The 144,179-nt window shown below is 45.5% G+C and overlaps 1 protein-coding gene and 1 pseudogene across 1 annotated transcript; one reads left to right on the top strand and one right to left on the bottom strand.

Moving 5' to 3' along the window:
• Positions 1–61,248: 61,248 nt before the first annotated feature.
• On the bottom strand, positions 61,249–132,568 carry NSG2 (neuronal vesicle trafficking associated 2). Its single transcript, XM_069556178.1, has 4 exons — positions 132,424–132,568; positions 113,471–113,554; positions 66,466–66,576; positions 61,249–63,055 (listed from the first exon to the last, which is right to left on the bottom strand). Exons 1-4 carry the CDS (start codon positions 132,550–132,552, stop codon positions 62,864–62,866), a joined length of 516 nt encoding a protein of 171 aa, XP_069412279.1. The 5' UTR covers positions 132,553–132,568; the 3' UTR covers positions 61,249–62,863.
• On the top strand, positions 118,242–119,874 carry LOC138421720 (stress-induced-phosphoprotein 1 pseudogene; annotated as a pseudogene).
• Positions 132,569–144,179: the final 11,611 nt, after the last annotated feature.

Genomic DNA, 144,179 nt, shown 5'->3' with positions numbered 1-144,179 from the left:
GCTTCCCGAGGGCAGCTCACTTGTCCAGATCACTGGAGCAATAGAAGACCTCAAAGCACTGTTTGGCTAAGTCCAAGAATTTGATTCTTTACAACCAAGAACCACAAGTGGGGGAGGTGTACGCTCCTGTAAGTAACTAGGGTAGGGGGTCCCCAGCAAGAGAGAGCCAAGCGTAGCTTTCTTGACATTAGAGAAGCACTTTTGGCCAAAGTCATTTTGTGATCTAAACCTGGGCATGATGCTTGCCCTTGAACAGGTCTCTGTAACTAACGATCTTAAGGGAACAAAAGGATATAGATTAAGTGGAACTTAAGAGATAATGATGTTGATCTTTTTTGACCTTCTTGACTGCAATCAACTAAAGCTTGGACTCTGTCCACTGCCCAAGCCCTTCACAGATAGGCATGTTTCCTTAGCTTAAACTTTCCCCCCTTTTTGCTGTCTGGGGAGACACTGCTTTGGGAAAGATCTCCAGCATTCTCCTTACTTGCTGCAAGTAATATACTCTCCTCTCCTGATCTTTGGCTCAGTTGTATCTTTTGGCTCCACACCCAGCAAGAGGTAAACTCAGATTTTTGGCTAACATCCCCCAAATGAAGATCTGTAACTCAAATAAGGGGGAACACATGCTGGGCAGGCAACCCCCAAGCCCACAGCTCACTGCAGCTCAAGACACACTACCATCCCACACTTGCCTTTAGCACCAGCTGTATGCAATAAAATCCAATCTAAAATTAAGCCTTGCCTCAGCCTTTTTGTGTTTCAGTTATAGAGTCATTTAAAGTAAAAACCTTCTAGATGCAGAGTCATTGGCCATACGCTCCACATCCTCCAGCCCCCACAGGCATGTTTTCACATTTCACATTTCCCCCAGTTCAGTTAAAATAGTCGTTTCTGACAATTAGTCAAGAACTCTCCCTCAACCTAAGAAGCCTATTTTTTGCTTTCTATCTCTAGGAGAACAGGGTGTGTAATTATAAGAACCTAATTATCAGCTCCCTCAAAAGAATCAGGTTGCTTGGGCTGTGTTGGTGGCGTTGAACTCAGCAGCACTGAAAACCATACTTGTACCATATTATAATTATCGTCATCAATCATGCTCCCCTTGAAGCACTAAGTGGAGACCTTTTCTCTGGAAAGAAAACAAAGCATACCCTTTCTCCCCCACAAGTGAGTAGCAGAAAGAGAGGCTTAGTCATCCAGATGAGAGCTCCAATCCCAGTCCTGCCCAGGCCCTGACCTTGGATGAGTCACTCAGTATTTCCGTGCCTCGGTTTCTTCATCTGTCGAGTCGGGGATGACGTGGTTTCCCTCACGTCATCATGTGAGGTTAGCAAAGCAATAGCTGCAAAGCAAGTCCTGGAGTGCCTGGCCCACAATAAACACTGGCTAAATGGTAGCAGGGCTTCTATTTCATATCTTTGCGTTATTTCACTGAATGAAGATGATGGGCTGACATGCTCTCAGTAACCTGTCCAGTCCTGTTATAAGCTATTGCTTATTGTCCAGACAAGGAGTTCACCTCCTTGGCTTGAGGATGTCACTCCACTTCCCTCCTCTTCCTTGGGGGAAGCCCAGATCATAGTGCTCCAGGAGACAAGAAAAGACCAGGAGCTTAGGTTCCCCTGCCTCAGTTACCCCGTCTGTAAAAACTGGCTGGTCATCTCTCCTCCCTGGGTGGTTGTGAAGTGTCCTCCTCGGCACCCACACCTAGTTGCTTCTCCATCAAGGAGAAGTTTAGGTTCCCCAGCCTCAGTTACCCTGTCTGTAAAAACTGGCTGGTCGTCTCTCCTCCCTGGGTGGTTATGAAGTGTCCTCCTTGGCACCCACACCTAGTTGCTTCTCCATCAAGGAGCTGTCTTCCTCCTGGTGCCCACTAAGCCACCCGGTGCTCCCTGTGCTCCTACACAAGAAGCAGAGAGGATCTGTGTTCCCTCTGGATCAGAGAGGGCAACAGGCCTCTTTGAGGGTGTTCAGCTGGCTAAAGCTGGAATGTAAACTTGGTCTCTGTGTTCCTGTGCTCTTTCTGGTGATCCACAGTCACTTTATTCATTTACTCAACAAAGACCTCCCATGTGCGTCCAATGGGCCAGTCTGGGCTACTGCACCAGTCCAAGCTCATTTTGGCCAAGGCCTGAGCCTGAGCAGCAGCTGCACAGAAGGGTAAGGGGGAGCATCTGTGTCTCTCCTTTCTGCACCTTCTCTTCTCTCTTCCGGGCTTATTCTTCCTCTTTTTTTTTTTTTTTTTTCTCCCTGGGGCTTCACCACCCACACAGCCACGTTCTGATGAAGTTAATAATCAGGGTGTCAGCTTTAAATACAAGTTAGCTCAATGAAGAGAACCTACTTGCAAAGAAAGAAAGAAAAAAATAAACACCTAACTAAAGGAAAATTCCAGGTGAGCTAATCCATTACCATGGTGCCCAGGCGGTAGGACATAGTTATAGTGAAACCATGAATTCATTCATTCATTTATTCTCCACACAAATATGTATAAGCCTCTCTCTTTCAGGTATTAGATATAGTTCCAGGCCAGAGGTCAGCAAACTTTTTCTGTAAATGGCAAGATCGTGAATACATAAGTCTTGTGGGTCACATGGTTTCTGTCACAACTACGTACTCTGTGCTGTTATTGTAGCATAGAGAGTACACAAGGAAACAGAAATGACTATGCTTCAGTAAAACTTTATTTACAGAAAAAGGAGACAGGCTGGAGTTTCCCCTCCCCTGCTCTGGAGCTTGGTCCCAGAGGAGAAGGTGACCCAGGAGCCCCCTTGTGGAAATCAGAGTCTGAACATGAAGCTCTTCTCAGATGGAGCACTGTGATAAGAATGAGGATAAAAGGGGCAATGATGATGGATAGATAGCGGTTAACTACTTATCGAGTGACTACTATATGCCAGGAACTTCACCTAAGTTATTTCATTATTTTTCCAACAACCCTAAGAAGGAAATATTATGTATCATCATTTACAAATGAGAAAAATGAGGCTCGGATGGGGAAATAACTTGCCTGGACCACGTGGTAGTGATGGGTGGAGATTTTGAGGGGGAGGGTTTGGAGTCTCTGATGGTGACCTACTGCTGAGTTTAGTAAAAATACTGTTGGGAGATCTCCTCTCCTCCCGCCACAGAAGATAACTCCTTCTCTCACTAGACAAAGTGAGCATGGACCCTGGGAGTGCCCAAAGGCTTGCAAGTATCCCCAGGGCAGTAACTGGGTTTTGTCCATTCTATCTTCCCTGGGCCCTGCAGGAGGTCCTGGAAAGGCTTCTGAGTTGTTGGCTAGCTGCCTTCCCCCAAATATTCCACCAATAGAATGGGAAAGACTAGAGATATCTTCAGGAAAATTAGTGATACCTACTGAACACTTCATGCAAAGATGGGCAGAACATTTCATACAAAGGACAGAAATGGTAAGGACCTAACAGAAGCAGAAGATATTAAAAAGAGGTGGAAAGAAAACACAGAAGAACTATACAAAAAAAAAGATTTTCATGACCCAGACAACCACAATGTGATCACTCACCTAGAGCCAGACATCCTGGAATGTGAAGTCAAGTGGGCCTTAGGAAGCATCACTATGAACAAAGCTAGTGGAGGTGATGGAACTCCAGCTGAGCTATTTCAAGTCCTAAACAATGATGCTGTTAAAGTGCTGCACTCAGTATGCCAGCAAATTTGGAAAACTCAGCAGTGGCCACAGGACTGGAAAAGCGGTTTTCATTCCAATCCCAAAGAAAGGCAATGCCAAACCATGCTCGAACTCCCACACAATTGCACTCATCTCACATGCTAGCAAAGTAATACTCAAAATTCTCCAAGCCTGGCTTCAACAGTTCACGAACCAAGAACTTCCAGATGTTCAAGCTGAATTTAGAAAAGGCAGAAGAACCAGAGATCAAATTGCTAACATCTGTTGGATCACAGAAAAAGCAAGAGAGTTCCAGAAAAACATCTATTTATGCTTTGTTGACTATGCCAAAGCCTTTGACTGTGTGGATCACAACAAATTATGGAAAATTCTTAGAGATAGGAATACCAGACCACCTTACCTGCCTCCTGAGAAATTTGTATACAGGTCAAGAAGCAACAGTTAAAACCTGACATGGAACAATGGACTGGTTTCAAATTGAGAAATTAGTACATCAAGGCTGTATACTGTCACCCTGTTTAATTAACTTCTATGCAGAGTACATCATGCAAAATGGTGGCCTGGATGAAGCACAAGCTGGAATCAAAATGGCCAGGAGAAATATCAATAACAGATATAAAGATGACTCCACCTTTTTGGCAGAAAGTGAAAAGGAACTGAGAAACCTCTTGGTGAAAGCGAAAGAGGAGAGCGAAAAAGTTGGCTTAACATTCAGAAAACTAAGATCATGGCATGTGGTCCCATCACTTCATGGGAAATAGATGGGGAAACAATGGAAACAGTGAGAGACTTTACTTTCTTGGGCTCCAAAATCACTGCAGATGGTGACTGCAGCCATGAAATTAAAAGACACTTACTCCTTGGAAGAAAAGCTATGACCAACCTAAATAGCATATTAAAAAGCAGAGACATTACTTTGCCAGCAAAGGTCTGTCTAGTCAAGGCTATGGTTTTTCCAGTAGTCCTGTATGGATTTGAGAGTTGGACTATAAAGAAAGCTGAGCACCAAAGAACTGATGCTTTTGAACTGTGGTGTTGGAGAAGACTCTTGAGAGTCCTTTAGACTGCAAGGAGATCCACCCAGTCCATCCTAAAGAAAATCAATCCTGAATATTCATTGGAAGAACAGATACTGAAGCTGAAGCTCCAATACTCTGGCCATGTGATGCAGAGAACTGACTCATTGGAAAAGACCCTGATGCTGGGAAAGATGGAAGGCAGGAGGAGAAGGGGACGACAGAGGATTGGATGGTTGGATGGCATCACCGACTCAATGGACATGAGTTTAAGCAGGCTCTGGGAGTTGGTGATGGACAGGGAGGCCTGGCGTGCTGCAGTTTGTGGGGTAGCAAAGAGTCAGACACAACTGAGTGACTGAACTGGACTGAACTGCCTCCCCCAAGGACACACCGGGTATGTGACTGGATCAGGGATGACTCCCTCCAGTTCTTGGTCCCCCCTCCTAAGAGCTCATCACCTTGACCTAAGAACAGGTGCGTGTGTGCCCCTGCCCCGGGATCAGAGGCAGCATCCTTTACTCAGCTTGAAAGGGAGGGGGCAGGGCTGCTAACCTGCTCAGGTCACTGCAGCCTCAGCACCAATTGTCACAAGAAGAGGTTAAAGAGGGAAAAGAGCTTTCTTCAGACACACAAAGAGGAACATTCATTTCCTAGTAAATTCTAACTGGTAAAAGCAAAATCAGTCAACACTACCATAAATAAAACATTACGTTCGTCTTTTGTGAAGCCATTCTGATCTCCTGCTGTCCCAGGACGACAGGCAGATGTGTGTTGAGTGTAAACAACCAGTTAGGGTTACTTCTCCCTTTATTTTTAAAAAATAATGAGCAGAAACAGTAACCAATTTTTTTGCCCATTAAAAATTTTGATTTTCCATGCTTATGGTAACCAAGGTCAGAAATACAGAAGTCAAATACATTTTTTCATTTCTGCCTTCCACTCTACAATGGCACATTTGTGAGCTTCCTGAGAATGAAATGTAGCAGGCTTTCATCACATCTCAGAGTCTCAGCCCACACGATTGATCATTGTGACCATCGCTTTTCTGAAGCATGTGCCTTCCTGGGGTGGGTAAAGATGTGTGGAAGAGAGAGGTCCAAAGCAGGACACATTTTAAATCATTGACATTGAGCTGACTGCCAGTCTGTTTCCGGATAAATTCATGTCATGGAAATCTGCAAGGAATCTTTAAGAGACAGGAAACTATATATTTCTTTTGACACTCTCTGGGTGCCAGAAGGATGTTTCCAAACCTCGTCTCAAACAGTGGGCCCAGAATGTGTCATTACCCTTCAGGCTGCTAGCTGAAGGATTGTGTGCAGAAGAATGTGTGTGGTAGGGCTCAGTCTATATTCAGAAAGAAGAATTTAAAACACTCATGATCTCAATTCCTCTCTCTAGGGGAAAAAGCAGGCTGTAGGGATGCCAAAAACTGTAGCTATATCTGTTTGCAAGCCTTTTCTCTTGTATATTCATTTAAAGGAAAGCTATTATAGGGAGACCTGAGCTTATCAGACTGTTTCCCTCCTTCATTTTTGTATACTCAATGGTCCTTTTGCCTTAGATGCCCTTTTCTCACTATTTCTTTTAAAAATCCAGCCCAGAATTCTGCTTTGAATGTGATGAGCTAACTCCTGGCAAACATCAGTCCTCCCAGAAATTACCACTATAAGCTATGCACAAAATACAAAAAGCAACTACATCGAAGGCTCTGGAGACTGATCAGAAGCAGACACATTTTGGAGGAGAGTCAAAACAGAGCAAAGACTGGAGCAAAGTGAGTTCTCCATTCTTGCAGCGTTAGTCTGGGGGTGGGCTGTGATCTTAGAGTGGTGATAGAAAACCATCTTTCTGACCTGAGGAGCCGGTGGATAGAGCCCACTAGAGAGCGAAGGGAGGAATCTAGGAAAGGAGCGAGCTAGAAAAGGGGATTCCCAGGTTCTGAGTGTCAAGTTTACCCACGTGTCTGGCCAACCCTATGAACCATGCATGCCTGGGGAAGACTTGAAGCAGCCCAGTAAGGATGAAACACTGCCCTGACTAGTGACTCACCACACCCACAGGTAAGCCAGAGATGACAGTCTGAATCTAACTGTTAAAACAAAAACATCAACATTCTTGTGAAGAGCATACTCAGAAATATAGGAGTCTCCATAGCATGTTATAGCAGTATGTGGTGGCTCTTCCCTGCTAAGGAAGAAACCACCAGCCGATGCAGGCAACACAGGAGACGTGGGTTCAGTCCCTGGGTCAGGAAGATTCCCTGGTAGAGAAAATGGAAACCCACTCCAGTATTCCTGCCTGGAAAATGCCATGGGTAGCAGAGCCGGGCGGGCTGCAGTCCATGGGGTCTCTCTGGAGAGAGAGTGCTGGAATTCTCTAGGCAAGGATATTAGAGTGGGTCATTGTCATGAAGTTGCTCTGTCGTGTCCAGCTCTTTGTGACCCCCATGGACTGTGGCCCGCCAGGCTCCTCCATCCATGGAATCTTCTAGGCAAGCGTACTGGAGTGGGTAGCCATTCCCTTCTCCAGGAGATCTTCCTGACCCAGGGACCGAACCCGCATCTGCTGCATCACAGATGGACTCCTTACCACTGAGCCGCCAAGAAAGGCCTGGACACAGAAACTACAGGGACAGAAACAGATCCGTAGTGGCCAGGGGCTGAGAGTGGGAGAACGGTCGACTACAAGGGGCCTGAGGACTCTGGGGGATGATTTATGGAACTTGATTGTGGTCATGGATATACAACTCTGAACATGTGTCAAATGTACATTGCAGGGGCATACACTAAAAGGGTAAATTCTACTCTATGTAAATCATACCTTATTTTAAAAAAAAAAAAAGAAAAAAATCACTACGATGTCTGAAAGTAACCATACACATTCTGCATGAGTCCACTTATCTGAAATCCTAGGAAAGGCAAATTAATGTCTATTAATCAGGTCAACAGTTGTCTGAGACTGTGGGGTAAGTGAAGGAGGCATGGACTGGACAAGGGTATGAGGGATCTTTGGGGGACGATAGAAATAAAGCTGTATATTGATTGTGATACTTTTTCATAAGTACATGGATGCATACATCTGTTAAAACTCATTGCATTTTAAACTTTAAATGAATGCAATTTGGTGTATATAAATCATGCCTAAAGAAGTTTATTTTTTAAAATCCAGCTCAAATTTTGTCTCGTCTATGAATTCCTCTAAGCCCTCCCCAGGTATCATGGATTCTTCCTTCTGCTGTATTCCATGCATATATTATATACATGAGCACCTTCCACAGAACTACATTGTCATGCCTCATTCTTCTCTAACACCCAACACAGTGCTTAAAATTCATTCTTTCAACAAATATGTAATGTGCACCTATTATGAGCTAGGCAATTACTGCACCTTTATGAAGATTACAGTAAATCTGGAGAGAAAAATAATAATCTCATAGATAAGTAAACATAACTTCTCTAGGCCTGTTTCTTCATCTGTAAAATGGAGGTAATAGTTCAGTTCAGTTATTCAGTCATGTCTGACTCTTTGTGACCCCATGGACTGCAGCACACCAGACTTCCCTATAAAATTTAGGTTGTGAGGATTATAACAGCTTTATAACATTATATGATGTTATTTGTAATACTATTATGTGGAGTAATAGAACAGTGCCTGACACATAGTGAGCATTCAATAAGTGGCGGCTATTAATGTCATTATTGAATGTAATTACCACTATGACAATGAGTAGGAAGGAAATTAATCCTATCAATGATTCAATGATAGGAATAATGAAAAAGAACCTACTTTAGAAAGGGTCATGGGGTACCTTTCTGAGAGGATGCACTGAAGTTGGAACTCGAAATCTGAGAAGATGCCAGCCAGGCAGACTGTGTTCCTGGCCTATGTGATGCCCTGAGAAGGGAACTGGAGGGCCTCTTGGAGAAGCTGTAAAGAAACCAGGTGGTTTTCACCCAAACAGGGAAAGGGAGAAAATAGAGGAGATAAGAGAGAGGAAGGGAACCCGGAATCAGGGCCTCAGAAGCGCTGACATGGTTTTGGTTCAGTTCAGTTCAGTTCAGTTCAGTCGCTCAGTTGTGTCTGACTCTTTGCGACCCCATGAATTGCAGCACGCCAGGCCTCCCTGTCCATCACCATCTCCTGGAGTTCACTCAAACTCACATCTATCGAGTCGGTGATGCCATCCAGCCATCTCATCCTTGGTCGTCCCCTTCTCCTCCTGCCCCTAATCCCTCCCAGCATCAGAGTCTTTTCCAATGAGTCAACTCTTTGCATGAGGTGGCCAAAGTACTGGGGTTTCAGCTTTAGCATCTGTCCTTCCAAAGAACAGCCAGGGCTGATCTCCTTTAGAACGGACTGGTTGGATCTCCTTGCAGTCCAAGGGACTCTCAAGAGTCTTCTCCAATACCACAGTTCAAAAGCATCAATTCTTTGGCACTCAGCTTTCTTCACAGTCCAATTCTCACATCCATACCATGATGACTGGAAAAACCATAGCCTTGACTAGACGGACCTTTGTTGGCAAAGTAATGTCTCTGTTTTTCAATATGCTATCTAGGTTGGTCATAACTTTTCTTCCAAGGAGTAAGCGTCTTTTAATTTCATGGCTGCAGTCACCATCTGCAGTGATTTTGGAGCCCCCCAAAATAAAGTCTGATACTGTTTCCATTGTTTCCCCATCTATTTGCCAAGAAGTGATGGGACTGGATGCCATGATCTTCGTTTTCTGAATGTTGAGCTTTAAGCCAACTTTTTCACTCTCCTCTTTTACTTTCATCAAGAGGCTTTTTAGTTCCTCTTCACTTTCTGCCATAAGGGTGGTCATCTGCATATCTGAGGTTATTGATATTTCTCCTGGCAATCTTGATTCCAGCTTGTGCTTCATCCAGCCGAGCGTTTCTCATGATGTCCTCTGCATAGAAGTTAAATAAGCAGGGTGGCAATATACAGCCTTGATGTACTCCTTTTCCTATTTGGAACCAGTCTGTTGTTCCATGTCCAGTTCTAACTGTTGCTTCCTGACCTGCATACAGGTTTCTCAAGAGGCAGGTCAGGTGGTCTGGTATTCCCATCTCTTTCAAAATTTTCCAGTTGATTGTGATCCACACAGTCAAAGGCTTTGGCATAGTCAATAAAGCAGAAATGGATGTTTTTCTGGAACTCTCTTGCTTTTTTGATGATCCAGGAGATGTTGGCAATTTGATCTCTGGTTCCTCTGTCTTTTCTAAAACCAGCTTGAACATCTGGAAGTTCACGGTTCATGTATTGCTGAAGCCTGGCTCAGAGAATTTTGAGCATTACTTTACTAGCATGTGAGATGAGTGCAATTGTGCGGTAGTTTGAGCATTCTTTGGCATTGCCTTTCTTTGGGATTGGAATGAAAACCGACCTTTTCCAGTCTTGTGGCCACTGCTGGTTGGCCAAAACCATTTACCAATGCTTTTGGTAAATGTTCTCAAATGTTGGATGAATACGTGGCTGCACTGATGGATGGACAGATGGATGGATACACAGACAGATGGATGGTAATATGGACAGATGATGGCCACTCAATTCAGAAGGTACACAGATCTGAATGTGAGCTATCATTGTCTCTTAGCAGCTGTGCAAAAAGGCAAGTACCTTCCTATATCCCAGACTTTGCCTCCACATCTGCAAAACATAGAGTTTATAGTCGTAGTGACCCCGCAGGGATATTGAGAGGATCTAGTAGGATCATGCAAAGAGACCGCCATTCTCTGACGTGCTTGCTCTCTCTCGCCTTCGTGTGAGCATATGTATTACACCCCATCATGGCCAGAAGCCTTGCCTCAACTCGGCGTGACCAGAAACAACGTGGTGAGGTGCCTGGAGTCAGCTGGGCTCAGAACGCGTCAGAGTCACCCGGGCGGGATACGTAAGCCAGAGCCATGTTCTGTCACTCCCTGAGAAAGAAGGGCTGAGCCACTGATGTGAGGACATGCTCGGCAATCATCAGAGGACAGCTGAGGCAGGGCAGGGCCAGGGAAGGGATGCATCTCAGGAGCAGAGCAAGGGGAGGGAGTGGGCAAGGAAAATGGTGACGATCTATTGACGTCTTCTTGGGGCAGGAAGCACTTACACAGATTTTCTCATTTGATCCTCAGTGCAACTCTGTAGGTTCTAGGAACTCCTCTTGTAGGTTCTGTGAAGACCTACGAGACCTTCTAGAACTAACACACACAAAAAATGTTCTTTTTATTATAGGGGACTGGAATGCTAAAGTAGGAAGTCAAGAGACATCTGGAGTAACAGGTAGATTTGGCCTTGGAGTACAGAATGAAGCAGGGCAAAGGCCAACAGAGTTTTGCCAAGAGAATGCGCTGCTCATAGCAAACACCCACTGCCAACAACACAAGAGAGGACTCTACACATGGACATCACCAGATGGTCAATACCAAAATCAGATTGATTATATTCTTTGCAATCAAAGATGGAGAAGCTCTTTGGAGTCAGCAAAAACAAGATCAGGAGCTGACTGTGGCTCAGATCATGAACTCCTTATTGCCAAATTCAGACTTAAGTTGAACAAAGTAGGGAAAACCACTAGACCATTCAGGTATGACCTAAATCAAGTTTCTTACAGTTATACAGTGGAAGTGACAAATAGATTCAAGGGATTAGATCTGATAGACAGAGTGCCTGAAGAACTGTGGACAAGGGTTCATGACACAGTACAGGAGGCAGGGATTAAGGCCATCCTGAAGAAAAAGAAAGGCAAAATGGCTCTCTGAGGAGGCCTTACAAATAGCTGAGAAAAAAAAGAGAAGCTAAAGGCAAGGAGAAAAGGAAAGATATACCCGTTTGAGTATAGAGTTCCAAAGAATAGCAAGGAGAGATAAGAAAAGCTTCCTCGGTGATCAATGCAAAGAAATAGAGGAAAACAATAGAATGGGAAAGATTTGTGATCTCTTCAAGAAAGTTAGAGATATCAAGGGAACATTTCATGCAAAGATGTGCACAATAAAGGACAGAAATGGTATGGACCCAATAGAAGCAGAAGATATTAAGAGGTGGAAAGAATACACAGAAGAACTATGCAAAAAAAGATCTTCATGACCCAGCTAACCACGATGCTCTGATCACTCACCTAGAGGCAGACATCCTGGAATGTGAAGTCAAGCAGGCCTTAGGAAGCAACACTATGAACAAAGCTAGTGGAGGTGATGGAATTCCAGTTGAGCTATTTCAAATCCTTATAGATGGTGCTGTTAAAGTGCTGCACCCAATATGCTAGCCAATTTGAAAAACTCAGCAGTGGCCACAGAACTGGAAAAGGTCAGTTTTCATTCCAATCCCAAAGAAAGGCAATGCCAAAGAATGCTCCAACTACTGCACAATTGCACTCATCTCACATGCTAGCAAAGTAACACTCAAAATTATCCAAGCCTGGCTTCAACAGTACATGAACTTCCAGGTGTTCAAGCTGGATTTAGAAAAGGCAGAGGAACCAGAGATCAAATTGCCAACATCCAGTGGATCATCAAAAAGGCAAGAGAATTCCAGAAAAACATCTACTTCTGCCTTATTGACTACACCAAAGCCTTTGACTGTGTGGATCACAACAAACTGGAAAATTCTTCAAGAGATGGGAATACCAGACAACCTTACATGCCTCCTGAGAAACCTGTATGCAGGTCAGGAAGCAACAGTTAGAACTGGACATGGAACAGCAGACTGGTTTCCAATTGGGAAAGGAGTACATCAAGGCAGTATTTGTCACCCTGCTTATTTAACTTATATGCAGAGCACATCATGTGAAATGGTGGGTGGATGAAGCACAAGCTGAAATCAAGATTGCCAGGAGAAATGTCAATAACTTCAGATATGCAGATGACACCACCTTTATGGCAGAAAGCAAAGAAGAACTAAAGAGCCTCTTGATGAAAGTGAAAGAGGAGAGAGAAAAAGTTGGCTTAAAACTCAACATTCAGAAAACTAAGATCATGGTATGTGGTCCCATCACCTCATGGCAAATACATAGGGAAACTGGAAACAATGACAGACTTTATTTTCTTGGGCTCCAAAAATCACTGCAGATGGTAACTGCAGCCATGAAATTAAAAGACGCTTGCTCCTGGAAAAAAAAAACCTATGATCTACCTAGACACAATATTAAAAAGCAGAGACATTACTTTGCCAACAAAGTCCCATCTAGTCAAAGCTATAGTTTTCCAGAAATAATGTATGAATGTGAGAGTTGGACTATAAAGAAAGCTGAGGGCTGAAGAACTGATACTTTTCAACTGTGGTGCTAGAGAAGACTCTTGAGAGTCCCTTGGACAGCAAGGACATCCAACCAGTCAATCCTAAAGGAAATCAGTCCTGAATATTCATTGGAAGGGCTGATGCTGAAGCTGAAACTCCAATATTTTGGCCACCTGATGCAAAGAACTGACTTATTGGAAAAGACTCTGATGCTGGGAGGGATTGGGGACAGGAGGAAAAAGGGACGACAGAGGATAAGATGGTTGGATGGCATCACTAACTTGATGGACATGAGTTTGAACAAGCTCCAGGAGTGGGTGATGGACAGAGAAGCTTGGCGTGCTGCAGTCCATGGGGTTTCAAAGAGTTGGACATGACTGAGTGATTGAACTGTACTGAACTGAACAGCTCTCTGACACTAGGAGGGGAGTGCTTTCTATCAACATCCCCATTTTACAGATGAGGAGCCAGCGGTTCAGAGAGGCATGCTGCCTTTCCCACCAAGGTGCCCCTGTGGAGTTAGGGGTGTTCTGAGAGGGTATGCACAGCCTTGGCATTGAGTCTTGACTGAGCAAACTCATCTGCCTCCAGCACAACAGACCAAAATGTGTGCATTTTCTATGTGATCTGGGAAATGGTGAGAAGCACCAGGTGATTAATTTACCCAGGGTCACCCAGAGGTGAGTGGTGGAGGGGGGATTCAGATCCTGGCTCCCAAGCTCACTCCACAGCAGGAAATGCCCTGCTATGCCCACATCCTGGCCCTGAGGTCTCACACCGTGACCACTTTGCTTTCCTCTCCTCCGGCAGGATGCAGTCAGCCATGAGCCTCTTGGACCCTGCCACAGACCTGGCAGGGCAGGTAGGATTCCACCCACTATATAGATGAGGACATCAGCGCGCCCTGCAGGCCGTCTTCCCACTTGCAGCTCCTTGTCCGGGCCGTGCCTTCTCTACCTTCACAGAGCAGGGGCAGTGGCGCCAGGCTAGATCATGCTTGGTTCTAGAGCTCCCTGGGGCCCTCTGTCAGCAGCTGCTTTGTGAGCCTGGTGACCACTTCCTCACCCAACCTTCCAGGCTCAGCTCAAATCCCACCCCTTTGGTCCCACCCTCAGAATCTAGTGATTCTCTCCGTCTCACGCCCAAGGCTTTGTAACAGCAGCTCCTCCCAGGGTTATAACTGGCTCTGCAACAGCAGCATCCCATCCTGGAAAGAACTTCAGAGGAAAGGACCTACAGGGTGGAGGGCCATGCACAGGGCTGTGATTCACTGGGAGACAGAATTAACAGAACTTGAAGATGAAGCGGATGTGGGGAGAATGCTGGCTGAAGGAGGGGTAAATACACCCAGCTCTCTGGTATAAGCAAAGGTGGAAAATGGAGCCATTTGCTCCATGAGAGGGGATGGAGAAAGCCATCTGGGGCATCTATGGAGGGGAAGGGACGGCTGAAAGTCCCATGGAAGCAGGGGTCCCAGCTCCCATGACAACAACGTCACAGGAGAGAAATCTTCACAAGGAATTGACACCTTTGGAAGCAGAGTCACATAACACCCCCTTTCCCTCAAGTCCCAGCTATTACTGATATATTTCTAGACCTTTATTTGAATTGTGGATGAATCTAGAAAGAAATGGAACCAGGAATTTTCAGTGTGGATGAGCTCAGCTGAGCTTAGATGGTTAGGAAATCACCCACTTTTTCGATTCCAGCTGTTGTCTAATGAACCCCTTGTTTGGAGGGAGGAAGGAGAGAAGAGAAAGGTGAGGGGGAGACGAACGTCAGCAGCATCTGGGGTCCTGGGCTAAGCATAGGGCTGGCCTTAGAGTCAGGAGGTCTGCCTTCTGGTCACCGAGCCACTTCTAATGATGGCTGTAAGCCTGGCCCTTCTACTGGAATGCTCCAGCTTGCCTGGAAACTTTCTCTTTATTTCAAGGCCACTTTCTGTGGCTCTCGAATCACTCTCGGCAGAGTTAGACATTTTCCTTTTTGCTCCTCAGCATCCTCTTCATCCCTCAATTACAGCAGCTGCCATATTTAATTATGATCATTCCTGATCAGTGTCACAGAGTAGAAAGAACCAGGAAAACAGACTATTTGGAGTTTCCAGTCCAAGCCTTTCCTCTCACTATATGTAGCCGTGGGGAAGTCTCTGTTCCTCTTTAGGTTTCTAGACCTCACTGTTGTGAGGTTTCAAACACGGGAAGAAAAATGTGCATAAATTGCATATTATCATAATGGGCACATGCTAACTTAACAATAAAAAGTAGGCCCTCAGCCCAAGAAGATGGCAAGTTCTGTTAGGACAGGGACCCTCTATCTTCCGTATCTTCAAGGATCTGGACTTCGCTACTAGCTTGAAAAGTGTCCATGTCCCGGCTCTGCTTCTTATCAGGCGTGTGGGTTCTTAGTTGCTCAGTCATGTCCAACTTTTTGTGACCCCATGGACTGTAGCCCGCCAGGCTCCTCTGTCCATGGAGTGGGTCGCCATGTTCTCCTCCAGGCGATCTTCCCAATCCAGGGATCGAACCCAAGTCTCCCACATTGCAGGCAGAATCTTTACTGTCTGAGCCACCAGGGAAGCCCAAGAATCCTGGAGTGGGTAGCCTATTCCTTCTACAGGGAATCGTCCCAATCCAGGAATTGAACTGGGGTCTCCTGCATTTCAGGTGGATTCTTTACCCAACTGAGCTACCAGGGAAGCCTCCCGTTATCAGGCAAGTGACCTTAGAGCAGATCATTTTATTTCTCTGAGCCTCCATTTCCTTATCTGTAAAATGGTGACTTATAGGAAAAATGTATATCATAAATGTGAAGTGTCTGGTAGTGTCTGGCACCCACTGTTTAAAAAGTCTCAAATTGTTGAAGTAAGCCTTTCAAAGTGTAAAGTCTGTGAGGTCAGGAGCTGTTTCTGTTTTCACTAATGTAACCCTAGGTCTGTCATGTACAGTTGTACAAGTTGTGCACTGCATTATTCCAGAGCATCCTTCGGACAGATTTGATGTGTATCATGTCCTCTAGAGTTGTGCCGTGCATCCACCCTTCAAGCAATATGTCTGGCATTGTACTAGGTGCTGAAAACAGGATCATACTCTCATAGAGCTTGCGTCATAGTAAGGAAGGGTAAAAACAAATAAGGCAATAAATTAAGTATTACAATAAATAAAATAGGGTGAGGTGACGGCGAAGGCTAGGGAAGACTTCAAGGTGACAGTGACTTGAACTGCAGCATGAATGTCAACTGTGCAAATGTGGAGTGAGGTGTTACAGGGAAATCACAAAGGCAAAGGCCCTGGGGCAGTCAGGAGTGTGGCGAGAAGCAGGCAGAGGGCCAGCCATCTCGGGCACACAGGTCCTTCTAAGGGATCCAGGTAGCCACAGAAGATTTCCATTAGGGGCGGGATGTGATAGAGTTTGTGATCGGCAAAGGGGAGGGGTGGAACCAGGGACCAATCAGGAGACTGATCCAGTCATCCTGATGGTGAAGAATCCACCTGCACTGTAGGAGACACGGGATCGATCCCTGGGCCGGGAAGGTTCCCTGGAGGAGGAAACAGCAAACCACTCCAGTATCCTTGTCTGGAGAAGTCCATGGACGGAGGAGTCTGGGGTGTTACAGTCCGTGGAGTCGCAACGAGTCGGACACAACTGAGCAGCTAACACTAGGGTCGGAGGGCGAGTATTGGAATCAGAGAATTCAGTTAGTACATCTCCGAAGTAGAGAAGCAGTAGACACAAATGAATGGGATTTGGAAGAGAAGGACTGAGAAGGGCTCTCGTCGCGGGCTATGGGGAGCTGCTTACGGCAACAGGAGGCCTGAAAGGGGAGAGCTGCAGTGTCTGTGAGGCAGCCTCATGCAGCTGCTGTGGCTCAACTGGCCAATAAAACCTGCTGGATGAATGAATGAATGGGTGGGACTCCATGTCCTCTCTACACTTGGGATAATAATTCCTCCCTTTGTGAAGATCAGAGGAGCTCATGGAGGTCACGGAGAAAGAACCTTGTCTCTGATGCTGCCCTGAAATGGGACAAATGGCCCCGGTGGTCTGACACTGAGGGGCCCGCCTCCCTTCCACCTGCCTCCTCCAGGAGGTTGGGAGGCGGCACTCCTGGTGTCCTGGGGAGGGGCCAGGACTCTGCAGGACAAAGCTGCTGCTCATTCCCTGTGCTTTCCTGTAACCCTCTAACCCCACTGTTCTCCACACCCCTCAGCTCCCTCCTCGCATCTGGTTTTTTCATTTTCTGGCAGGTATTGTCTCTGAACCAAAAGTGTCTGGAAACACTGCGGATTTGTGAAAATGTCAGTGCTCTTCTTTATGCTCCATTTCACTGTAAATGTTCTTCAGAGAGACCTACAACTTCACAGTAGATTTGGGCTTAGATCCCGTTAGTCTTGAGCAAGCTGCTTCCAGTCTCGGAGCCTCAATTGCTCACCTACAAAATGGGCTACTTGTTCAGCCTAAGCGTTTACCCTCAGATAGGCCCTGGACCCCAGCAGAAGGTCTGGCCCAGAAGGGCAGCAGATTGAATGCTGATGCTCAGCTTTCTCCCAAATGAATGTAAAAGCACGGGCCCCAGGAAGCTCACTTCCCAGATTCAAAGTCTGCTCTCCAGCTGTTCATTCATTCAGAAGGTGTTCCTGAGGCCTGTCCTGTGCGCCAGGGCCTGGGCCAGATATTAGAGCAGATGGAGTGTGAGTGCCACAGGGAATCCCAGACCTTGGCAAAGGAGAGTCATGTGAATGTGCAGAGAGTGGGCTGCAGGGGGATCTGGGGGTCAAAAGGCCCCCCGGTCAGCCTGTGCACAGGCTGCTGAGAGGATAAGTGTCTGAGCTGAAACCAGGAGAGGGAAGAGCTCCCAAAGGCCAGATGGGGGATGTCACCTACTGCAGGCACTCAACAGCTCGATGGAGCCTAGAGGAAAGGAAGCACTTACAAAAAGGAGGGAGGAGGAAGCACAAAGGGGGAGGCCTCGCTTGCCATCCCATCCCTTCACAGAGGGCCTGGCAGCTTGAGGCCACAAACAGCAGTGCTATTCAATTCAAGGAGTGTCCTGAGGGTACAGGCCATGGGCGGGCTGTTAGCAGGAGCACAGATCTAATTTCTGGTTGCCTTGCAGAGAATGAATTAAGGACAGTAGATGGAGCAGGGAGTGCTAAAATCAGGCAAGAAATCAAAGCTGAATTTCTCTTCCACTCATGAGCCCCGGAATCAGAAGGGGCCTCAGTTTAAATCTCAGATTAATATTTAGGCAGACATGGCTAAGTCACTTTTTCTCTCTAAATCCTGGATTTCTCACCTTGTGAAATGGGAGTAGTTGTAACATTCATCTTTGAGCTGTTGCGTGTGTGTGTGTGTGTGTGTGTGTGTGTGTGCATGCTTAGTCGCTTCAGTTGTTTCTAATACTTTGTGACCGTATGGACCCTGCCCCCCAGGCTCCTCTGTCCATGGGGATTCTCCAGGCAAGAATACTGGAGAGGGTTGCCATGCTGTTCTCCAGGGGATCTTCCAACTCAGGAATCAGACTTGCATCTCTTACATCTCCTGCATTGGCAGGCAAGTTCTTCACCACTAGCACCAACTGGGAAGCCTCTTGGAGCTGTTATAAAATATTAAATGAGTTGATCTATGGACAGTGGTTGGCACAGGACAAGTGAGCGGTAATCAGAAGGTATCACCTTTGCTCCTCTTCCTCCTTGTTGGGCACGTAAACACCCACTACTCTAATACACCCTTGGACTTCAGGTGAATCTCTCCCCATTTTTATAACCAGTTCCCAAGCAGCCACTGTCAGCAGGTCTGGGTTGAGGGGTGAGTCGCAGAAAGGCCTCACAGGATTTGTGCTGTAGCTCAGTTGCCTAGCAACAGCATCAGCCTCTGCATCATTGTGGAGCCAGGCTGCATCAAGCACCCATCAAAACAAAGGCAGCAGCGGAACTGACTCACAGCCAGTCACTGGGAACTGGTGGGAGCAGGGCCTTTATTGGAGGGTTAGGGGAATCAAATATACCCAAATTCTAGCTCAAGGCAGGGACCTGCCTCAGTTCTAGCTCCTGTTTTCTCCCCAGGGACCCACCCCTCTCACCAGCCCCTGGACTCCCTGGTACCAGGAGGGGACTGAGAGTTGCTAACGTGCCACTGTTTGCCAGAGTACCCTGTGGGCACTATGTGTGCTGCCTTCAGGATGGCTCTTCTCCAGCTCCCCTGGAGGAGGGCATGGCAACCCCCCCCAGGATTCTTGCCTGGAGAATCCCATGGACAGAGAGCCCGGCGGGCTGTGGCCCATAGGGTCGCAAAGCGGTGGACACGACTGAACAACTGCACTGCACTCAACATCAAAACTGGGCTCCTCGTCATCCCTCACCCAGCTCTTCCCTCTCCTGAGTCCTCCTCTCTGTGATGGTATCAGCACCAATGGGGAAGCCACGTGGAATAAAGTGCGTGTCTGGTGGGGTTCCCTCCTTCCTTGACTTCAGGCCTGTCACCAAGTCAGCAACTGTCCCCTCCCCACCCTTCTTCCCACGTCATTTATCCAAATCACTTCTGACCTTGGTCTCCCGGCTAGTGTGTGCTCACCCCTGACCAGTGACGGCTTCACACCCCACACTCCACCCCACAGCTCCTCCCAAAAGCCAAGTCTGACCCTGGCACTTTTTGCTTCAACCCTATATGACTCTACCTGCCACAGTTTAAAGCCCAGACTACTTACCAGGGCCTGCAAGATCCCACTATCCAGTCCCCATGCCAGCTGCCTACTGCACACAGATACACACACACACAGCCATCCTGGAAGCGGGTCCCACTATCTATCAAGGCTTCAGATGACTGAAGTATCAGCCAACCCCTGGATTAGTGCTTCATGAGAGAACTCAACCCAGAACCACCTAGCAAATCCACTCTGGGAATCCTAACCCACTGACACCTTGAGATAATAAAGGTTGGTTGTAAGGTGCCAAGTTGCAGGGTGATTTGCTCCACAGCCATGGATAATTAATACAATGTCCTAGAAGAAATTGTCTAATCTCTCTGTGCCTCCATTTCTCCATCTGTAAAATGGGATTAATAAGAATACATGGACAGTGTGAAAATATGAAAAGGGTTAGTGACTAGGGACTGTTTATCACAGTGCCCGGACTCTGCAAAACATTCAATAATTATCAGTATTGCTTATAGTTTCTATTATTATTTATTATAAAATGTTTCTTTTTCATCTCCAAAGACTCTCATTTCCAAAGTGTGATTCTCCTGAGCAACACTGAACAACTTTTGGTATTTTGTTTTTAAATATAACTTGCTGTATTTGACAGTCTGTGGAACAACACCCTTCAATAGTCTCCACTGTTTTGTTGTTCCAGTCACTAAGTCATGTCCGACTCTTTGTGACCCTAAGGGCTGTAGGCTGTCAGGCTCCTCTGTCCAGGTAAGAACACTGGAGTAGGTTGCTATTTCCTTTTCCTCAAGATCTTCCTGACCCAGGGATTGAACTGCATCTCCTGCATTGCAGACAGACTTTTTACCACTGAGCCACCAGAGAAGCCCGTCTGCTTCTTCACTTGCTCCCTTAACACTTGTCAAACATGGAAATATACCAAACCACACCTGCTCTATTTACCTTGAATTTTCAACCATCAGTTCAGTTCAGTCGCTCAGTTGTGTCCGACTCTTTGCGACCCCATGAATTGCAGCACGCCAGGCCTCCCTGTCCATCATCAACTCCTAGAGTTCACCCAAACTCATGTGCATCAAGTCGGTGATGCCATCCAGCCATCTCATCCTCTGTCGTCCCCTTCTCCTCCTGCCCCTAATCCCTCCCAGCATCAGAGTTTTTTCCAATGAGTCAACTCTTCACATGAGGTGGCCAAAGTACTGGAGTTTCAGCTTCAGCATCATTCCTTCCAAAGAAATCCCAGGGCTGATCTCCTTCAGAATGGACTGGTTGGATCTCCTTGCAGTCCAAGGGACTCTCAAGAGTCTTCTCCAACACCACAGTTCAAAAGCATCAATTCTTTGGCACTCAGCTTTCTTCACAGTCCAACTCTCACATCCATACATGATGACTGGAAAAACCATAGCCTTGACTAGACTGATCTTTGTTGGCAAAGTAATGTCTCTGCTTTTGAATATGCTATCTAGGTTGGTCATAACTTTTCTTCCAAGGAGTAAACGTCTTTTAATTTCATGGCTGCAGTCACCATCTGCAGGGATTTTGGAGCCCCAAAAAATAGTCTGACACTGTTTCCACTGTTTCTCCATCTATTTCCCATGAAGTGATGGGACCAGATGCCATGATCTTCGTTTTCTGAATATTGAGCTTTAAGCCAACTTTTTCACTCTCCTCTTTCACTTTCATCAAGAGGCTCTTTAGTTCCTCTTCACTTTCTGCCATAAGGGTAGTGTCATCTGCATATCTGAGGTTATTGATATTTGTCCTGGCAATCTTGATTCCAGCTGTGCTTCATGCAGCCCAGCGTTTCTCATGATGTACTCTGCTGCTGCTGCTAAGTCACTTCAGTCATGTCTGACTCTGTGCAACCCCATAGACGGCAGCCCACCAGGCTCCGCCATCCCTGGGATTCTCCAGGCAAGAACACTGGAATGGGTTGCCATTTCCTTTTCCAATGCATATAAGTTAAATAAGCAGGGTGACAGCATACAGCCTTGATGTACTCCTTTTCCTATTTGGAACATTTACCTTGAATTTTCAACCATAGCAGAGACTATTTCTATATAGGAAGACCAATTAATTTCAGTTACCACTCTCATTGTTTGCAAAAGATAAGAGAACGAAACAGTTTCTGGGAATTCAGCTTCCCAACGAGGGAAGCCCACATCATCCATATTAAATGCTAAATAGAAAAAAAAAATCACCAGCCTAATATCTGCACAGTTGTTCTCGGCTTATTAGATCTTTCACAAAAAGCCTATATTCTGTGATCGCTGGAAGTCAATGTCATTACTCTGCTTAGAAAAAATGTCAGCCTGATGATTCTCAGCCTTTTCCTGTAAAGTGATGCTTACCCTAAAAACAATAACAAGACTAGTAAAATAATAGGTAACCGCAGTCCTCTACCAAGCTCTCGCTCTGCTGAGTGCCTTATGTGCGTGAATCCTCATGTGCGGGAGCATCCTCTCCAGGGACAGATGGCAGACTTGAAGCTCAGAGAACTGAGAGCTATGGCCGAGGTGCCCCAGGGAGCAAGCTGCAGAGCCAGGACACAAACCTGTTCCATCTGACTTAAAGCTGCTGCCCAGGGGCATTTGGCGATCTGGCCCCTCCTCTCACCTCCTCAGGCTCTTCTAAAAGATTGAGCTCTGGCTGCAGCCAGTTTCTGAGGCTCTGTCTTTCGAACATGCTTCCACTTGCGCATCAGGGGCACGGGAACCCAGGGAGCACTCCCCGAAGCCAGGAGCCTGGCTTTGTTTCAGGGTGTAGCACATGTCCCAACCCCCACACCATCCGTCAGCTGCCCCAACAGCCCTCTGAGGCCTGCCAATGAAAAGAAGGCCCCGAAGGCGTGGAGCGAGTGAAAGTGCCATCCAATCCCGGCTGGGTGACTGCAGCATCCCCTGGCTGAGATGTCACCAAGGCCGTGGCACCGGAAAGCAGGAAGGGCCTGGCTCCATGCTTCAGGACTTCTGACTCAGAGCTCTGCCATCAACACCCTCCTTGAACTTGTCTGTTTGGACAATTCTTGTTCCATTCCCTCTTCCACCCAACAGATGCCCCAAGAGGTGGCTGGCTGTGGCTATGAGCCCGACAGTGACCTAGCCAGCATTTATCAGGAAAGTCATCTCTTCTGGCCCTTTGTCCTGGGTGCCAGAACAGGAGAATGTGCAGAACTGAGATTCTGGCATCTGTGTGAGACCCATCAGATATGAAAGCTCAAAGACTTTGGGTTCATCTGCCAAAACACAAGCTAGCTTTCAGATCTTCTTTCTCACCCAGCAGGAAGAACTGAACACCATACAATTAAAGTGTGAAAGAGGGCAGGATCTCTTTTTGGTTATCTCCCAGAGGCAGGGGGACAGAAAGCCTTTATCTGGTGAAGCGATGTTTGCACGACCTTACAATATGAAAGCCAGAGCTTGAGAGTGGGCGGAAGAGGCCACACAGCCTACCTCTCACCCTGTTGCCTCTTCTATCCCCTTGTTTAGGGATACTGAGCTTCTCCTTACGTAACTCTACTAATGGAGAGCTTACCACTTCTCAAGACAGAGCCCTCCCGCAACCCAGATTTTGGAATCAGAGCCCTGCATTGGGTATTCGGTCCCACACGGGACCCTGGAGAAGCCACTTCACTCCTGTCAGTTCCAGCCTCTCCCTTTCCATAAACAGGGCTCCTGGTTCACAGGTCTGCATAGAGATTCATATACAATATTGGTTACGGATGTACTTTTCAAATGGCAAGCTGCATGCAGACGGCGAGGGTTATTTTTATCATAATTGCCGTTATTATGAGGCTGTGACACAGCGTTAATTGTTCTGGAGCTTCTCTGATGTAGCGCCCACACTCGCTCCCCATCAGCCTCCGTGCATGGGGTCTTCCCATCATGGGTTGATCACGGTGGTTGTGGTGAGAGAGAGAAGCCTTTGACCACTTCTTGAGGATGCCAATCCAATGTGAGAATAGTCATTCTGGAAAAATACTGACCGAGGTGGCATTCACTTAGACTCCTCACTAATGAGCCAGTCACAAGGTCATGTGCACCCAAGAGAGGGATGTGCTCCCACCATCTCCCTCCCCCTCTCCTTTCTGCCAGCAAGCATTCTAGAACCTTCTGTGGTAGACCAGAGTCCTTCCCAGATCACCCAACATAGTCCCAACACAGGCCGCCCCTCTAGCCCTTCCCCTGGTGATATATTTCCTTCTCTCTGCTTATAACCATCAGACACTTCTAATTCACCTGCTTCCCCTAGCCGTCCTCTCCTGCTAGAGTAGGGCCTGCTCTCTCATGTTTTCCACCCAGGTCCCAGTGCCAGCCCAGGACCTGGCATATGAGATATTGAATCTATGGCAGTTGGATGAATTTATAAACAAGTGGAGAACAAAGTGTAATCTCTGAACCCATAGAGCTCTGGTGGAGGAATAAAAGACAAGTATAAAGATGGTATCAATCCAGAGCGATTAAGGCCGTGATAACAGATATCAAGGAATAGCAGGAACTCTGCTCCTGAGGTGTCAGGGAAGGCTTCCCTGAGTGCAGATTTGAGCTGGACCTTGATGAGTGAGTAGGAGTTACCCAGGTGGATGAGGAAGCTCTCTGTGCAAAGAATCAGGGTGTGAAACAACGGGATGCACTGGTGGAAGGACATTTTGTTCTTATGGCTGCAGCTGAGGGTTTGCAGGCTCTGTTGAGAGAAGCGGGGCTGGGGGCGGGGGTGGGGTGGGGAGCTGTTTCTGAAATACAAGGTTAGGACCCAAGCACTGCACTGTAAGAGCAATGCGGTGTTCAGAGAGCTTCTCGGCAGGAGCGTGGTGGGATACAGTTACAGTTAGGAAGATCAGTTTGATGCAGTGGGGAGGAGAAGGTAGTAAGAGACTGGACACGCAGCAATGGACAGGGAGGAGGTTGGTGCCAGAGCGCAAAGGTGTGGTTTCAGGGGGAGGACAGGTCTAGGAGAGGGGCGTGTCCAGGGGAGGGGCATGTCTAGGAGGGGCGTGTCCAGGGGAGAGGCGGAGCCTCCTGAACAGGGCAGGAACTGGGAGCTAAAGATGCTGCCTGAACGACAATGTCCGGAATCTGCATGAGAACAAAGTTAGCAACTTCGAAGACCTGAGAGATTTTTACATGAAAAACTCAACTGCTTTGTGACGTTAGCACTACTCTAGATTCCAGAGGTAAAAAAGAAGGAGATGGAACCACATATAGATATTTACTATGTGCCAGATACATTTGGTTCATTGCTTAGCTTGGTCCGTGAGGCAGGCATTATTTTCTCCATTTTACAGGTGAGGAAAAATGTTAAGAGAGGTTGAAGAAGCTGCTCAATTTTTCTTAAGTAAGGCAGTGTCAGGAATTAAACCCAGATTCTTCTGATGTTAAAAGCCAAGCTCCTCACCTTATATCACCACCTCCTAGAAGACTCAGTGGGCATGGGTTTTAGAAAGAGAGGAAGAAACGAAAGTAGCAAGGGACATCACTGTGCTGCTTGCTATGGTATGAATGTGTCCCCTCAAAATGTATATATTGAAGCCCTAACCCCTAAAGATGATGATATTAGAAGGTGGGGCCTTTGGAAGGTGCTTAAGTTCAGCAATGCTGAACACCACATTGCTCTTGTGAAGAAGTGCTTGCATTTCAGGGTGGAGTGCTCATGAGTGGGATTAGTGCCCTTATAAAAGAGGCTCCAGAGAGCCCCCTCACCATTCTCACCGTGGGAGGATGCAGAGAGAAGGTGTGGGCTATGAACAAGGAAGAGGACATTCCCTGGAAGGTGGCAACAATGCTGCATCTTGATCTTGGACTTCTACCTTTCAGAAATACGACCAACATGTTTCTGTCATTTATAAGGTACCCAGTTACAGAGGAGCCTGGCAGGCTACAGTCCATGGGGTTGCAAAGAGTTGGTCACAAGTGACTAAGCAGGCACACACACACACACAGTTGGTGGTATGGTATTACAGCAGTCCCAACCAAGACGCTGGTATTGGGGCCCACCTCCATGGGGATCTTTCTTGCTGCTCAATTCTGTCTTGTCTAACTGTTAATAGTAAAGAGAACAAATTATCTTTTTTTCTTCTGTGCTAGTTAGGTTAACATCAAACATTTTTAAAATCCTGCCTCATTCCTGGATTCAGGCACCATTTTCCTTTTCATACATTAAACTGAGACTGTGGAAATGCAAACTCTGACCTGCGTTGCCCCCTCTTTCCTGGCGCCAATTGTTGGAAAAACCTTTGGCTTTAAAATGAGAATTTCAGAACAGACGGTCCAAGCTCTTAAAAGGGAAGGAAAATCCCAGTTATTGAATACCCGAGAGAGTGCTATTACCGTAGATGCCTTCTGTGCAAGATTGTTGAATCATGACATACAATCATCTTCATTTTACAGATGAGAAAACTGCGAGTCAGAAGTGAACTTTTTCGCACCAGGTCACACTGGTAAATGAAGACCAGACATATCAGGTCCACCACGTGGATCCATGCCACCAGGCATGGCAGAGCCCATGGCCATTTCTTCATCACTGGGCACAGCGTGGGCACTTGACAAATGTTTGTGGAATGCATGAGTGACTAGCTGGATGAGTGCCATCTTGCTCGCTGTGACATCTACTTCTCTACCTGCATCTCCAAGTATACTACCTGATAACGAGTGCTACTCCATCCAGGTTTGTTGAGGAGACTGACAAATCATGTCCTTCTCGGTGCCCAGCAGCAGAACAGTCTCCTACTGGGGTCCCAACGATATACCCATCGTACAGAGCTGTCCCTGCCCAGCAGGCCATGACTGACAGAGGGTCGAGCCAGGAAGGTGGGCTTGTATAGAGCTACCGCAGCGAAGGCAGGCTGGGAACTTACCCACCCCATCTGTCTGGTTTCCTAGGCACAGACGGACCTTCCATTTGTACGCACATGGGGCCATGTGACTGGAAGAAGGTATGATAAGAACAAAGAGCTTGGGTCAGAAACTAACAGGATTCAGGGTTGACGTTAATACAATAAAGCGGTAACTGTGGCTGGGGTCTGCCGTGGTCACTTTCACCTGACATGGCTTTTCTGGGGGTCATACAAAGTTAGATAAGGGGAAAATCTCAGGCAGCAGACTCCTCTTTGCTTTCTTCTTGGACCTGCCACAGAGAGATGGACCAGCTGAAAAGATGGACAAGAGCTGGAGCTTAATGGGAAGTTGAAGATGCTGGGACTGAAGGTGATGATGGTCCAGGAGTGTACCCCTGCCTGGCTTTCAGTGGAAGTGACAAAAAGTGAACTGACTCTGGTTCCTGTACTAAGAGCATTTATTTATCTCTCATAGAAAAAGTCAGAGAGTGACCCAGGGTTTGTGTGTGAGCTCAACAGTACTAGCAGGCTAGGGCCATACCCCTTGAGTTCTCTTGTCCTTCTCATAGTTGCAAGATAGCTGTCATGGCACCAGGCATCACAGCCTCACTTGGTCATCTTCAAGCACAGAGGAAATGGTGGCATGGGGCAGAGTTTATCCTCACACAGCTCCTTCTTATTATGGAGTCTTCACTGGTCATATGCTGGAAAGAGACTAGTATTTTATGTTGCTGTGGTCACCATGCCCCCACAGCCACTACTCAGCCTCTAAAGTTTATTGGTCAGTTCAGGACAAGTAGGCAAACACATTGTCTTGCCTGGAAAATCCCATGGATGGAGGAGCCTGGTAGGCTGTAGTCCATGGGGTCGCTAAGAGTCGGACACGACTGAGCGACTTCACTTTGACTTTTCACTGTCATGCATTGAAAAAGAAAATGGCAACACACTCCAGTATCCTTGCCTGGAGAATCCCAGGGATGTGGGAGCCTGGTGGGCTGCCGTCTAGGGAGTCGCACAGAGTTGGACATGACTGAAGTGACTTAGTAGCAGCAGCAGCAGGCAAACATATTGAGCTAATCAGTCAGCCACCAGGAGAAACAGCTCATCTTCGAACAGCACTTTATGATTATAATGTGACTTCACATACATTATCTCCTTATGTCCTCAAAGGCAGCTTTTCAGGAAGAGGAGATCATCCCCATTTTACAGATGAGAATACTGGGGCTCAGGGAGAGAATGATCAGCATATGGCAGAGCTACATTCATCTGACTCAAAACTTCCCCCGCTGCATCTACTTACTCTTCCTCCAGCCAAACCATCTGCCTGGTTGGCTAAAGGGTTCTCACTGCCTAGAAGTTTCCTTCAGAAGGAAAGGGAATGGGAGAGAGATCCTGAGATGTTAATCCTCTACTCTATGCAGAGAACAGGTACACAAATCTCAGAGTGATGTCTCTAGATAGTCATCTGGGGTTAGTTCACATTCTAGGTTCTACTGATCTTTCTGTAGACTGGAGGTCTTGGCATGGCCTTGTGGGGAATTTGGGTCATCCAAACAGGAAGACCAAGAGACAGACAGGGCAGATGTGTGTTTTACTGACTCCCAAAATCGGCTCTGGAGAATCAACAGGAGAGGTTGTGTAGGAAGCATGGTGCAGAGTTTATGAGCCTATATTCGAAAAAGAGAAGAGGGAGAAATTTACACTTCTCTTGCTCTTGTTTATGCCCCAGGCATGGAAGGAGTGAAGCCGGGGAGTGGCTCTCTTTGTGTGTCCCTCCCTCTCTCTCTTATATCCTTCCCTTCCTCTGTCTTTCACTCCTTCTGTCTCTCTGTCTCCCTCTTTCTATTCTGTCTCTTTACAAACACACACACACACCCCATCAGGAAATCTTAGACCGATCCTTCAAAACATAAGTACACAAGGGGTTGTCCCACCATCATTATTATTTCTACTTTGACTTTCTAGCCACCCTCACATCCTAGATCCCACCAACGTCATCTTTCACCTGAATTGCTGCATGAGCCTCCTAACTGACTCCCACACTCATCCCACTACAGTTTTCCTGGCCTCAGCAGTCAGTGTGTTCCTTTAAAACCACAAGCTAGCTCACGACACTCCTCTGTTCAGACTCCTGCAGCGCCGTCTCACCTCACTCAGCACAAAAGCAAATGCCTTCTGTGCCCTGCAAGGTCTCACCTGCCTGCCCCCAGAACTTATCTCCCAATCACATCTGCTGTGCCCACTCAGCACCAGCCACTCCACTTCCTAGATGCTGCTCAGACACTCTGAGCTCACCCCCTAGCTCAGGGTCTTTGCACAGGATCTACAATGCTCCTGGGCTGGCACAGAACTTACTCCTTTAATTTGTTCAGATCCTGGCTCAAACACTAGCTGAGAACCCAGTCTCTATAAGTTGGGAAAGCATGGCTTTTTCCAGTTCTTCTATGGCCGTATCCCCAGCACCTAGGGCAGTGCCTGATGTTCCTTTGTGATCAATGAATACATACTGGATAAATAAATATCCCATATTGGCAACTAACCAAGGGTCAGTCAGGCGGAATTCTGGATTCTGATGGCTGTTGACAAACACCAGATAGCCAGCTCCTTCACTCCTCCAGGTCTCAGGCTCCACTCTAGGAAGCAGGGGAATATTTGATCATGTCCACCACCCTAGAAAGGGGACTAAAAGTAGAATTAATATAAATGATAGAAATGATGTTTCTTGCACTAAGTGCGTGGGATTCTCAGTGGGCATATTTTCCTCGAAGCAGAAATCATCAGCCAGTTGGGAGCAACCCATCCACAGCCTTTACAATTTTCTGTAGGGCCAGCTCATCTGCTTTTTTCATTTCTGGGCATACTCAAACAGTAGTGACTCCCTTCTCTGTGCCATACCTTGGCTGGTGGGTACTAGGCTACTACCAATAGTAATGATTAACGTATATTGGACATTTGCAGTTTCAGAAACTTTTCTAAAGGCTTCCCAATGACCCCGTGAGGTTTGTAAGGCTTGCACAATTATTAACCACCTGTTAGATGGTCCCTGACCTAGAAGCACTCAGAGTTCCACTGGGAAAGCAAAGACATGAATCAATAATTGCCGTACGGCACAGACTTGACCAGAAAGAAGCACAGTGCTGCAGGAACACCGGTGGGAAGCTGATTAATTCTCTTTAGGGTGAGGATCAGCAAATTCTCCTTTTTGCAGCTACCCTCCCAGCCTCTTCCTTTTTAGGGCTTCCCAGTCACTTGTGCCTTCTTTCACATACCCTGTCCTGGGCTGTTCCCATAGCTCCTTCTCCTAAGGCTCTAGTCTCCTCACACATCTGCCCCCCAAAGCAGGATCCCATCTCCCCCACGAGAATGTAAGCTCCCTGAGGGTAGGGCCCCTGTCTATCCTGTCACTACATAGAGATGCTCAGTAAGTATGTATTTACTGGACCAGTGTCTATAGGAGTGTGTGAGTAAGTTAATTGAAATTACAGCAGGCTTGGTAGGCTGAGGGGAGGGGAGAGAGGAGCAGAGCACCCTTGTTTTTGAATGGCTAAAGCTGGAGAAGGGTTGCCAGAATGGTGGCAGGAAAGAGCAAAGACCCATCAAAGATGTCCCCTGCCTCACTCTGCTTCAGAAACCTCGTAGTCATTATTACTGGCCCCAGTATGAGTGCTAGAGCGTTCTAATAGAGCCCTTAGAACACTAAGCAGACTTCTTAGAACCGACTAATGTCTCTTGGTGAATGAGGGAATAACTGGAGATTACTGCCTTTCACTAGCTAGAAAGGACATGATCAAATATTCCCCCGCTTCTTCCTAGAGTGGAGCCTAAGGTCTGGAGGGGTGAAGAAGCCTTAAAAAAGAAGACGTTGGGGTGGGGGGTAGCTAAGCAAATGCACAGCCAAACAGGGAGATGCCTCTCCGCAGCTTTCCTTCCTCAGTGAGTAAATGACTGTTCTCACTGGCCCACTCATTGGAAGCTTTGATGTTAGGCAGATCTGAGTCAGTACCCCAACTCCACCACCTAGGGGATTGAATGAAATGAGGTCTGCAAAGCCCTCTACGTACTGGCTGGTGCACAGTAAAGCCGCAATAAATCACTGAGGCTGAAGGAATGGACGGACGAATGAATGAATGGAAAAGGGAACATGCATTTTGGTAAGACCTTAGAGTTTGTAAGTATGAGACACCTGGATGCAAGAGAAGCTGCACATTCACATTTCCAAGCATCCTGAGAGATCGTGCTTATTGAAAAGTGTGATGCGAGCCACGCTGGAGCCTTACTTCACACCCACCCTCCTGATGGAACTAGAGTGGTGGCTTTACGGGCGTGGCCCAGGGATGCTGCTGTGATGACCGGCGCCACCCTGTCCCAGGCCAATCAACCAGAGGCCTACCCCAGAACATGGAGAAGGCATCGCCACAGCGGAGACTGGGTGTTTTAGGCAGCTCCTAGAGAGCTTACTGGACTTCTGCAAACTTAGTTTAGTAGCTGAGAGTGTGCACTCTTGAGCTGTCTGGGTTTGAAAATCAACTGTGCTTTGTATTACTTGAGCAGGTTTAGACAAGTCACATGACCTCTCTACGCCTTGGTTTCCAAACCTATCAACTGAGAGTGAAACAGCATCTGCCTCTCTGGGTTGTTGTGGGGATTAGTGAGTTCTCACAGGGAAAGCATGAGAGCTACGCCTGGTGCACTGTAGATACCCAAGAGGCAGATACCGGCTGAAAGCAAAATCAAAGAGATTTTGCCATTTAACCCTCCCTCACTCCATGTTTGCTCTGTTCTGGATTCTGGACTTGGAGGATACAGAGATAAAGAAGAAGTGACTTCAGTCCTGACGTCACGCCCCACCTGGTGAGGCAGGCAGCTGTGTCATGGCCCCTGGTGACCTTGGTGCCATGGTGGACGACTAACAGGCTGAACCCCCACAACAAGGGCATCCAAGCCAAACTAGGAAACCAGAGAGTCCTTCCTGGAGGAGGTGAGGGACTTCAAGTGGGAAAGGGCACTGAACCAGGAAGAGAGGAGGGAAAAAGCATCCTATGTAAAAGACGGTGTGTGCCGTAGCCCTGAGCCAGGTGAGGCTGGCACAGACAGAGCACAGGAGGATGAGAAACACACAGGCAAGGCAGTGGATGGCAGTCGGGAGGAATCTGCAGAGCTCGCCCTGTGTGCAGACCCTGTGCTCAGTGCTGGGTATGGGAAAAGCTCTCTAGGGGGCATGCACTCTAGGAGGAGAGATGGAAACCTAGATTGTTATATTATAGTCATAATAATAACGTAATACGGAGGGCGCTAGGGCTAAATTTTACCCAGGCGCTGGCAGGAGCCGTAGGCAAGCATATGAGAAGAGTTTTAGAAGAATTCTCAGAGGAAAAAATAACTGCAACCATGTTTTTCCTTTCCTTCCTGCTCCCAAGAGGTGGCATGGAATGTGGTTAAGAGTGCCAGCCCTCCACTTAAATCTCAGCCCTGCCCATTTGCCAGGTTATCATGTGGCCTTGGCTGAGTCTCTTAACTTCTGCTTCTTCTCTGGGGTCGTTATAGAATTACACAAGTTAACACAACTCAAGCACTGAAAACCATGCCCCCGACAAAAGTAAATGCTCTATACGTTTGATGGAATAGACCCACTTATTCAGTGACTGTATTAAGGTGCCCTGCATGCCAGACATAGTTCTAATCACTGGAGACATGAACAGTTCAGTTCAATTCAGTCCAGTTGCTCAGTCGTGTCTGACTCTTTGTGACTCTATGGACTGCAGCACGCCAGGCCTCCCTGTCCATCACCAACTCCCGGAGCTTGCTCAAACTCATGTCCATCGAGTCGGTGATGCCATCCAACCATCTCTTCCTCTGTCATCCCCTTCTCCTCCTGCCTTCAATCTTTCCCAGCATCAGAGTCTTTTCCAATGAATCAGTTCTTCACATCAGGTGGCCACAGCATTGGACCTTCAGCTTCATCATCAGTCCTTCCAATGAATATTCAGGACTGATCTCCTTTAGAATGGACTGGTTGGATCTCCTTGCAGTCCAAAGGACTCTCAAGCGTCTTCTCCAACACCGCAGTTCAAAAGCATCAATTCTTCGGCACTCAGCTTTCTTTATGGTTCACCTCTCACATCCATACATGACCACCGGAAAACCATAGCTTTGACTAGATGGCCCTTTGTTGGCAAAGTAACATCTGACATGATAGGGGACCAAATAAACAAGGTCCTTGCCTTCATGCACTTAATACTCTAGTGAGGGAAGACAAGCAGTAAGGATGTAAAAACAATGAATGAATGAGACAGTGTGTGTTAACATTAAGTGCTGTGATGGAAATACATCAGGGGAGTGAGTGACTTAGTCTGCTCAGGAAAGGCTTTATTTAAAGTGAGCTATTTCTCTGAGGATGAGAAGAAGACAGCTGGGAAAGATCTGGAGACAGAGCTGGACAGTGACTGTGGCAGGCTGGATAACGCTGGCTGAATGCATGAAACTCAGCCCAAGACTTCATGCCAGAATATCTCCCAAGAGGTCGGGAATCAGCGTGGCAAGTTCAAAGAGGAGAAAAAAGATCAGTGTGGCTGGAGCCAAGTTCACCAAAGGAAAAGTGGGAGGAGATGAGATGAATGAAACATGGCCCAGAATGAAGGGATTTGATGAAGTAGGGGCATGATGACCATCTGCAGGCAAGAGCACTTGTGGGCAAAAGGCTCAGATGTGTGAGTCTCGCCTGCTCGTGGCTCTGGCTGGACTTCAGGGTGGTTGGTGTGGGTAGTGATTGGAGAAGATGCAGCAGGGACAAAAAGGCGTTTGAGCTCTAGCCTCCAGGCCGTAGGAGCCACCGTAAATCCAACTTGATGTCTTAGGAAGATCGCCACACTCGGGCTGCAGTAATGAAGCCCTACAAACTGGGTGTTTTAAAACAGAAATTGATTGCCTCACCATGTAGAGGCTAAAAGTCTAAAGTCGAGGTGTCAGCAGAGCTGTGCTCTCTCTGAAAGCAGAGGAATCCAGCATCGCCTCTTCCGAGCTTCTGGTTATTTGTTGGCAATCTTCGTAGTTCCTTGGGCTTCCCAGGTGGTGCTAGTGGTAAAGAATCTGCCTGCCAATGCAGGAGACATAAGAGCTGAGGGTTCTATCCCTGGGTCAGGAAAATCCCCTGCAGGAGGGAATGGCAACCCACTCTAGAGTTCTTGCCTGGAGAATTCCATGGACAGAGGAGCCTGGCGGGCTATAGTCCATGGTGTCACAAAGAATCAGACACAAATGAGCTAACAACAATTTAATTGTTTTTTTTTTCCACTAATGACCTTCACTTGATTACTTATTTCCAAATATAGTCATGTTCACAATTACCAGAGATTAGGATTTCAGCATATTTTTAGAAGATGCAATTGAACTTGCAAGTATGGATAACCTCAGAGTTGTCTCTGGCCCAAATTAGCACATATCTGTATGCTGGAAAGTAGAGGCTGGCCTGGGAGAAAAGGTGAAGACACATGAGAGCTGTTTTTTGGGAATTTCAGCCATAAACATTTGCCTTTAAAACCTTCTCAAAAGTGTCTGGTGGGATTTGTTGCCTGGATCCAAACAGCTGTTACCTTCCTGCTGAGGATATGAATCAATAATCTTTTCTCAAAGGCTATAAAATTCAAGACCTTATCTCCCCACTAGAGAAGTGTTTGCCTCCCCTGACTTCAAATGCATTTCAGAGACACAGCGGTCCTCCTGTTACACCACTCCACCTGAACAGCAGTGCGCTCCAAGGGCTGAATTCCATCTGCCCCCTGAGAGGGACATCTCTTTGCCTCTCTGGTCTCTGCAGTGGGAGGTAGGAGGAAGGGGTGGGGTGGAAGACTGAAACTTACCAAGCTCTGCCACATGCCCAGTGGGTTATGGACTCTGGAAAGAACCAGAATTTGAAGCCAAAGATGCTAACCTTATCAGCCTTTGCCACAGTCATGCCTGCCTGCCTTCCTCTCTAGGCCAGAAGAGTGCTAAGCAGGTGGCAGTCTTGCAAAGTCCTTTCAGACCCTTTGTGTGTGTCAGAATAGACCAATTGCTGTAACAACCCCCTCATTTTGGTGGATCATCATAAGAAAGTCTCTTGCTGATTCACACAGAAGTTCAAAGTGAATGTTCCTGGGTGGTAGATTCCCTAGGTAATGAGGAAGAGTCATGAGGCTCTAAGCTGGCTTGCCACCACTCCATGGATGCTGGCAGAAGGTACAGGACTCGGGATCAGTGGCAAACAAGCTGAGTGTCGTGCTCACAATGGTTCCCCTTGCCCCCAAGCCCCGTGGCAGCCAATCTGGTGCTGCACAGCCAGCTTAAACTGGATGGGGAGACCCATGCTTCCAGAACCAAAATCTTTTGGCCTGGGTGGTAAGCCTACCTGATCTTTGCCCTGGAAGGAAGTATTGTCTTTATTCTAAAGGCAGCAAACAAACCTGCCGGAGACACCTCTTTATCTTCCAAACCTGTTCACTGTAGAAACATCCTTGAAAAGAGTAGTCCGGAGCAAAAACTGCTAGTGCCTCTGCTCTCAAGACATATAGAGCGGCGAGAGCCCCAGGAAACGCTGTCTCCCAGAGGGACTCCCTGCCATACAAGGGCTCAAGGATCCGGCCTCCTTCCAAACCCTCCTCCAGACCATTAGAGCTTTCTCTATATAACAGGAGGATAGTGAAAGAGAATAAAGGATCAGGAGGAGAGAGAACTTAATGGTGCAGGCCTGAAGGGCTGTGCCCGTGTTACACTGGCCAGAACTCAGTCACTGAGCCATGCCTGTCCACAGCAGGCTGGGAAGTGTAGTCTAGCTTGTGGGCAGAAGGAAGAGAAAAAAGGAATGCTTTCATGAACCACAAGCCAGACGGTGCCATTCTTTTTTTTTTTTTTTCTTGAAGTACACTTGATTCACAATGTTGTGTAAGTTTCAGATATATAGCAAAGTGATTCAGCTAGATAGATAGATAGACTTTTTCAGATACTTTTCCCTTATAGGTTATTGCAGAATATTAAGTATAGTCCCCTGTGCCATAGAGTAGAATCTTGTTGTTTATCTACTTTATATGAAGTAGTGTATATATGTTAATCCCAAACTCTCAGTGCATCCATGCTGCGGCAAAAGGCGCTAATGTATTCTTTTTATGGCTGAGTAGTATTCCATTATATATATATATATATACATATATATATATATATATATATGTCCTACATCTTTCTTCTCTATCCTTGTCAGTAGACATTTATGTTGTTTTCATGTCTTGTCTAACATTGTGCTTTAATTCTAAGCTGAACTTTACAAAGGTGTTTCAAGGTCTCCAGGAATCTCCTAGGAAGCAGAGGTGAAGATAATGGGGAGTGGGATCAAGAAACAGAAAGAAAGGGGGGACCACTTCTCTGAACATACAGTGAGGTATCTGTTTAACAAGAGTACAGAGACTTCCCTGCTAGTCCAGTGGTTAAGACTTCCACCTTGCTATGCAGGGGGTTCAGGTTCAATCCCTGGTCGAGGAGCTAAGTAAGATCCCACATGCCTCACAATCAAACATCCAAAATATGAAACAGAAGCAATACGGTGACAAATTCAGCAAAGACTTTTAAAGTGGTCTGCATCAAAAAAATCTTGAAAAAAAGCAAAAAGCACAGGATTTGAAAACTGAGAGGCACAATTTTAGAGACTATACTTAGTATATTTAAGAGACTATTTGAGACTATACTTCCCTGGGATGACTTCTCACCCCAGTGTGAGGAGTTCCTGGGATGTGGGACTTTGGGTGTTTGAAGCCAACTGAAGCAGCCAACATCTTGGCTGTGTAGCCTCCAGAAGTGATTTTGCCTTTCTGAGCCCCACGCTCTTCACTTGGGAAGTGAGACATAACCTGGCCAGCTGCCTTACAGACACTGCGCTGAGGGGCCCAGGGGCATGATGGTGGGGAAGTCTTCTATAAAGGGTCTCATGCATGTGAGCCAATTTTGAAATATGTTTTCAGAAACTAGAAGGTCGGAGCGGAGCACAGGGAATTGGATCTAAGCAGGGGGAAAGCTCGGAGACCTCATCATTGAACTGGTTTAACCTGTAAAAGAGGAATCATGAGACTCAAGGACAACAGACCTGAGACTCATCCAACCCCTCCTCCCCGTCCCTGCCGCCCCAGAGAGTTTGTGGCAGAATAGGAACCCAGGCAGTGAGCTCGTGCCTTTCGCCTGCCTCTCACGGGATCTCCGCCTTCCCATCCCTGTATCTAGCAGGACCCTTGTGGAGTCTACTACGTCCCACACAGATGAGTGTTCCTGAAATCCATTCTTGCTGTAGATGGGGAGCACCATCACAGATGCCCAAATCCCTATTCCCCTGCTCCTCCGCCCTTCTGGTTGCCTACTGCTACATAAACGGAGTGATCGCAAAAGGAAGTTTTTTTCACTGCCATGAGTATTTATTTCCTTCAGTAAACTCTGGTGTTGTATTATGAGAGCCCTAAAATATTGATATTCCCCATGATTTGGAGTCAATAGGGAATAAAGTACTTTGCACAAATCCTGGCTTCTATCTCTGAGATTTAAAAATGAACTTCAGCATTTCTTTTCAAATTTCAGATAAAAACATTGGATTCAGTCTGGGTCTGCCCAATTTTCTAACGTTCATTGGAGTATAAATATGATTTGCTTTCTTCTTAAGTCCAGAAATGTGTTTGACTAAGTCTCCTAACTGTTTTTGTTTACAAGAAGCTAATTGAGCATGGCAGCTTGCATAAGATTAGGCAGGGAATCTGCTCAGATGGACTGTCCCAATCTTTATCTGCGATGAAACGTGCACACGCTCCGTCGTGAATGCACCATCATGTCTTGACAACCAAAATAGAGTTCTTTTTTTTTCCGCCCCAAACCTGGTTCTCTTCCCAGGTTCCCTGTCATCGTAATGCCAGCACCGTCACTTAGATGCCCAGAAACACAAGAATATTCTAGACTCTCCCCTATTCCTCTCTACCATACTTAATCTGGTACATGCCTCATCATTTCTGCCTCGTTGTGTATGTCTCCTAAATCAGTTGACATTCCTCAAGCCCTTTTATGTGCTTAGTTCAAGTCTTACCCTCTTTCCCCCAGTCTTTACGATAGCGCCCTGACTGGGTCCTCTGACCCCTCTCCCTCCTCTGATTTCTACCCCACCTAAGCCAGCAGTCAAACATCCTTCTGATGGTCTGCATTTTTCTTTTTTTCACTTTTTTCTCCTTCCTCCCTGATTCTTTATAAGCATTACCCACCTCGGCATTCAGCTTAATCTATCTCGTGTGTGTGTGTGTGTGTGTGTGTTTGTGTGTTAATCACTCAGTTGTATATGACTCTTTGCGACCCCATGGACTATAGCCCACCAGGCTCCTCTGTCCATGGATTTCTTCACACAAGAACACTGGAGTGAACCATTCCCTTCTCCAGGGGATCTTCCCAACCTAAGGATCGAACCTGGGTCTCCTGCACTGCAGGCAGATTCTTTACATCTGAACCACCAGGGAAGCCCAAGGTATCTCATATGTGACATTAAATATGCATTGATTCCTATCAGTTAAGCAAGGTTGCTTTGTATAATGGAGAAGGTAATGGCACCCCACTCCAGTACTCTTGCCTGGAAAATCCCATAGATGGAGCCTGGTAGGCTGCAGTCCGTGGGGTCGCGAAGAGTCAGACACGACTGAGTGACTTCACTTCCACTTTTCACTTTCATGCATTGGAGAAGGAAATGGCAACCCACTCCAGTGTTCTTGCCTGGAGAATCCCAGGGATGGGGGAGCCTGGTGGGCTGCCGTCTACGGGGTCGCACAGAGTCGGACACGACTGAAGCGACTTAGCAGCAGCAGCAGCTTTGTATAAAATGCATTTTAATTTAAATAAATAGTATCATGTTATTAAGTTCATTTGCTTTCCCTTCTCTCTCTGTTGTGTTTCATGGAGACCTTTCCAAGCAGCTATAAATATACCCGGTGTGAGGTTCCAGGCTTCTGCAGAATATCCCAGCAGGCATGTGCTGTATTTCACTTGTTCTTGCCCCAGTGGTGTTCCACTCAAGTTGCCTTTCATCCTCTCTTCCTCTTCCATTCAGAGCCTAGCAATGACTGTCCTAGGACATGCTCCTTTGCAGACCTCAGAAGTGATTTATCTGCACTGTAAACCTAAGAATGTGCTAAAGGGAATGTATGGAATATGCAGGCTTCATTTTGCTAAGTGCTTCAGAGCACTTTCCAGAAGGACTCTGCCAATCGATGTTCCTGTTCCTAAGCAGGGGAATTCTGGTCTCTCCACATGCCCATCAGCATGTAGAATTATTTGCTTATTAATGTTTGCAAAGTCATACATGTCAACTGGTGATCGCAGTTGTTCTCACTTTCACTTTAACTTTGAGCCCTTCTTCATGTACTGATTAGCCATATGAATTTCCTCTTCTGTCCCTCTCTTTTGCCCAGTGTCTACTGAATCCTGTCTTAAAAAATTGGTTTGTAAGAATTCTTACATAAAATTGGCTTCCCCTGGTGCCTCAGCTGGTAAAGAATCCGCCTGCAATGAGGAAGATCTGGGTTTGATCCCTGGGTTGGGAAGATCTCCTGGAGAAGGGAAAGGCTACCCACTCCAATATTCTGGCCTGGAGAATTCCATGGACTGTCCACGGGGTCGCAAAGAGTTGGACACTACTGAGCAACTTTCACTCACTTTTATATACCATTAATCTGTCGATAGGACATACTACAAAAATCATCACTGAATCTGTCACTTGTCTTTTAACTTTTCTGGTGCAATTCTTCATTGAGAGAGAATCCTCCACTTTAATGTCAGATTCATCCAGATTTGCTCTATGGCTTGTCAGGAATGCCCCCTTTCCTCCCGGTTTACTCCTGGTCCCAACCAGGTGATGACTGCTGAGACAATCCCATGCCTTCAGGGTTATCTTTCCTTTATGGTTACACAGGACTGAGTCATGGGAGGGCACCTGGCTTTGCTGAGCCAGTGATCTCATTATTAAGAAAAGTGAAATGGGGACTCAGAGCAAATCAATCTCTCTCTTCCTAAATTTGGCTGTCAAATGTGGGAACTGTTGATGACTATTTTCCACTGTGACAAAGCTTCAGGATGACCCCAAAATACAATATGTGTGTGGAGAGAAGCAGAAGCAGGACTCAACGGGAGGTTGTCGCAACACAGATGTCCTCCCCACTCTCTTGCTCCTGAGGTGGAGCCCCTAAGATGACCTAGGGGTCTTCCTTTCCCACATTTCCCAATCACCTTACAAAAACCAGTGTTTGGGCATTCAAACACCATTTTTTTTAAATATTGATCACATTCTTTCCCCACATCCGCTACTATTTGCTAATGCTCTTCTCTCAATTGACTAGATACTTTTTTCTCAACACTTTTAATTTGAAGAGGAAATTTCATGTGAAGGCTGTAAATAAAAAGTTTACAGAATTTGTCTACCTAGACGTAATAATGGAAGTGAATATAATAGAAATTAAAGGATGTAAATGCTAACTCGGTACCATCACGTGCTGAAGAAATGCATTCAGAGAGTGGACCCAACCTGAGACTTTCTTCTCAATGTAATCAGGATTCATAGAGGTTTAGAGAAAATGTAACCCTCTCTTGGAGTCACTCAGTGTTATCTCATACCTTCTCTCCAGCTTCCTAAAAGCGGCTTCCCGCCTTAGTGGTCCTGAAACGTGGACACCAAAGGGGAAGGGGAGTGGGATAAACTGGGAGGTTGAGATTGACATATATATACGCTACACTGTGTATGAAATGCATGACTAATGAGAACCTACTGTGTAGCACAGGGGACTTTACTCAAAGTTCTGTGGTGACGTAAATGGGAAGGAAATCCAAAAAAGAGGGGAATCTGTGTAAGTGTAGCTGATTCACTTTGCTGTGCACCACATCATAAGGAAACTATACTTTCATAAAATTTTTTTAATCTAAAAAAAAAAAGCTAGTGTTCAAACAAATCCCTTCCCTCTCCCTCTGATAGGTTTGTTCTCCCTGATCTACATCTATTAATAGTTTTCTGATCACAGCAGCCAAACACATAACAAAATGACGTACTTGCAATTAAGGGGCCCAGTGGTTCTAATTCACCATTAAGGACCAGGCTTGTGAGAAGATGGTGTTCATCACCTCTGTGAACAAGCTGTCCAGGACTCGGTTATAGGAACCCCTCCTAGAAGCAAGAGAGTCTGGGAAATGTAGCCCAAAGCTCAACAGCTAAGTCCTTGCAGCAACTCTACACCATGGAAGGAATGCACAGGACTTTGATGGACGGTGTCTGCCACACACTGTCGCCAGCAGCTAGCACAGGGCCAAACAAGTTATAGGAACTCAGCTGAGGGAGGGAAGAATGGTAGAAAAGAGGAACAGAGGAAGACAGTTTGCCCTAGTCCTTTTCCTTTAGGTGGGAAAAAATTCTACTCCTCCGTAAGTCTCATCATTTTGAATGAGCATGAACTACTTTTTCTACAGAGATATGAATAGTTAAGATAAAGCAGTGAAAACCTTATTGTTTTATTAAGCAGATTCATTTTCACTCCCAGAATTTGGGGGGGGGGGTATATATCCTGTATAGATTTATTCCTGAAAGGTCACTTGTAAAATACTTTTCTATAAATGAAATCTTGTCTTCCCCTGCCCTTCACAGTGCTACCAGAGTTGTTCTCTGGGAACATATTTCTAAGCCATATCCTCTTTACGAATCCAGTGAAACATGTAATATCACAGTCTTGGGTGTGTGTGTGAGAGAGAGACGGTTCTTGAAGCAAGTCACACAGGGAAATGACCTGGGACTAAGAATTGCTTAGATATGGTACTAGTTTCCCGAGGATGCAGTAACTAAGTACCACAAGCTGGGTGTCTTAAACAACAGAAATGGATTATTTCATAGCTCCGGAGGCCAGAAGTCTGAGATGGAGATGGTGGTGTTGGTCGCACATGTTGTCTGTGAGGAAGACCCTGTCCTGTGCTTCCCTCCTGGTGCCCAGGGACTTGCTGGTCACCTTCGCATGCTTGGGCTTGTGGGTGGGTCGCCCTGCTCTCTGCTTCCATGTTCCCAGGGCATTCTCACTAGGGCATGTCTGTCTCTGTGCCCAGATTCCCCCTTCTCATCAGGACACCAACCATACTGGATTATATGACCTTAACTTGATCATTTGGAAAGAACCTATTTTCTTTTTTTTCTTTTTTTTACCCTACAAATTATTTTTATTTTAACTATTTTGTTATTGATAACACTATTGATACTGCTGTTTTAGAATACCAGCTATGTGGTATGGCTTCCTTTTTAGAAAAGTTTTAGGCTCATAGGAAAATTGACTGGCAGGCACAGAGTTTTCGCGTGTAGCCCTGGCGCCCACATATGCATCGCCTCTCTCTCCATCGACATCCGCCAGCACCATGGCCCACTTCTTACAACTGACGAGCCTGCTGACATATGTGGTTTCACCCAAAGTCTATAGTTTATTGAGGGTTCACTCTGGTTGCTGTACTTTCTATGGGATTGGGCAAATGTAAAATTAAATATATCAACCATTATGGTGTCATACAAAGTAGCTTCACTTTCCTAAAGCTCCTCTATCTTCTACCTGTTCATTGCCTCTCCTCCCTAAGCCCTGGCTGATATTTTTACTGTCTCCTTAGTTTTACCTTTTTCAGAATCATATGGTTAAAATCACACAGTTGCAACACCTTGGAAAAACCCTATTTTCCAAAGAAGATTGTATTCTGAGGTCCTGGGGTGTAGGACTTCAACACATGAATTTGTTGAAGACACAATTCAAACCATAACAGTCATTGTCTCAAAATCAAAATGTCCAGAGGAGAAATAGCAGAGGCCATGTCAGAACAAGGCGCACTGCCCAGAAGTCAGTCCACCTCTGTGATGCCTCCTGATCCACAGGAGAGGACAGAAAACACTTCTGATTTCTCCAAGCTTCTTTCCCAGGACTGAAAAAAGGAATTGACCTCTAAATAATGGTCTGTGGGATCGTCAAGAGAATTAGAAGAAGGGTGCTAGAGGCAGACGGCCTGGGCCCTGATCCAGGTTTACACTTAACAAACTAAATGAATTTATCATGAGCCTTTGTTTTCTCCTCTGTAACCTAGGCTGATGCAGACCTCATAAGATCATCATAAGGACTCAGTGAGCAAAACACCTGATAAGTAGCATCGAGCTAAGGCATACAGAGCAATGCTTAGGACAAGCTTACCCTGAAAGAGTTTTATGGTGAGCCACCATGTGCCCACCACCTGGATGAGATTAGTGCTTTGCTACATCTCCCTCACATACCTCTCCATCTCTCCACCTCCTCTAGCCCTCCGTTCCTCCATCTCAGATTTGGTATACTTCAAAGTAAGTTGCCAGCACCAATGCTCTGCCTCCTTAACATTTCAGCACTCATTCAGCATTCAATATATTTTTTGAGAGAAAATTTAGCATACTGAAATGCACAAATCTTTAAAGTGCCCTTGTGTTTTGACAAGTGATACCCCTGCAGCCATGAAATTATAAGACGCTTACTCCTTGGAAGAAAAGTTATGACCAACCTAGATAGTATATTCAAAGGCGGAGACATTACTTTGCCGACTAAGGTCCGTCTAGTCAAGGCTATGGTTTTTCCTGTGGTCATGTATGGATGTGAGAGTTGGACTGTGAAGAAGGCTGAGCGCCGAAGAATTGATGCTTTTGAACTGTGGTGTTGGAGAAGACTCTTGAGAGACCCTTGGACTGCAAGGAGATCCAACTAGTCCATTCTGAAGGAGATCAGCCCTGGGATTTCTTTGGAAGGAATGATGCTAAAGCTGAAGCTCCAGTACTTTGGCCACCTCATGCGAAGAGTTGACTCATTGGAAAAGACTCTGATGCTGGCAGGGACTGGGGGCAGGAGGAGAAGGGGACGACAGAGGATGAGATGGCTGGATGGCATCACTGACTCGATGGATGTGAGCCTGAGTGAACTCCGAGGGTTGGTGATGGACAGGGAGGCCTGGCATGCTGCGATTCATGGAGTCGCAAAGAGTTGGACACGACTGAGCGACTGAACTGAACTGAACTGAACCCCTATGAAATGCAAGCAATTCTCAAGACACAGAACATTTCCATCGACTCCAGAACTTTCCTTCTGGCCCCTTCTGAATCAATCTCTACACCCACCTACTCCGCAGAGGCAGCTGTTGTCTTGATTTCTATCATTAGAGACTAGTTTTGATTGTTGCAGAACTTTATATCCAGAATCAGACAGTGGGTGCTCTTTGAGGCAGCTTCTTTCACTCACAAAATGTTTTTGAGCTACCCCTGTGTTATCATATGTCTCAGTGGGCTCTTCCTCTCTTGAGTCATCTTCCATTATACAGATAGATCACAGCTTGTTTAGCTATCCTCCTACAAATGGACACCTGAGCTATTTTCTGCATTTTGGTTGTTCTAAAAAAAAAACAGTGCTATGGATATTATTACATGAGTCTTTGTATCCAGATGTGCTTTCATATTTCTTGGGAATTTAACTGTGCGTCAGAGAGTAGGGATATGCCTAATTTTATTTTATTTTTTAAAAACCTCCAGAATGTTTTACAATGTAGCTAAATCACCCTATGCTCCTAAAAACTTCCTAAGATTTTGAAAAAGGAAGATCACCCAGGTGGCCTCTCAGGAAGGTTAACTGGAGGAAGGAGGGCCCAGACCAGGCAGAGAGGCCTCTGCAACCTTCTGGAGCAGGTGGAAAGAGCGGTGTAAGGGCACCCCGAGTCCCCAAGACCTCTCTCTTCTGTTTAAAAGGTTCATAATGCAGCAGAATTTTGATCCTATATGTGCTCAGAATAATCCCACACTACTACCGGGACACCAGATGGGGCTGAGAGAAAGAAGTCTCCATTCTGAATTTAGACAGTAATTTCTTGGGAGAAAAGAGACTTATACATGTGGACTACTTTAACTTTTGTTCGAGCATATTTTTTTTTTATTAACTCTAAAGAGGTTTGACCTATTTAATACCGAAAGGGGACACTCTGGGCCTGAAATGAGGATATTTCCGCGCTGTTTCTCCATTTGTTCTCCAGCCGGAAGCTGGTGCAGTGAGTGATCTCCCTGGCAGCGTCCCCCCACAGGGTTGTGGGTGCTGCCCTGGGAGCTAGGCTTAGCTTGTGTTGGAGTCTCCAGCTCTCTTAACCAAGCTATGAACCTCTTAGAATTTTTTTTTTCTTTTGGCCGCACCTGTATGGCATGAGGGATCTTAGTTCTCTGACCAGGGATCAAACTCACGTCTCCTTCAGTGTAAGGCTGGAGTCTTAACCACTGGACCACTAGGGAAGTCCCCTTAGCAAACTTTTTTTTATATTTATTACTTTATTTATTTATTTATTAGGCTGTGCTGGGTCTTAGTTGTGGCATGGTTTAGGTGGTTTTGTTGCTAAGTTATGTCCGACTCTTGCTACACCATGGACTATAGCCCACCAGGCTCCTTAGTCTGTGGAATTTCCCAGGAAAGAATCCTGGAGTGGGCTGCCACACCCTCCTCCAAGGGATCTTCCCGACCCAGAGACTGACAGTCTCCTGCATTGCAGGCAGATTCTTTACCTCTGAGCCACCAGGGATAGATTGTCGCAGCATGTGGGATCTCTAGTTGCCACACATAGGATCTAATCCCCTGGCAGGGGTCAAAACCAGGCCTGCATTGGTAGCGTGGAGTCCTAACCTCTGGACCAGCTGGGAAGTCTCCCTTAGCAAATTTTAATCAATCCCTTTTCCTCCTATACTATGCGGCAATCTTCAAACCAGGGTGGGAAGCAGATCCCAGAGAGAATGCAAAGACTCAGGTATGTTGTGGGGACTATTTCCAGATCTTCAGCTTCCAAGAGCCCTGTTTGTAAAATGCACCCTCAGGTCACTTCCAGGATCTGCCTGTTCTTTCCCACCTTCTCTTTCACAATCATGCCTCTTGCAGTTCACAAAAGAAAGCTTGCTTCTCCTCCAGGGTATTATCGCTACAAAGGTCAAACACCTCCAGGACCAAAGAAAGGGGAAAGAGTCCAGATGGTCAGCTTCCAAGTGAGGGAGTCCCTGAGCAAAGCCCTGCAGTGAGGAGCTCCAAAGCAGATACTTTGTAGGAGCCCTCTAACTTGATTCAAATATCTGTCTCTGTCTAACTTATAATTTTTGTTTTTTAATTTTTTTGAAATATAGTTGACTTACAATATTGTGTTAGCTTCAGGTATACAGGAAGTGATTCAAGTTTGTATCCTTAAAAGAATATGTATATAATGTGTGTGTATATATGTATATATATACTTTTTAAGATTCTTTCCCATTACAGGTTATTACAAGATATCAAGTATAGTTCATAGTGCTATACAGTAGGTCCTTGTTGGTTATCTGTTTTATGTACTAACTAAGAATTCACAAGTACAGTAGTTACCTCATGGTCAAGTTTATTTGAACTAAGTAATGAAGCTAGATGTTTTCTTTCAAACGCTTTGAGTTGGTTGATGGTTTCAGTAAATGACTTTGCAATTTAGGTTGCCATTTTTCAAAGTTGAAAGCACTAAATGTGCAGCTTCAAGATTTCAAAGAAAATGGATTCTAATAAAATACTTATACAATGAATGCTGCTGCTGCTGCTGCTAAGTGGCTTCAGTTGTATCCAACTCTGTGTGACCCCATAGATGGCAGCCCACCAGGCTCCCCCGTCCCTGGGATTCTCCAGGCAAGAACACTGGAGTGGGTTGCCATGTCCTTCAGTGCATGAAAGTGAAAAGTGAAAGTGAAGTCGCTCAGTCGTGTGCGACTCTTAGCGACCCCATGGACTGCAGCCCACCAGGCTCCTCCGTCCATGGGATTTTCCAGGCAAGAGTACTGGAGTGGGGTGCCATTGCCTTCTCCGATACAATGAATAGTAAGCTATATATTTTACAACCATTTAAACTTGTCACTTAAAAGAATTTACATTATCAACTTGAAAAAAAAAAAACGTGCAAAGAGAAATAAAGTTTAACACTTATTGTTTTAGGGGGATTTGGAGTAAAACTTTTTCAAGACCCCTGCCTTGGGATATCACCCTTCATCCAAACTGGCTTCTCAAAGTGCTTCTTCCAAATAAATGCTATTGTGTTCTTTTCAGGAGGAAGTCTGGAGAATTGAATTCTCCCCCATCTCATGGCATTAGGGGAAGGAAATGATAAAGCTGTCCCTTTACTGAGGGGAAAGGAAATCCATTTGCAAAGGATTTGATTAGCCACAATAAAGTTGCCTGATGGGCCTTGATGAAAGACTGCGCATGTCAGAGACTAACAGAATCACATGGTGCTCTTTTCAGCCCATTCATATTCCACAGGCCTCCACTGAAAGAGGCTTTCTTCCCAGAATTGCAGGAAGGGGCTGCAGGCTAGAGTCTAACCAAAACATACTGCTTGTTGCTTCCCACCAATGCTGAGTCTAAATCCCACTTGCCGCCTCCACTTGGAGGACAGTGCTCCCTCCAGTGAAGAGCTTTTCCCACCAACAGTGTCCCCTTGCTTGTTTAGGAAACGTGGAGAGAGGATAGATCTGGCTGCAGGGCTGGCTCCAGCCCAGCTCCACCGTTTCATGTGTGCTGTTGAGAAAAAGGTCAAAGAACAACTAATTAAAAGCACCACTTCTCACGCTGGAGAAAATACAATAATGCCTTTAAAAAATTTTCCTGTTTTCTTTCTGAACACGATTATATGCCAAGCACCTTGGCTGATCTCAAGTCCAAATGGCTGATGCTATTTTATCTAACACATGATTATGAAAGTGTTGGAGAGCTAACAGCAAATATGCGAGGGAGAGAGTTTGTTTTCCAGCTCATCTAGTCTAAATGAAGTTTTTCTTTTTTTTTTTTCCCCTCTGTAGGCAAGCTCATGGTTGGGCTGCAGTGGGGGGATATAACAGTTTTTTTTTTTTTAACTCTCTTTTTAAAGAACACAACCTGTTTGTTTTTTTTTTTTTTTAATGTATCTTTATTACTTGTGTATTTATTTGGCTGCACCGGGTCTTCATCATGGCACTTGAGATCTTTAGTTGTCGCATGTAAAATCCTAGTTGCAACATGTGGGATCTAGTTCCTTGACCAGGAATCAAACCCAGGCCCCTTGCACTAGGAGCGCAGAGTCTAAGCCCCTGGACCACCAGAGAAGTCCCATGACAATTGTTATTATCTGTGGAGTGTGCTTCCCTCGACACACTGTGGAACCCCCAGCATCAGAGTTTGTGGCAAACTCCCTTCCCACAGCCCCCTCCAAACTGTGACCCCACCTCCTGTCTTACAAGGGTCAGTCTGGGAGCTCTATAAGGGCAGAGACAGGTCCTCCCATCTGAAAGTGCCAAGCAGCTGATCCAGGCCATGTGAGCACAGCCTGTATGGCTCCAGGATACTCAAAGGGATGAAAGAGCATAACTCTGAAGCTGTATGTGTTGGGTATCTGTCACTGTCTCTGTAAAGGGGCTCCCCAGGTGATGCTAGTGGTAAAGAACCAGTCTGCCAGTGCAGGAGATGTAAGAGACTTGGGTTTCATCCCTTGGTTGGGAAGATCCCTGGAGGAGGGCATGACAATGCTCTCCAGTATTCTTGCCTGGAGAATCCTATGGACAGTGGAGCCTGGTAGGCTACGGTCCACAGGGTCACAAAGAGTTGGACACAGCTGAAATAACTTAGCGCATGCACACACACACACACACACACACACACACACACACACACACACATACTGTCTCCTTGAAGGTGAAGTCTGCATTTTAGATGTCACTGGTTACTCAGTTCCTAGCAGAGACTCAGCACACAGGAGGTGATCACTGTGTGGGAACCATTCAGGTGAACACTGAATGGGATGGGTCACTCAACTTTTTGTTCATTTCTTGTAATGACATTGAGTCTGGCCTCTGTATCCTGACACCAAATTAAATCTCAGAGACAGAGTTTTGGGTGAAGTAGAAAGAATAGCTTTATTGCTTTGTCATGCAAAGGGGGCCACAGTGGGCTAAAATTCTCAAAACTATGTGTCCCAACCTGGAGAAAGTAGTAAAGAGTTTTGGAGTAATGGTTCAAAGAGGCTCTGATCAGCTCATGGATGTTCTTCTGACTGGTTGGTGGTGGGGTAAATTGGAATTAGCATCATCAGTCTTCTGGTTCCAACCAGTCTGAGGTTTGCATGCTTGTGGACAACATACAGTTAACTTCTTTCGCCTAGTGGGGACTTCACTGTCTGCAAAACAGCTCAAAGATGTTATGATCACCCCTCGATCACCCCTCGATGGGGGAACGAGGACCCTACCCCAAGGCTGCACTGTTGCTTCTTGATTGTCCATTATTGGCTCTGCATCCCCTCCCTTCTTTGATTAGCAGCTGTTTGAACCTGCCCTTTGGAACTCAGGGAAGGTCATGGAGGCTGAATGAAGCCTATTTCCTGTAATCAAAAAATGGGGGTAGAGATTGGTTCAAGATGGCAGAGTGAAAGGATGTGTACTCATCTCCTTCTGCAAAAGCACCAAAATTGCAACTAGCTATTGAACAATCATTGACAGGAGGACACTGGAACTCACCAAAAGAAGATACCCCATGCCCAAAGCAAAGGAGAAGCCACAACGAGATGGTCGGAGGAACATCAGTTCAGTCGCTCAGTCATATCCAGCTCTTTGTGACCCCATGGACTGCAGCACATGGGCCTCCCTGTCCATCAACAACTCGCGGAGTTTACTCAAACTCATATCCATTAAGTTGGTGATGCCATCAAATCATCTCATCCTCTGTTGTCCCCTTCTCCTCCCACCTTCAATCTTTCCCAGTATCAGGGTCTTTTCAAATGAGTCAGGAGGAACATAATCATGATAAAATCAAATCCCGCACCTGCCAGATGGGTGACCCACAAACTGGAGAACAATAATACTGAAGAAATTCTCTCACTATTGTGAAGGTTCTGAGCCCCACATCAGGCTTCCCAGACTGAGGATCCGCAAATAGACTAGGAACCCCAGGAAATCTGAGTTTGAAGGCCAGCAGCATTTGATTATAGGACTTCCACAGGACTGGGGGAACAGAGATTCCACTCTTGGAGGACACAAACAAAATCTTGCATGCACCAGGACCCAGGGGATAGGAGCAGTGACCCCACAGGAGACTGAACCAGACCTATCTGCTAGTGTTGGAGGGTCTCCTGTGAAGGCGTGGGTCAGCAGTGGCTCACCATGGGATGGGGGCACCACCAGCAGCAGTCCCAGGAGGTGCCCTCTGGCATAAGCCTTCTTGCAAGTCATGATTAACCCTACCATAGCACCTGTAGACTCCAGGGCTGGGTTGCCTCAAGCAAACAACTAACAGGAAGGGAGTACAGCTCTACCCATCAGCAAACAATCAGATTAAAGTCTTACTGAGCATGGCCCTGCCCGCCAGAGCAAGATTCCGTTTTTCCCACTGCCACTCTATCCTATCAGAAAGCTTATAAAAGCCTCTTAGACTCATCTACCATAGGGCATACAGAAGAAGAAAAAGAACCACAATCCTGCAGCTGACCACATCACAGAAAGTTCATCAAAATGAAAAGGCAGAGGATTATGCCCCCCAGATGAAGGGACAAGATAAAACCCCAGAAAAGCAACTAAATGAAATGGAGATAGGCAACCTTCCAAAAAAATAATTCATAAAAATAATAGAAAAGCTGATTCAGAATCTTGGAAAAAGAATGAAGATGCAAGAAAAGTTTTCCAAAGACCTTGAAGAACTAAAAAATAAACAGAGATGAACAACACACTAAAAGAAATCGATAGCAGAATAACTGTGGCCAAAGAATGGATAAGTGACCTGGAGGACAGAATGATGAAAATCACTGCTGCAGAACAGAATACAGAAAAAAAATAAAATAAAGTGAAGACAGTCTAAGAGACCTCTGGGACAACATTAAATGCACCAACATTCACCTTGTAGGGGTCCCTGAAGGGGAAGAGAGAGAGAAATATTTGAAAAGATAGTAGCTGAAAACTTCTATAACATTTGAAAGGAAATAGTCAAGTCCAAGAAGCACAGAGAGTCCCAGGCAGGATAAACCCAAGGAGGAACACACCAAGATAAATAGTAATCAAATTGATAAAAATTAAAGAAAAAGATAAAATATTAAGAGCAACAAGGGAAAAATGACAACACACAAGGGAATTCACTTAAAGTTATTAGAAGACTTCTCAACAGAAACTCTACAAGCCAGTAGGGAATGGCATGATATATTTAAGGTGATGAATGGGAAGAACCTACAACCAAGAACAGACTGTCTAGCAAGACTCTCATTCAGATTTGATGTAGAAATCAAAAGTTTTACAGACAAGCAAAAGTTAAGGTACTTTAGCATCACCAAGCCAACTTTACAACAAATGCTAAAGGAACTTCTCTAGGCAGGAAACACAAGAGAAGGAAAGTGAAGTCGCTCAGTCGTGTCCAACTCTTTGTGACTCCATGGACTGTAGCCTACCAGGCTCCTCTGTCCGTGGGATTTTCCAGGCAATAGTACTAGAGTGGATTGCCATTTCCTTCTCCAGGGGATCTTCCCGACCTAGGGATCGAACCCGGGTCTCCTGCATTGTAGACAGACGCTTTACCGTCTGAGCCACCAGAGAAGTCACCAAGAGAAGGAAAAGACCAACAAAAAATTAACCCCAAACAATTAAGAAAATGGTAATAGGATCATATATATCAATAATTACCTTAAATGTTAATGGATTAAATGCACTGGCTGGATGAATGAAAACATGTCTATGCATGCATTTCCACTTACCACATCACTCTACTTGGCCCCTCTGATTTATGTAATTAGTTTGTATGGTTAGGTTAATCGTGTTTCCATTATGGCTTGCAATTGTAATTATCTTTTACTTTTTTGGTCTGTGAAACCAAAACACTGATAAACATCTTTTACTATTGTGATTATGTAACTTTTATTCATTTTAATACCATTGTATCATGATTGGTCAACAGAAAATGATAGAATTCTATATCACTAAAAACTAGCATTTAATAGGAAAAAAATGTAATCACGTTTTAAAATCTAGATGCAATTAGAATTAGCTCGGCATTTTTTGAAAAATAAAAATGCCCAGGTATTGTTTTTTTTATCTCCAAAGCTCCAGATGATTCTAATGAGGAGGCGTGTTTCAAAATAAATGCACTACCTGATGACCTTTTACTTTTACCTAGCTTGTTTCACTTTTCCTGTCTCATATTCAGTGCTCCCATTTCATTGAGTTTATGTGTTCCAATTTCTCCATCTGTTTTTTGTTGTTGTTGTTATTTATCAAGTGTAGTGGAAAATCGTTTGTATCCATATACAAAGTGTATATAATATATATTTTAGAAAACATGAATTTTGGCTCAGCTAAAAAATTTATGATATTTTGGTTCCGCTTGTTTTGCTTAGTATGAAAAGAATGCTAGACTTCTAATTTCTATTCACTCAAAACCTTAATGTAGTTTTATTTATTCTGGCATCTAGTATTACTGCTAAAAGTCTAAAAAGCTTACAATTTTAGCAATTTAAAAAAAATTTTGAATGAGGCTTGAAACTTCTGATCCAATTCTGAGACTATAAAGAAATACTATGTTGTAAAAAAAAAAAAAAGCCAAGAAATTAACATGTAATACAGTATTATTAACTAAAGTAAAAATTTTGTTGAAATTTCACAAAATTTTATACTAGTGTCAATTATCTGCTTTCATAGCTTATTCAAGATTCCATATTGTATTAAGCGGCACTGAGCAGCTTCAGCTGCCTGCAACAAATACTGGTGAATTCTCTTTCCATTTTTACTCTGTTACAAACATTTTCTATTTCCTTTTTATGGTTTCTTAGATACGCCCACCATTTAAAAGTAAACATTTAATTTCCAAGTATATGGGTTTTTTTTAAGTATCCTTGATATTCATTTCTCATTTAAATGATTTATTCTCTGCAACTGCCCTCTGTGTTTTTTCAGTCTTAACTTTATTGAGGCTTTCAATGGTTAAGTAAAAGCTCTTTCTTGGTAAATGTCACACTGCACTTGAAAATATGTGGGCTATTTTCAAATACCTTTTGATATGGATTTCTGGCATAATTCCACAGTGATAAGAGAACAGACTCTGTATCACTTCAATACTTTTAGACCGAAATTTTTGCACCTTGTTTTCTGTCCCTGGATATGTTTGAGTGTCTCCTGGTCTATAGTCTATGGGAACCTGAGTAGAATTTGTATCCTGCTATATACTGGAAATTGTATAAATCTTAATTATGTTGAATTGATTCCTAGTGCTTTTCAGGTCTATTATATCCCTCTACTTTTCTGCCTATTCATTTTACTAATTTTTGAGAGTTTGATATTCAAATTAAAGCCAAAAATCTTAATTTATCTACTTAAAAATTATAATATATAGTTGAACTATACGTAATTTTGTTCTGTATTTTCTAAGTCTTCTGTAAATGTGTTATATTTTTATAATTTAAAAAATAAAAAAGAAAGAAGAAAAATAAAATATGACACAAATGAAAAAAAAAAGAAATGGGGGTCACCCAGAAAGACTTTTGTTCCCCAGGGCCCCCAGAGTTCTGCTTATTTCAGTAACAACTACACAGTGAATAGTTTGTCACAGGCTGTTCAGGGAAAGAGCACAGCTTTGAGGTCTGTATTCATTTGCCAGGACAACAGACTGAGTGGCTTAAAATAACAGAAATATGCAGTCCTCATAGTTCTGAAGGTTACAAGTCCGAGATCAAGGATGGGTTGACGGGGTCTGGGTCGTGAGGGAGAATCTGTCCCTTCCCCTCTCTAGATTCTGGAGATGTGCAGGCAGTCTTTGTGTGTCTCAGTTTATAGCTGCATTGCTCCCATCCTCTGCCTCACAAGGTGCTCACCTCGTGTGTGTGTTTCTGTGTCTGAACTCCTCCTTTTTGGACACTAGTCACATGGGCTTAGGGGCCATCTTGCTTGAACTTGGTTATCTCGCTAACGACCCTTTTCCCAAATAAGATCACAATCTGAGATGCTAGGGGCTCTCGCATATAATAAATCATTTTTTTTTTGGTGGGGACACATTTCAATCCACAGCAGAGTCAACCAGACATGGGTAAGTTTTCTGCAGTGAGACCCTATGCTCTAGGGTCTTAAGAGGATACACTTGTGTGTTTTTCTGCAATTTAATGTAAAGCACTATTCTTTTCCTACTGCCAGAGTATCTTAGAATTCCCAAAACACCTGGATTCTTTCTCAAATGAACTTTCTAGCCATGCTGGGAAGTAGCGATCAGTAGTACCACTTCAAAGTTGAGGAAAGTGAGGCTCAGAGAGGTGAAGTCACCTGCCCAGAGCTGGTGGGCAGAGAGCAATGAGACAGGGATTCAAGTCCAGGTCTGTCTGACTCCCAGCCCAGGACTCTGGATGCCACAATTTGCTGAAAGCTCCTTCATTTTCCCTTTCAAGAGCTCACTGGTCTGAATTGTGTTGTTTTTTCTTTGTTAATTAGTGGGAAAATTTGCATGGAGGGGAATAAATTGCTGGCATAGAGAGATACACCCTCCTAATCAAATGTGTTTGTTTAAAGCTGCGGGGAAAAGAGCTGGCCTGTGGAGATGAGGTGGATGCCGAAATCGTGCAGGAGAGCAGGACCAGGGGCCTCCAGACCAGATGGCAGAGGCTGCAAGGAGGATGGAGGGTGGCAAGGGCGGGCACAGGGTCCAGGGCCAGGGTGCCGAGGCTGGGCACCTGCGCAGCAGGGCGGGTGCAAACCCAGCACTGACCCTTCTGAGCCTGTTTCTTCACCTGTGAAATGAAAGAAGAGTACCGACCACAGATGCTACTGCATGTATAACAAGATTATAAAGTGGGGAATGCGATAGGGGGATAGTCAAGGAGCTCCGAAGGCCCAGAGGAGGGGTTCATCTGGCCAGAGCAAGTCTGTACCACGAGGCTGATGAGACTGACCTGAAAACACGAAGAGATGAAGATGATGAGAAGGACAGAGAGGGTACGTACCTCCCTCCATAAGTGCAGCGGGGCAAAGTCTCTCTTTTCTCCCAAAACTCAGTGAACGCTTACCTTGAGCCCTCATCCTGCTGGGCCAGCAGGAACTGCTGCCTCAGCCCTGTGAGGAGTCTGGTCCTGTGACCTGAGGCGTCTCTTGGAGACTCAGCGTGCCTGGTGACTGACCACTCTCCCAGACACAAAGTTCCCTTTCCTCTCCAGGGCCTCGGTGCCCTTGCGGGAGGGGCCACCTGGTGAGCAGTGTGCAGGGCCCTCCTCTGTCAAATCCCCGACCTCTCTGCTCCATCCCCTGCTGCCTTCAGGCAAGAGAATCTTTTCTGGAATGAGACAGATTTTCTGTATATTTCTTCAAGACACTTCCTGTGTACCTAAGGATGGTCTCCCCTCTGTGGTATGGGTTTTGGAAACAAATACAAGAAGGTCAGGAAAGTGCTTTCTGTGTTCCTTGCTGCCTCATCCTTCTCCCATGAAAGGAGCACAAAGACAATGACCAATCTCAGTCGGGCGTGGTGAGGGGAATGGAGGAAGGCAAAAAAGTGAAACAGTCTCCATCATAGTGCCCCAGCTCACAGGGCATATGAGACTGTGCGTGCTGTGAAGCACCAGTTCAGTGCGACTGAGAGTGCATGGTGGAGGAGGGGGGCATGGTCCATGGAAGACACGAGGGGGTGAGAGCAGCCAGGGGTCAGACTGTGATGGGCTTTTGATGTCAAGGTCAGGGACCTACACTCAGATTCTGGCAAAGGAAGGGGCCGACTCGAGCCACTTTGAAAATGGAATGGTCAGAACTTAGCAGCCAATCCAATGTTCATTGATGTAAAGGGGAACATCAAACAAAAGTGGCAGCTGGATCTAGAAAACAGAGCAGCTGGTGGAGTCATCACCCCACTTAAAGGACATGGGACATAAAGCATCTTTGGGGGGTAATATGATGAAGGCTCTAAAGGACATTATGACCTTGAAGTGCCTGCAAGGATATTCAGTTAGCAAGGACCAGAAAGAAAGAATATACATGGAGTGAGTCTCAATAGAGAGAGCTGGACTAAAAACAGACATTTAAAAGTTATTGGCGTAGAGCTGATTTTTTTCACCCATCCATTCAGCCATCCATCCAGGATACCACTGACAAGTAATCTGATGACAGAAATAGATTGTAGTCACTCTGTGACCCAGGGATACGCAGAGCTGGTATGTGTGAAGAATCCTATCCAGTTTGGGGATATCACAGAAGAATCAGCCCCTGAACTGAGTCCTGAGGTGTGGACCGGAAAGAGCTTGGCGGGTGAGAGGGCTGGGAGGCTGGGCAGCTTCCTCGAGAGAGCTCACCTGAGGATGTGGCTGGAGCCACCAGCCTGACCTCAAAGGAGAGCCTGGCCTTTGTCACAGCCAGTCCTAAATACGGGGTGGTGCCCAAATGGAAAATGGGTTTCCTGTGTGTGCTGGTCATGGTAATCCTTTTTACTGTAACAAATAGACCCCCAAATCTTGGAAGTTTTCTTTCATTCATATAATAGCCCAGTGTGGGCAAATGGCTGTCCACCTGGGGCGGCAGGGGGGGGATCCGGGCTCCTCCCACCTTGCATCGCCAGCATCTCCCCAGGAGTCCTCAGCTTCACCACATCACAGCGCAGGGAGGAAAGGGAAGGAAGAGAGGTTAGAGAAGCTGCGTCACCTGCCTACAAGTGCCGTCCTAGAAGGGACACACATCACTTTCACCTTCTACTCACGTTAGAATGCTGAAAACTAGTCTAATCAGGCTTGGAAATGAGGGGCTGGGAAAGAGAGTCCCTTACCAATCGAGGCCATCCTGGTGACAACTCCAGGCTATGGAAGTAAGTCATGGGGTTTTCAGTAGAACCAGTGATCTCTGTCACTCTCAGCATCCAAGTGAGTGAGAGAGGGGGACGTGGAGAACTGTTGTAAGGAAAGATAATATGGCTGCGGCAAGGCCCAGGAAGAAAGCTGATGTGATGGAGTCACTGTCTGCCGCGGGTGCAGATAAGAAGAGTTACGGTGTGTGGCCAGTTCTTCCAACCCCAGCGTCATAGCTCTTCCTCAGATTTGCCGTTTAGTGCAGTTGCATGGATTCATGTTGGGGTCCCAGGTAGAGTGTGAAGGAGATAAAGGCGCTGTCAGGAGAAGGAGTCATTTGATCAAACTCTGGAGGGCCCAGGAAGCGCAAGCCGTCCCAGGTGGGCCCCTGAGAACAAAGCGAAATGCAAAGGTAAGAGGAAGACTTCTTTCCTCACACCACCAGAGCCTGAGGGAACTGTCAGCTGCATGGCCCTAGCACATCAGTGGCCTTGTCCATCTGTTTAAAAAGTTCGGGGTGTCCATGGAGCTCAGTGGGGAACAGAGTCCAGCAGGATCACATCTGTTCTCCAGCACACGCGAGAGTCCACCTGGGTTGGGGAGAGTGGTCTTCACAAGAGGGCAGAAGATCCCATAAGCAGTTGGGAGCAAAGTGTCTATGACATTTAAAGTGCTATTGTTATTAAAACCCTGTCACTACTCTGAATGTAAGTGGTGAGACCTGAGAAACTCAGCTTAAATATAACACAATACATTGTGCTAAGTCGCTTCATTCGTGTCCGAGTCTGTGCAACCCCATGGACTGTAGCCCGCCAGGCTCCTCTGTCCATGGAGTTCTCCAGGCGAGAATGCTGGAGTGGGCTGCCAGTTCCTGCTCCAACACTACTGTTACTCCAACACTGATTCTGTCCAAAATGTTAGCCTTTAGAAAGTAAGTGGCTTTATATACGTCTTTTGGAGAAGGAAATTGCAACCCACTCCAACATTCTTGCCTGGAGAATTCCATGGACAGAGGAGCCTGGCAGGATACTGTCCATGGGGTTGCAAAGAATCGGGCATGACTGAGCAACTAACGCATATACATCTTTACAATGAAACACCAAGCAAGATGGTGTATCCTAAAATACCAAGTTAATTACTCAAAACATTTCTCTAGTGATGTCAGAAATTCTAAATGTCAAAAAAGTCACATATCTGAAACGACTTTATATGTACACAAAAGCTGAAAGAGTAAGTAAATATGTTGTAAATAATAGAGTCATCTTTCTCACTATCAGAGAAAGAAGCTACAATCAAGCAAAGAGAGGATGGTACAATACACCGTTTGGTTTTGCACTGAAATCAGAGGTATCAAAATACATGTATATTTGATTTTGATAGAGATGGATGATAGATAATAGAAGGTAGACAGATAGAGATATGGAGAGAGACAGAGAGAGAGGTGTCTGTGCACACATGGACTGCTGTACATCTGTCATGTCCTAACTGTCCACGAAGAGGACAGTGAGAAGCAAGGAGACTTCTCTAGCAAATGAGGATGGGTGGGAGGTAAGTGACTTTTGCCATGGGTACTTCACAGCCACTGCCTTGTTTTAAGCCACAGCAACCCTATGAGGGGGAGGGGTTGTTTATAAGTAATTCCGATTTACCAGTGAGGAACCTGAGTCTGAGAGAGACTTACTCAAGATACAGCAGCTACAATTTGTTGAGTGCCTGCTATAGGTAGAACTTTACGTATTATTTCATTGCATTTTTTTGCAAAATGAGGCAGATTAAAATTATTATCTCTATTTTAGAGATGGGAAGCTGCAGCTTAGAGAGAGAAGAAAGGAACCAAGCAAGGCCACAGAGCCAAGAGGAGCAGAATTTGAATGCCATGCTCCTTCTGAGCTCCTCTGAGCTGTCTTGCCCTCGGCCACACACCCCACCCCACACTGGACCCAAACCCAGCACAGCGCTCACGAGGGCCCTCAAATGGAAGCATAAATCACAGCACCAGTCGACACCTCCAGACACCGCTCCCTTGAAGGAGACAGAGAGGCAGAGACAAAGACAAGGACAGATCCAGATGAGAAGCGGCAGGGTGTCCGAGAGGGGTGTGGTCATCTCTCCAGGCAGCTTGGACTCGTGATCTCTGGGGCTGGGTTCTCTGAAACACATCGTTTCTGACAAAAGAGCAGAGTCAGACGAACACCCCGCCGTGCCAGACTGCTTCTCGTGGCATTGATGTTGCCATGGAAACCAACCCTTTTCCCTCAGTGGTTCAGGCGTGTTGTTTTTCTAAAGAGACTGTGTTGTGTGCTTGTTGAGAAAGTGATTGAGGATTTCTTTCTCTTCCTCCACAAGAGACCCCCTGGGATTAGAGCACATTGTAGGGGTGGAGATGGGGGAATAAAGTGATTGACAGCAGTTCCGACAAGTGGTCTTTCAATTTGCCAGAAAAATGTGCCTTCCCTCATATCTTCGGACCTGACTGATGGCTGGGGTCACCCCAGGCGCCATCCCTGCCTCTCCCTGAAGTGCAGAAACTGTATCATCATTTCTCTCCCTCCCATCCCCCAGCCTGAACCACGAGCCCCAGGGCAGTGGCAGTAGCTTCCTGTGCCTGTTTAACCTCGGGGTCTGGCACTGACATCGGGGAGCCCTCCCAGCCCTGGGCTGTCTCCTCTTAGCACCTGTATGACGCACTTCCCAGGGCCTGGGGGGATGACTCTGGGGTGTCTTCTCTGTACCGTCTGATTTCTCCCTGTCAAAACGCAATGGATCAAGGCTGAGGTAGAAGTTGAGCTCCTCCAAAGCCCCTGGCTGGCACCCCACTGCCACGCTCTGCCCTCCTGAGAATTTCTGCCCCAGCTCCCCTTCCTGTGCACATGTGGAATGTGTGTCTGCCCTTCCCACAGACTGTGAGCATCTCGAGAGGGGTCCCCACTGCTGGTGAGCAGATTCAAAAGTGCAAAAGCCACAAACAGAGCTTGTTCTATGAATCAAAGAGCTATCCTTACCATTTTCTGGCTTAACCCTTTGTCAGCCAGCAGAGCCCTGTGAGACCCCATCCTCCAAAACCTAGAGCAGCTTCCCCCAACCAAACCCCACTTGATTAAGCTCTCCTAGAACTAATCTCCCACTCTGTGGGTATTTGTGGGAGGAGTTAAGCATCCTCCTTTTTTTTTTCTGATGAGGAAATTCTGACTCTGCCATGAATAGCACATGGCCCCAAGGCCTCTCTTCAAATCGGAAATTTCTGCCATGTCTCCTGTCCCTGACGTGTGCCCTTCCTTCAGCCACACACTCACAGAGCCTGCTCATTCCAGAGAAGAGATAGCTTTGGTTTATTTTTTTGAGGCAATGGAGTGGCAAATCCATTTATGACAGAATGTTTGAACATGTGTTCATTAAGTCTTTAGCTGACTCTGTGTAATTGAGAAAAATAGTGGGTGTTTACACACTGGCCGTATGGATGAGGCTGCCTCTGCAAGTGGGAGGCCAGCAAAACAGCCCTGCCTGCCCAGCTCATTGGGCCCTGAAACCACAGTCTAAGGCCTTGTGGGTGCAGGCGGGGCTGTCTAAGGCCCGTTCGTGCTCAGCAGCCTGTGTGGCCCGAAGGGCAGGGCTCAGGTGGCCCCCCTTCTCCTTCCCACCAGCCACGCGTTCACAGCCACCACCCCGGGGCAGCACTGAGCCTGGAGCCTCAGCCTTCAGCTCTGTCCCTAGTTAATCCTGGCCTCTCCCTCAATGGCCTGCCATCTGAGTCTGAGAAGAGTTGTGAACACACACTAGAAACTCCCAAGCAAGTGCAGAGATGAGCTGGTAGAATGGCACCATTGTTGAGACACTGGTATTCAACGTGTGGGTGGGAATCGGCTGCTTCCTAACGGCAGCCTCCTTTGTAGCTGAAGCACTGCTCTGAGCTTCCATTCCCTCATCTCAAAGTGGGGGCGATGGTCATGTGAAGACAGTGATGTTGAGGATGGACGTACCCAACTCATGAAACTGGGGAAAGAGTTCCAGGAACCAAGACACCCAGGGCACTTAACGCTTGGCATGGGGCAGTACTTGTACTGTCAGTTGCTCAGTCTGTCCCACTCTCTGTGACCGCCTGGACTGTAGCCCGCCAGGCTCCTCTGCCCATGGGATTCTCCAGGCAAGAATGGAGTGGGTCGCCATGTCCTTCTCCAGGGGATCTTCCCGACCCAGGGACTGAACCCAGGTATAGAACCCAGTTCTCCTGCATCGCAGGCAGATTCTTTACCATTTGAACTGCGGGGAAGCTCTAATGGTGTGAGGCATGTAGCCAGGGGCTGTTAAATGTTTACTATCCTTAACACTCACTGCTGATGCTGATTCGGGTAAAGGATAAGCTAGTTCGCTTTTATAAATGTGACTTGAATTTCTGAGGCATGAACCTTGACAGTGTTGCTCTGGATTTTATAAAAGCAGTCGAGGGGGATAAAGTAGTCACACATACCTGAGTTTGAATCTCAGCTCATCTGCTAGAGCCCCAGGCATCTCTCCATCCTTCTGAGCCTCAGTGTCTTAATCTGTCAAATGAGGACCAATAATCTCTACCTACCTAGGTTATAATAAGCTTTAAGTGGGCTCATTATGAAAAGGGTCCACTCATCACCCATCAGCTTCCTCCTCAAACTGTTGGCAAATGGCCAGATGGCACTCTCAGACTCTTCTCATGCCAAAGTCTATTTCCACATCCGACTCTACCTTCAGACTTCAGGGGGTGAATATGTGTCATCTGGGGCTGGGTGCCCCATACCCAGCACAGCCTGGCCCTCTGCAGGTGCTCAGCAGATGCTCATAGGATGAAGGATGTTGCGCTGCAAGACAAGAGCCAGCTCCATCTCTTGGTCCTTGCCTCTGACCTCAGCATCATTTCACTGGCGGAGGATGGAGGTCCCCCCACCTCAGTTCCAGCCCCAGCCTTACAGGACACCCTGCCCCCTGCATCTTCCCCACCAGGCTCACTGAGCAGAAGATGAAGAAAAATGCAAAGGAAGGTCAAGACTCTCAGACACATCTATCTTTATTTGTTTCCTGTCAGAAAAGTTCAAGAATTACACCAAAAAATACTTCAGCCTCTGCTACCTACTGACAAAAATACACCACAAAATTATAAAGCGCTCAGCAGTTTTGCTAGGGACAATTTGTTATTCCACTTTAGATGACAAATGAATTTACAGGTGACTCGAGGTGACTGGAGGGTGGGGGTGGGGAGAGGAAAAGTCAAATGATAGCTTTTAGCAGAACAGTTTGAGCTATGCTAGTCTTATTACCCAGCTGTTGTATAGGATGATTTCAGCATCACAGCAAGCCACTAAAAAAATGCCCTTTAAATGGCCTGTTCAAGCTTCATGGGAAAACAGAATCACATCTCAAATAGCCAACTCTCCTAGCCAGTTCTGGCTCTGCTGGGCCCAGAGCCAACACCACACAGAGGGGGTCTCCCCAAAACATTAGTGGGAGAGCTGTGTGGGAGTGCCTGATGTGGGTGCAAGGCAATGGGTGGCCTGGGCAATGCCAGCTGTCGCCTCTTGGTCAGAAGCTTCTAGAAGCGGATGGGAAAGTTTGGGCTATGCTCCTGTCAACCCAGTGAAGTGTGCACAAGACGGCCACGGTTCTCAGTCTCCCTTAGAAAAAATGACTTAGCGTTGCTGAGACCCAGCCAAAAGCCTCCCTGGCTGTCACCTGGTCACGACCCTTCCTGTTCTTCCTGCTCATCGCCACTTTGGGAAACAACAAACCGACAAAAATGTTAAACTTGGGTGCTGGGCTTACAGCTTAGTCAAAGCCACCTGCCTGTCCTCTGCCTTCTTCATCCTGCAGTTTCCTTCCTCCTCTTTCTACCCCTGCCATCTCCTAGACGTGGGCAGCACCCAGGTGTAAGGCTAGAAACGCAAGAGAGAGGCAAAGAAAGCCTGCCCACTGTTGAGTGTTCGCCTCTATCCTCTGCATTCCCAGACCATGCATCCCAAGCCCCGCTCCGGTGCCCATACAGACAAGCTTATCCGCATTCTGCAAAACACACGTGGTTGAGGCTTTTCTCTCTGGGTTGTGCGTATCCCGGCCTACAAATGCCAAACTCAGTCTTCTTTCTAACTTGACAGTTCCTAACTTTCAGTGTTCCTCCTCTGCAGACCCGAGGCCAAGCGAGCAGACTGCCTGCCTCACTCACATTTTGCACCTTCCGAAGCCCACCCTGAAGCAACCATCTCCCCCAGTCTGAGCAGCCCGGAAGGTCTGTGCTCTTCACCACCTTTCAACACACTCCAGATGCATCCAGTCTAAGAATTCCATGTTCATTTTCTTTCTCTCCTTTCCTGTTTTTAAATTTTCCTAACAAATAATAAGCAGTGCCTTTGAAAATATCTTACGTGGGAACAGTCAACACGAAACATGCCTTTGTACATGGGCCTGACTCGGGGACGAATCAACAATACCAAAGGACAAAAAGAAATACTGATTCAGACAACTCCAGCACACGAGACTTTCGGTGAGCTCCCCCCACCCACCCTGGCCCCACCCCCGCCCCCATATCCCAGGAGTACAGTGTTGTAACTGGAGCTCAGCTTAGCCAGCGGGGTTCCCCTCCCCACTCCCCATGCTGGCTGGCGGGGGCGCCTCTAGTGGCCCTGGGTCTTGGGAGGCTTGGGTTCGTGGATGACGGCAGCCGCCGACAGCCACGGCCCGATGGCCCGGGCGGTGCTCTGCTTGGCCACGCTGTAGTGGCTGATGACCGTGTAGAAGCGGCTTCTGGAGCTGGGGTCCTGGGATGAGTAGTAAGCATCCAGGGAGGCCGGGATACAGCGCTTGTGCTGGGAAAGAGAGAGACAGTCAGGAGGAGCTCAGTGAACGCTTCCCACCTGCCCTGCAACGAGGCCATCCCATCCGGGGGCCCCAGCCATCCCCAGCTCGCAGCCAGCCGGACGGGATGGCATCTGGCCTGGGCCTGGTACTCGTCAGACCTTCCTTCACGTCATCACCATCACCATCATCAAAGCTGCCACCTACGAGAAGACAGAGGAAACTAACCTGATGTTAGAATCGTTCCCAGAGGCAGAGAAGGGGTGAGAGAAATGGGTCAAGGGGATCAAAAGGTACGAGTTTCCAGTTATGAAATGAGTGTGTCCTCGGGGTGTAATGTATAGCATAGTGGCGCAGTTAATAGTAAGGCAGTGGATATCTGAGAGTTGCTAAGAGAGTAGGTCTTAAAAAGTCATCATCACGAGAAAAAAATGTGTGACTATGCAGAGTGATGGATATTGACTTACAACGGTGATTATTCTGCAGTATTCACAAATATTCAATCACTATGTTGGACACTTGAAACTAATACCATGTTATATGTCAATTAAACCTCAATAAAAGGGGAAGAAATAAAGGAAAGGAAGGAGGGAGAGAAGAAGAAAGGAAGGAAGAGGAAGGAGGGAAGGAGGGCGGAAACTGATGCCAATACTAATTCAAGGTCAACACCCTCTGCTTACCAACTGCAGGGTTACAGTGGACACTGCTGATAGCTCTTTGCCTGGCTGATTCACCCATCCCCTAACTGCTTCGCTGGACCACTGCCTGCAGCCAACTGCTGTCCATTTCTTTTCTTTGATTGGAAATTTATTACTCTTTCTTCTTATATCAAAGCCTTGGTTCCTAACAACATATAATTACATATTTGCATTATCCTACAATGTCAATCAAATGGTCCCAAAATAACAGCAATAGGATGAGTAACAGACTACTGAATGGACTATATCATTTCTCTGCAGCTCTCTGTGTCCTTAGAATATATTCCACTGAGGGCGTAGGGTCAATATACTGTATTATACAGTCATTTGGAGCAATTACTTTCTTGGTAAGTTTAGTCCTCAACTTGATATACAGCTGGATTTTAACTTGGTTTTAATTTTAGGAATTTTTTTTTAATCTCGTTTTTACAAACATGTCAAACATTGACACACATCCAGGACAAATGTATATCAAGACAAAGGCAGAGAAGCCTTGCTCCTCATTCCTGTTCCTCCACCTGACTCAACGTGTTTCTCAGTTGTTGTTTTTCTTTTTTTCAATTTATCCTTCCAGAATTTCTTTCTGGAAATATAAGCAAACATCACTCACATTCCCTTTCCTCACTCAAAAATAGCACCTTTTGCTCTTCACTCTTCTCCCAGAGGGTACTCTCTCTCCATGTCTGCAGACACCCTCACTCACTGTCGCAGTTGTTTGGAATTTCATATGCAGACACATCATAGTTTATCCCACTGTCCCCTACTGACATCCCAACACTGATAGTGGTTGCTAGTCTTTCAGAACCCCAGCTTCCAATGCCTAAGAAGGTCATCTTAGGAAATCATGTAGCAGAACCAAAAGACATGTGTTTTTAAGGCAGAAAAGTCCCCATTTGATTCCCTCACTTTGGAACGTAACAGCAGTGATATCTTAGAAAACTCTCAAGACAGTATACTCTTAATCTCCATTTCCTCAGATGCGAAATGGGGGCAATGAGACCTCCTTTTCAGAATGGGTGGACAGCTCAACGGAGACACTATTTATGAAAATAGTCTAGGAAGGAAGGTGACATCTAATTGGTACTCAGTAAGTGGTAACTTACCGATATTCGTTTCAACTCTGAACTAGATTCTAGCTTTATTACCTCTAATAGTTATTGCCAGCCCATTCTCTAGCAGGCCCTTTGCCGTCTTGATTTTACTTAAATTCTCTCCAAGATCCCATGACAAACATCACTGGTGCCCACTGCAAGTGAGCACAGAGGCTCAGAGGGGCGCGAGAGGGCTGGAGGTCATGTAGCCAGTTCTGTCTTTCAAGGGAAGGCGTGCAATCAGAGTGGGGGAGGAGGAGGCCCAGCTGCAAGACGGGGGAGGAGGCCACCTCAGAAGCTCTGCTCCCCGTCTTCACACCTCTATAGGGACAAGGAATCAGCCATCAAACCAGGGTCACCCTAAAGCGGAGTGTTCTAGAGATGGGACAAGGAGCTCTCCCTGACTTCTGACTTGTAGTCTGAAGCCGGCCTGCCTCCCTTTCCTACACTCTGGAGAGCACCCTCTATTGCCTACTGGCAACCAAGTGCTTCATGAAAGCCTGAAAACTCCCTGCCACACATAGGACTTTTTTTATTGTGATTTTATAATTTCACATGAAAATGTATTGTAAATATACAGTATTTCAGAGAGTGAAAATAATTTTAGATTGCCATCATCAGTTTTGCTTTGGTGTTACTTCTATGTTTCTTTATACTTTTTAAAAACATATTTCAATGCCTTTATTGAGTGCATAAAGCTTTCTTTTTTATTGAGGCATACTTGATTTATAATACTTTGTAAGTTTCAGGTGTGTAACAACAGGAGTCACAATTTCTAAAGGTTATACTCCACTCATAGTTGTTATAAAATATTATCTCTACTCCCTGGGCAGTATAATGTATCATTATAGCTTATTATTTTATATACAGTAGTTCATACCTCTTAATCCTCCATCTCTATCTTGCCTTTCTCCACTTCCCTCTACACGCTGGTAACCGAAGTTTGTTCTCTATGTCTGTGAGTCTGCTTCTTTTATGTCATATTTACTAGGCTGTTGTATTTTTTAGATTCCACATATAAGTGACGTCATGCAGTATTTGTATTTCTCTATCTGAGTTATTTCACTTAGTATAATGCCCTTCGAGTCCACCCGTGCTGCTGTGAGTAGCACATTTTCATTTTTCTTTATGGCTGAGTAGTATTCCATTGTGTGTCTATCAGGTATAAACCATGTGTGTGTATACACGTCACACACATATGACATCTTTATTCATTCAGCATTGATGGACACTTAGATTGCTTTTAGGCTTCCCTGGTGGCTCAGATGGTAAAGCGTCTGCCTACAATGCGGGAGACCCGGGTTCAATCCCTGGGTCAGGAAGATCTCCTGGAGAAGGAAATGGCAACCCACTCCAGTATTCTTGTCTGGAAAATCTCATGGATGGAGGAGCCTGGTGGTCCAAGGGTTGCTTTTATGTCTTGACTATTATAAACAGTGCACTGCTATCAACATTGGAGTGCATATATCTTCAAATTAGTGTTTTCATTTTCTTCAGACACATATTACATTTTAAACAATTTGCAGAGAGTAGGTTACCATACCCAGAACTTCAATGCCAATGAAAAGATGTTGACCCTCTAACTGAAGTTGATGGTCACCAGGAGCCACTCCCCTGCCAGAAGCCCCTTACCTTGTAGACAAATCCCTCTGGGCAGCTGTGGTCATAAGTGAAGGCTTTGTAAACCACCAGGAACACGATGCAGGCGAGGAAAGCTAGGGCCAGGCTGACGAGGATGGTGACCTGGAGAAACACAGGACGAAGGTTCCAGCCTCAGCTTGCCTGCTTTCTGTCTACACATGCAGCCTTCAAAACCTGGAGCTGGTAGGAAGCCTGGTATGTTAGAAAAGGTAGGGGGTGACCAGGGACCCTAAGAACCAGCTCGGTCTCAGCTCCGTCACCAACCTGCTGTCTTTGAGCCTTGGTGTCTCCATCTTCTGATACTCTTGGAAGCTCCGTCTTGGCCCCATGTGTGAGGCCCGCTCCCCTCCCCATGTACTTTCCCTGTTGATTTTGTGCGGGCAGGGGTTGATCATCAAGCGATCACATCCAGCAATTCTGCCTTTAATCACCACCTCTCTGCCACTACTGAGTTCCATCTCAGATATCCAAGCTCATGCTACCTCCACTTGGATGTCCAATACTCAGCTGAATTGCGTTCTCAAGTCCTTGCTCCCCTCCCATCCTGCTCCACCCACACTTTCCCATCTCAGAAAATGTCAACGCCGCCTTTGCAGTCGCTCTGGACAAAGAATCTGAAATTCTCTCTGATTCTCTTTTCCTCACGCTCTACATCCCAGCTACCAGCAGAAGCTATCATTTCTACCTCCCGGCACATGCCTCATGGAATCGCTTCTTACACTCTCAGGCAGCTCCACTGGGGCCAGAGCCATCATCCCCCCTCACCCGCGGGACTGCAACTGCCTTCTAACTAGTGGCCTCCTCGACCCCCACATGTGTTCACACAGTAACCTGAGAACCCCATTCAAAATCCAAGTCAAAGCACATCCCCTTCCTGCTCAGAAGCATCTAATGGTCTCCAAAATTGCTCACAGTGAAAACCCAGCTCTTGACCATTATCAACAAGCTTTTTTAAAAAAATACAACACCAAACAAACTGAAGGCACTGTCAGGCTTTACTAGAAAGGATGGAGTGGCTGATTCCAGAGACACCTCCAGGTCTGCACTGGTCCCATGCTGCCACCTGTGTACAAAGTGGGGGGTGACCACCCTGATGCTGGGCTCTGGGTGTTACGCACAGAACCGCCATCTGTGTACAAAGTAATGGGGCGACCGCCCTGATGCTGGGCTCTGGGTGTTATATACAGAATTTTTTTCTACGTTACTTTCAAAGCTGGTAGCCTTTTGAGTCAGTTGACCTAGAAATACGGCAGAATTCCTGTCATGGAGAGAAGGCTTATTTTGATTTGGAAGAAAAATAAAATCATCTTGGGGTGGCGGGGATGGGGAGGTCCCTATCCCATCTCCTTCCCACCTCAGGCCATGGTTTATAAGGACAAGAGGAGATGGGATTCTGCATTGCTCCCAAAGAAGTCATATGTTAGCAGCCATAAATCCTGAAAGGAAGGAATCTGAAGAGGAAAAGAAGAAGATGGATGTGGGATGTAGTCATTTGAATCCTATGGGCAGACACTGTCCATGAAATTCCTCTGCATGTGGGTATGAAGTTTCAGGTTAGTGGACTATTGTGATATAAGAAACACATCTATTTGGTCTTGTTCCCAGTTCCTGGCACAGAGTTAAAACCCGTATAATTTCCTACATGATAAGAGTAGGGTAGCAGCATCTTTTGTTCTAATATTTGGTTTTTGTGCCCAGTTCCTGAAATAATTCCAATTCTTAAAAGTGAAAGGAGCACCTTTTATTATTCATAACAACCCCTTTCAGCTATACCTGAGTTAATGCTATATTATGTTATGAGGTGACTTTTGGAAGGCCCCTAAGGCTGGGGAAGAAACCACTGATAGGAGGGTTGTAACTTAACTGCCTCCCTCACCTCAGAGGGAAGAAAGAGGGGCTGGAGATCAAATTAACCACCAACGGCCAATGCTTTAATAAATCATGAAGGCTCCAGAAAACCCTAACTGAAGGGCTCAAAAACCTTCCAGTTTGGTGAACAAGAATGCATCATGCCTCTGAGGGTGGTGCACCCCAAACCCCACAGGGACAGGAACTCCTTGCTCAGGAGCCTTCCAGCCCTTGCCCCATGTATCTCCTCGTCTGGCTGTTCATGTGTATCATTTAATATCCCTCACAATAAATCAGAAAGTAAAGTGCTCTCCTGGGGTCTGTGAACCATTCTAGCAAATCACTGAGCCTGTGGAGGAAGTGGTGGAGAGCCCCAGGTTATAGCCTGAGATTTGCGAGTGGCGTCTGAGTGGATGCAGGCTTACGGGACTGAGCCCTTGACCTGTGGGGTGTGTGCTAACGTAGGGCAGTTAATGAGTTGAGTGAAGTCGTAGGGAATTCAGTCAGCTTCCACCAAGAATTGGAGAATTGCATGGTATGGGAAAAACCACACATTTGGTGTCAGAAGCAAGGGTACAGAGAAAAAGTATTTTTCCCTTTTATATGTTGACAGGTGAAGTTCATTTCTAAATGACTGTCCACACAATGTGCTGTTGGCCCTCTCCACTGACATCCCAAGCTCTCTGCTGCAGCCTGTCGCTCACTCATCAGCCTCCTGGCCAGGACCGAGCTGGTGGCAACAGAGGGGTGAGATGGTACAGCGGCAGACTGGAGTCCCCCAGCAAGTTGTGGAAAGAGAGAGAGAGATCAGAGGCCAGAACATGGAGCAAGAGGTGCCAAAAAGACGCATATCCCCTTTGCTACGCTAAGCTGCTTCAGTCGTGTCCGACTCTGTGCGACCCCATAGACGGCAGCCCACCAGGGTCCTCCATCCATAGGATTCTCCAGGCAAGATTACTGGAGTGGGTTGCCATTTCCTTCTCCGGATTCCTAATAACCAGTGCATAAAAGGAAATAAGATGGATACCATAAGTCACCATCGACCACACCAAAAAATAAAAGGAAAAACTTTTAATCTTATATCTGATTAAAGATCAGTTCAGTTCAGTTCAGTCACTCAGTCGTGTCCAACTCTTTGTGACCCAATGAATCGCAGCACGCCATGCCTCTCTGTCCATCACCAACTCCCAGAGTTCACCCAAACTCATGTGCATCGACTCAGTGATGCCATCCAGCCATCTCATTCCCTGTCTTCCCCTTCTCCTCCTGTCCCCAATCCCTCCCAACATCAGGGTCTTTTCCAATGAGTCAACTCTTCACATGAGGTGGCCAAAGCTTTGGAGTTTCAGCTTTAGAATCAGTCCTTCAAATCAACACCCAGGACTGGTCTCCTTTAGGATGGACCGGTTGGATCTCCTTACAGCCCAAAGGACTCTCAAGAGTCTTCTCCAACACCACAGTTCAAAAGCATCCATTCTTCAGCGCTCAGCTTTCTTCACAGTCCAACTCTCACATCCATACATGACCACTGGAAAAACGAAAGCTTTGACTAGATGGACATTTGTTGGCAAAGTAATGTCTCTGCTTTTGAATATGCTGTCTAGGTTGGTCATAACTTTTCTTCCAAAGAGTAAGCGTCTTTTAATTTCATGGCTGCAGTCACCATCTGCAGTGATTTTGAAGCTCCCCAAAATAAAGTCTGACACTGTTTCTACTGTTTCCCCATCTATTTCCCATGAAGTGATGGAACCAGATGCCATGATCTTCATTTTCTGAATGATGAACTTTAAGCCAACTTTTTCACTCTCTTCTTTCACTTTCATCATGAGGCTTTTTAGTCCCTCTTCACTTTCTGCCATGAGAGTGGTGTCATCTGCATATCTGAGGTTATTGATATTTCTCCTGGCAATCTTGACTCCAGCTTTGTGCTTCTTCCAGCCCAGCGTTTCTCATGATATACTGTGCATATAAGTTAAATAAGTACGGTGACAATATAAAGCCTTGACGGACTCCTTTTCCTATTTGGAACCAGTCTGTTGTTCCATGTCCAGTTCTGACTGTTGCTTCCTGATCTGCATACAGGTTTCTCAAGAGGCAGGTTAGGTGATCTGGTATTCCCATCTCTCTCAGAATTTTCCACAGTTTATTGTGATCCACACCGTCAAAGGTTTTGGCGTAGTCAATAAAGCAGAAATGGATGTTTTTCTGGAACTCTCTTGCTTTTTCCATGATCCAGTGGATGTTGGCAATTTGATCTCTGGTTCCTCTGCTTTTTCTAAAACCAGCTTGAACATCTGGAAGTTCACGGTTCACATATTGCTGAAGCCTGTCTTGGAGATTTTGAGCATGACTTTACTAGCATGTGAGATGAGTGCAATTGTGTGGTAGTTTGAGCATTCTTTGGCATTGCCTTTCTTTGGGATTGGAATGAAAACTGACCTTTTCCAGTCCTGTGGCCACTGATGAGTTTTCCAAACTTGCTGGCATATTGAGTGCAGCACTTTCACAGCATCATCTTTCAGGATTTGAAATAGCTCCACTGGAATTCCATCATCACCTCCACTAGCTTTGTTCATAGTGACGCTTTCTAAGGCCCACTTGACTTCACATTCCAGGATGTCTGGCTCTAGGTGAGTGATCCTACCATTGTGATTATCTGGGTCATGAGGATCTTTTTTGTACAGTTCTTCTGTGTATTCTTGCCACCTCTTCTTAATATCTTCTGCTTCTGTTAGGTCCAGACCATTTCTGTCCTTTATTGAGCCCATCTTTGCATGAAATGTTCCCTTGGTGTCTCTAATTTTCTTGAGGAGATCTCTAGTCTTTCCCATTCTGTTGTTTTCCTCTTTCTTTGCATTGATTGCTGAGGAAGGCTTTCTTATCTCTTCTTGCTATTCTTTGGAACTCTGCATTCAGATGCTTTATCTTTCCCTTTCTCCTTTGATTTTCACTTATCTTCTTTTCACAGCTATTTGTAAGGCCTCCCCAGACAGCCATTTAGCTTTTTTCCATTTCTTTTCCATGGGGTTGGTCTAGATCCCTGTCTCCTGTACAATGTCAGGAACCTCTGTCCATAGTTTATCAGGCACTCTGTCTATCAGATCTAGTCCCTTAAATCTATTTGTCACTTCCACTGGATAATTATAAGGGATTTGATTTAGGTCATACCTGAATGGTCTAGTGGTTTTCCCCACTTTCTTCAATTTAAGTCTGAATTTGGCAATAAGGAGTTCATGATCTGAGCCACAGTCAGCTCCCTGTCTTGTTTTTTGCTGACTGTATAGACCTTCTTCATCTTTGGCTGCAAAGAATATAATCAATCTGATTTTGGTGTTAACCATCTGGTGATGTCCATGTATACAGTCTTCTCTTGTGTTGTTGGAAGAGGGTGTTTGCTATGACCAGTGCATTCTCTTGGCAAAACTCTATTAGCATTTGCCCTGCTTCATTCCATATTCTAAGGCCAAATTTGCCTGTTACTCCAGGTGTTTATTGACTTCCTACTTTTGCATTCCAGTCCCCTATAATGAAAAGGACATCTTTTTGGGGTGTTAGTTCTAAAAGGTCTTGTAGGTCTTCATAGAACCGTTCAACTTCAGCTTCTTCAGCGTTACTAGTTGGGGCATAGGCTTGGATCACCGTGATATTGAATGGTTTGCCTTAGAAACGAACAGAGATCATACATTTTTGAGATTGAGATATCCCCCTTAGGTTCCCCAAAGATGGTATTTGACTTGTACAGGGACAGGAGCACCCAGGACCACTGCCCAATGCTGAGGACCTAGGAATACTCAGTGAGCAGACATCTGGAGCATAGTCATACAGAATTTTAAACGCTCAGTCTTCCCAGTAACCAAAAGGTAGAAATAGCCTGAAAGTCTATCAACCGATAAGTGGATAAACAAACTGTAGTCCATCTGTACAACAGAATATTATTCAGCTATAAAAAGGAATGAAGTTCTCATACAAGTGTGGGTGGGCTTTGAAAACATGCTAAATGAAAGGCCACATACTGTATGGTTCCATTTATATAAAATAACCAGATAAGTAAATCCATAGGGACAGAGTGCAGACTGCTGGTTGCCAGGGAGCATGGGAGATAACTGCTAACGGAGACAGAGTCTCCTTTTGGGGGTACTGAAGCCTTTCAGAACTAGATGGAGGTGATAGTTTCCCAACACTGTGAATGAACTCAGTGCCACTGGAGTTTTTACTCTAATGCTCTTAACTTTACAGCATGTGAATTCTACCTTAGCTTTTTGCTTTGTTTGGCTGCTCTGGGTCTCACTTGCAGCACATGGGATCTTCAGTCTCTGTCGTGGCATGTGGGGTCTTCTTTCCTGACCAGGAATCAAACTCAGGCACCCTGTACTGGGAGTGTGGAATCTTAGCCACTGAGCCACCAGGGAATTTGTCCTACCTCAACTTTAAAATACATGCCCCGAGCTCTGGCTGATTCTGTCAAAGGGACCTTAAGCTCCTACAAGTACCCTGTCACCTGAGCTCCCCCAAGACTGGGACAGACATGCTCAGAGGCACCTCCACAGGCATGCAGACCTTGCACTTAAAGTCAAGAGCTTTTGCCCACCCTGCCACCACTGCCAGCCTGATGCAGGGTCCGGGAGAACCCGCGGACAGCCCCCCCGCCCCCTGCCCCATCCTAATGGCCACACACAGCTCCAGCCTCTGCCTGAGCAGGGAGCCAGGCCTCTCTGTGACTCGGGAGCAGGGCAAGACTCCAGCTCATGGTCTCCGGTGGGTCTGGTCCCCAGCAGCCCGGTGAAGCTGCTGGGAGCTGGAGCAGGGCCCTGCAGGCTGGCTGTGGGACAGGTTCCCTTACAGTGGGTTTCTTTTTGTCTTGGGTTGGAGGGGGTGCTCTTTCATTCCTAACAGCCCTGAGCTAACATCCCCCACCTAGCAGGGGCAGAGTCTGATTCACCACAGCACTCAGGCTTGACCGGCAGAGCACAGCACATGTTTCTGGAAAAGGAAAAGAGAGGGAGGGAAGAAGGGAGAGAGGGAGGATCCTAAAGAATTCACGGCTGATGCCCAGACGGCCACCAGCCGGTGCATTCTGATTTATCAGGTCAGGGACGGTGGGCCCAAGACGCTCTCCAGGTGACTTTAGTGTACAACCAGACACGAGAACCACTACTCCTGGATAACTAGGTCTGAGGGTTCTCGAGCTTAGAATCACCTGGGTAGTGCTTTAAACAATCCTGATCTTCCGGCTCCATCCTGACCAGTTACATCAGAGTCCCATGGTGTTTGTTATGTGCAGGCAAGTGCCGAGAAGAGTCGGCACAGAGAGAGACAGAGGCGTGCATACACACCACAGGAGTCAAGCGTCTGATGCTGACTGGGATGCCAGGAGCGCAGCCCACCCCAGGGGATTCTACCCAGCAAGGCTAACCTCTGCCATGCATCCCACAGCCCAGAATGAGGGGGATAGGAGGCCGTTTTAGGCAAAGATAAGTCTGCCTCCCCAGAACCTTGGTAACTTCTGAAACAACTCGAGGTCAGTCATCCCTTGGGGGCCTGTGGGGGTCAGAGAGGTCAAGGCTGTGAGCCGGGCACCAGTCTTCCCTCGAGGCCTCACGGGCCACAGGGCGAGGGAGAGGTGGGCCCGAGGACACAGACACTTGGAACACAAGGGTGGCACCATGGGGGGCGCCAGCCCGGGGGGCTGCCAGACCTAACCAGCCTGGGGGTTGGGGGTCAAGGAAGGCCTCCTGGGGGAGGCGATTCCGGAAATGACTTCAGGGAAGAATGCCAGGACAGGGGAGGAAGAAGGGTCTGACAGAAGAAGCCGCATCTGCCATAGAGCAGACTGGAGCTGTTCTAGAAGCATCATATGGCTTGTCATGGCTGGTCCAGAGGATGCAAGTGAGGGAGAGATGGGCCTGGGATAGTGGGCAGGTAAGAGAGAATAGGTAAAGAAGGACCAGGCTAAAACTCAGACTTTAGCTCCAGGCTGACAGAGAGCCCCTGAAGGTTTTAAGCAGGAAAGTGACAGGATCAGAAAGATGGTAAAAGAGGGAAGTGAACACAGAGGCATATATAATTTGGGAGGGGCAAGGTTGGAGGCAGGGAGGCTGGTGGGGAGGCTGTTGGGAAGGCTGATGTACCAGGGCATGACCTAAATGCTGAGACCAGACCTGCGGTTGTGAGGGTGGAAGGGGTCGACAGCTTGAGGAGGCCTGGGAGGTGAGGAGAGTGATGTGAAGAGGACGTTTGAGCTGTGGACGACGTTTGAGCTGCGTCTGGATTCTTATCCTTAATGACCGGGTCAGTGTTGGCTACTGGGTGGGGCATGGGAACACCACTGAGGTTTCTGACTGGTGCCAGGCTGAGATTTTTCCTGAAGGCGGGTCTCCACAGGGCACCCTGCAGGCAGCTATACTCTCCCTTTCAGAGGGATTAACCTCACGGAAGGGGGAAGTCCCAGTGCCTGCTCCGGACAGCCAAGCTCCTGAGGCGGGGGCGGGGGGTGCTGTGGGAGTGAGAAAACCTGGGAGAGGATCGCCCCTTCCCCACAGAGAGCCCCTGAGCATGAAGGTCAGCCATAATTCAGCATCTATTTGCTCGGTTCATATAACTTCGTAGCTTGCAGATGGTGGAAAGCCCTTGGCTTTACCTTCCAAATGCAACAGCCCAGGATTAGAAATAAACAAGTCCCTGGAGCTGGATCTGAGATGTGATCCTCCCTGCTCCCCACCTCCCTGCTCATCCGTTCATTCCCTCAGCACATGGGGAGTGCAGAGAAAGAGAGCTTCAGATGCTGAACAAGCAAATCACCTGATAAACAATGACAAAACCAGACCTGAGCAGGATCTGGACAGCGAACAGGAGAGGAGCCTGGATACGGTGGGCAGGGGCGGGAGGGGGAGCCCCACACAAGAAGACCCTGGGCCAGAGCCGCCGCCTCACCTGAGGCTTAAGCCTAAACAGAAGAGGAGCTCAGAGCCTGGGAGGAGCAGCTCCCTGAGGTGGGGACACAGCACTGAGGGGAGTCCAGGGCTGTGGAGACCACGGTCACCTCCTCCACCCAGGAGAGGAGCTTCCTCCCGCTTCCATCCAGGGCTTTCCTGGACAGGCCCCGCTCAGCCTGGCCTCCCCTACCAGCCTCTAGCCTCCTTCTGCTGGGAGTGCCTCAGGCAGCCAGCAATCTCATCCTTTTCCCCTGTGCCCGGCACCTTGACTCCATGAGGGGACCAGCGTTTCCTGAAGAGAAATGCTGAACTGAATTAAGACCCGGAGTGCAAACACACACACACACTCACACATACACACACGCACACCCCTCTCCCCAGACACACACCCAAAGATATGCAATCTGCCAAAAAACATACTGTATCCACATGGGATGGGATAAGGTGCTGCAACATCTGGTCTTCTCCAGTCACTAGTCTCAACCCCTTCCACCACCCACACACAGGCTCAAACTAAAGAACTTTAACCTTGGAAAGAATCAAGGTGTAGGGTAGCTTCAACTAAGACCTATCCAAGATTTCTCCTCCAACTTTTGACCATATGTCAAGGAGAGAACCACTTCAGTATTCTTGCTTGAGAACCCCATGAACAGTATGAAAAGGCAAAAAGATAGGACAGTGAAAGATGAACTCCCCAGGTCAGTTGGTGCCCAATATGCTACTGCAGATCAGTGGAGATATAACTCCAGAAAGAATGAGGAGACGGAGCCAAAGCAAAAACAACACCCAGTTGTGGATGTGACTGGTGATAGAAGAAATGTCCAATGCTGTAAAGAGCAATATTGCATAGGAACCTAGAATGTTGGGTCCATGAATCAAGGCAAATTGGAAGTGGTCAAACAGGAGACAGCAAGAGTGAACGTTGACATTCTAGGAATCAGCAAACTAAGATGGACTGGAATAGGTGAATTTAACTCAGACGACCATTATATCTACTACTGTGGGCAGGAATCCCTTAGAAGAAATAGAGTAGCCATCATGGTCAACAAAAGAGTCCGAAATGCAGTACTTGGATGCAATCTCAAAAATGACAGAATGATCTCTGTTTGTTTCCAAGGCAAACCATTCAATATTATGGTAATCCAAGTCTATGCTCTGACCAGTAACGCTGAAGAAGCTGAAGTTGAATGGTTCTATGAAGACCTACAAGACCTTCTAGAACTAACACCCCAAAAAGATGTCCTTTTCATTATAGGGGACTGGAATGCAAAACTAGGAAGTCAATAAACACCTGGAGTAACAGGCAAATTTGGCCTTGGAGTACAGAATGAAGCAGGGAAAAGGCTAATAGAGTTTTGCCAAGAGAACACACTGGTCACAGCAAACACCCTCTTCCAACAACACAAGAGAAGACTCTACACAAGGACATCACCAGATGGTCAACACCGAAATCAGATTGATTATATTCTTTGCACCCAAAGATGGAGAAGGTCTATACAGTCAGCAAAAACAAGACCAGGAGCTGACTGTGGCTCAGATCATGAACTCCTTATTGCCAAATTCAGACTCAAATTGAAGAAAGTGGGGAAAACCACTAGACCATTCAGGTATGACCTAAATGACATCCCTTATGATTATACAGTGGAAGTGACAAATAGATTTAAGGGATTAGATCTGATAGACAGAGTGCCTGAACAACTATGGACAGAGGTTCACGACATTGTACAGGAGACAGGGATCAAGATCATCCCCGGGATAAAGAAATGTTAAAAAACTAAATGGCTGTCTGAGGAGGCCTTACAAATAGCTGTGAAAAGAAGAGAAGCGAAAAGCAAAGGAGAAAAGTAAAGATAAACCCACTTGAATCCAGAGTTCCGAAGAATAGCAAGGAGAGAAAAGAAAGCCTTCCTAAGTGATCAATGCAAAGAAATAGAGGAAAACAATAGAATAGGAAAGACTAGAGACCTCTTCAAGAAAATTAGAGACACCAAGGGAACATTTCATGCAAAGATGGGCTCAATAAAGGACAGAAATGGTATGGACTCAACAGAAGCAGAAGATATTAAGAAGAGGTGGCAAGAATACACAGAAGTATACAAAAAAGATCTTTACAACACAGATAATCACAATGGTAGGATCACTCACCTAGAGCCAGACATCCTGCAATAGGAAGTCAAGTGGGCCTTAGGAAGCATCACTATGAACAAAGCTAGTGGAGATGATGGAATTCCAGTGGAGCTATTTCAAATCCTGAAAGATGATGCTGTGAAAGTGCTGCACTCAATATGCCAGCAAGTTTGGAAAACTCAGCAGTGGCCACACGACTGGAAAAGGTCAGTTTTCATTCCAATCCCAGAAAAAGGCAATGCCAAAGAATGCTCAAACTACCACACAATTGCACTCATCTCACATGCTAGTAAAGGATGCTCAAAATTATCTAAGCCAGGCTTCAGCAATACATGAACCATGAACATCCAGATGTTCAAGCTGGTTTTAGAAAAGACAGAGGAACCAGAGATCAAATTGCCAACATCTGTTGGATCATTGAAAAAGCAAAAGACTTCCAGAGAAACATCTATTTCTGCTTTATTGACTATGCCAAAGCCTTTGACTGTGTGGATCACAACAGACTATGGAAAATTCTGAAAGAGATGGGAATACCAGACCACCTGACCTGCTTCTTGAGAAATTTGTATGCAGGTCAGGAATCAACAGTTAGAACTGGACATGGAACTGGTTCCAAATAGGGAAGGGGGTATGTCAAGGCTGTATACTGTTACCATACTTATTTGACTTATACACAGAGTACATCATGAGAAACACTGGGCTGGATGAAGCACAAGCTGGAATCAAGATTGCCACAAGAAATATCAATAACCTCAGATATGCAGATGACACCACCCTTATGGCAGAAAGTGAGGTGAAGTCACTCAGTTGTGTCCGACCCTTTGAGACCCCATGGACTGCAGCCTACCAGGCTCTTCCATCCATGGGATTTTCCAGGCAGGAGTCCTGGAGTGGGGTGCCATTTCCTTCTCCAGGAAAAGTGAAGAAGTGAAGAAGAAAAAAGTGAAGAAGTGCAGAAAGTGAAGAACAACTAAAAAGCCTCTTGATGAAAGTGAAAGAGGAGAGTGAAAAAGTTGGCTTCAAGCTCAACATTCAGAAAACGAAGATCATGGCATCTGGTCCCATCACTTCATGGCAAATAGATGGGGAAACAGTAGAAACAGTGTCAGACTTTATTTTGGGGGGCTCCAAAATCACTGCAGATGGTGATTGCAGCCATGAAATTAAAAGATGCTTTCTCCTTGGAAGGAAAGTTATGACCAACATAGATAGCACATTAAAAAGCAGAGACATTACTTTGCCAACAAAAGTCCATCTCATCCAGGCTATGGTTTTTCCAGTAGTCATGTATGGATGTGAGAGTTGGACTATAAAGAAAGCTCAGTGCCAAAGAATTGATACTTTTGAACTGTGATGTTGAAGAAGACTCTTGAGAGTCCCTTGGACTGCAAGGAGATCCAACCAGTCCATGTTAAAGAAAATCAGTCCTGAATATTCATCGAAAGAACTGATGCTGAAGCTGAAACTCCAATACTTTAGCTACCTGATGCGAAGAACTGACTCATTTGAAAAGACTCTGATGCTGGGAAGGATTGAAAGCAGGAGAAAAAGGGTACGACAGAGGATGAGATGGTTGGATGGCATCACCAACTCAATGGACATGGGTTTGGGTGGACTCCGGGAGTTGATGATAGACAGGAGGCCTGGTGTGCTGCATTCCATGGGGTCGCAAAGAGTCAGACACTACTGAGCAACTGAACTGAACTGATGATGTCCAGGCACACTTCTCATCACTGTATATGAATTTATTCTTATAACAGCCCCATAAGATAGTGCCCTTTCATTTCTTTTGACTAAAGCACAGAGAGGTTATGTCGTTTTCACAAGGTAACACAGATAATTAAGTAATACAGTCAGGACTCTATGAAGTATGGCCTAGGTTTTTAGCCTATGATATATTCCTCATAAAGCATTTATTCACTAAACATTAACTGAGCACCTACAATGTGCCAGAGAATTCCACACACTGAGAGTAGAGTGCTAAGGAAGGGAGGTCCCTGCTCTCCTAAAGTTTACCTTTAATCTGTTTCAACAAGTGTCTACTTCTGTAAAGCAGAATAGTAATGGTATCTGCCCCTCAGAATTCTGAGGATTAAATCAGATGGTGCATGGGAGGCCCTGTAGTGTGTTGAATGATGACCTCTTAAAAGATAGGTGCCGGGAGCCAGCATGAGGAATCCCGCCCGTGGCTAAGGTCATGAGGGAGGAAGCCAGACATACTCAAAGGCATGATCTGGCTTCAGGGGTTCCCCCTGGGTTTTCCTGAACATCTACCCCCCAAAATCAGAGTCTGCCTGCCTTATTGTACTGTGCTTTCCACTCTTCTGCCTCTAAAAGGAATTAACTTAGGGCTCCAGTTAACAGTCTCCTGCATACAAAGAGAATGTCTCTTCTTAAACCCCTCTGATAGCTTTCTAACTTAGCTGACCGGTCTGTCCGGACTTTTACAACTTGTGAATTGTTTACAGCCCTCCAACAGTGAGAGGCACAAAGCTTAAAGCATCTTAAAGATACAGAGCCTTTTCTAAAGAGCTAAAAATTATATTGGTGACAGGTTTCACTGTTGAGTCAATGACTGCTGCCAGGCCTCCATATTCTTTATCTTTTAGGCACCTGAAGGATATTCATCAATGTAATTGGGATATAGAAAAGGAATATAGTACTTTTGATGTTAGCAACACTAGACTTTTGAGTTAATTACTTTTCTCTTTGTTATAAACCACTGTACTCCTTTTCCTTGTTATAAATTGTTGCATCCTTGCTATGTAAGAATGTAACTTTATTTAGTGCTTTCTGAGAATGGCACCAGACTTTGGGAAGAACAACACTATTAAGGCAAATAAGTCTTCTGGTTGACAAACCCTTATCAGAAAAGGGCCGTAAAATGTTAATTGGCCTTCTGGCCAGAAGATGATGTAAATCACCTAAGACTTGTGTATACAACTAGGTATGCAGAGAGAAAGCCTGGTCTTGATAAGAGTCAGAGCTGCTGATGCTGCATAATTTTATATTATCCATTGATCTCTATGTACAATCAAAAGTATAAAAGGCCTTTCCGGACAATAGAGGATGGGCCAATCACTGGAAAGACTGTTTTCCCCCGTGTCTTCTTTTCTTACCCTATTTTCAGGCTGAATTCCCATCTGGGGCGTGGAGGCTCACCATGTCTACTTACTTGCCCTGGCTTCTAAGACCCATGAGAGAAGAAGCCTAAGGCGGGGCACCCTCTGCTATTCAAATGGGCACCGGTGGCCTAATGGAGATGGTGCAAATCTCTTGTCCTGAGGTTTTATTAGTTCTCCACGTAAACCAAGTTATTCAGCCTCTTTTCTCCACTAAATTTTCCTACTACACTATTTCTTTCTAATCTCTCTTTATATTTCTAAATAAAAAAGTTTTTCCTCACCAAGCCATCCCCACTTCGAATTACCCTGGATCCACCAGGGCAGGACCCTGGCAGGTAGGTCCACGTATTAATCACCAGAATCTAGAAATATCATCTTACTTGGAAAAGAGGTCTGTATCAGTTCAGTTCAGTCACTCAGTCATGTCTGACTCTTTGTGACCACATGAATCACAGCACGCCAGGCTTCCCTGTCCATCACCAACTCCTGGAGTTCACTCAAACTCATATCCATCGAGTTGGTGATGCCATCCAGCCATCTCATCCTTGGTCGTCCCCTTCTCCTCCTGCCCCCAATCCCTCCCAGCATCAGAGTCTTTTCCAATGAGTCAACTCTTTGCATGAGATAGCCAAAGTACTGGAGTTTCAGCTTCAGCATCAGTCCTTCCAATGAACACCCAGGACTGATCTCCTTTAGAATGGACTGATTGGATCTCCTTGCAGTCCAAGGGACTCTCAAGAGTCTTTTCCAACACCACAGTTCAAAAGCATCAATTCTTCGCTGCTCAGCTTTCTTCACAGTCCAACTCTCGCATCCATACATGACCACTGGAAAAACCATAGCCTTGACTAGACGGACCTTTGTTGGCAAAGTAATGTCTCTGCTTTTCAACATGCTATCTAGGTTGGTCATAACTTTCCTTCCAAGTAGTAAGTGTCTTTTAATTTCATGGCTGCAGTCACGATCTGCAGGGATTTTGGAGCCACAAAAAATAAAGTCTGACACTGTTTCCACTGTTTCCGCATCTATTTGCCATGAAGTGATGGGACCAGATGCCAAGATCTTCATTTTCTGAATGTTGACCTTTAAGCCAACTTTTTCACTCTCCTCTTTCACTTTCATCAAGAGGCTTTTTAGTTCCTCTTCACTTTCTGCCATAAGGGTGGTGTCCTCTGCATATCTGAGGTTATTGATATTTCTCCTGGCAATCTTGATTCCAGCTTGTGCTTCCTCCAGCCCAGCATTTCTCATGATGTCCTCTGCATAGAAGTTAAATGAGCAGGGTGACAATATACAGCCTTGACGTACTCCTTTTCCTATTTGGAACCAGTCTGTATAGATGTAGCTAAACTAAGGATCATGAGATGACATCATCCAGGGCTGTCCATGTGGGTCCTAAATGCAAGGACAAATGCCCTTATGTGAGACACACAGAGGGAGACAAACACGGGGAGGAGAGAAGGGCACAGAACTAGAGAGGCTGAGATTGAACTGATGCAGCCACAAGCTAAGGGACACCTGGAGGCACCAGAAGCCAGAAAAGGCAAGGATAGATCCTTCTCTAGAGGCTTCAGAGGAAGCATGGCCCTGCCTACACCTTGATTTTGAACTTCTGATCTCCAGAAATGCAAAAGAATAAATTTCTGTTGCATTCATCCAGTGTGTGGCAATTGGTTGTGGCAGCCCAGGAAACTAACCTGGTGCTTTCCCACACTGCCTGGCATATGGGCTACAGATGTGTGTGCTCCCCTTTCTTGCCATGTCATCTGCCATGCTCTTTAGCACGCACTTCAAGGGCTCCAATCACTCAGGAAGACTGCCATTTCTCAACACAGATTTCTCTTGTATACATGTCCAGCCCTTTTTTCCTTGGAGAACTGCTATTCATGTTTCGAAACCCAACTCACAACATCTCACCTCCTCTAGGAAGCCCTCCCTTGCTAACTTGTTTTCTCACCACACTTTGTTTTCCCTTCACCACACAGCACTCAGCCCACTGTATCATGACTATCTGGACTGTACCTTGTCTGCCTCCGTGGTCCAGCTCATGACTTGGCACAGATCAGATTTCCCATCCCACATTCTGATGCCACACCTCTTTCTTCATTTTGGCACAAACCACTTCCTTGAGTGAATTTTAGGGCCCCTTTTAACTGTTCCACACCTGACAGAGAAACCGGATAAAATCATTGCATTGAGCCATTGGAGGCAGTCTGTCTGATGCTGGGAAATGATTAGCTTTTCCCATGAAGCAACCTCCTTGTCTGCCTGCTGTGCCCTGAGAAGATGAGAAACTTCTCTCTGACGTCTGGGAGAACTAGGTTTTTCATTCTAGGCAATGTCCATGCAGTTTTCTGCAGTAGCTATGGCCCTATCCCAAGAAGGTTCCCATTCTGCTTCAGATTCTGATGAGCTGTGTGACCTTCCACAAGATGCTTCTTCTCTCTGAACTCCTATTTCCTCTTCTGTTGAATGGAAACAAAAATTCCACCCCACACGATTGGTGTGATGACTGTATGAGATGATGCCTGTGAATTACCTGGTCTTGTCCTGGTCCCTGGGCTTAACCGATAATAGCAGTCACTTATTGACTGTTCAGTAAGGTACTGGGTACTGTGTGAGGTGCTTCTTATATAAAATCTCCTTTAATCCTCATGATAGCCCTATACGCCTCATTATTACATCCATTTTACAGCTTTGCACACTGAGGCACAAAGGCATAAAGTAACTTGTCTGAGTGCAGGTGGTTATTGAAGTAACAGAGCCTGATTGGAACTCTGGACTATCAGCTTCTGAAGCCCTTAACCTTAAATGCTACCTTAACAGAACTTTTGATAAATATTTCTCTGCCCTGCAGTTGCTTTTGCTTGTAACAGTGCAATGAAGCAAGATGATGTATACAGTAAACTTATTCCCAGAAGATAATGCCACAGCAGACATGAAACCCCAGGAGTGAGGAAGAGAGAAGAGAAAAACAAAAAACTCTCCCACTGTCTGTTAAGCCAGGGTGCTGATCTAGACCCTCATTATGCCAGGAAACAAGAACTTCATTAACATTCATGCACTGCACCATCTCGGCACCACGGTACCCAATAAACCGTCCTTCGTTATAAAGAACGCAAACCCTGGAAACCTCAAAGCAATAGAATCACTCACATCGGAGAAATAAAACTTTGTGGGGAGATAAAAACAGAGCTGCCCAACAGATATTCGTCTTCAGTATGTGACAGCTGGAACCTCTAGAGACAGAATTAGGCCGCCCGGCGCCATGCTCCTGGCTCGGCCCCAAAGATCCTGACAAAAGGGCTTGAGTAGAAAGTGGGAGAGGATCGCCGAATCCATAAATTCTGCCCAAATGACACACTCTCCTACCCCTCTCCCTAGTACCAAGCAGCAAATAGAGTCGAGTCCCCAGGGGGTCTAGTCTTCAAGTCCAGCCCTGACTCTTATTTGCTGTGGCCCTGGGCAAGTTGAGTGCTTTTTCAACTCTTCGGCTTAGTTCTTTCCACCAGCTGTTGGGAAATAGAATTTGATCGTGTCTGAAGCCCTAAAGCATAGGCCTAGCCCAAGGTAATGACCTCAGTTAGCATCCAGAGGGAACACACACACATCACTTTGTGTTCTGGCAAATCTGTGGGAGAGGTATGAACAATGTGCCCATTTTACAGATTATCTATCAGAGGCAGATGGAATGACTTTACCTACATGAGGGGAGACCGAGGATTTGAACTCAGGTCTGTCTAACTCAGAAGTCAGTTACCTAACCATATGTATTTTGCCAATAAATCTATAACTGTGTTAGAGTTTATTTTTACTAAAAATATATTGTGTTATAAGAACAAAATGGGAAATCCAAGAGGAACCACCCGTTATGACGCTGCCACCGTCTCAAGGCCAGTTTTACATGCTTGCTATTTGTTTCTGTCCACGTGCCTCCCTGCATAAGTCCTGACCCCCTGCTCCTTCTCATTTTGCCCATTTGTGGCCCACCCAACTGTTTCTGATCACAGAGAACTTCATCACAAGCCCAGTCCAGGCCATCCCAGAACAAAACAGGTCTCAACTTCACCATCTACAAAATGACTCCAAAGCATTATACTAATCTGCACAAAACTGTCATGAGGTGCAACAAAGGTGAGCAATGCAAATGACAAATCACTCATGTAAAGGCAAAAATGATAAACTAATGCTTCTTATTGCCAACAATGCTGTTGTTACAGTTGCACATTACTAGCTGCTGCTGCTGCTGCTAAGTCTCTTCAGTCATGTCGGACTCTGTGCGAACCCACAGACGGCAGCCCACCAGGCTTCCCCGTCCCTGGGATTCTCCAGGCAAGGACACTGGAGTGGGTTGCCATTTCCTTCTCCACGCATTACTAGAGTTAAGTTTAACTCAGTTATTTCCTCAGCACAAGGACCGCTGGGTGTTATACTGCCTTACCATCACCTGTGACCTCTCCTCCCAGGCTGACTAAGCCCCTCAGGAGCTGAGCAGCGCTCTGTCTCTCAGCTTCTAGGGTCCTGAAAGTAGAAAGTGTTACTCCTGGGCCCTGCACTTAGAGATCCAGGTTCCTTTGGTCTGCACAACATTCACAAATCAGCATTTCAACCTAAGTCCAGGAGGTTTGGATGCAAGTGACCTGGAGCCTACACTTAGATCAAGACAAGGGCCGACATCCTTTGTCTGGCTTCTGAAGAGAAGGCAACAAGAATCGTACATCCTTGAGAGTCAGATATTAAGCACAAAGAGGGTCTCACTCAGTCCCACCCAGTGTCCCATAAAGTGGGTACTGCCCATATTCTTGCTTCTCAGATGAGGAAACTGAGGACTGCAGAGGTTGTAGAGTTGTCAGGATTTTCCGGGCCATCAGTTGTAGAGCAACACCCAGGAGCCAGGTCTGTCGGGATCTAAAACACATTTTCGTCCCTTGGCACTGCGCTTAATCCTCTGGTCCTGCTTACCTATCCGACAACACCAACCGCTGTGACCCTAGGAGCCCTCTCTCACTCACACAGAAATGCACAGATACACAGATACACACACGGGCAAATACAGACACAGAGACACACGCAGACACAGAGACCCAAAGACACACAGACATAAATATACACACACACAGACACATGCATACAAATATAGATATACACAGTAACACAGACACTACAAATACACCCAGATTCACACAGGCAGAGGCACACACAAGCACATGCAGACACACACACACACAAACACCCAGAGACAGAGAAACACAGTCGCACAGACACACACAGACGCACACAGTATAGGCCTAGCCCCTTAGATTCCAGGCTCTCTGCTGCTGGCACACCTTTCCACTGTCTTCCCCTGGAGGGTATCTCCCTGACACCCCAGGAAGCTGCCCCAGACCTCTCCCTCAGGAGGGTGGTCTCTCTAGGTTCCCCCGAATTCCATCCTGGCCACTGTCACGTCCTGCTCCATGTCATCACGACTTCTAAACCCATCAGCCTGCTCCACCACACCATGAGCCTCTCGGGGACAAGGACTGTACCTCACCAACCTCCAGCCCAGCTCTCAGCACCACAAGCACACAAATGAGCTTCAGAGATCACATATCTCTTTGTTTCAGCCAGCCCAGAGCTAGGCCCAGCACAGGGCAGGTGGTCCCCTCCCCCAGAGTACCAGCCACACACGTCTTGGCCACAATCAGAGGTGCATCACTGCCTCACTGCATCCAGCCGAGCCTTGTCCAGACGCAGCCTGCATCTTCATCTCCACGGAGATGCCAGCCCTGCAGCCCAAATAGCCTGTTCTGTTAAGCTACTTTCATTCCTCAATCCTCTTTCTTGGCAGAAGAACTGATAAAAAAAAAAAAATCAGGTCAGCAAAATTGGTTTGGAAAATTAGAAATCATCTTCTCCAAGTTCCCATGTGTGGCACTGCTTGGATGCCAGTGGGGGGTTCTGAGCCAGATAAGCTGTTCCACGTCTTCCTGTAATTCCTGCAAGGCTGGGCGCCGATGCCTGCCAGTAACACAACAGCGCATGCAGAGGGATTGCCTCTGTACAGAAGGCGGCCACGTTTGGAGGAGGCAGCATTTCTGCCTCTATTCAATTCACTACTTTTGTCCATGAGAAGGAAGGAATCTCTACCCAATCTTCCACCTCCTCACTCCTCCCACCCTACATATATACATGCATACACACACACACACACACACACACACACACACACACACAGAGGCACACACTCGCTACCTAGGAGGAGTCTTGGAGGAGTTTTCACAGAACACAGTTAACATAGCAGGCCTGAGACTACTTCCCTTGGAGAGGTCCACTTGCTAGCTGGCATCCAGGAATTTGGTAACAGGAAGGTTCCCATGATGCTTCCCTAGTGGCTCAGATGGTAAAGAAACTGCCTGTAATGCGGGAGACCCTGTTTTGATCCCTGGGTCAGGAGGATCCCCTGGAGAAGAGAATGGCAACCCACTCCAGTATTCTTGCCTGGAGAATCATGGACAGAGGAGCCCGGTGGGCTACAGTCCATGGGGTCACAAAGAGTCAGACAGACAGCAACTAACATTTCCCATGAGTCCCAGAACTAGCAAGAAGGACTCGCTGTGCCTGCACTATTCAAACAACATGGTTTATGCTGAACACCTGCGTTCTTTCCCTCCCTGCACCCAGAACCCAGGGTCCAGAACTTAGGTACATGCAAGTCTGCTGATGTGACCCAGCTCCCAGCAGAAGCCCTGGGCACTGAGTATCTAGCTAGTTCCCTGGTCCATCACTCTCCATGCTGGGGCGCGTGAGCATGTCTGGTGCAATTCCCGGAGGAGAGGCCTCCGCCAGCTCCCGCCTGCTTTCCTCTGGCGCAGTCCCTGCACCTTTTTCCTTTGCCGCCTGTGGTTTGTATCCTTTCACCACAATAAATCATAGCTGTACTACAGCTACACCCCGAGTCCTATGAGTTCTTCCAGTGAATCATCCTCCTTAGTGACCTCTGATACAGCTCCCTTGCTGTCCCCTTTTTGGTTTCCCCTGGATCTTATTTTTCAGAGCCTGGCAGCAAAGGTTACACTTCACTACAGACGCTCTGCCTTAAAAGCAGCATCAGGTTCCAGCTGTAAACCTTTCCCTTCCTGCCCCCAGCACCCAGACCCCATGCCTCCTTGCCACATGGGTCCGGGTGGAGGTAAAGTTCTCACTCTTCCTACGTGGGAGGAGCCTGTGCCATCTCTTTTCCATCCATCCTTCCCCGCACCTGCAGCATCTTGACCAAGGTTATCACTTGGTGAGACCGACACTAAGAATTAGGAGCAAACACTCTCCCTCCTGCCTTCTGCCTCAGTTTTCCCTCCAGGGATGGTGAGTATCCATCAGCATGAGATCCCTCCCTGGGGTGAGGGTGGGAAAAACAGGCTGAGAAGCTAGAAAACCATCTGGGCCTCCCATGCTGAGCCTTAGGCCCAGCCGTGCTCACGGGAGGAGCTGCCTCCTGGATTACCGGACGTGTGGCAGGTGAGTAGGGTGGTTCTTCATCTGCCGTTTGGGGTCCATCCTTATGTTCAGATCTCCTTGGCAGAAGCCTCAGAAGGAAAGAGTGGAAGGATACTGGCACTAAGACCTCTTCCCAGCCCTTGTCAGTCTATAGCTGTGAGCGTGTAGGCTGACCCCTACAGCCAGCTGACTGGGTCAAGGGTCACGATTCTCACATTTCAGTCGCACCTAGAAGCTGAATCTACCCTCCAGGTACAAATGTTCCCAGGTCAGCTAAGTATGTTTCAGTGTGGCCTCAGATGGAAATTTTTCCATCATCCCGTTCTGTCTCAATAAAGAGAGAAAAATGGGGTGGTGGCCAGAGCCCTGACTTGGAAGCCAGAAGCGCCCATGTTTGTATTCTAATCCCACCACCTCCTGGTTCCCTTTTTTACATTTCCTGGGTTTCAGCTTTCTCATCTGGGATCTGAAACTGGGATACCTTGGAGCATCAGTGTAAAGATGATACAAGATCACTCAGTGAAAACACTGCAGGCAACACCTGGCACCGAGTCGGTGCCCAGAGATACGAGTCCTGAGGATCCAGAAAGAAGAGACATGTCTCAGGATATAAAACCATGTGCCCTCTGACTGTCCCATTGGTCCACGATTTCAGTGATTTTATTTTTTCATACCAAACAGACACATCCACTCAATCAGTGCTAAGGAATTCATTCTCCTGTTTTGGACTCATCAGACTGACACACATAGCTATGAATGGGAAATAACCCGAAGGACCAAAGCAAAGACCTACAGCGTTTTTTGTTGGATGTTTGAACTAATCAGAAGAAAAGAAACTGTTGCCTTTGGGTTTTATGAAATATTGGGACAAGACTGAAGACAGCCATCACTGCTAGCCAGATCCAGACCAGAGCCAGTGCAGATCTGAGAACATACACGTTCTCCACTGGCAGCTCCTCCCGCTGCTACCCAGGTGACTTCAGACAAGCTCTGTGACATCTCTAAGGCCGAGTTTCTTCATCTACGAAATGGAAGTTACAACGATCCCTAGTTCCCAGAGGCTTTCAAAGGCAACATGAGGTCACACAGATCACCTGCATGGCTTTGGTCTGAAGCAGTGTTCAGTAAGTGGCTTCTAAGTGAATGTACCAGAATGTTTTCTATTGATATGTTCTCTCTCAGGTAGGAATGCCAGCTCTAAAACGGCAAGACAAGTCCGGAGGGTGAACATCTGTTCTGTTTACTGCTCGTATTCTGTTTAACTCCTCAGCTGGGGTCAGTTCCTAGACAAGGATTTGGTTTTGTTTATGAACTGTGCTCCCATGAGCAAGACGGTTTCATTGGAAAGGGATAAGATAAACATTGAGAATTAATGAACATGGCGTGTGTGTATATATATATATATAATTTATTTCTTATAAATAATTGTTAAAACCTAGAAGATAGGTCTTGTCATTTTTTGCTATTTTATAAATGAAGAACCAAAGACCTGAGGCAGAGAAGGCAATGGCACCCCACTCCAGTACTCTTGCCTGGAAAATCCCATGGACGGAGGAGCCTGGTAGGCTGCGGTCCATGGGGTCGCTAAGAGTCGGACACGACTGAGTGACTTCACTTTCTTTTTTCACTTTCATGCATTGGAGAAGGCAATGGCAACCCACTCCAGCGCTCTTGCCTGGAGAATCCCAGGGATGGCAGAGCCTGGTGGGCTGCCGTCTATGGGTTCGCACAGAGTTGGACACGACTGAAGCGACTTAGCAACAAAGACCTGAGGAAGTGAAGTCACTTGCCTAAGTAAATTCAAATAGTGAATGAAGTAGATTTTGAACTCAGGTATCAACCCCAAGGCTGTGTGTGCTACTCACTCCCTCCACTTCCTCTGGAATGGATGCTACCAGATTAGCTGTTTGGAATACAAGGTTCTCTCTATCCCAAACCAGAAAGATTACGTATGATACTGGTTAGTCAGTTCCCCGTGAAAGCCCCCAGTATCCATTAAAGAAGCCTATTATCTAGGGCCCCAGTGAATCCTGTTGAGTAAATTGCCTTCTGAAAGGAAAGGGAAAATGAAACATCTGTGGCCTCAAACTTTATACGAGCAATAACTCAAGGGTCTCTTTCAGAACCCAGAGAGGACAACTCCCCACGGAGGCAGGGGCAGTACAGAAGCATGAACCTGGCCAAAGCCAGAAATTCATTAATATCAGCAGAACCCTTCAAAGAGAGAAAGCACAATTTAAATTGGAACACTCTAAAGCAATAACTCATTTTCCAATTTAATTTGCTATTGGCACAATCATTAGAAAGAAGAAACAGGGGCCTGGGGCCCAGTTTACGTAGGAGATAAATCTCTGACCTCCTAAAGCATTTTTTCATTTTGAAAGTGCAGACCCTTGTTCAGCTTGGATCAGAGGATATTAAGATCTTTGAGAGTAAACTTCTTACAGGTGGGAGAAGCTGAGGGCTTACTTCAGAAGGCTGCATCTTTATCAGTAACAAAGGCAAATGTAGAATATAGATCTCAACCAGTGTGCTCGTGTGCGTGCTCAGTCACTTCAGCCGTGTACGACTCTCTGTGACCTCATGGACTGTAGCCCGCCAGGCTCCTCTGTCCAGGGGATTCTCCAGGCAAGAATAGTGGAGTGGGTTGCCATGCCCACATCCAAGGAAGCTTCCCAACCCAGAGATGGAACCCTTGTCTCGTTTGTCTCCTGCATCAGCAGGCAGGTTCTTTACCACTAGCGCCACCTGGGAAGCCCCTTAACCAGTGTGCCTAGCAAAGGCAGGAGTCGATGTTTCCCAGGTCACCTACTCTGTGCAAGCCAGGTAACTGAGGGAAGAGGGCCAGGGGTGGGGAGCGCAGGGAAGAGGAGGGAACGTGCTGCATCGACATGGGGCAGCTGCCCAGTCCCTGACAACTGTCAAGGATGGGAAGGAGGCCCTCATATGACTGGTGTTCTGCATTTTCCAAGACATACGGAGATTCTGTCCATAAGTAAAATGTCCCGATCTTCAAACTAGGGGCAACTGATACAACACTATGCTTTCTTTCATTATTCCTTCTAAACCTTCCAATGACTCTGTAAAGTCAGTCTTTTAAAACCTATTTTACAGGAAATATGGTTCCAAAAAGTGGTTGGTCTAGGGTCAAACAGCCAGCAATGGCTGAAACCAGCACATACTCCCAATTTGTTCTGAGAGGGAGGTGCCCAGGTCTAAGGGGATGAGCTGGGGAGTGTGACTGGCCTGGGGCTGAGTGGAAAATCAGTGCACCAAGAATATCTGTGACCCTGGGTCAGGCAAGGCGGGGATTAGAGAGGTCTGGAGTGCATTCTAGAAATCAGCTGAAAGTACTATCTACCCTGGCGAAAGGATTGGGGATCATGGAGAAGGAGGACCTAATATTTACTGAGCAACTACTAGAAGCCAGACCCCAGGCTCTATACGCATTGCTTTACAGAATCTCCACACAAGGCTGGATATTGTCAACCTGCTTATTTAACTTCTATGCAGAGTACATCATAAGAAATGCTGGACTGGAGGAAGCACAGGCTGGAATCAAGATTGCCAGGAGAAATATCAATAACCTCAGATATGCAGATGACACCACCCTTATGGCCAAAAGCGAAGAAGAACTAAGGAGCCTCTTGACAAAAGTGAAAGAGGAGAGTAAAAAAGTTGGCTTAAAACTCAACATTCAGAAAATGAAGATCAAGGCATCCAGTCCCATCACTTCATGGAAAATAGATGGGGAAACAGTGGCAGACTTTATCTTTTGGGGCTCCCAAATCCCTGCAGATGGTGACTGCAGCCATGAAATTAAGAGACGCTTGCTCCCTGGAAGAAAAGTTATGACCAACCTAGACAGAAGATTAAAAAGCCGAGACATTACTTTGCCAACAAAGGTCTGTCTAGTCAAAGATATGGTTTTTCCAGTAGTCATGTATGGATGTGAGAAGTGGATCATAAAGAAAGCTGAGCACCAAAGAATTAATGCTTTTGAACTGTGGTGTTGAAGAAGACTCTTGAGAGTCCTTTGGACTGCAAGGAGATCCAACCAGTCCATCCTAAAGGAAATCAGTCCTGAATATTCATTGGAAAGACTGATGCTGAAGCTGAAACTCCAATACTCTGGCCACCTGATGTGAAAAACTGACTCATTGGAGAAGACCCTGATGCTGGGAAAGACTGAAGGCAGGAGGAGAAGGGGACGACAGAGCACGAGATGATTGGATGGCATCACTAACTCGATGGACATGAGTTTGAGTGAACTCTGGGAGTTGGCGATGGACAGGGAAGCCTGGTGTGTTGCAGTCCATGGGGTCACAAAGATCAAACACTACTAAGCGACTGAACTGAACTGAACACAACTATTTGAAGATGTTACTATTCCTGTCTTCCCGAGGGCACTTCCCAGGGCAACACAGCCAGCCCAAGGTGAACCTCTTCATTCTAACATTTACTTGAAACACCTGGGCTTTAGGCAAGGAGAGGGCTGGAGCTTCCACTGCCATGTGGTCAACCACCAGCATTTTGTGAATAACAGTCCAGGACAGAAGACCTCACAAATCTTACCAGGGTTATTTTGCACATAGTGAAACTTAGTAAATTAAGATGTCACACAAGCTTTGCTATTTCCACGGGGAGGGACTGTAGCTACAAATCTGTCCCAACGTGCAGGCAAATGGGCTCTGAGCAGATAGGTCATGAAGTTTACTGCTGCCATGATTACGATTTTTTTTTTTTTATTACGATTTTTATTTATTGTTAAGAAAATGAAAGGCATCCAAGGGCCCAGGGTCCAGGGTGGGTGACAGTCCACCTGTGGCTCTGCAGAGACTGGGATTCAGACATCTACCAGGGAAGCAATTTCAGGTGGTGTGAGAGCGAGCCAGGCCCTAGCACCACACTGACCTAGATCCAGTCTCTGCTCCACCACTTACTGGCTGTGTGACCTCAGGCAAGTGATGCCACCTCTCTGAGCCTCAGTCTCCTTATCTGCAAAAATGGGATTGATCATAATACTCACTACCCGGCACATTGGTAGGACTCCCAGGGACACTGGGTGTAAAGCTCCCAGCAGAGCTGGATAGCATCACTGCCATCGCTACTGAAGTACATTCCATATGCAGTTGCCCAGAAAGCCACCTGCTTGACATCCTGTTACTAAAATAGCAGGATGCCTGGACCTCTTAATTTCATCAAAATCATCTGTTGAGTCACAGCTTCAATTAACTTTCCCATGGTTTCACTGGGAAACCATGTATCAGGCCCTTGCCTTTCGTCCCTTCTCCCTGGCTCCACATGATGGAAGTTCACGTCTTTTATAAACCATTCTGACTCTACACAGATAAGTAAATCACCCCTAGAGCCACACACGCAACCAGACTGCAACAAGGCAAGGCTTTCCACAGAGTATTAAGAAGGCAAAGGCTTGGAAACTAAGGAAATTGCCTTCCCTCAATGAGTTCCCTACAGTAGCTGCAATCTGGATCTCCGGTTTGTGAGCTTATTCAACTGTGACCTCAGGCCGTGTCTTCCCAGCACCCCTGGCAGGGTGAGCTGGGCTTGGTGACCCACAGCAAAGGGTCAGTGTGCTTCACATATGTGAAGCTGCTCTTTGCAGGGTTGCTGGAAACCATGGGGCTGGGAGGTGAGGTTCAGGTCAGGGCTGCTTCCTGGGTACAGACAATAAAGCAAGACAGGATATACTGAGAGGGCAGGATGCTCTGAGCTACAGGCTCTATGCTGGGAAACTGCAAGCCAGCTGAGAAAGCTTGTGTGGGACTTGAATTTTGACTGAGCTGTTTGCTCCTTGAGGGCCCCAGCTCTTGAGGATTCATCTTGGTAGCCCCTGGTTTGACTGCAATGGGTGCAAGATAAATCAGTACTTAGTAAATAAATGCCCTTAACTAGTTTCATTCATCTTATTTTCACTACACTCCTATGTTTTTCCAGAAATAATTTAAGGCAGCTTACAGGCTACATGATTAGTAATCACTAACATTTGCTAAGTGCTCCCAATATGCCAGATTCTGCCCTAAGCATTTTATATGGTTTCCTCATTATGTCTTTACAGCAATCTTTTATGATAGGTATTATTATTATTGTCCCCATTTTACAGATAAGGAAAACAGGAACACAGTAAATGGAACATCAGGAACAGACCCTGATACTGAGACTGAGGGCAAGAGGAGAAGAGGGCGGCAGAGGATGAGATGGCTCGATACCATTACTGACTCAATGGACCTGAGTTTAAGCCAGCTCTGGGAGATGGTGAAGGACAAGGAAGCCTGGTGTGCCACAATCCATGGGATCACAAAGAGCCAGACATGACTTAGTTACTGAACCATAACAACAAAATGGAAAAAGGATGAGTATTCATCAGAAGCAGGTGTTACAATAGTGCCTGTACTTGCTGCAGGGGGCAATACCTCGGTGAAAGGTGTTTTAGAAGCCTGGCCAAAGACAGGAACTGGATCCACTGTAACATTCAAGAGTCCAGAAGACAGAAACAAACTGACTGCTCAGAATATGCACAAGTTGCTCCTATCTAATATGTGGTGTTGGAGAAGACTCTTGAGAGTCCCTTGGACTGCAAGGAGACCCAACCAGTCCATCCTAAAGGAGATCAGTTCTGGGTGTTCATTGGAAGGACTGATGAAGCTGAAACTCCAATACTTTGACCGCCTGATGTGAAGAGCTGACTCATTTGAAAAGACCCTGATGCTGGGAAAGATTGAGGGCCGGAGAAGGGGACGACAGAGGATGAGATGGTTGGATGGCATCACTGACTCAATGGACATGGGTTTGGGTGGACTCCAGGAGTTGGTGATGGACAGGGAGGCCTGGCATGCTGCAGTTCATGGGGTCACAAAGAGTCGGACATGACTGAGCGACTGAACTGAACTGAACTGAATATGTGTGGCCATGGGTAAGTCACAAGTCACTTCTTTTTCATCCTCTGGCTTCTTGGTTTTTGGGTTTTTTTTTTTTCTGTTCAAAGAGAGTGATTACAATAATGTCCCCATCACAGAGCAGTTACAAAGGTCAAAGGAGATGATAAATGCAGCAAGCCCAGTGCCTGGAACCCAAAAGCTGTTCCATCAATTACTCACCCTGTCATATTTCTGGCCTTCTCTCTCCTTCCACTTATTGAAGGAGGCATCTTGGAGCATGGATGTTTAACTGTAAAATCATTGGCAAGACTGCCCAGTCAGTTCATTATTGCCTAAAAAGAAGAAAGGAGCTGTGCAAGGCTTTTCAAGCATCCCTGCTCCTAAATTTCATGAGCAGTAGGCAGGTGAATGGTTCAGTGAGTTCCAGTCTGGGTCCTGCTTAAAGCCACGTTAACATGGAAGGTGCCTCTTACTCCCCATTATAGCACTGTGCCCTGGGATGCTCAGGAAAGTCACACTTTCCATAGTCTCCTGCAGCCAAGAAATGCAATTGATTTTCCTGGCCTCGTTTTCATATTTTAAAGAACTGTGTCCCCAGAGCTCCTCAGAGAACTGAAATGGGGAAAATCTCGTCCATATTTTACCATGTAACCCAAAGGCTAATCATGCACCTGACAACAGATCCTGGTGGGACACCTGGTCCAGAGCAGGGCCAGGACCAGACACATGGGATGCAGGATGACACACGTGTGGCCTCTGTGCTTACGGGAGGCTTCAGAAGGCAAGGCAAGAAGCACTGTGATGGAGAAAGCACTGGAAAAGGGGTTCCTAAGCTAGCCTGGGAAGAGATGGAGAAAGGGTAATTCAGGCAGAGAGGACAGTCTGTGCAAAGATATGGAGGTGTGGGTGGTACAGGAAAGATGAAGCTTAGAAGGTAAACAGAGGCAAGCTCAAGGAGGAGCATGGCTGTCAGACTAAAGGGTTTATTGCGAGCATTGGAGAGCTAACAGCTATTTGGTATCTGGTATTCACTGATATGGCTCCATTGTTTTAAAGTGAAATTGGATGGGTGGAGATTTAATTGGAGGGGATGAAACTGGGAGGTAGGAGAACCAGGCAAAGGCTCTAAAAATAGCCCAAACCTAAACAAGTATTCCATGAGTGTCTTCTTCACAGCCCAGTACTGAGTTACTTTGGGAAAAACCAAAAATAAAGAGGGAGAGATAAACAGATAAACTGACTGCCAAATGTATTTCCATGCTTTACAGATCTTGTCACATTTAGGTATCACAAAACAAGATTAGTACCTCATTCTTATAGAATAAAAAGCCTAAAGTTCAGGGAGGTAAAGAGAAGTGGTTCATATGGGGAAAGTCTGTGATAAGGTAGGTCTAACAGGCTCCACCCACTGCTGACCAGTGTGGCTCTACCCTGTAGACCAGGATCAGAAATGGGGCAGGCTCAAACACAGAAAGTGTGTGTTCGTCGCTCAGTCGTGTCTAACTCTCTGCAACCCCATGGACTGTAGCCTGCCAGGCTCCTCTGTCCATGGGATTTCCCAGGCAAGAATACTGGAGTGAGTTGCCATTTCCTTCTCCAGGAATAGAACCTAGGTCTCCTGCATTGTAGGCGGATTCTTTACCATCTGAGCTATCAGCCTGCTGCTGCTGCTAAGTCGCTTCAGTGGTGTCCGACTGTGCAACCCCATGGACAGCAGCCCACCGGGCTCCTCTGTCCCTGGGATTCTCTAGGCAAGAGTACTGGAGTGGGTTGCCATTGCCTTATCCAAGCTACCAGGGAAGCCCCTCAAATACAGAAAGGAAAGACAATTTGTTGCAGCTTGGAATGAGAAGTTGCAGTCTCGATCCAAAGATGACTAATGTGTGCCTAAAGGGTGATCTGTAAACACAGAGCCCCGAGCTCTATTAATATTCAATGATAAATGATGTTGCTTTCAAATCAAATTCATACAAATGGAGGTTTCAGCTGTGTGCCAGCATCCCGGGAACATTAGGTTGGGGGCCATGCCTCGTACCTCCATGAATCACCTACACACCTTCCTCAAGGCTGGGGACACGGTGGCTACTGTCTAAATACATACTGACTGACTGGGGCCACTACAAGAAAAATTACTAAAGGGAGCTACAGTTAGGAGAGTGTCAATAAGTGCACTTCGTATGTCACCTTTTAAAGCTTTAGAGATAGCTGGCTACAAATGGAATTTGTTTATAGTTAATAACTCTCCACTTATTTACTGAAAATGACCCACGCCCTCCCAATAACACGCCCTCCCAAACGACTTTATGGGTTAACTTTGTTTTATAAAAGGCTCAACGAATCATTATTTCTCAGCCTTTTCCAATTTTTTAGAGCATGGAGAAAGGAAAAGGCACGTACATTCTCTTTACAAAAATAGCATAACTCTGATAACCTTACCTGACAAAAATGGTACATACACAAAAAGAAGCTCATAAAACTACATTATTATTAAAGTAACAATTTTAAATAACATATTAGCAAGCAGAATTCAGTGATACACAATGACCAAATAGGAAGTGTAACAGTGAATTAATATTTAAAAGTCTAGCAGTATAATTTACCAGGTTAAAGAAAATGAACCATATGATCATCTCCATAAATGCAGGAAGGGCTTTTGAGGGGGAAAAATCATCAAAATGTACATGGTGAGATGCTAGAAACAGTAGGTCTAAAGTACTGACCAGTGCAAAAATGATATTAGTGTTAGTCGCCCAGTGGCGCCCAACTCTTTGTGACCCCGTGGACTGCAGCCCTCTGTCAAGAGATTTTCCAGGCAAGGATACTTGAGTGGGTTGCCATTTCCTTCTCCAGGGGATCTTCCCAACCCAGGAACTGATCATTTCAAAGAGGAAATAACATAAGAAAACTAACCATACCAAAAGGGAAGCAATATTAGTATTATGGACAGAAGATACAATTATATATGTAGAAAAGACAAAGAGTCAAATTTTTAGAAAAATTATTAGAAACAATAAGAGAAATTGGTAACTGTGTGGTGGCAGATAAAAGTACAAAATTCAAAGCATCTTTATTAAGTATAAGTAACAATAAAAATTAAGTTAGCAAATATAATGGCAGAAAAGGGCCTTTTAGGATACCAACAAAAATTAGGTAAAATACTTTAGAATAAATTTAATAAGAACTGTAAAGATGATTTTAAAGTTTAACTGAGAACCTTAAAAGGAGATTTTAACAAATGCAAAATTAAATCTTATTTGATATCTCTTATGCATAGAGTCTAAAAAATTGTACAAAACAGAAATAGAATTATAGATGTAGAAAACCATCATGGTTACCAGGGGTGAAAGTGAGTGGAGGGATAAACTGGGAATTCGGGACTGACATATATGTACTACTATATAGATAACTAATAAGGACCTACTATCTAGCATGGGGAGCTCTGCTCCACACTCTGTAATGACCTATATGGAAACAGAATCTTAAAAAGAGTGGGTATATGTATATGGATAACTGATCTACTTTGTCGTACCACAGAAAGCAACACAAATTGCAAATCAACTATAGTCCAATACAAATTTTTTAAAAATAAATAGGCTAAATAAAGATGTAGTCCTCTTCAAGTTAATCTTTGAATTCATGTAACCCAAATGTGAAAGTTAACAAGAGTTTTGGGACCTAAAGATACATTAATATGTATCTGGAAAAGTGAGTGTGCAAGAATGGATTGAGAGTTCTTAAAAAGCAGAAGCATACAGATTTTTAATACACAGATTTTAAAGAAGTATTATAGGACTATTAATTGAAACAGTTTGGCATTGTCTCAGTTATCGATACCAAATAATTGTCAGATCCATGGAAGAAACGTGCAGAGAAGTAAACTCAAATGCATATGCAATATCTAAAAAACGTGGCATGTCAAGTCAAACAGGAAGGACGAAGGAATAATCAGATCAACCGTCAAACTGCCATTCAAAAAGAAGGAAAACTGGACTCCTACTCCACTGTTTACAAATTCCAGATGAATCCAAACATTAACATAAAATCACAAAAGTCGCAGAAGAAAACATGAGTTTATGGTGAGAGAAGGCTTTAATTTTTATAGTGTCAAATGTACCCATAATTTCCTTTAAGCCTTCAGAAGCCTGTGATTAATTTGAGTTAAAGCAAAAGTAAGAAATACCGCAGGCTGAAGAAAGAAATTGTACCATAAACAGAACAAAAAGGCAAAGGACAACTGAGAAAATCCTAAACAAATGAGAATGACTAAGTTCTCAGCTTCTGGAAGAGGCCATGCAAATCACCAGGAAGGAACAGCAAATGGTCTCACCAAGCAGGGTCTGTTCCAGGAACGATGCATTAAACAGTCAGCTGGTATGTGGGAAAAGGCACATTCTCATCAGTAATGAAAGACATACAAACTGAAGTAAAGGTGAAGAGCCATTTTCTACCCATCAGATTGATGAAACTTTCTTTAAAATTTAATTTTTTAATTTTTGAAATACAGTTGATAAACAATGTTGGCCAATCTCTGTTGTACAGTAAAGTGACTCCATTATATATATATAGACATTCTTTTCATACTCTTTTCCATTACTGTTTATCCCAAGGAAATATATCTAATCTTCTATATCTAATCTAATCTTAAACTATTAAACATAATTAAAACAGATGCTGGCAACGTGGGGAAAAACACATTTGTAGGCACGAAGGAGGATGTATAGATTATTGGGAACTTTTTGGAAGGTAATTTGGCAAAATTTATTAAAATTGAAGACTCACATTCACTCTGGAAGCTTTTATGATAAAGATTCTCATACCTTACAAATACACTTGTAGAAATATACGAAAGGTGTGTGTGTGTGAACACACACATACTAGGAAATTTACTGAAGCAGAGCTCTTAGCAGCCAAAGACTGAAAGCTAAAACAATAGGGGACTGAGAAAGATTGCAAAAATCCTCAGTCTACAGTCATTGAAAAGTGAAAGTGAACATGAAGTCGCTCAGTCGTGTCCCACCCTTTGCGACCCCGTGGACTGTAGCCCACCAGGCTCCTCCATCTATGGGATTCTTCAGGCAAGAGGACTGGAGTGAGTTGCCATTTCCTTCTCCAGGGGTCGAACCCAGGTCTCCCGCATTGCATGCAGATGCTTTAACCTCTGAGCCACCAGGGAAGCTACAGTCATTAACAAGAATAAAAAAGGAGTCCAATGTGCTAATGTGGAAAGATACCTGAGATACATTATTAAGGGAAAAGAAAAAGCAAGGCATGTAGAATGGTCTCATTCGAGAAAAAGAATGTCAAATGTGCATATGCATATATCTGTATGTGCTGATGTGTAAGAAAGCGCTTCTGGATAGAAACACAAGGCGATGTTCCTGGGCTATTCAAGAGAGCTTTCTACAATATGGTGACGCCCTGTAAATCTGTCCCATATGGTAGCTGCTAGGCTTATGTGATTATCGAGCACTTGAAATGTGGCTTGCGTGACTCAGGAATTAAATTTTGAATTTTAGTTTATTTTTATTAATTTAAATATATATAGCCACACATGGCTAGGCTAGAAGCTTCCAATTTGGATAGCACAGACATGGACAATGGATAGTTTGGATGAAAGGATTATGGAGAGAAGGGGAGATATTTTTTCAGTTTTTGTCTTTCTATACCGTTGGAATTTTGTGCATGTACTATATAGTTTTTTATAGTTTAAAGCAGATTTTAGTTATCTTCAACTTCTTATCTGTGTAAAGTTTTCTCTACCCAGCAATCTGAGTGCTCTTCAATGGGCATTTCCTACACAAAATCTCCAAAACTTTTGCTTTATTTATTTCTCCCAGTTTTATTGAGATATAATTGACATATAGCACTGAATAAGTTTCAGGTGGACAGCATAATCATTTGACTTACATACCTTATGAAATGACTGCTACAATAAATTTAGTGAACATCCATCATCTCGTATGAATACAAAATAAAAGAAAAAGTTTCTCCGTGTGATGAATACTCTTAGGATTTACTCTCTTACCAACTTTCACATGTAGCATACCGCAATGTTAATTATATTTACCATGTTGTACATTACACCCCTAGTATTTATCTTTTTATAAATGGAAGTTTGTACCGTTGAGTACCTTCATGCAATTCTTACTCATATTTTAAAAGTTACTGACCCCTAAGTTCCCAGGGTTGATAGTCACAGTAGAGGATTCAGAAGTGAACCAAGGGTGGTGTCTGTCCTCAGGAGCCCAGGCTTTCGTAGAGCCAGAGAAAACACATGTAAGAAAACAACTGCAAGGAGGAGGTCCAGCTGACAAAAACTCCCCCGCGAGTGAGGTCCTGGAGGAAGAAAGGGGCAGGACCACAGCTGACAGTGGGGAAGCGAGGAGGGGCTATTAGAACAGGCTTCACCCGGAAGGGGATGTGTGAGCCAGCCTATGAGATGAAAAGGTACATGCTAGACCATGGCAGAGAAGAAATCATTCAGGGCGGGAGAAACGGCTGTTTGGAGGAGTGGATGCAGGATAGGGCAGAGTGTGTCCAGCATTCCATGAGTAATTTAGGTTGGTGGGAGGGGTGGGAAGTGAGAAAGGAGAGGAGGCTGAAGAGATGAGAAAGAGGTTCTGAGGACCAGGGTTAGTAGACTTAAGAGTTTAGATTTCACCCTGAAGGCCAGGGAAAGCCCCAGAAGGGTTTTAAGCAGCAGGGGAAGGTGGTCACACATGACTCTCAGAAGAGACAAACACTGGCTAGGACTTGGAATGTCAAAATCAAAGACAAGCTGGAAAATGAGGGATGCAGTTGAAATACAAACATGACTTATTTTTATCCTACCTATAAAGATAATAAAGCTATTTATGGATTTAAAATTGCATTGTGTACATTTTACTTTGCCCGTGAACAATCGCCTTTGATCCATTAAGTGTTATGCAGTACCAAGGGAAAAGAAAATTCAAGAGAATTCATTTTGCCCACTTTCTGTGACTATCTCGTATTTTATCAAGTCCCTTAGGACCTTGAGAGGTCTTGTTTTTACCTTTACTAATTTTTCTAGGGCTTCAAATCTCCAGGAGACAGCTAGGATAAGAAACTGAATATTCAACAAATCTGATATGTCACGGTGGGGTGACAGGGGCATAATTCCCATTTTAAGACCAATAAATACAGTGATAAATCCTAGGCCAAGGTTTTCTCAGCCTCAGCACTATTGATATTTTAGGTAGGGTAATGCTTCATTGTGGGGAGCTGTCCTGTTCATCATAGGATATTTAAGGCCACAGCATCTCGGGCCTTACTTAACCCACTAGATACCAGTAGCACAGATACAGGCAAACACACACACAGACTGGTGACAACCAAAAATGTCTCCTGGGGAACAAAGTCATCCCTGATGGAGAGCACTGCCTTAGAACATCTCAGACGGAAGCGCCCTTGGGGACCCTCCCACTCAACTTCCTCCTGTTACAGATGAGAAAACGGAAGCTCAGAGACTAAGACTAGAAACCAGGTTTCCTTACTCGGGTTAGAATATTTTTTAGAGATCAGATATCTTTTTTCTTAGCCTCAGAGAAATGCAATTTTTTTTTAAGTGTTGGAGGAATTCTAAATATCAGTTTCACATGGATGGACCTAACGATTATCATACTAAGTGAAGTGAGACACAGAAAGACAAATATCATATGATATCACTTATATATGGAATCTTAAAAAAAAAAAACACGACAGAAATGAACTTATTTACAAACCAGACTCACAGACAGAGAAGGAACTTAACGGTTACCAGTGGGGAAGGAGTAGCGATAGGGCTAGACTGAAGGGAGGGGTTAACATGTACACACTGCTGTGTTTAAAATAAGATAACTGACAAGGACCTACAATCACAGGTCCTTGCTGGCTATCCATTTTGAATATAGCAGTGTGTACATGACCTTCCCAAACTCCCTAACTCTCCCTCCCCTCCAGCAACCATAAGTCCATTCTCTAAGTCTGTGAGTCTCTTTCTGTAACTATCCCTTCCCCACCAGCAACCATAAGTTCATTCTCTGAGTTTGTGAGTCTTTCTGTTTTTGTAAGTAAGTTCATTTCTGTCATTTGTTTTTAGATAAAAGAATTTGAAAAAGAATTGATATATTTGCTGTACACCTGAAACTAAAACAATATTGTTAATCAACTAAGCTCCAAAGTAAAATGAAAAATTGAAGAAAAAAGATAAGAAAAAAAATAAAGCAAATTTAGTTTCATCTAGCTGAATATTCATTTGTTTTTCCTCTCTCCTCTGTTTTTACCTCTCTCTCCTTGATATAAATTATTCAGCCTAGAATTTCTATTTACTTGTTTTTCTAGATACAAATGCTAACAAAATTAATAATAATAGAAAAGATTATGAAAACATCCATACTTCTCTAATTCAATATTTTTCATTTGTTAGCAGTGAAGAGGTGAAGGGGAAGATGTCCAATATATATATTTGAGTGTCTGTGTGCCAGGCACTCTGCCTGGCACATCCTAAACACAGTTATTACAACAACCCTCAGAGGTGGGCATTGGCAAGCCTACTCATATTCCTAAAGAGGAAACTGAGGCTCAGGGAAGTAAGGTGACATGCTCACACAGCTAGTGAGTTCTCAAACTGGCATTTGAACTCAAGTCCGTCAGACTGTATAGTGAAACTGAGCTCAGGTTGTGGAGACTTAGAATGAGTTCACGATTACTGCCCAAGAGAGAGCTGAATCCCTTCAGAGAAACAAACTCCCCCGCAGTTGTTCGGATCACAGAGCTGAGGAGCTTGCCAGCATCTCCGGGAGGAAGCCAGGCCTCTGTGGCAGTTGCTATGACGACGTTTCCTTATAATTATAGAACATGGTGGTGACACGACAAAGCTCACAGACAATCACTTTGTTAGGACCTGTCTTCCTCTGACAGTTCCAGGAGCTTAAATATCATAATTTTTTTTAAGTCCCATTTAAAAGAATCATGCAGTGCCGCAGCAGAGGCCCAGAGGGTGAGGAAGTCAGGAGCTTAACCCTCCCCCTGTGTGAGGGGACCAGGAGGCAAGCCACATGGCAAGCCATGAGGAAAATAGCATTTCTCCCTCGGGAAATGTTTGCTTCTCTTTTTCCTTTTGGATCAATGCTTTTAGGACTTGGCCAAACAGGGTATTTAAAGAGAAGAAAAAAAGAGAGCCAAAGAAAACTTGGCCTAATGCTTGGCAAATAACAGGGATAGGCAGCAAAATTTTAGTATTCTAGTAAACCACTTTTCAGTTTAGTTTAATTTAGCCAATTCCCCATATGTGCAGGGTTTCCTGATTTGGAAGCTGATACAGACAAAAGGACACACACACAAACATATATGCACATCATAGACAAACATACCCCTCTGAGCCAGAAAGCCTGACTCTGTACCTTATTAGCTGTGTGACGTTGAGCATCTTAACTAACCTCACTGATCCTCAGTTTCCTTACCTGTACATCAAAAACAATGCCTACTTCATAAGCTAGAGTAAAGATAAAATGGAAAATGACTAGCAAACTACACAGCACATAATAAGAGCTCAATGAAATCAATTAAGTAAAAACAATAATTTTAAAAATCTTGTTTCACTGTCCATGAACGTCTATCTTCCTTTTATTATCCCAGCAGGGGATGTGAGAAAACTCTACGAAGCCCTTCACTACTTTCAGCAATCCAACCAGGTATCACGGGAACTCTAGGTGAAGTCAACGTGCCATCTCAGGGGAGTGATGGGTGCAGGAAGGGCTAGGACTCTGGGACTCCAGATGAGAAGGTGACTTGGGGAATCAAGGGTAAATTTCAGAAGGAGGTGAGACCTGGTCTGGGTCACAAGGCAGAAGATGTCGGCAATCGAGCCAGAGGAAACTGCATGGGCAAAGACCAGGAGAAGTGGAAGGAGAGGTGGTTTTGTAGAGCTGAGAGAGGCCTGAAGCACTCAGACACAGGGAGTGGCGGAGGGGCGAGCAGCAAGGGCCAGCTCTGGGAGAGCCCGCCGCCGCTGCTGCTGAGTCGCTCAGGCGGGTCCGACTCTGTGCGACCCCATAGACGGCAGCCCACCAGGCTCCCCCGTCCCTGGGACTCTCCAGGCAAGAACACTGGAGTGGGTTGCCAGAGCCTGCACTACCATGCTAAAACCTCACGCTGTTGCCGACAGGATGTGGGGGCCACCAAGGATTTCTCAAGCAAGATCTGATGGTTGTCTTAACTACACAAAGGTGGAAAGGCGAAGGTGGGATGGAACTGGAAGGTCAAAAGCTGGCCTGGTGGAAAGGGTGGGCGAGGAGAAAGAACTGAGCCAGGCTGTTGAGAAGGAGGGCCTAGTGAGATGGAGCCAGCTGTGGCTCCCCACTGAGGCCCGCCCTAGGTGGGAGCATTCCATCCAGTCGCGTGACCAACTTCCCAAAAATGAAACAGGAGGAAATTCACGTTCCTGAAGCTTCTGTGGGGTTTTTGTTATCTCATTTTGTCCTCAGGCCAGGCCTATGGTGCAGACAGCGTTGTCTTATTTTACAGCTTGGGAAATGCAGGTTCAGAGACCTGAAATGACTTGCTCTAGTTCATATAAACCCACAGTGTCAAACCTCCAACCCACGGATTTCCCCTTTTCCGTACTGCCCTTCACCCAAGTGTGCTGGTTAACTGCCCTGGGCTGGGAAAGGAGGATGATGCCTGATTCAGTGTTTGCTCATTTCCATGGTATAAATATTCCCCCGAAGCTTGCTTACATACTTGCAACAGTTTAACAACTGGTGTGCAGACTTTAAATCGGCCAACTCCCTCAGGAGTCCCACAGGAAATAAGAATATTCACTAAATTCTAGGAGTCTTCTATACCAAACTCACTAGCAAGTAACTTGCTTTATTACAGCATTTATGTGCCAGTGTTTGAATCAATGAGAATGAGAAGCTGGCAATAACAGCAGCCCAGTCATCAGGCTCTGGAGGGGAGCTGTTAACCGCGTCAGCCAGGGCTTGCATGCGCCTCACACCCTGAGCACATTCCGCCTGAGACAGCGCCACAGACGTTTTCTCTCCCAGGGACATGTTTTGTTAAAAAAAAAAAAAAGCCACATTCGCTTTTCAATTCTCAATAATATATGTTTTTCAAGGTTACTCCAATGGTACAGTTTCATGAGGCCAGGAGAAAGCACCCAGCCATAAACATCTTTGTTCTGATTTTCAATAAAACCCTAGCCAGGAGTGCAATAATAAACATCAAACACTCTTACAGCCTTTTTTTTTTTTCCACCAAGCACTCACATGCAAATTCTCTTCATGCCATTTAATGACTCTGCTCCTAACCCAGCAGGCAGTGTTTTTAATAACTTACCTAAAGTGTTTCTCAAAATTAAAAAAAATAAGAGAGCAATAAAAACCGAGACAACAGATAATAAAGTAAAATCGCTTATCTCCTTTTGCTGCTGTCAGCAAATATTAGAATCCCATCAATGGAAGGCAGCCCCTGGGATTTTGATGAAAAACTGGAAGAAGCAAATGGCAAAGCTATAAAAGAGGTCTCACCTCCTGGGGAATGTGATATCAGGAAGAGGACATCTATGAGAATGTGTCATCAGCAAGAAGCTTAGAAGCAAAAATATGGCCCCAATTTTAAATAAATACATTGAAAATGAGTCAGCCAGAGCTCTGGTGTTTATCACCATGGAGTTCTTCCATCAACCATGGGGTTTTTTGTTTGTTTGTTCATTTACCTGCCTATTTACTAAAGATGTCATTTGGTGCCTAGGGTGGCCAAGCATTCACTAGGCTTTTGGGGTGCAAAGATGAAGATAGTGGGAGACACAGCGGGTAAACTTGATGCCAACAGTGTGTCACTGGAAGGTTATACAGCAGGTGTGGGAATCCCGAGGCGGAAGGACAGACTGCACGTGGGTAGGCAGGCAAGCCTTCACAGGCAGGGCCATTTGAGTTGGGTGCTGAGGGGTGAGAAGGGAGTTGGCCCAGTGGTGGAGGCAGATAAGGCAGTTTGGTTGGAAGAGACAGCATGAAAAAGACGGGGAGGCATACGACGTATGTTATGAGGAAAGGACCAGGACTTTGGGCAGGTGAGGGCACCTGTGGGAGGAGGCAAATGAGCAGGGCACCCGTGGAAGCCGTGGGATGTTGGAAGGACAGCAAATGCATCGTGTCTGTATGCATCCATTCATGCATTAGGAAGTCTTCCTGTGGGGAGAGAGGAGAATGGGCAGGAGGGGCTGAGAAAGGAGGCAGCGGGAGCTGAAGGAGGCTGGGCCAGCAGATGACGAGTGGGACAGAGAGCAGCGCAGAAAGCGTGTGACCGGAGCCCTGCAGGCGGGAGAGGGGCCTGGGCTCTGCCGACTGTGGACGGGCCATGCTCCTGGGGAGACTGGCTCTGGTACTCCCCCGGGTAGTGCTGGGGGGAGGTGAGCAGAGCGCTGGCCTGACACAGAGTGCCAGCATCCCCAGCCTTTGGCCAGAAGAGGAAGAGCAGAAGGCGAGAGGCAGCTCGCTGGGCTCGGCAGCAGCCCCTGCCTGTGATTCTCTGGTAGCCGGGCTCCCCTTCCCCTGGCGGCAGCTTCCCTCACCCCTTACGCCCAGCCAAGGCCCCTGCTAAGGCCTGCAAGTACAGCCTGGCTCCACAGCCTCCTGGGCACGGAACTCGGGAGAATGCCCAGCCTCTGTGAGCCTGTTTGCCTCACCTGCGGCCAGGGTGGCAGTCTCACCAGCCTGGTGTGCTGGGGTCATGCAGTGCGATATCTTACATAGTGCCAACCACAGGTCAGGTCGAAAGCAGAGCACAAGCCTCAGATGGTGAGTGCACCGACAAGTGGATGGAACACTAAGTCAATATCCTGTAATATTAGTCCCGAGGCTTCAGCTGGGTATCTGTTTCTGTTTGTTTTATTGGTGTGCTGTTGCTGCTTGTTTTTAGCAACAAGCCACAGACACCAACTCTTTAAAAACTGCTAGCTTCTCACTTGTAATTCCCCGCTACCAGTCTTATGTAATGTGTCCATTTGCCTGACAGGAATGGTGAGGTCTGGTCCCTTTGCACTGATGCCTCCCTTGCACTCTGCATTCTCCCCACTGACTGTGCTCAGGGTCTGGTCTGCAGGCACCCTCAGGATCTTTCCCCACGTACCTGGACACCCTCCAGTCTGCGTTTGCCCAGGTCATAGCCACCAGGGGCAGGTTTTCTGAATCCTGACTGAGGATGTATCATCAGGGTTGGATGCTGAGGCAGTCCCAAGACTGGGTGGGGCTCAAGTTGCAGCTCACCTGACACTCACTCTATGCTATACCCTCTTCTGAGAACTGAGAACACATGAGTGGGCCACCGCGACCCTACCCTCCAGGGACCAGGGGCTGAAGCCACCGGAGTAGCGGCAACACAGTAGTATGCACGACCCCCTGATGACCTGCAGAGCTCAGAGGGGGCATCAGACTCGGAAGATCAGGGGAGGCATCTCAGAGGAGGTGACCCTATCAGGACACAGACAAGAAGTTGGTTGGCATCTTCTTGTCTAAACCACACATTTGCAAGCTCCTCCAGAGCAAGGCTTTTGTCTTGTACCTCTGTGTGTCTCCCAGCAACACATCCAGTGCAGCACAGTGCAAATTTTATAAAGACAAAAACAAAAGGGGAGAAAGGGCAGAAAGGGAGGATGTCAGGCAAGCCACAGCTGGGCAGGGTGTCATCGAGGTATAGCAGAGAAAATAGGTTAATGGAGCCATAGTTCTGGGTTCTTATTTGTCCTTAAATGTCCTTGCTGCGTGGCCTTGCCAAACACTTCACTTCTTTGAGCATCTGTTTTCTCATCCATAAAATGGAGGTAATAATAAGAGTAGTGATAATATAATAATAAAAGTGGTACTGATAATAATAAGAGTAGTAGTACATAAGGTTGTCATCAACCTGAAAAGTGGATATAAAGGCATTTTTAACAAGTACTAGGATTATTCATGTTATAACTGATGTGTTGAGAAGTAGCTTACCAAAAAATACTGCCTGCATTCCCCAAGAGGCAAAGAGATGGCCCCCAAGGTCACTGTAGAGAGCTAAAGGCAGCCTATGGGTTCTGACATTGAATTGGCTACTCTTAGAAGAGTTCCTCCCAGAGAAGGCAATGGCAGCCCACGCCAGTACTCTTGCCTGGCAAATCCCATGGATGGAGGAGCCTGGTAGGCTGCAGTCCATGGGGTCGCTAGGAGTCGGACACGACTGAGAGACTTCACTTCCACTCTTCACTTTCATGCGTTGGAGAAGGAAATGGCAACCCAGTCCAGTGTTCTTGCCTGGAAAATCCCAGGGACAGGGAAGCCTGGTGGGCTGCCGTCTCTGGGGTCGCACAGAGTCGGACAAGACTGAGCGACTTAGCAGCAGCAGTAGAACAGTTCCTCCAGGTTTATCCAGTCACTTTCCCAGGAGGAAAAGCCAGGAAAGGGAAGACCAGGTCTGTCTCAACCAATTGTCAAAATCCAGCTAATTAGGCGGGAAACTAAGAACCCAGGATGAAGGAAAGAGATCCGAACAGGAAGAGAATAAAATGATCATTCATTGAGAACTAGAGTGCTCCAAGAACTTACACTTCGGGCTGTCTCAAGACTGTGTCTCAGTTAATTGATGAGGAATCAAGAGCTCAGAGAGGTGAAGAGAATTCCCAAGGTCATGAAGCTAAGAGGTGACAGGGACATGACCTGAGTTGCCAGGTGAATCTAGTCCCAAAGTACAGGTGTTCCCTAGAATACCTCTCCTCAGCTTAGCACAGCTTCCAAATGCAAGACTCAAGTTTCTTCTCTCAGGTGAACCTGGGGACAAACAGCTCCTTTCACAGCAAAAAAAAATCAGCTTCAGAAGAAACTCCAGCTCCCAGGACTAAGAAAGAAGGCAGGGCTTCTCTCTGCATGCCCCCATCTTCTCAAAGAAGCCTGATGAACATTCTCGCAAGTCTGTGACCCTTGGCAATGACTGCAAGAGCCTTCATGTTAAAAAAAAAAAAAAAAATTCCAGGCGATTCTTTTTTTTTTTTTTTCAGGCGATTCTTTCAGTCTTTCTCCATTCCTCTCTCCCTCCCTGCTCTCTCCTCTCATTCTCTCTCAAGGTACAATTGCTATGAGCTGATCTCCCCAGCTCAGATTTGAGCTGTGAAGTCACAAGCTGTTCCACCTCCTCGAAGGTACTGGGGATAAGGGTCAGATGCATCTTTGTCATCCCCATGGTTACTTCTGCCATGGGTGATATCCTGGAGGGGGCGCCTGGCCATTGTTTATCAGCCTTATGCTCTCTGAAATGAACTGGGAATTTTCTGACTTTAAGCTCCAGTTCCCTAGCCTCAATTTCCATCCTGAGCTCCAGACAAGTTACATCCAAGCGTGGCCAGACTGCCTCCTCCCCCAGCCACCTCTCCCATGGTGCCCGCATGCCCTCCACTCAACGTGTTCCCCACTGTCCAGTCCCCCATCTCCTATCCAGTCAGCCAAGCCAAGCACCCAGAAGCTCCTGATGGAGCCCCTGATTCTCCAACCAGGAACAAGTCCTGGAAGTTCACCTCTATAACAGCCCACCTGGATGCCTGAGTGCCCCTGCACCTGACGCTCAGACCGTCAGACTCCTCTCAGTCACCACCAGCCTCCTCCTTAGACTGTGGCATCAACCATCACCCCAGTAGAAACATCCTCCACGCAGCCCAGGGGAAGCTCTCAGACCCAGAGAGATGTTATGGGGAGGGAGGTGGGAGGGGGGTTCATGTTTGGGAACGCATGTAAGAATTAAAGATTTTAAAATTTAAAAAATAAAAAACCAAAAAAAAAAAAAAAGGAAGTGAAAAGCTGGTCAGATGGATGCTCGCAGCTTTACAAAAGCAAACAAATTTGCTCCATTCCTTCCATTTTGTTCCAAGCGGCAGGGCCCTCCCCCCACACCAGTGCTGACAAAGGACTGACCCCGAATCCCAGCACCCTTTTTTCCCACCGCCAGGACCAAATGAGTCAAGTTGTGGGGGGCTGGGGGACGGGCTTCCATAGGCCCTGATCCCTGGTGAACTACTCATTTTTTCCTGGCTGACTCATTTCTGTTCTAACCCATAGTTACCTATGGCAGGCTGCGTGGGTGAACAGACAGTCCTGGCCACTTGCTAGTGGGGGAGCAGGTTGCATTGCTGCTCTGAGCTAAAGATCCTCTTGAAAAAAAAAAATGGGATTATATCAGCCTCTCAAGGACCCATGGGCCTCATGATATGGTATGATGTTTACCATATGATAAAACAGCCACATCACCAGAAGTTGCCAACAAAGAGGAAACAAAAATTAAACAACGTGGTCCCAACGCCACTGCTGATGACACAGCCACAGATGACACTGAGACATTTCTTTCCTCTATATACTTGCAGTTTTTTCATAATTCCAATCATAGAAAACATACAATTTTAATCTCTGCTTTTTTCACTCAACCTCCTCTATAATAAGTATCTGCCCAAATTATCACATGTCTTCATAACCATCACTTTAAATGATTGCTAAATAAGGATTAATTCTGTCAAAAACTGTAACACTCTATTTGGTAAAATGAGCAAAATTTTTAAATGCTTCTAATTTTTTTCTGATTATTGTAATAAGTCATGCTCTTGTAGAATTGGGAATGTAAAAGAAAGAAGAAAATATCTCACGAGCCCATATTTCAGAGTAAACTACTCGCCCCGCAAAAGTGGTTCTTAAAAAATTGTTGAACTACTTCATCCTACGCATGTGGTCTTACATATGGAATCATGAGGAAGTTGCTGGAAACCTAGCATTGTTTCCAGTGCTTTGAGTTGACAAATAACACTGCAGTAAACACCTGTGCTCATGAATCTGGACGTATTTCTGATGATCTCTGCTGCTAGGAGGACAGGTCAGCTTCACTCCCTGGCCTGGTCCCCCTACACTGTGTACCAAGACACTCCCACCCTCCCCTCATGGCTACCTGCTGGCTCTTGCAGGTAGGCACCTACATGCAGTTCAGGCCAGGTCCAAGTTCACTGGGCCCATGCTGCTTGCCAGACACTAAAGCCATAGTCAGAAATAAAAGCAATCCTTGCCCTCTAAGAGGGGGTCAACATCCAGGGAAGTCCAACATGCTGGGGGATGTACACAGAGGTGCCATGCTCCCTCCCAGGCTCACACACCCAGCTGCTGTAATACAGATTCAGCAGGGAGAAAGACAAGGACAGGAGCAGACCAGCATACATATCCACATACATACTCCAATCCCCAGACAAGCAACCAAGGACTGTTTTCGCGTCCAAAGCCCCTGAGCCACAGTTGACACGAAATAGCTGCTATTAGTCATGTACTTCATCTGCTTTGCATGTATTCTGTACGTCATCCTCACAGTAACCTTCTGGTATCTCCCTTTAATAAGTGAAGTTTACAGACTTGCTTGTACTTCCCAAGTGGCTCAGTGGTAAAGATTATTCACCCGCCAATGCAGGAGACGTGGATTTGATCCCTGGGTCAGGAAGCTCTCCTGGAGAAGGAAACGGCTACCCACTCCAGCATTCTTGCCTGGGAAATTCCATGGACAGAGGAACTTGGTGGGCTACAATCTATGGGGCTGGAAAGAATCAGGCATGACTTAGCAACTAAACAACAACAACTGCCTTGCTTGTGGCCACATGGCTGGTATGAGGCGGAAACAAGAGCTCAAGCCCAGCCAGACTGCTCCAGCATCCTTCTACAGAACCACTTATTCTACTGCCTCCATGGCAGATTTTGCCTCCAAAACATTTTTCAGGTCTCTAATCCACTCACCATCCTTCTCAAAGCCACTACTGGTGTTTGAACATGGACAAATGCAGTAGCCCAGCAGTCTCTGCATGTTCCCTCTTGCCCACTACACTCTGTTAATCATGTAAAAGCCAGTCTGCTTTTTCCAAAAACCAACTGTAATCATGTCCTTCCTTTACCTGAAGTCCTTCTAGGGTATCTTCATAAAAACCCAAATTCCTCCTTACAGCATATGAGGCCTAGGATTGTCTGCCCTCTGCCTGTTTCTCCTGCCTCCTCTCTGCCTGCTCCCCACCCCTCTCCCAGAGCCCAGATTCACTGCCCTTATGCCTATTCAGTGTTGGGTCCAACTCCCCTCCAGCCTCAGGGCCCTAAATCCTACGTGACTTCCCCATGGTGCTTTCCTGAGGTGCCTCCGTACATCTTTGCAGAGCAGGTCTCATGGCTCCCTCATGCAATTCATCACAGTGATATATACTCCTCAGTTCTCCTAGTGACCCCTCCACCAAGAAACAGAAACTCAATCATCTAGTTTTCACCACTAAGTCAACTTTTCTCTCCCTTCGTCATTTTTGTACTCGTTGCAATCAGCCACTGTCTACAATTTATGTTTCTTTACACGTTTCCATCACATTTCCTGGAGACTGTGATGGAAAGGCAGAGAGACAGGGACCAGAGGTAAAAGAAGAAATGAGACACATTTAACAGTTATCGAATTGTCTGAACATGTCGGGGCAGGAGAAAGGCCAATTCATCCTCAAGAGGCGGAGTTTTGTTATTTGGCTAGACTCAGTGACTCGTGTGCAGTCTTCCTGTTACACCATCACGACACTGACCGTAAATTCGGCGATTTTCGGCACCCGGAACTTCCCTTTGTTCTTCTGTTCAGGCTGATATTCTGTTCTTGTCTTCACGATCACCTAAAATGATCAACCAGTGTTAGCACACATAAATACTTGGAAGAGTTTTCTCTTCCTTTTTTTTTTTTTTAGTAACTAGAACTTACTATATATTGCATAAAGATCAGAAAACACACACTTCCTCAAACACACACAAGAAAATTAAAAATTCAAATCATCCATAATATTTTCCCATTCCAGCAGAGACAACCATAGGTCACAATTCTGGTCACACCTTTTCAGATGTTTTTACATGCATATATATGTATTATATTGTATTTATGAGCATATTCAAAAGCAGAGACATTACTTTGCCAACAAAGGTCCATCTAGTCAAGGCTATGGTTTTTCCAGTGGTCATGTATGGATGTGAGAGTTGGACTCTGAAGAAAGCTGAGTGCTGAAGAATTGATGCTTTTGAACTGTGGTGTTGGAAAAGACTCTTGAGAGTCCCTTGGACTGCAAGGAGATCCAACCAGTCCATTCTAAAGGAGATCAGTCCTGAGTGTTCTTTGGAAGGAATCATGCTAAAGCTGAAACTCCAGTACTTTGGCCACCTCATGTGAAGAGCAGACTCATTGGAAAAGACTCTGATGCTGGGAGGGACAAGGGGCAGGAGGAGAAGGGGACGACAGAGGATGAGATGGCTGGATGGCATCACCGACTCGATGGACGTGAGTTTGAGTGACTCCGGGAGATAGTGATGGACAGGGAGGCCTTGAGTGCTGCAATTCATGGGGTTGCAAAGAGTCAGACACGACTGAGCGACTGAACGGAACTGAACTGAACTGATTAGCTATTTATACAAATATATTTTTGTGAAATGGACTGGCACTTCATTTTATCACACAACACTACACTAACATTTTTTCCCATGTAGACAAATGTATGATTTTAGTTTGCCTTTTGATGTCCCTTTATGTTTCATTGTATGTGTTACTACAGTTACTGTAGTAACCATTATTGACTGTTGAACATGTAGGGTGTTTCCACAGTTTGGATGATCTAAGCAAGTTATGATGAACATCTTGTAGCTAAACTTTTGCACATATACTTAATTCCAGTTTAATTTGGAGACTTCCACGAAGCAAAATATAAAGGTCTATTGAATCTATTGTACCATCTTATTTTTCTGAAGTCTGAATATTTTGCAGAGGTGGCTAATATCTTTTCAAGATAAGCTGTCAACCTGCCAAGACATTTATGGAACTTCATCCCACAGTGTAGGCAAAGTGGAAGGAAAAAAGGAACTTGACAGATAATCAATAACTATTGCTGAGTGCCACGGTGTCATGGGGGACACAGGAGCTGTCTGAGCCTTGAGGTCTCACCTGGAAAGTAAGGACAATGATCATAATCATAACCCCTATTTAACAAGATTGTTTTGAGAGTTAAACGAGATGATAATGGGCAAAATTTTTGGAATAGTTTATTATATGCCAGGGCTAGATCAAGCTCTCCATATACCTTATCCACAAGCCACTACTATTTCCATTCTCCTGAAAGGGAAACTGAAGCAGAGGACTGCCAAGTCATACTTGGTATCCAAGGTAACACAGCTCAAAGGAAGCAATCTGCTAACTATCATCAGTCTTCCCATTAGAGCTTAAACTAACTGAATTTTCACTGAAAACTTTCACCCCAAGTTTTCCTAGAAATGACAGTCAAGTGTATGGACTCCTGCAAGAATTCTATGAAGAATGCTCTTTAGGGTCTCTGAGGCATATTGTGGACAAAATACAGCTCATAAGGAAGGGGTAGGGGAGGAACTTCCATGATTGAACATCTCCTGTGTGGCACTTAAATATGTTGGTTAGGGAGGATCTGGGTCCCAGCCCATGGAAAATACCACTCCCTCCCTGATACACAGAATTCATTTGCAGATGTAAATTCTGGTGCTGTGCTCCCCCTCTCTCAATTCTGCTCCTCCAAACAACAAAAAGTGATCCCTGGCTTTCTTAAACTAAGAAATGATACAGTCAAACAAGGGTGAGGGGTTTGGGGCGAAAATGGGGTTAGGGAATGTTCAATTCTTTTCCATCTCCTGCTCTAAAGAAGAAGAAAACAGAAGCCCCCTTGCCACAAGTAAAAAAATATCCCTCATGCTTTGCAAATGTACTGTACGGCAGACACTGAGCACTTGACAGGCGCTCTCTCACTTAATTCTGTGTTGTGGGGCAAATACTGACATTGTCAATATTGTAGGGAGATGAAAGATTGCACAATATGTTTGAATCCCAACTCTAGCGCTGAGCGTTCTGTGTCTTAGTTTTCTCATCCATTAAGTGGGAAATAACCATAACTACCTGGTTGAATTTTTAGGAGGCTTATATGAGTCAATATAAGTCAAGCACTCACATCGTTTATTCAATAATAAATATTTTTTGAAACACTGCCTCTGAGTGCTGCCAAATGTTTTTCCAGTAGATGTCTGAAGCAGATGTAGCTTGGGCCTGGCTTGCACATGTCAACCTGTATCCAGCCCTTACAGAACAACACAAGGATTTCTCAAGAGTGATGCTCTTCAAGCATGGTCTAAAAAGGGAGGCTTTCAAGGATGAATACAGTTTTCCTGAGAGAACAAGCCAAGACATTTTACGCAAAGTGAACCACATGGTTTAAGAAACTAAAGTGTGAAGCAGCATGTAGCCGTGGTGTTTGGATGCTTTGGTGTCACATGAACTTCAATGTATAAGTAAGAATTGAGAGCTAATATAACTACAAGCGCAAACGCAAAAGCACAACTCATAGGCTGTGCTGTGTGCTTAGTCGCTCAGTCGTGTCCGACCCTTGGCAACCCCGTGGACTGTAGCCCACCAGGCTCCTCTGTCCATGGGGATTCTCCAGGCAAGAATACTGGAGTGGGTCACCATGCCCTCCTCCAGAGGATCTTCCCAACCCAGGGATTGAACCTAGGTCTCCTACATGCAGGCAGATTCTTTACCATCTGAGCCACCAGGGAAGCCCAGGAATACTGGAATGGGTAGCCTATCCTTCCCCAAGTGACTAAGCACAGCACATCACATCCCTTTTCCTGGGGATCTTCCTGATCCAGGAATCAAACTGGGGTCTCCTGCATTGCAGGTGGATTCTTTACCAGCTGAGCTACCAGGGAAACCCTCTAGAGATGGCTGTGTGGCCTCCACAGGCTAGCTGTTTCTATTAGAAACTCACAATATTCTAGGAAGGGCCAAATGAAATATGCTGGTGTTTTGTGAACTTAAAAGATGTTCTACAAAATGTAATCATTAAAAATTGTTGAGATAGTACTAGATCAACTGGCAGGTTTTGAAATGTATAGAATATTTAGATGTCTGGTCATTTTTTAAAATACTTACAAACTGGGAATTATAATTTCTTCTCCCAATTCTTCATGTTATATGTGTGTACATGCCTGATGTGTGCATGTATATATAAACATATTATAATACAGCTCAGCATCTATTTCTAAGCTTAGTAAATTTCCTGGTCAGTGTGCTATGTAACCCATAAAACTTGGGGCAATAATTGCCTTTGCCTTTTATGCTAGACAGCATTCTAAGATAGTCCCCAAACTTCCCAGCCTATGCCCACCCCCATATAATCTCCTTCCTCAACAGTGTGGACAGGACCCATGAATATGATGGCACAGTCACTCCCACGAGTATGCTATGCTACCTAAAACTCCATCAGAGCAGACTGGAGGGAGATGCTCCTTCTGGCCTTCAAGTAAGTCAACATGTTGGAGAGGGCTATGCAGCCAATGCCTGAGGGTGGACTCTGGGAGCTGAAAATGACCCAGGCCAATAGTAAGGTCATGCAGGAAAATGGCACTTCAGTCCTACAACCACAAGAACTGAATTCTGCCAATAACTGGCATGAGCTTGGAAAAGGACCCCAAGCATCAGGTAAAATGCAGCCCAGCTGAAACCTTGACTTCAGAACTGTGAGACCCTCCTGAGCAGACAACCCACCTAAATTGTGACTGGACTTCTGACCTATAAAAACCTGTGAGGTTTCTGACCTGTGAGGTGATAAATTTGTGTTGTTTTGAGGTACTAAAGCTTTGGTAACTGGTTACATAAAAATAGAAAAACCAAAATTCCTCCCCACATTGTCAAATCCATCTCAACCATCTCTTAACTAGACTTGTTCATTTCTAGATCCTTAGCCATCAGACTCATCTCAAGCATCACACATCAAACGTCAAGAAGCATTTGCTACTTGGTCTTCTCCTCTGCCCTTCTATTTTATAGACATCTTTCTCAAAACATCTCAAAGAGTTCTAGACCATTTATATCATTCCATTTAATTTAAAAGACCTCATGCAGCAGTCAACATGTTGAGACAGGGACAAAGCTAAACAAATATTACTGCTGAAATGAGACAATGAATAACCATTACAGGCATATCATTCTGCTATAAATGCCATAATAAATATTTTGTGGTTGTTTCTCTAGTATCCATTCCCTTCTTCAATCAAAAGCCCCCAATCCTCCTTTCAAGAGCCCTGTCCTATGCAACAGCCATGTGGTTTGGTGGAACTGTTGCCTTCCTTGAGGACAAGGATGGTCCCTAATTAAGTTAGGCCTATCAGAACATACTGTTCTATTGATCACAAAATTTGATTGACTCAGAGATGCACGTTATCCAATTTGGATCAAAGTATATGAGGTGGTTGGGAACATGGAGCCGACGGAGTCTATTCAGCGGGGTTCCAGACCGAGCAATGGAGCAGGTAAATGAGCTCAACGAGAAGGGCAACAAGGCCCTGAGTGCTGGCAACATTGACAATGCATTACAGTGCTACTCCGAAGCCATTAAGTTAGACCCCCAGAACCCCATGCTCTACAGCAATCGCAGAGCTGCCTATGCCAAGAAAGGAGACCACCAGAAGGCGTATGAGGATGGCTGCAAAACCGTTGACCTAAAGCCTGACTGGGGCAAGGGCTATTCATGAAAAGCAGTGGCTCTTGAATTCTTAAACCAATTTGAAGAAGCCAAGCAAACCTATGAGGAGGGTTTAAAACATGAAGCAAACAATCCTCAGTTCAAAGAAGGTTTACAGAGTATGGAGGCCCAGTTGGCAGAAAGGAAATTCATGAACCCTTTCAACATGCCTAATCTGTACCAGAAGTTGGAGAGTGATCCCAGGACCAAGACTCTGCCCGCAGATCCTACCTACCGGGAACTGATCGAGCAGCTGCAGAACAGGCCTTCCAACCTGGGCACGAAACTGCAAGATCCCTGGATCATGACTACTCTTAGTGTCCTGCTCAGAGTTGATCTGGGCAGTATGGACGAAGAGGAGGAAGTTGCAACACCTCCGCCACCACCTCCTCCCAAAAAGGAGACAAAACCAGAGCCAATGGAAGAAGATCTTCCAGAGAATAAGAAGCAGGGGCTGAAAGGAAAAGAGCTGGGGAATGAAGCCTATAAGAAGAAGGACTTTGACACAGCCTTGAAGCACTATGACAGAGCCAAGGACCTGGATCTCACCAATATGACCTACATAACCAACCAAGCAGCCGTGTACTTCGAAAAGGGTGACTATGGCCAATGTAGGGAGCTTTGTGAGAAGGCCACTGAAGGGGGGGCGAGAAAACCGAGAAGACTACTGACAGATTGCCAAAGCTTATGCACGAACTGGCAACTCTTATTTCAAAGAAGAAAAGTACAAGGATGCCATCCATTTCTATAACAAGTCTCTGGCAGAGCACCGAACCCCAAATGTGCTCAAGAAATGCCAACAGGCAGAGAAAATCTTGAAGGAGCAAGAGCGGCTGGCCTACAGAAATCCTGACCTGGCCCTGGAGGAGAAGAGCAAAGGCAATGAGTGTTTTCAGAAAGAGGACTACCCCCAGGCCATGAAGCTCTACATGGAAGCCATCAAACAGAACCCCAGAGATGCCAAACTGCATAGCAACCGAGCTGCCTGCTACACCAAGCTCCTGGAGTTCCAGCTGGCACTCAAGGACTGTGAGGAGTGTATCCAGCTGGAGCCAACCTTCATCAAGGGTTATACACGGAAAGCAGCCGCACTGGAGGCGATGAAGGACTACTTGAAAGCCATGGATGTCTACCAGAAAGCACTCGACCTGGACTCAACTGTAAGGAGGCCACAGATGGTCACCAGCGCTGCATGATGGCCCAGTACAACCGACATGGCAGCCCCGAAGATGTGAAGTGGCGGGCCATGGCCGACCGGAGGCGCAGCAAATAATGAGTGACCCAGCCATGTGGCTCATCCTGGAGCAGATGCAGAAGGACCCACAGGCGCTCAGCAAACACTTAAAGAATCCTGTGATAGCACAGAAGATCCAGAAGCTGAGGGATGTGAGTCTGATAGCCATCCGGTGATGACTTGCTCATCATCCCCTTCCCTTCGCCCCCATGTGGAAAGAGGAGCTGGGACCACAGCACGCAGCACGGAGCAGAAGGAGGAGAAGGGGAGACAAGCAAACAGCGTATCTTATGTTTCTACAGACCTAGATGGAAGATTCATGAGACATACTTGTGAATTCGTGCAGCTGCTGCCTCTGGGCCCTCCCAGCACACGCATGGTCCTTCCCCTGCCCCCCAGTCGCTATCTCAACTGCTCTCCCATAGTTGGTTATTTTTTATTTGGGGCAGTGGGCTTGTATGGGGAGGGGAGGGTGTTCTTCCCAACCTCAGGTTCCAACTGTCTTCATTCACATTGTTAACTCCACGTCCTCTTCTCCAATAAAACAAGCCAGTCAGGCATGGTTATTAAAAAAAAAAAGTATATGAGGCAATACTGACTGGGAACTTGGGGGAAGAAGCCTCCTTGCTCTTTATGAGTGTTCCCTAAAGAGCATGGTCTTCCTCTGGATTGTATATGAGGACCTCATTCTGAAACAGTTGATGCATTTGTTGCTACTATGAGGAGGAGCCAGGATGAGGTCAAAGGCAGCATATAAAAGAGGACAGAGTCAAGAGGAGCCCGGAGAAATGGAAGTGAGCCCTGATGACATCCTGGATCATACCTTGCCTGAAACCAGACCCACACTGAACCCTGCAGTCATGGGGCAGGGGTAGAGGAGTCAAATCTTACTCTTTGGGCCTTAATCCAATTTATGCTGGGTTTTCTGATATTTGGTGTGAAAAGCTTTCTATCTGATACAATTGTGTTCCAAGAACATGAACTGAAAAGCTATTAGAATTTAGTAAGATGGCCAAGAACTAAAATCATAACAAAAGCAATAGATTTTCTTGGCACCAGCAAAAAAAAAAAAAAAAAATCACCTCAGAATATGATGGATCCACCCAAAGATACATACAAAAACGTTCACAACCACTTTTTTTCATGATAGCCCAAACTGAGAACAACTCAAATGTCTATTAATAGGAGAATGGATAAATTGTGTTTTACTCATAAGATGGAATGTTACACAGCAATGCTACACACATGGGTGAATCTCACAGGCATTACATTGAACTGAAGAAATCTGATGCAAAACATTTTTTTTATATCCTGTGTGATTTCATTTATATCAAGTTCAATATAAATGAAATAATTTTTATATGATCTTCTACTGCTGCTAAGTCACTTCAGCCATGTCTGACTCTGTGCGACCCCATAGACGGCAGCCCACCAGGTCCCCCATCCCTGGGATTCTCCAGGCAAGAACACTGGAGTGGTTGCCATTTTCTTCTCCAATCCATGAAAGTGAAAAGTGAAAATGAAGTTGCTCAGTCATGTCCGACTCCTAGAGACCCCATGGACTGCAGCCTACCAGGCTCCTCCATCCATGAGATTTTCCAGGCAAGAGTACTGGAGTGGGGTGCTACTGCCTTCTCTGTTATATGATCTAAACAAATATATATACTATATATGTACACTATATATAGTACATACTATATAATACTATATATATAGTATCCCAACTACCATTTTGGAGAAGGCTCTTGCCTGGAAAATCCAATAGACAGAGGAGCCTGGTAGGCTGTAGTCCATGGGGTCGCAAAGAGTCGGACACGACTGAGCAACTTCCCTTTCACTTTTCACTTTCATGCATTGGAGAAGGAAATGGCAACCCACTCCAGTGTTCTTGCCTGGAAAATCCCAGGGATGGGGGAGCCTGGTGGGCTGCCGTCTATGGGGTCACACAGAGTCGGACACAACTGAAGCGACTTAGCAGAGCAGAGCAGAACTACCATTTACAGAAATAGGAGGGATGCTGATTTTAGTAGAGTTGGGGTCATAGCCCTCCACGTCCTGCTTTGCCCTGAACACCTAAGCAATGTTGCTTATGCTCTGAATGAGTTTCTAATGAAAACACTTCTTTTGGCTTCAGAACACTTCCCAAACCACCAGGTTCAAAGTAGGCCAACAGACAAAGGGACCCCTGACCCCATGTCCATCCTCAGTCATCTGCTCCTCCCTTTAGCTAAGCCATACTTTCTCCAAAAGCAGCCCAGCCAATATTTTACCTTTGCTTCCCTGGGGGCTCAGATGGTAAAGCGTCTGTCTACGATGCGGGAGACCCAGGTTTGATCCCTGGGTTGGGAAGATCCCTTGGAGAAGGAAATGGCAATCCACTCCAGTACTATTGCCTGGAAAATCCCATGGACATAGGAGCCTGGTAGGCTACAGTCCGCGGGGACTCGCAAAGAGCCAGACATGACTGAGCGACTTCACGTTCACGTTCCCAAGGAAATATTAGCTTATTTGAACCCCTTCTCCACATCAAAAGCAGGTCTTTGCTATTTGCCTGGAACAAATGGGCAGTCCTCTGGACTGGTCATTTTCAACCTCTCAGTTATATTTGACTCCTCCATAAAGGTCCTCCTCCCAGGCCCATGGTCCTCTTCCTGCTCACTGACCATCCCTCCTCAGTTTCCTTCTCAAGTCCCACCCACTCTGCTTAACCTCTCAGCATTAGAATCTCGCAGGGTTAGGCCACGGGATACTTCTTTCCTACAAATTCCTTCTGAAGGTTCTTACTCCTATCACTTCAAGCTCCATCTTTTTTCTCATAAGTCTCAAATTTACATCTCCAAGTCAGACCCTATGCAGCATTCAGATTACCCTACTGGATGTTTGCCTCAGCATTCAGATTACCCTACTGGGTGTTTGCCCTTGGACAGACACACCTGAATTTATCATGTCCACAGCAAAGTTCTTGGGTTCCCTGACTCACCTGCCCCAACCATCTTGCCCTTGACATTCTCTTTCTTGTGTAATCCCTAGATAAGAAAAATAGCAGCATGATAAGCCATGTTTATGTCAAGTCATATACAGGAGTCTCTCATGATCCCTCCCTTCCCTTCAGTCTCCAAATCTATCCCACCACCACTAATCTCTGCTGCCTCAAAACTTTCTCTCAAATAAACCCATTTGTCCAGTTATACTGCCCTAGTCCAGAGCATCATCCTCTCGCCACGAACATTTGCTCTGACCATCTTCCTTGCTTCCATCCTTGCCTCCCAAAATCCAAATAAAAAGAGCTTTCTAGACTAAGAGAGCATCAGCCAGCAAACATTCAGAAGACATCCAGGAGGCTGGACCTGGGAGGACCACAAAGACGTAGCTTTGAGTGGACTGGGAACAGAGTGGGTGAAGTGAGGGGAAACCGAGGCTCTGCATGCCTTGCCTTGCATATTAAAGATGAACTCAAGAGCAGTGAGGAGCTAAGGAAGGTTTATAAACCAGGTAATGGCTTTCCAGGCAGACATTACAATTAGAGGAGAAGCCTCTGGCGCAATGGAGGTACACTGGAGAGATGCAGAGAGCAAGAAAAAAACAGCCCTACAGTTACTGGAATCAACCAGCTATTGGGCATGTCATGAAGCGTGGTGTGCTGTTCCCGTGGACTGCTGCCAGAAACAGAGCCTTTCTATAAAAGGAGACATAGTAACAGTGACTTTTTTTAGTACTATGAAGGAGAAAGCATAAAAAATATTAGCCAATCATTATTAATTGTACCTTGGAGGAATCAGCTTGCTTATGCAAAGAAAGAGAGAAGAGAGAAAACAAATTTGGTAAAAAGGTTCTATTTTCTGCAGTTGAAAAAAAAATGGAGCAAAATGGAGCTCTGAGCTGCTTGATTAATAACTGAAATGTAATGAAAAAGTAGGGAGGGGGGAAAGAAAAATTCTTTCTACTTGTTTTTATTAAAAGTAGGATTTTATAGATACTTGGAAGAGTGAAACTCCTGGTTTTCAAATATCATTTTGAATTTAGGCAAAGAAATAAATTTGCTTTCTTTTCATATCAATACATCAGTCCCTATTGTTCTGTTGACAGTTGATATGAAGAACATAATTTAACATAATTGGCATTGTGAAAATGGGATAAATTATTCATCCCGAAAGGACCCCTTGTCTGGCTATATTCCCCCTTTGCTGGCAAGGCCAGATAATACATGGTGGTTCAGATGGCGCAAAGTACAGATCATAAAAATTTAAAATACTACTTCCCAGGATTATCAATAGTGAAGAGGTTCCCACATGAAGAGGCCCTAGGATTGGCAGGGACAATAAATAAAAGTGCAGAAGTGCTGACAAGGAGCATAATTGTATTTTTATGAGCTGTACTGGCACAGGCCAGAAATAGATCTACGCTGTACCTTTCAGCTCATTCTTGCAACAAAGAGAGAAGTTAGGAGCAGGACAATGAACGGCTAGCCTCTGAGCACCTCCTGTGTGCCAGACATGGTGCTACTCTTGTGTACTCACAAAGTCTCATACCCTCTCCCCCACTTAGAGATCCTCTCTGATCCTCACATCTCTCCTTTAAGATCATTATTATGCCCATCTTTCAGATGAGGAAATTTAGCCTCAGAGACTTCAGTCACCTGCCTATGATCAAATGACAGGTAAGTGGCTGAGCTGGAAGAACTGAAGAATATGATGCTCTTTTCTATAATTTTTAAGGTACCTGCTATGTGCCTGGCACTGTACCAAAAGCTTTACATCCTATATCTCAGACAATCCTTTCAATCACTTTGAGGAAGGAGAGAGTATCCCCATTTTACAAGAGTCGGAGTCTTGGGGAGCAGAAATGACTGCACAACCTCACATAACCACTAATGGGCTGACTCAAGGCTTGAGCCTGGGTTTCTGGCTCAGATCAGTTGCCACTAGTAAGGTCATCATTCAAAAATCGTAGCACTCAAACTCGAATCCTGTGGCACCTGATGCTCTATAAATGCTATTGAATGAATGCCCTGAGTGAATCCTGCACCTAAAGAGACGAGGTGAAGCTACCCTAGTGGGGCCTGGGTGCATATCTGGGAACTTTCTCCCACTTACCACCTCACTCCTCAACTCACACTCCACCTCCTTGGGTTTGAGTCTCTCCCTGGGCCCTTGAAGTTTGGTACTAGGCCCAGAACACAAGTAAGATATCGGTGTTCAAAGAACATTAGTGGTAGTATCGTCCAATCCCACCAATCCACAGATGGGATCATGGGAGCCCAGAAAGGGGGAGGGATTCGCTGCAGGTCACACAGCCAAGATTCTAGTATGGACCCGCTGACTCCCAGGCCAGGGCTCTTTCCTGTGTGCTCAAATCTCTTTTCCTTGCTGGGCCTTTGATTTCTCAGGGTAGAATGGAATATTGGCCAGGAAGGCTGCATATGGATGGACTAGCCCAGTGAGTCTATGACTCTTCAACTCTGTGACAAGGCATATAGCTGGGGAAGATGAGGGACTCTTCACTGGTGCTACAGGGACTGCCAGCTCCTGCTCTGAGCAGAGGCTTGTTGCCTGGGCTGGAGTCCCTACAGCGAGGTCCATAGCTCTGCCATCCAGACCCATCCTCTACAGGGCAGAAGCTCAGCCCACCTCACTGTTCAACCCTTCTTGCACCCGTGTGCACTCCAGGAACTATGGGACTGAACTGATGATGATGATGGTAACAACAATCATAACAACCTTGCATTAAGCACCTACCCTATGCCAGGTACTGTGATAGACATTCGACACTGCATTTTCTCATTTTACCCTTTAAACACTTCTTAAAGGAAGATACTACTGTCCTCATTTTAATAAGAAAACAGAGGGACAGAGTGGTTAGTAAACTTGCCCAGGGTCACACAGTAAGTAGGTGGTAGAATTAAGATTTGTAACAATGCCAACTGCATGGTTACAATGCATGTGTCTCTGTATAGGCCACCCTTTGCTTGCAGGGACATTGGCTCACTAGCTCACTGTCTCTCTGTGCGTGAACATAAGCAAGTAAGGCACTTCAGCTCTCTGAGATTGCTTCACCATCTGTGAAACGGAGGTGATTTATTTAAAAATATATAAAATTTGATACATCCTCATGGTAAAAAAATAAGTATGAAACTTGTAGAATTATATATATACACACACACAGTCTTCAAATGGGCCCCAACCACCCCATCTGCAGTCCCCAACCACCCCATCCATAGTCCCTAACCATTCGATGGGTTTTGTGTGTCTTTTCAAGACTGTTTTATAAGAATGAAACATACACCCATATTTCCACAGATGGGGCTCCATGCCACATTCTTCAAAGTTGTTTTAAAGGAGCAGTGTGTCTGTTGCTTTTTCCACATTAGCACAAACACAAGCAAATCTGTCTCATCCTTATAACAATTGCTTACTTTTCCTCATCCATGCACTATGGTTTATTTAACCACTTCAGTCTCATAGAACATTTGTTTAACCACTCCAGTCGCCACATACATATATGGCTTTGCAGATTCAAAAAATATATCCATAGGATAAATTTCTGGTGCCAGTAGCAACATACCAATCAAATGGGATATACAGTTTTAATTTATAAGCAATGTCCAAATACCCTCTAAAAACCACTGCATCAAATTATATAACCAAGCAGAGTGCAACAAGAAGATCTGCTTTCCCCTAGCGTTAGCAACACTGGGCATTATCACTTTATTTATTTATTTATTGCCAATCAGATATGTAAGATGCCATGTTCCATTTAAAATTCTTATGTTTTAAATTATAAAGAATTTTTAAGCTGCTTATTGGTCACTTTCTATTTGTTGGAATCACCTAGTCCGAGCCTCTGCCCCAATTTGGGGTGATGCACAATCTGCCTCTTGTGAGCCCCTGAAGAGCAGAACAAGAGGGCTCTATCAGCCTGGAATCTGCAGGGATATGCATTTTCTGCTTCCCAGGGAGAGGCTGATGGTCCTCTGATCCTGTGTATCAGGGAGAAAAATAAATCCTCTGGTGAAGCCACGACAAAGACCAAGAAGGCATTCAGGACCAGTGACAGGAGCAATGTCTCCTTTGCTCCTCTCTTTCCAGATCTGCTCCATCGAACCCTGAACTCTACCACTGAAACCCCATCCTTCTCAGCAAGTTTTACTTTTATAGTCATCCTCCAAAAATGTCACTTTTGGGAGACACAGTCTGAATATCCAAGGAGAGAAAGGAAACTGTCAATGAGCCCCATGTTTGTGTCATTAGACAATTTTCACTTGTTTCCTCACAGTAACCCTGTTAGGTGGCTATTATGCTCATTTCACAGAAAGGAAAAAAAAAAAAAAAAGGCCCAGAGATACCAAGCAACTTGCCTAAAGCCACACAGTACATGGATAGTTTAGCTGAGATTTGAATACAAGTCTCTAGGACAACAAAGCACATGTGGTCTACCACACAAAATGTGAAGTGTGCCGAACATTAATAATCGATCTTTTAAGGTCTGCATTCCTTTCCTCCCACAGGCAGGTGAGCCAACCTCCTGCGGGACGTGTAAAGATTTAGTAATCAGTAGAAAGGAAAGGATCAAACTGCCTAGAGCCTCGCAGCTGGCTTTGCTGAATACATGATTCATCTGGGCCTTTGCCAAGGAGGGCTGTGCCTCTCTGGCTTGCTTTCAGGGGAATAACCATCCTTTAGCTGGCATTTCCCAGACTCCTGGGTGCAGATCTTGGTTGCCCTGTTTTCTTTTGGTATGTCCTAGGATAGTATTTTAGTTCTCTGAGCCTGTTTTCATATGGACATAGTGGTCATGACCTCATAGAGGAGTTGTGCCGTTATCTGGGTCACTTAAATAAACCAAAGGCACATCCTGGAATTTGGTATCTACAGACTGATGTCCCAGCTTCTCAAGAGCTTGCTACCATGGCCTGGAGAGAGCTACCAAACTGCTTAGATTTAAATGGATTAACTAAGCCTACCTTTACACTAGGCAAGGGGCCGGGGGTCTCATTCAGCCATCATTTCTGGTTTCCCACCACATGCCAGACCAAGGCTACAAAGATGAGACAGAGCCAGGACCCTCAGGCCTGGTGGGAAAAGCTCCTCAGGGCTGACCCAGCACTGTCATAATCAATCCGTCCATCTCCCCATTTCTGTTGCCAATCACAAACACAGCAGACTTTCTAGTCGATCTCCTGCCCTCCACTCTTCTCTTCTCTGACTCATGGAGGGGAGGGTGCAGCTAGAAACCCAGGAGCCTCAATCTGGGGGAAATTTCTCTGGTGCTGGCTCATTTGGGAGATGGATTAGAAGAAAGGAGGAAGAAGAGAACAGGCCGTAGGGTAGCCCACAGCAGTCAGGGGAATCTTCCTAAAATAGAAATCTGATTCTGTTACTTGACTTCTTTAAACCCCTTCCAAAAATGTACCATGTGAACTGGCATCCCACTGCACCTCGCATGCCACATCGCCCCCCACTCAGTGCACTCAGGCAACTCGACTCTGACTGTCCTTCTTCTCCCCTCGGGGCCTATCCGCATGCTGACCCTCTGCCTCTACCTCCCTTGCCACCCCCAACCCTCCAGCTCTCAGCCAGGGTTGCTTCTTCAGAAGGACCTTCCCTGACCACTGTTCCACCATAATTAAGCCCTCTTAAGTCTTAGCCTTTACAATCTAGCATCTTACTCTTTCCTTAATAGCCCTTCTTGCAAGCTGCATCTCTGAACTTCTATTTGTGTGCTGGCCTGTTTGAAGAACCCCTTTCCCACTGGGACTAGAAGCTCCATGAAAGTAATGACCATGCCTGACTTTTCTTGGCTGTGTATGTATAGCCTAACGGGGTGCCCAGCACATGGAAGGTGCCCCATAGAAACGGTGGATGAGTGAATGAAAAAATGAGTTCCTTCCAGCATAGTAAGTGTCACCTTAGCTATAATTATGAGTGGCCAGGGAGGGTGTCCAGGAGAGCTGCCATCTGAACTGGGTTTCGAGCTGCCATGACCACTGGCTTATCAGACAGGAAAAGAGACAAGCAGGGCATTCTGGGCAGAAGGAATGGCGTGGGCAAGGAGGAGGGAGCAAGAAACACCCTAGAGAGTATGGAAAATTCCAGGGCTGGTTTTTCAACCTCAGCACTGTGGACATTTTGGGCAGGACAATTCTTCAGGGGTGGCATTTTGTGCATTGTCGTGCATTTACCAGCATTTCTGGCCCAAAGCAGCACCCCCACCTTATTGTCACAACCAAAAAGTGTCTCCAGACACAGCCAAATGTCCCTCCAGGAGGGAGGGGAGTCACCCCCTGGCTGAGAACAATGCTCGAGGTAGTTCTGCCATGCTCGTGTTCAGGTACAAAGTGAGAAGTGGTAGGAATGGAAGCCAGTGGAGCAGGTGAGGGAGGACCTGGAGTGTCAAGGGCAGGATTTGAGGACTGCACGCTGTGGGGAGGACTGTGCCCTGTGGGGAGCACTGGAAATGCTTTCCAAGGGAGAAGGACTGATCACAGCTGGAGGACTGATCCGAGTGATAGAAGAGGCGGGGGAACAGACACAAGGCCTCCTCTCCTAAGGCAGGCACAGCTCCTCCAGCACTGGGGACGGAGGGAGCATTGGAGGCTGTGATGCTCTCTTTCCAGGATGGCCCCAGGCCTTACCTGCAGGCCCAAGAGAGCGCAACAAGGACCCTCAGCCAGGGATGAAGGGATGTAGAGTCTGAAGAAGCACTGCCTGGGGTGGGAAGTTTCTCGTTATTGAAGGCAGCAAGGTGCAGAAGGGGAAACCGAGGTGTCAGGGGCACTGGGCTTCCAAACTCAGCTCTTCCACTCTCTCTGTGAAGCTTGAGCATGTCTATTGACCCAAGCCTCAGTTTCCCCACGAGTGAAATGGGTGCACTAATACCCACCTCATAGGGTTGCTGGGAAGATTAACTGAAACCATAGCTGTGAATGCCCTGCATGGCCCATTTCTAGCCCAGAGCAAGGGCTTCAGACATACTCATCCTCTCCACTTAGCCTCCAAAACCTTTCCCCCAGAAGCTCACATTCCATACTAAGAGCATTCAGTGGACAAATCTAGAAATAATTGTCAGTATTACATGCCAAAGCACACTCTGTATTTTACGTTTTCAGGAAAAAAACTCATAATATTGGGGTCTAATATACGCCTCTCTGATAACCTTTTTAGCTTTAAACCCTCACCATCTGGCTGGACCTAATGAGAGGGCTGACAAATGTGTCAGAACTCGCCTCACCCTCTCTAAAGCCCTGTCAGGTGGAGTGCTCCCTCTACCCACGAGGAGGCTGAGGCTGGGCCAGCTGGCCCCCTATTCCTGCTGAGCACTGCCTGGGCTCTGGGTCTTCCAGGAGGCTTATCAACTCTGGGATTTGGGAAGTGACTTTACCACCATGCCTGAGTTTCATCATCTTTAAAAACTGGATTAAAGGAGCAACTCCTTTATTAGATCCTATTAACTACTGAAAGGATGAAAGGAAATTCTGTGTCTGTGTGTATGTGTGTACTTCTGACTTAAAGTCTACCATAAGTAGCACATGAAAATGATAGTTATTATTCTCGTATGGCTAGTTTCGTGCCAGGCACTGTATATATAAGGCCAAATCTAACACTGCCCCGACCATTATGAAGTAGGTGTGACCCCCCTCACTTCACGGAGGACACTGAGGTCCACCTGGTATGAAGACTCTGTTAAGGACACCTGCCAAAGTCGGTGAGGTGCCCCCGGGGGATGTGTCCACTCAGGGATTTTCACCCTCCAAGATGCACTGGTTTCCTTTTCCATGCATGCAAGTCCACGATGTACTTATCTTCAGGCTTTGGGACAGTTTTTTGGCACATCTGGACTGGCTCAGTGGTTATCAGGCACATTTCCTGTCACAAGGAGAGAAAGAAGTCCTTGGAGGTGGGGAATGGGGTGAGGAGTAAGGGGTGACAGAGACCACGATATCTCTGGATGGCCCGCAGGTGTGTGTAGAGTTGAGGGGAGAGGTAACCTCACCACAGTCCCTTTTCCTTGCATGCCTCTCAGGGAAGTAAAGATCCTTGAGACTAAAGGGGAAAGATTCTTCCTAAAACTTCGCAAAACCTTGAGCAAATATCCCCTCTGCTTCTCCTCAATTTCCACTAAATCTGTGATCAAATTCCAGCATTGCCACTTACTCCTCTGTGAGCTTGGATAAATCGCCAAATTTCTCTGATCCTCCTCCACCTTTTGCCTGCAGACGTGGATGGATGTACAATCCCTGGGCAACATGCCTCTAGCACAGTGGTTCTCAACTTTGGCGGCACACAGGAGTCCACCTGGGAAGGTTTAGTTAATAGTGATGCTGGGGTCTCACCCCCCAGAGATCCTGATATAATTGTTCTGGGGTGTGGCCTAGGTATCAAGACTTTCAAAGGTTCCCCAGTTAACCCTAATATACAGTCACAAACTGAGAACCTCTGCTCTACAGGTAACTAATACCCAATTAATATTACTCCTCCACAGTAACAGTGTTAACTGCCTATTAGCAAATTTTATCTTCAAAAGGCCTTATCAGTTGCTCAGGATGGCTCCGTGATTCTTTATTTCTGGAACCCCTATGCATATTTTCATATTGACAACCTCTGCACTTTCAAAACAGATGACTCAACCCTCAGCCAATCAGCCAGGCCCTTTATCTAGCTTTGGCTTCTCTTCTGTTCATTGGATAGAGCCAATTGGTTAAGACACACAATGCCTTCCTGGAGATGCCAATGAGAAAATCAAACAAATGGAATGATCCATTGTTCACTCTTCAGCTAGGGAACTTCATCATTTGCCTCCTAATCTATCTCTTATGGCATGCAAAAGCTCACATTATAAAACCCCAAGTTCTCTCAGAGGGATCTTAATATCACTTCTCCCACCTGTGCTCATAGAATGACTCTCCCACTTTTGTATAAACGCTCACCTCCATTCTTCATGGACTCCTCCCACGTCAGGAGATGTGCCATCAGCCAGTCACTCATTTCCAGCCACGCCTCCCAAAAAACACTCTATTCCAGTCATGCTATTTCCCCAAAGCTCTCCATGCTTTGCACATTTGTGCCCTTTGCCTTAAATGCCTTTCCCTCCAGTGGCCTCCAATTTCAAATGTTCCCCTCTGCAGCTGACCTAACCTGTCCTCCCAGTTCCCTCTCTGCCACAACAGAATTTAGTTGTTTCCATCCCAGTGATCTCACAATCTTCGTAACGCTCAGGCATTGCTTTTACCATGATGCTTTATATTAATTTAAGTCTCATATTGATGAGGGATTTTGTAATGTGTGTTTTTATAACCAACTTCCAGGGTAGGAACAGGGCTTTAGCAGGTGCAAACTAAATGCTTGTTGGACTGCATCCAATTCTCTGACCTCAGATTTGTAGCAGTCAATTTTTAAAAGACCTTCCCCAAATAATCAAGACCATTTTCTTTTTGTTCAAATCTGGAAGCTTATTAGTATTCATCCACTATGATAAAACTTTTTAAAAGAAAGGTTAATTTTTTTGCCTACATATGTGAACAAAATCATGAACAAGCACTTACCATAAACCTGAAACAACACAAGAGGTGTCATGTCTCTAGAAGGAATACCTACATTTTACAAGAAGGGGAACGTATTTGGCTGATAAGGGAAGGAAAGGGTTTGAGGGAGGTGGAATTTTCTTGCTGCTTTATTTCCTGAGATGAGGGGAGCACGGGGGCTGCTGATGAGAACCAGAGCACCTGCTTTACCTTTTCCGGAGCAGGCAGCTGTAAGTGATTAACCTCCAGGGGCGTGATGAGAGGGACGGTCTGGAAGCCGTCCTCAACCGAAGGTGGTTTGGCTCCCTTCTCACTGGGGTTACTGTTCAGCTTCACCATTCTGATGCCTTTCTTCCCAGACCTAAGACAAGCAGTAGAATTCTAGTTATTGTGGGGAGAGAGGCAGGAAAGAGAGGGCTGACGACAGAGAAGACAGCGCTGCCCTCAACAGCTCCACTCTGGCGGCTTCAGTGTAGACACCGTCATCGGTCTTCCGCTAGATTTCCTGACATGATCCCTATTATCCAGGAAAACTTCTTTAATCATCAAGAAATGCCACCTGCCTATGGCACTCACCAGCTTTCAAATTTGAGAAACTCAAGGAAAATCCCAGTCTTATACACAAAATATACAACCTTAAAAATATAGCCAAGACACAGAGCTAACATAATCACATAATCTCAGTGGAAAGCTAATTCTTAGTGAAAAAATAAATCCTATTATTCTGGGTCATCCTGCAGTATGATAAATTTCACCTTACCATCTTGATTGCTATTTTATTATATTGTGTTTTCCCCCCATTAATCTCCCTAAAATACAATAAATACATTCAATGCCTCTATGTGTAGTATACCCTTTTACACAATATGTAGGTTGTACAGGAGATACAATTTCTTAAAACAAAAAAGGACTGGCTTGAACCTGATCCTGATTCAGCCATGGAATGCCTCCATTTCCTCAATAGCAAAGGGCCATTTTTTTTTTTTTTTTTTGGTTCCACGGAAAGTTAGCAACCCCCGTATTGCAAGATTGCCAACTAAATAAACAAATCACATTTATTTCTTTCCAGCTCCCTTGGAAGTCAAACGGTGTTCCCACCCCACCCCCAGAAGCCCAATACAACTGAATTTTTCTTGTCAATCCTGCTGACTGGAACATTATTAGACAAAATAGGGTTGTTGTGGGGGTGAAAGGGATGGGCAAGGGTTGGAGGATACTGGGGAGTGGTTATAGCAAAAACAAATGCCTACTTACTGTGCAGCACTCTCAGGGGTCAGAGCTGATTCAAACCAGTTTGAAGAGGAGGACGGCCGGGAGTCCTGCCTCCTCAGCCGGAGCTTGTGGTGCTGAAAGGACAGCGCCTTGCGTGCGTCTGGATTGGGAGCTTCTGAGAGCGAGGCGCCAGCGAGCGGGCTCCTGGCAGCTGTCTGCCCGCTTGCTCGCTCGCTCGCTCGCTCGCGCCCCCTCCCACCGGGAAACGGGCTCCCACACCATCTGTCATCTGGCACCACCTGCTGTTTCTCATGCATGGCCACAACCACAGCATGGGACAAAATGGTTTCAAGAAAGTGGGAGGGATTCTGGCCATTAAAAAAAGAAAGAAAGAAATTAATAGGCACCGTCTCATTATACAAGCAATCCATGAGCCTTTAGAAAAACTGGAGGAGGTGGCATATTCATTAAGAAAAGGGACCACGCCGAAGATTTTCCAGGACAATATTATGAAAGACAGAATTGTTCAGGACTTAACTCCGTGCTCTGACCTGTGTATGGAAAGAAGGAGAACTAATATTTATTGAGTATCTCCCATGCACTGGGCCCTTTTCCAGGTTATTTCAGACTATTTCTCTCATTTGCAAATTGCGATTTCTAATAGTGCCTACATGATGGGGTTAGAGTGAAGTGTGAATGTGATAACTTGCAGAAAGCATTTAGCTCAGAGCAAGGTGCCTGACTAGCAGTGCACAAGCGTAAGCACCTTTTCTCACAATGCTGTGACCATGCAGGTCAGCTAAGGTCACAGAGCTAGCTGAGCACCAGGTATCTGAACCCTGATCCACTGCTGTCAAAGTGTGTATGCAGTCCACATGACAGAGCTTCTAGGTTGGTGTCTGGAATCAGAGAGGGCAAAGTGCTGGAGTCAGTTCTACGAAGTTTCGGTTGTGGGGACATTTTTAATTCCCTCTCCAAGCCTTCTTTATCTCTGATGTGGGTATAACGTCTCCCTTGCCAAGCAGTTGTGAATATGAGAAGATATTGCACTCAAGGAAGCCCCTTTCAGCTCAGGGACAGGGTTCTGAATGGTTAAACTGTTTCATCCCTGGAGATTGCTCTTACATGCCCTTTCAATCCTCTGAGGTCAAGACTGTTTCCACTAGTTTCTCCCAGACGTATCCACACCACCATTGGCCATTCATTCCCAGCTGCAATGCTGTTTATGATGTACTTCATAAGGTCTTGGTGTAAGTAATAGCATCCTCTTTCACTGTCAAAAGTATCCCAGCTTGCATGATAAATTATTTGGTCACCTTGGTTGGTGTTCACATATGGAGCATAGCATACACTCTCCTAGTTAAAATGCCAGGAGAAAACACATATATTACCTGTACTGTTTAGGAATGAAATGGGTGTGTGTGTATGTGTGTGTGTGAATGTGTGTTTGTATATAGAAACAGAGATGTTTCTGAGACAATAGAGGCTATATTGCATCAGAGCTGAGTAGGACACTTCTATTAATAGAAGAATGCATACATATAAGAGGGAGGTATTCCAATAAATGTGAGCCCTCTATTCCCTGCTTTCCCAAAGACCTGGGTGATTTTCAGGTGCAAGCACTAAGGGCAACATAATGGAAGCAGCTGTGAACACTTGTACTTGATCCTATTATGCTGCCTCCAAAGGAAAAGGGAAGTCCCTTTAACACAGCTTATGACAGAGTCACAAGCAGAGAACCACAGGACCTGAGAATCTAGTAAGGTCTAAGATAAGGGCCTGCCTCGTGTAAAATCCAGGATTCTTGATATTTGAGGCCAGGAGAGAGGGTGCAGAAAGAAATGGGGGTCTGCAGTGATGTAGAGAAGCCCCCTGTTGGAGAATGATATGAGGGGTGTTTAATATAATGGACAATTATTCTCTCGTAGAGCCCTGGAAAAGATGTTTGACAATTGACAACAAAAATAATGACATTTTGTCATGAGGTTCTCCAAGTATGTGGATGTAGATGTAGTATATAAGACAATAAGTGAAGGGTAAAGGGGCCAATCTGATGGTATTATTTCTGCATTCCACTTGAAGTGGTAAAGTATTGATTCCAATTAAACTGTAAAAATTTAAGTATGCTTATTGTAATCCCTAGCATAACCAAAAATACCAAAAGGAAAGTCCAAAATGTGACATATAAGTTTAAATGAAATACAATAAAAATAAAGTTCAAATAGCCCAAAAGAAGGCAGGAAATGGAACACAGAGGTACGGGGTTAGGCTTTCGGCTTTCAGCTCAGAGGAAGTCACGGTGCAACTTTTCTTCTCTCCTCCCACATCTGAGTTTATCTGACACCAGCTGCCTCTGTCATGCTGCCCAAGTTTGACCCCAATGTGATCAAAGTCATGAAACTTAGGTTCAATAGTGAAGAAGTTAGTACCACATCTTCCCTGACCCCCAAGATCATCTTTCTGGGTCTGTCTCCAAATACAATGTTAGTGATGACATCACCAAGACAACTGGTTACTGAAGGGTCGAAGGATTTCAGAGAAACTGACCGGACTCAAAAGAGACAGGTGAGATTAAATCGCAGCTCTGTCACTTGCTATATTTCTGATTTAGGTAAAAGTTACCTAACCTCTCTATGCCTGGATGTCCTAATTGTAAATTGATGGTACTAGCAATAATTCGGAGAAGGCAATGGCACCCCACTCCAGTACTCTTGCCTGGAAAATCCCATAGATGGAGGAGCCTGGTAGGCTGCAGTCTATGGGGTCACTAAGAGTCAGACATGACTGAGTGACTTCACTTTCACTTTCCACTTTCATGCATTGGAGAAGGCAATGGCAACCCACTCCAGTGTTCTTGCCTGGAGAATCCCAGGGAGAGGGGAGCCTGGTGGGCTGCCGTCTATGGGGTCACACAGAGTCGGACACGACTGAAGTGACTTAGCAGCAGCAGCAGCAGCAATAATTCACAGAGTCATTATAAGGATTGGATAAGTATATATATATATATATATGCATATATACATATATATCACTATAAATATACATATGTATGTATATATATGAAGAAAGCTTTCCTTGGTAGCTCAGATGGTAAAGCGTCTGCTTACAATGCAGGAAAACTGGGTTCGATCCCTGGGTCAGGAAGATCCCCTGGAGAAGGAAATAGCAACCCACTCCAGTATTCATGCCTAGAGAATCCCATGGACCAAGGAGCCTGTGGGGCTACAGTCTGTGGGGCCGCAGAGCCGGACACCACTGAGGGACTTCACTTTCACTTTCATGTTATATATATGGGCTTCCCTGGTGATAAAGAATCCGCCTGCAATGCGGGAGGCCTGGGTTTGATCCCTGGGTTGGAAAAACCCCCTGGAGGAGGGCATGGCAACCCACTGCAGCATGCTTGCCTGGAGAATCCCCATGGACAGAGGAGCCTGGTGGGCTACAGTCCATGGGGTGCAAAGAGTCAGACATGACTGAGCAACTAAGCACAGCAAACACACACACACACACACACACACACACACTGCATAGAACAATAACTAAAAGTGAAAAACAAGTATTTATTCTTATTATTCAATTATTAGATAATCATTTTTTATAACTAGCTTTCAGGGCTTTTTTTAGTTTCATAACCTATCAATTTATTTTTTAAAATTATTTTCTTATTCTTTACTCCCTTGTTTTTATCCCATTTTTCTGTTTTGAGCTTCCCCAGATAAATATCTAGTTTTGATTTGCTTTCTGTTTTATAATGAAAGAAATTAATGCTATTACTTTAATGTATCTCTGATTAGTGATGCTTTTTATTATCCTCCTTCAAATAGTAACTGAGTATTTGCGTCTTTGACTCAAGTCATTCAGTAATAGAGTTTTGTTTCATTTTAATTTTTAAATGTTTGACTTTCACGGTTGCTAATTTATATCTCTTGAGACTAGTTTCTAGTTTCACTGCATGTAGTCCAAGACTGTTTTCTGTATATTTTCTGCTTTGGGGAATGTATTAAAGTTTCTTTGTAGCCTAACATATGAACTGTTTCAGCTAAAATCCTCTGAGCATAAGGAAAGAAATCATATTCTATATAAATACAGATTATTATACATAACTATTAAGTCAAGTCTCTTCCTTAAGTTATTTAAATCTTCTATACTCTCATTGATTTTTTACTTATTTATCTATCAAGAAATGAGAGAGGGGTGTTGCTATTTTCCATGATTGCTGTGGTATTTCTCCTTGATGCCACATCTTACGGGTTTTGCTTATAGATGTAAACCTATTCAGTTCAGTTCAGTTCAGTCACTCAGTCGTGTCTGACTCTTTGTGACCCCATGAATCACAGCACGCTAGGCCTCCCTGTCCATCACCAACTCCTGGAGTTCACTCAAACTCATGTCCATCGAGTCGGTGATGCCATCCAGCCATCTCATCCTCTGTCATCCCCTTTTCCTCCTGCCCCCAATCCCTCCCAGCATCAGAGTCTTTTCCAATGAGTCAACTCTTCACATGAGGTGGCCAAAGTACTGGAGTTTCAGCTTTACCATCATTCCTTCCAAAGAAATCCCAGGGTTGATCTCCTTCAGAATGGACTGGTTGGATCTCCTTGCAGTCCAAGGGACTCTCAAGAGTCTTCTCCAACACCACAGTTCAAAAGCATCAATTCTTCGCCGCTCAGCTCTCTTCACAGTCCAACTCTCACATCCATACATGACCACAGGAAAAATTGTAGCCTTGACTAGATGGACCTTTGTTGGCAAAGTAATGTCTCTGCTTTTGAATATGCTATCTAGGTTGGTCATAACTTTTCTTCGAAGGAGTAAGAAAATAACCTATTAGTCATAATTAATGTTTCATGATTTGAATTCTTGTTTGTATAAAATGTAATTGCAAACCCATCCTTCTGTAGTTTGTATTTTACTCTTCCAAACAGAGGAAAACAATAGAATGGGAAAGACTAGAGCTCTCTTCAAGAAAATTAAGAGATACCAAAGAAACATTTCATGCAAAGATGGGTACAATAAAGGACAGAAATGGTTTGGACCTAACAGAAGCAGAAGTTTAAGAAGTGGCAAGAATACACAGGAAAGCTGTATAAAAAAGATCCTAATGACCCAGATAACCACAATGGTGTGGTCACTCACCTAGAGCCAGACATCCTGAAGTGTAACACCAAGGGGGCCTTAAGAAGTATTACTACAAACAGAGCTAGTGGAGGTGATGGGATTCTAGTTGAGCTATTTCAAATCCTAAAAGACAATGCTGTTAAACTGCTGCACTCAGTATGCCAGCAAATTTCGAGAACTCAGCAGTGGCCACAGGACTAGAAAAGGTCAGTTTTCATTCCAATCCCAGAGAAAACAATGCCAAAGAATGTTCAAATTTTCGTACAATTGCACTCATTTCACATATAGGAAGAAAATTCTCAGAATCCTTCAAGCTAGGCTTCAGCAGTATGTGAACTATGAACTTCCAGATGTACGAGCTGGATTTGAAAAAGGCAGATCAAATTGCCAACATCTGCTGGATCATAGAAAAAGCAAGGGAATTAAAACAAAAAATTGCTTCATTGACTATGCTAAAGAATTTGTGTGAATCACAAGAAACTGGAAAATTCTTAAAGAGATGGGAATACCAGACCACCTTACCTTCTTTCTGAGAAATGTATGAAGAACTAGAAGCAACAGAACCAGACACGAAACAAGACTGGCTCAAAATTGGGAAAGAAGTACATCAAAGCTGTATATTGTCACCCCACTTATTTAACTTCTGTGCAGACCTCATCATGTGAAATGCCAGCTATGATGAAACTAGACAGCATATTAAAAAGCAGAGACATCACCTTGCCGACAAAGGTCTATCTCATCAAAGCTATGATTTTTCCAGTAGTCATGTATGTGTGTGAGAATTGGACCATAAGGAAGTCTCAGGGCCAAATAATTGATACTTTTGAACTATGGTCCTGGGAGAAGACTCTTGAGAGTCCCTTGGACTGCAAGGAGATCAAACTAGTAAATCCTAAAGAAAATCAACCCTGAATACTCATTGGAAGAACTGATGCTGAAGCTAAAGCTCCGGCCACCTGATGCAAAGAACTGACTCACTGGAAAAGATCCTGATGCTGGGAAGATTGAGAGCAAGAGGAGAAAGGGGCAACAGAGGATGAAATAGCTGGATGGCATCACTGACTCAGTGGACATGAGTTTGAGCAAACTCAGGGAAATAGTGAATGACAGGAAAGCCTTCAAGGTGCGCTACAGTTCATGGGTTGCAGAGTCAGACCTGAGTTAGCGACTGAACAAGTATTTTATAACTGAACTTTCTTGATGAGGTCACTTTAAGTAACTTTTTTTTAATATGGGAATTTAACTCTTTATAATTAACACTTGGAGAAGGCAATGGCAACCTACTCTACTACTCTTGCCTGGAAAATCCCATGGACGGAGGAGCCTGGTAGGCTGCAGTCCCTGGGGTTGCTAAGAGTCGGACATGACTGAGTGACTTCGCTTTCATTTTTCACTTTCCTGCATTGGAAAAGGAAATGGCAACCCACTCCAGTGTTCTTGCCTGGAGAATTCTAGGGACAGGGGAGCCTGGTGGGCTGCCATCTACAGCGTTGCACAGAGTCGGACATGACTGAAGCAACTTAGCAGCAGCAGTTAACACTTACCATGATGTGTATTGTCCTGTACTTATTATCATTTTGATAGTTCCTTTCAATCTCCTTCATTGTTTTCCTATAATACACTTTTGCTACAGTAACCCTAGATGAACTTTTTTCCACCAGTAACTTGGAAGACACAAATAATTCTTTAAAATCATCTCTTCAGTTATTTTTTAATATGTCAAAAAAAAGATTTGAATAGACATTCATCTCCTAGCCTTCAGAATAAAACAGATTATTTTGATACCCACTACATGCAAAATGAGATAATTAGCTCACATGTATTTCTTCTCCTTTCCTGCCTCTCATTTCTCCCATATGTATCAGATGTTAAACCCAAGTTTTTATTTTCACTAATGCATATTTTCCTCCTTTATTTCCATTTCCTGTTACACTCTTGTCAGAATTGGAAATGGAAGAAAAGTGAACACAATGTGAGCCATTTTCCAATGGGCTTGATGATGACTTATCTGAAAATAATAATTCTACATACATAAGTTTCAAAGGATCTGTGATGCTTCTGTGATTGGTTTTTAATATATCTTAGCACTTAAAATCTGTTTTGTTTTGTTTCCATGCATAGATACACCTCCAATGAAAGAAATGATAAAAGCACTTTAGATGTCTCATTCTAAATCTTGTTGTCAATTTAAGAATGTATTCAAAATTTAATAGTATGATAGGAACACAAGCTTTCTAGAAATCTGTCCTAAGAATCTCCCAGAGGCAAGTATAAAAGGAAGCTATGGCTATATTATTGCTAGGTGCTCTATATTTAAATTTCGAATAATGGCAGTCAGAAAGCTATGAAAAGCTTGAGATTCTCTTTCTTCTTAAAAAGGGAAGCGGACACTGCCTACTTTTGATTTAAAGGGAAAAAGGACAATGAAGTGGCAGAAAGGCAAATGGCAGAAAGGCCAGCCCACATTTCTCCTCTGATTGGCTAGAAATAGATGAAGGAGACACTAGAGGAGGCAAGCCCTGGGGGTGAAAACTGACATCAGCTTAGTTCAGGCAGGAAGGCTCACAAAGCACCTTTCCAATTAAGGTCTGGGGATCCACTTAGAAAGAAATAAGATGATAAGAACAAAGGCTTTTTGAGGAAGTTTTTTAATTTTGCCTGGAAATCTGTTTTTAGAAGGCATTCCATGGGACTCTTTTCCTATTAAATGATCGATCAAGTTGTCTGTCTCTTCCAACAAAAGCCTTCCCAGTCTAAGCTGTAAAATTAGTCCCAGTTGAGCAGAGTTTTGTTGTGGGACGGATTCCTCCAAAAGCTGATTTTCAGAGTTTTGAATGCACAAAGTTTACTCAGGAGTGCTCTCAGGAAAAAGAACAGAAGGGAAGAAAGCAGAACTGGTTAAAGGGAGAACTTGAATGGTGAAACAGTCTCGAGGAAGCCCTCAGCCAACATCAACACTACCTATAAAGCTGGGATAAGCCCTTTGTAGTTGTGCTGAGTTGAGATGCAGATGAGCACCCTTCCCCAAGAGGGCAGGGCCTTGGCAAGCTGTCACTCTTCAGCCAAGGGCAATTCCTGGAGAGGGTTAATAGCTAAGGCTGTTAGCTAGCAGATGAGGAACAATGGCCAGACTTCCCAGCCTGAAGGGGGGTCTATCTAGGAGCGTGGCATCCACCACAGGCTCTGTCCTCGTCTGTCTTCACGGCATACTTCCTCACGTGACCACCACACCCCGAGACTTCAAACGGCATTTATATATTTGTAACTCTTAGATTCCAGCAGACAGATATCTTCTGGACTCCAGACCCTATCTACAGCTATTTCCTTGACATCTGCACCTGAATGGTACACAGCTACCTGCATCTCAACATGTCCCAAACCAAACCCCTGATGTCTCCCGCAAAACTGCTCCTCCTGCATTGTCTTTCAGTGAACTGCCCCATTGTCCCCACTGCTGCACCCAGAAAACCGCGAGGAGCTCCTGGCATTTTCCTCAGTCCCGCATCCAATCATCAAGCCCTGCTTCTTCTCCCTCCCAAGTGTTTCTCACAGCAGTCCGCCCTTCCCTTTGGCCATGACTCTCCCTAAATGCACTCTACGTCCCTACCCAACAAGCTTTCTAACAACTGTGCTTTCCTCTCCACCAATCTATTCTTCAGACAATAGTCCAAGCAACTTCTATAAAATAAAATTCTGGTAGTGTTGCTTCCTTGCTCAGAACCCTTGAGAAGCTTTTCTTTTCTTTTAAGATAAAGACCCAAACCTCAAACTTAAGACTGTCAGGCTCTTTTATGATTTCTCCCCTGACTACTCCACAAACTTCACCTGCTGTCACTCTTCCCCTTGAAGCTGCATTTCAGCTTTACTGACCTTCCAAATACACACTCCTTCCCCACCCAGGTGACTTCTCACCTGATGTCTCCCCTGTGGTTTGCTTGAGGGCATGCCCTTTCCCACTCCTTTAATTAATGTCTCATGAGTCTTCAGAGTCATTTAAATATTACTCCATCAGAGAGGTCTCCTCTGAGACCCTAGACTCTATCAGCTTCTCTTGTACTCAGCGCTCCTTCCTCTATGCTTAAATACCTTTTCTCAAAAATATATGATTATCTACGTAATTACAGTTTAGTGAGAGTAGGGACTGAGTTCTTGGAACCTAAATAACAACCACCAAGGGGTGAATGGGTGAACTTTGGTTCATCCCATGTTGTGAAATAGTATGCAGTCTTTAAAAATGTTAATAGAATAGTGAATAACATGGGAAGTGTTTATAATATTGAGTAAAAAGAGGAATCAAAATTGTGTTAGATATTACGATTTCAACTATTCAGTTCAGTTCAGTTCAGTTGCTCAGTCGTGTCCAACTCTTTGCGACCCCATGAATCGCAGCACACCAGGCCTCCCTGTCCATCACCAACTCCCGGAGTTCACTCAGATTCATGTCCATCAGGTCAGTGATGCCATCCAGCTATCTCATCCTCTGTCGTCCCCTTCTCCTCCTGCCCCCAATCCCTCCCAGCATCAGAGTATTTTCCAGTGAGTCAACTCTTCGCATGAGGTGGCCAAAGTACTGGAGTTTCAGCTTCAGCATCATTCCTTCCAAAGAAATCCCAGGACTGATCTCCTTCAGAATGGACTGGTTGGGTCTCCTTGCAGTCCAAGGGACTCTTCTCAAGAGTCTTTTCCAGCACCACAGTTCAAAAGCATCAATTCTTTGGCACTGAACCTTCTTCACAGTCCAGCTCTCACATCCATACATGACTACTGAAAAAACCATAGCCTTGACTAGACTGACCTTAGTCGGCAAAGTAATGTCTCTGCTTTTGAATATGCTATCAAGGTTGGTCATAACTTTTCTTCCAAGGAGTAAGCATCTTTTAATTTCATGGCTGCAGTCATCATCTGCAGTGATTTTGGAGTCCAAAAAAATAAAGTCTGACACTGTTTCCACTGTTTCCCCATCTATTTCCCATGACGTGATGGGACCGGATGCCATGATCTTCATTTTCTGAATGTTGAGCTTTAAGCCAACTTTTTCACTCTTCTCTTTCACTTTCATCAAGAGGCTTTTTAGTTCCTCTTCAGTTTCTGCCATAAGGGTGGTGTCATCTGCATATCTGAGGTGATTGATATTTCTCCCAGCAATCTTGATTCCAGCTTGTGTTTCTTCTAGTCCAGCCTTTCTCATGATGTACTCTGCATATAAGTTAAATAAGCAGGGTGAAAATATACAGCCTTGATGTACTCCTTTTCCTATTTGAAACCAGTCAGTTGTTCCATGTCCAGTTCTAACTGTTGCTTCCTGACCTGCATATAGGTTTCTCAAGAGGTAGGTATTCCTATCTCAGAATTTTCCACAGTTTATTGTGATCCACACAGTCAGAGGTTGTGGCATAGTCAATAAAGCAGAAATAGATGTTTTTCTGGAACTCTCTTGCTTTTTGCATGATCCAGCGGATGCTGGCAATTTGATCTCTGGTTCCTCTGCCTTTTCTAAAACCAGCTTGAACATCTGGAAGTTCACAGTTCACGTATTACTGAAGCCTGGCTTGGAGAATTTTGAGCATTATATGAGAACATAAAGACTGAAATAACAACTACTAAAAAGAAAAAAATTATGTAATGTGATAGAGGTG

Source organism: Ovis canadensis, chromosome 16 (genome assembly GCF_042477335.2).
Source record: "Ovis canadensis isolate MfBH-ARS-UI-01 breed Bighorn chromosome 16, ARS-UI_OviCan_v2, whole genome shotgun sequence".
Taxonomy (NCBI): domain Eukaryota; kingdom Metazoa; phylum Chordata; class Mammalia; order Artiodactyla; family Bovidae; genus Ovis; species Ovis canadensis.
This window is presented reverse-complemented; position numbering and strand designations above follow the sequence as displayed.

Coding starts and splice junctions, on each gene's coding strand:
- NSG2 (XM_069556178.1), bottom strand. CDS start 132,552: ATGGTGAAGCTGAACAGTAACCCCAGTGAGAAGGGAGCCAAACCACCT. Junction 66,577..113,470: donor CGAAAATCGCCGAATTTACG/GTCAGTGTCGTG, acceptor GTGTTTCTCCAG/GTCACCATCCTCGTCAGCCT. Junction 63,056..66,465: donor CAGAGGGATTTGTCTACAAG/GTAAGGGGCTTC, acceptor TCTCTTTCCCAG/CACAAGCGCTGTATCCCGGC.